Genomic DNA, 144,179 nt, shown 5'->3' on the forward strand with positions numbered 1-144,179 from the left:
GTGGAATGCTAAGAAGCAATCTCTATTATTAAAAAAACAGCAAAATTGGTACCTGGGTTCCAGAAAGAGATTAAATGTAATTACACAAAACTAAATTATTGCTAAATGAACAAATTGAGATAGTACTGCTCACCAAAACAGCCAGGAAGGAAATTGAGAATAGCTACATTTAAAATTAGACCTTGGAGTTAAAGTAACTAATTTCAGACATCTAAATGTTGCTGTTTTTAATGGTGTATCATTTCTATTTCAAACAGAAATAGACACTGTCTTTGGTTGAAGTTAGGATTTGTGCACACATGTGATCATGTGAACATTAGAAACAGATTCTGTGGCCCTCCTAAGGCAGTACATTTTTCTGAAAAGCATGTTGATTTGAAGACCTCAGAAGATTCTGAAAGTTCACAGGGGTATCCTGAGGGCTCACTTTGAGTGTGTGAGCTCAGAAAGAGTTCTGGTTTGTCTTATATTTGAAGATTTTAAAGATAAAATATTGGGTGTGTGACTGTGCTCTGGGAACTTCATGGGTCTCTCTGAGAGGACTTTCCGTCTGTAATCTGAGCCCGTTCCATCCCCTCGGAATACTGCTGCTCCTCCTGTCCTTCCATCGAGTAGAAACCAGCTGCAAATGGTTAGCTCGTGGCTAATGAGCTTAGATTTCTGATAGTGGGAGTCCTTTTGGAAAACTGTTTGCAAAACTCTTGATTTCCTATGTTGGTAGGCAGGGAAAAAAAATCTAGGAATTACTGAAGGTGTTGAAAGAATGACTAAAGAGAGACTTTTTATATATAGCATCTTTTTAGCTTATTGAGACCATCAGAGATTTAGCTACTTTGTTGTACTAAATCCATCTCTTGGCTTAAAAAATAAAATGCAGAAGTTCCAGGTGATCTGACAATCCTCTTCTGGAGTCTGTGGGTGCCTACACATGTGTGAGACACATGCATGCACTCATATAGACATAAGCTCATATAAAATTAAAACTAACTAACTAACTTAAACACAATCAGGCATGGTGGCCCATGTTTGTAGTCCCAGTGTTGGGAAGGTGGAGACAGGATTGTGTCTACGGTTCATTAATTAGCCAGTCTACAGAATTAATATGTAGCCAGCAAAAGACCCTGTCCCAGAAAACAAGACAGACAGTGTGTTGAGTAACAACACCCAAGGTTAACTTCAGGCCTCCACGTGCATACACACAAGCATGCAAAATTGAATAGGTAAGGGACTGGGGAGATGGCTCTTGTAGATGACATGAGTTTGGTTCCCAGAACCCACATTGGGCAGCTCACAACCACCTGTAATTCTGGCTCTTGAGGATCCAGTTGCTCTCTTCTGGCCTTCGAAGGCCCCTGTACTCACATGTGCACATATCCCCATCACACATGTACACATAATTAAAAATAAAACACACGTTAATATATTAAACAGGTAAGACAGATACTGGGACTTACATACTTCTACAAAAAGACAGCACAGGTTGCTGGGGAAATGACTCAGCAGATAGAGTACTTGCTGTTAAACATCGGGACCTGAGTTCAAATCCTCAGCACTCATTAAACAAAAACTAGGCTTGGTTGTACATGCCTAGAATACCTTTTCTGTCAGGGGAAGTGTGGAGGCAGGAGGGTTGCTGGGTCTTACTGGCTGCTAGCCTAGTTCCAGAGCAGTGAGAGACTTTGTGTCAAAGGGATAAGGTGGAAAGTTCTAGAACAGGACACTTAGCATCATTCTCTGGCTTCTGCATGTGCACAGAGGCGTGCACATTCATGTACACATAGACACACACACAGATGAACTCACTGATTAAAAAGGACAACACATCCATGTTCTGAAAGCAAACAGGGAGTTTGCTTTGAGCAGGTTTGAGATGGTATGTATTTGATCATTTTGGTAGGAGCACAGTTAGATGGCTATTATACAATAAATGGGAGCAGCGCTGTCATCCTAAACATCTGCTCTGGCTTCACTTTTCCAGGTCAGGATGACTCATACTGTGCAGGCTTCCTGGCGCCTGAACTGTCACAAACTCCTTTTCCTCCCTCTCTCCACAACCACTGAACGGCAAACATGAAGCTCGCCTCCATGGTCGCTGCCCTAATTAGACAAGGACATCTCCTAAAGCAGTTGCATTGTGATCATGATCATTTTTCAACTAGATGGTAGACATTAATTGTGAGGAGTATTCCACTTGGGAAGCTGGGTGGCTGTCCCTAAGGGGCCATTGTCTTCTTGATCATTCAGCTCATCTCTCGGTCCTGTTAGTTTATTTTCTCTATGTTCTTGTAATATTTTCTCCCTCTTAATGTGGGAGCTGAGAAGTTTGCCCAGCTCCTTTAGGCACCCCTAACTTGAAGCCACCTTCAGCCCCTCTCCCAGTCATTTCCACTTATGGTGAGTCACAGTGTTCAGCTGTGGGTGCTCTCAAGGTCACTGGAGTTGCCATCATAGCCTGCCACACCTGCATTAGAACCCCCACAGCCTCCTTATCTGGACTCTTCCTTATTTCAAGTTCTCCAGCCCCCATAGGGTAAGACCTGTGTATGGGACTCCTGCCTTACTAGACCCCATGCACTAGTGCCCCCCCCCCATACTGGGCACTCCCATCCCTTGACTCAGGACAATTCCTGGCACGTAGACCTGTCCAACCAATACTGTTCTGTGCATCTGCCCTGTACACAGCCTCACTCTTGTACCATGGAGTTCCTTTACTCCTCTTAAACTCTCTGGATTTTTTAAAATACAGCAGTTCCTCGACTTTTAAACCCACTGCAAATTGAAATTATTGTGGAAAATATACTGAGCTTATAGAACGTGCTAGAACATGCTAGCTTAGTGGCAGAGGACTTTAGAGTTGGTGGTTTCTGCTGCTGATCTTGGTGCTGACTTGGAGCTGAGGATTGCTGCTGATACCCAGCACTCAGAGAAGGTCCTGTGGATGGATCCAGAGGAAATATGTTAAATAAAGTGAGCCCGGCACAGAAAGACAAGTGCCATGTGCTGTCTTTCTCATACATAGAAGCTGGAAACAGTGGACTTGAGTATAGAATAGTGATTACTAGATGTCAGGGAATGTGTGTGTGTGTGTGTGTGTGTGTGTGTGTGTGTGTGTCTGTGTGTGTGTGTCTGTGTGTCTGTGTGTGTCTCTGTGTGTGTGTGTGTGTGTGTGTGTGTGTGTGTGTGTGTGTCTGTGTGTCTGGTTGCTGTGGGATGTCTTTCTGTATGCTATGAATATGTGTTGCTATGATTGGTTAATAAAGAAGCTCTGGCCTATGGTGAGTCAGGTTGTAGCCAGGCAGGAAATCCAGGAGAGAGGAAGGGCAGAGTCGGGAGTTGCCAGCCAGATGCAGAGGAAGCAAGATGAGAATGTCTAACTGAGAAAAGATACCAAGCCACATGGCTAAACATAGGATAAGAATTATGGGTAAATTTAACTGTAAGAGCTAGTCAGTAACAAACCTGAGCTAATGGCCAAGCAGTTATAATTAATATAATCCTCTGAGTGATTATTTTGTAAGTGAGCCATGGGACTGTGGGGGCTTGGTGGGACCAAAGAAAACTTCTGACTACAGTGTGTGTGTGTGTGTGTGTGTGTGTGTGTGTGTGTGTGTGTGTGTATGTGTAGAGGGTGTGTGTTGGTGGAAGATGGATCAAGAAAGGGTGGACTTGATCCGTGAGTGTTGTGTGATATACGTTGACCTACCATGATATGAACAGTGAGTGCATACTTACCAAGAAATAAAACATTTAGAACTTGAAACTTAAAAAAAGATTAGAATAGAAAATTCAAAGTATGACTTCTACTGAATATGAATCACTTTCATACTACCATAAAGCCAGAAAGCCCTAAGCTGAGTGATAAGCTAGGGTCTGTCTGTCTGTATTCATTTATTTCTTTTTATTTTTTGAGACATGGTCTCATGTATCCCAGGCTGGTCTCAAATGCACCATTTTGGTGAGAACGACCTTGAACCTCTAGTCCTTCTGCCCCTATCTCCAGAGTGCTAGGATTATTGGTATGTACTACCAAACTTGGTTTTATGCTGGGGCTTTAGAAGTATTGCACAAGCATCCCACAAATGGGCTGTAGCCTCAACTGGCTGGCTGTGTTTAAAACTGCAGAAGCTAAGAGTCAAACAATGAGCATTGTGTTTCCTCCAGTGACCTTTGAACCTACTTCAGAAGGATCTCAGTGAGCTGGATAGGCTTGGTCCTGATGCTCTGACAGTGTCAGGATATTTCAATAATGATTGGCATAATTTTAAAAAAAATTGGGGAGAGTACATATTAGGTACTGATTTTAAAAATGAAATCTTAGTTAAATGTAAAAGAAAAAGGAAATGTGGCTTTGGTCATGGTACCACCACACTAAGAAAGAGGTAGAATATGGCAAAAGTTTTAAGATGACCTGCCGGTGCTTGGCTTAATTCTGCTTGTTTGAGGAGATGCACTTGGAGGGCCAATTTTCTATGCTAAAATAAGCAGGCAGTTATTTCCTCTGGACCTTTGAGTGCAGACTATCTGAGTTGCATAACCCTGACTGGCATGTAATAAAATGAATCTCTCCTGCCCTCAGGGAAGCCATCAGCCGTGTCTGCGAAGCTGTGCCAGGTGCCAAAGGAGCCTTCAAGAAGAGAAAGGTACCTCACTGTGTGTCTGTCTCCTCCTTCATGTCCTCTCAGGGCCACACTCCATGTCCTCACCCACAAAACTGTCCACTGTCTTCTTACATAACCTGGATCTTGTTATTTCTTAAGGGAAAGCACCTAGCTAAGGCTAAAACACCCCTGCCCTGTCTCTCAAGCAAATGTGGATACTCATGTAGCTTAAACCCTGGAGACAGTGATACCAATCAACACCTGGCCAAGCATCCCTTTAAGCCCATTACATAACATGAATTCATCTACCTCTAACAGCTCATGTTGCAGCTACCCCAGTACACATGCTAGCCAATGCTTAAGAACTGGATTCTAGGGTTGGGAGGGGGGAGCAGGACCTTGCATTTGTAATGATGCAAGTTACTGTGGTGTAAATACCTCCCCATGATTCAAGCTTTCAACACAAGGTCCCCGGAAAGAGTTGGGAAGAGACACAGCAGTTCATCCCTGTGGCGTGTTTTCTCCAGGCACAGCAGATGGGTGCTGAAGGGCACAGGTTCACATAGCATGGGACCAGGAGTGAAACATCCAGGACTCAAGAAGTAGTTTACCATCTTTAGATGTCATCTACATACTTGTGAGTTTGTATAAGTTAACTCTCAGTAACAGCTGTGCTTAGTGGTGAGCTCCTAACATTTCTAAGGACATGACAAAAGGCTCTCCTGAGCTGGCTTGCCATGTCACTGGAAAACCTGATGTTATAGATGACAAAAAATGAAGCTTTGGACTGAGAAGCCACAAAGTGAGTAGGAGCTGGGGCCATGGCAAAGCCAGAGCCACCTGCTCTGGAGGCTGGGTGTTCAACTACACTTCTAGAACTTTCCATCCTGTGTGTGGTAGAGTAGGAGGGGAAAATATCTGGGGGCTGGGGAGATAGGCCAGCTGGCAGAGGGCTTATTGTATAAACATGAAGACCTGAGATTGTATCCTCAGCATCCGTGTAAAAAGCCTGCCATGGCAGCACATGACTGCAATCCCAGTGCTGGAGAAACAGAGACAGGCTAACCCTGGGGCTCACTGGCTAGCCATGGTTGCAGAACTGGTATGTTCCAGGTTCTTTGAGAGACTCTGTCTCCAACTATACGGTAGAGATTTTCAGAGGAAGACTCCCGATGACCTTCCGTTTCCACATGTGTGCACACATCTGCACACACACACACATACACACACGGATATAGATGTGATATCTATCACAATAAAAAGAAGAAAACATTGAATTAAGCGCTCTCTCTCTCTCTCTCTCTCTCTCTCTCTCTCTCTCTCTCTCTCTCATTAAGTAACTAAGAAATAAATACTCAGCACCTACAATCATGACTTTTATCTACCTAGAAGGGATTTGCGGGAAAGCATAGCATACAGAGCCCCATATCTGCCCCAGGATGAGCTTTCAGGTTCCAGATGGTTTTGTATCCAAGTCACTTCTGTCTTCAGAGCTGGGGACTTTCATAAACCTACAGGGCAACTGGGCCTGGGGCACAGAACTTGGCAGCTCAGGTTATGTGATGATAGCCAGTCCCCTGGAGGTCCTGGGAACCAAGTAGAGCTCCCAAACCTTGAATACAGGAATCAAGATGTCCCTTGGGAACAGCAAGGAGGACCATCGTCTCTCAGAAAAGGTGGTCCTACCAGGCCTTGTTTCCCCTCCGGTTCTCTTGGTGGGAAGAAATGGAGGTAATGGCAGCTTTTCAGGCTGTGCCCAGATACAGTTGATCTGTCTCTCACACAGAGGGGAAGGGTTCTCTAAAGGGCTCTTTTGAAGTGTTAAATAAAAAGAAAAAGAAATAAAATGGCATGGCAGGGATCCTAAAGGAAATAGCATCTATCTGGGAAGCAAAGAGCTGCAGTTTGGGGATGCCAAACCAGGGCAACCCCTGGAGGTAAGTTCAGCAGAGATTTTCTTTTTTAAAATATAGAGAGTTGCCATTAAGTGTTACCTTTGGAGACAGTTCATTGGCTGGGCAGACACCCTAAACTGCAAATCCGTTCTGATTGGTTCATTAACTAGGCTACTCCCCACTGAGAGGTTGGTGTACAAGGCCCGCAGGTCTGGCTTTGGCCTCTTATCTGAGTCACAGGAACATCCTGTGGCCTGAGCTTCAGCAGAGGGATGTGACCTTCCCAGTTTCCTGGCTCCACTTTAGACAACCTTAGTGGCTGCATTTTCTCTCCTAGTGGATCAAAGAACTGTGCATCTGGTCAGGAGCTGTTGGGCACCGTGAGCAGAGGATGTTGTAATCAAATGGAAAGTGTGAGCAGGAGAGGGCTTCATTGTGTGCCCAGGGCCTGGGGGATGGCACCTGGCTGGACACTGAAGCTGCTCCATATCCCCGTAAAGACTTTGCCGACAGGTGAGGGAGATGCTGGCCACAGCAGCCTGTCTCTCCACCCTGCCCAAGCTCTGGGCAGTCAGATTCTAATGGGACTGTCCAGGTAAGCCCTTAACAGGGAGCCACTTCTGACAAGGATTCCCTTCTGGAGAGAGCCTCGTGATCCTGTGAGGCTGCTCCTGAGCCTTGGTGCCAAGCAGCTTCTCCCCTAAGAGGCAGTCTGCGTCTCAGTCTGCCGAGACAAGGTTTGTAAGTCTGCACAGCTGTGATGGCCCTGCTGTGTGGTTTCTGCAGGTTTACGTCTAAGACCCAGGAGACACCCGCATATGATCAAGGCAGCCAGGAAGACCAGGAGTTCTCCCCCAGAACTGACTTATTAGGCATTTATAATTTCATACCTCATATTACTGAATGTGTGTATTGGCGTGGGCTCTTATTTTCCCAGCTCCTCCATTTTCAAATTGTCTGTCTTCTGGCACCTCAGTAGAGAGCAGCAGCCAGGGAGAGTCTGTAGGGGTACACTGACATCTCTGCCTCCACCCTTTCAGACAGAGTCTGGGCCAAAAGCTAAACTATGACCCTTGGATTTCACAGCCTCCAAGTAAAACGCTGTCCAGCATCCTGGGGAAGAGCAACCTCCAGTTCGCAGGGATGAGCATCTCCCTGACCATCTCCACCGCCAGCCTGAATCTGCGCACTCCCGACTCCAAACAGGTGTGAGGTTACCCAGGCCTCCCTGGGCCCGAGAGTGGACACCCTAGGAGCTTCCTCCTCAGAGCTTACTGAGCCCATGCAGAACCCGCTTGGCCAAACCGTGAGCTTTGGTCACTTCGACAGTCCACCCACAGATGGATGAATAGTTCTCTGGAATCCTGCTCTAAACAATGTCTGTTTTGTTGGTCTGTTTGTAATATAAAGAAATGGTGATGTCTGTGCAAACGCCTTGATGTCTGCCCTTGGTTTATAGCCACGCTGTATTGGTTTTATGGGTCATATTTTAATCTTACCCTGAGTGGTGTGCATAGTGTGCTGTGGTTTAATAGACAGGGGTTTTCTTCCTGATGGCTTCTTATGTTGGAGCCTCTTATAGTTCATCCCGTCTCAGAGTTGATGAGCTGTGCGTATCTACAGTGTAGATAGGGTAGAATGACCGAGGCAGCACAGCCACAATTATAAAGACAAATTCCAGGTAGGATGGCTGCATTTCTGTGTGCTGACTATGTTTTAGGTCAGTCTATCTATCTATCTATCTATCTATCTATCTATCTATCTATCTATCTATCATCTTGTATGTATGTATCCACCCATCTATCAATCTAGCTATCTTGTATGTATGTATGTATGTATGTATGTATATATGTATGTATGTATGTATCTATTTATCTATCTATCTATCTATCTATCTATCTATCTATTACTATCTATCTACCATCTATCCCTAAGATGTAGAGACAAATTAGATCTAATGTATAAATAAGAAATAAATCAGGGCTTTGTTGAGACACAACTAACTACAACTTCTTATTCTACCCTGTTATCTTCCAGGGACCCACTGATAACTGCTTGTCTTTTTTTTAATTATTATTTTCTAAGGGTTGGACTAACCAGTCTTTGAGGCCATGGATCTAGGATGTCCAGTCAGCCTAGCCTTGCCCAGGCTGTCCTAAGTTGAGCCCCAGTTGCTCATGGAGGCTGGCACACTAGGCTCTAGACAGCCATGTAAACTGGAATCTGGCCTCTGTGCACATGGACCGTTCATTTCTAGGGGTCCCTAGGCTGTAACTCTCCACCCTCCTTGCTCATTCTCTCCTTAAAAAGATGGCCCAGTAAGGATAATGTTAGCCTAGCTGGACCTGAGGCCCTCTTCTACCTTGGTGTGGTCCAGGTTGGGTCTAGTTAGGTGTCTAACTCTCATTTCCCTGCCATGTATTGGGTGGGTCTAAGTGCAGTTTTCCAGACACCCAGGGGCTGCAGCTAGGGTGACACAGGAGCAGTCCACATCACAGGTAGAGCATATGGTTGTGCCTTTCCCATTTCCTGAGTTTAGGGCCCCACTGCGGCAAATAGAGAAAGCAAAAGCCCCTGCCTCCTCCACCCAGGGAGCAGACACACAGCACCCACTCCATGATGCTGGGGTCCAAGTAGAGGGACAGCGATGAATCCCTTAGAGGAGAAACATGCTACCCTAGTGGTTCTCATCCTTCCTAATGCTGCGGCCCTTTAAGACAGTTTCTCATGATGTGGTGACCCCCAACCATAAAATTATTTCACTGCTACTTCATAACTGTAATTTTGCTACTGTTATGAACTATAACGCAAGTATCTGAAATGCAGGATATCTGATAAGTGACCCCCAAAGGTGAAAGGCAATCATGATAGTGATCATGTATCCACTTGACCAAGTGTAACTTAGGCTTTCCCCCCCTAAATTATAGCTTCCAATTTAATTTCCAACCCCCAGATTTAGAGTTGGCATGTATGTGTGAGTGTGTGAGGGTGTATTTTGTGTGGTGTGTGTGTGTGTGTGTGTGTGTGTGTGTGTGTGTGATATGTGGTATATATGTGTTTGTCATCTGTGGGGTGTGTGTGTTTATGTGGTGTGTGTTATGTGTATGCTGTTTGTGTTTATGGTATGGTGTGTTTGTGTGTGTATGTGTAAACCAGATGAAGACTGTCGGACACTGTCTACCCTGATTTTTAAAACAGGGTCTCTCATTGGTCTGGAGTTCACAAACTTGCCCAGACTGTCCGGCCAGTGGGCCCCAGGAGTCCCCCTTTTCTACCTCCCCAGTGCTGGGATTACAGGCTCCATTCCCAGTTTTTTTCACATGTTCTGGGGAATCAAACTCAGGTCCTCATGCTTGTGTGGCGACCATTTATCAACTGAGCCATCTCCTTAAATAAACAAAAAGTTAGACACACAAAAATCAGTTTTGCAGCATTAGAAACTTATGCTGGGCATGGCAGGTCACACCTGTAATTCAAGGGGTAAGGAGATGAGTCAAGAGGATCAGAAGTTCAAGGCCATCCTCAGCAACATGAATTCCAGATCAGCCTGGGCCTCAAGACACCAAAGTCCTAGTTTACTGTTGGGGATTCTGCTGCCTTGTCATTCACTCAGGCGTGCTGCCCACAGGCAGCAGGATTCCAGGGCAATTATTCTTAGTTAGCTGCCCGGGGCTTGGCCACAGGCCACCCAGCAGTCTCACTGTTTTGTATTTCCTTAAACCCTCAGGTTTCTCTAGATTGAGGTTTTGCAAATGTCAACAGCCAAAGTCAGCATTTTAAAATATTTAAAATTTTATCCTATAATGATACGTTATTTCAAGTTTTCAGGAGCGCATACTCTCTTTGATGCTCTGTGGACGACTGTCTGCTGGGGACAAGGGCAGAGGACAGGGCTCAGAAATAAACCTGGCTGTGTTAGGATAGAGCTGGGAGCTCCTTTCCACACAGGAACTTTTCCTCAATGTCGTTACATTGTCTTTAAAAAGATAAAAATAGCAGAGAGGACTTACGTAGCTTTTAGAATTTAGGGCAGCTTCTAATTCGCTCTGTGTCACTGAACTCCATGGATGCCACAGCTTATAAACCTGATGGAAATTTTCCTTTTAAAGATGAGTATGGAAGGGCCCCTGGTCTTTAGGCCAGTGGATTATGAGAGGGCTGTAATTCTTGGATGCTGGCCTTCTGATTTATATACACCTGATGTGAGTGTGATGGAATGAAACAGGCCACACTCCCCAGGCCTGGCTCCAGGGTTTGGGAAAGCAGAAACTACAAGTTATAATAATGTTTTGGTACAATGCATTTTTCCTTTCTTTTTGTGTATGTGTATGTGTGTGGTATATGTCTGTGTGGACGATATGCACATATGTGTAATGGGTGTATGTGCACATATGTGTGCACATATGTGGAGGCCATAAGTTAGCCTCAGCTGTTGTTCATCAGGGCAGTGTCTGCTGGTTGATTTAGGGTCTCTCATTGGTCAGAAACCTGCTGATTCAGCTAGGCTGCTGCTCCAGCTAGCCCCAGGGATCCACCTGTCCCTCGCTTTCCAGTGCCGGGACTGTAGCCACCACATCCTGTTCTTTTTCCCGCGGGTTTGGGGGATTAACCTCAGGCCTCCCTGCTTGTAAGGCGAGCACTTTACCACCTGAGCCATCTCTCTAGGACTACCTTTTCCTTCCTGGAGAAGTCTAGTTTTGGAGACCCTGGCCTCAGGTTGGAGTCCTGATTTCACGGGTCTGGAATTGCTACACTTCTTCCTTTGAACAAGCCTCTTGGCCCCTGTGGGATCATGGTCTGTGCCTGTAAAATGGGCTTCCCACAGGTCTCACTCCTCGGCTGCTGGGAGGCTTAATGCGGCATTGGAATGGTCAACCAGAGAGACGGGAGCCATCAGGCCGTGCACAGCGAGGGCAGGTGGCCTACTGTCTCAGCGTTTTATTGTTTTCTTTGTGGGCAGTTTTCAGGAAATCTTGTTGTTTGGGTGGCCTGCCAGCAGGGCAGGCTCTGCAGGACACGGGAAGCACTAACGGCTCCTCTCCTCTCTTGTCTCCGCCCTGCAGATCATAGCGAACCATCACATGCAGTCCATCTCCTTTGCTTCCGGGGGAGACCCGGTGAGTGGCCTTGGCGGGGTTCTCTTGCTCTCGCTGAGGATTTTTGAGAAGGAACCCCTGCTTTAAAAATGTGCCTCTTGAAGACATGACACAAAAGTGTTTTATGCTGATTCTAGTGAAACCCCAATTTACTACTCTGATAACAGTCCAGTTGTTTTACGATCAGGACAATTTCAATCTGGGTGGAATTCTATTCTGACAAAGTAAATGTGCTCAGAAACAACTGTAGTGTCCTCAGAAAAACAAGTTTTATACTCTACAGGGGAAAATCCTTTGAAATAAGTAGTGTTTTGTAAGTCAAAATATTTATCCTCCAAAAATTTCGAGGAGTCATAACCCCTGAAGCTGTGATCCAGCTGTTTACCCCTCTTGGTTTCAGAAGTCCTCCCTCCCCATGCCCCTCCCTTCCCTCCCTTTTTTCCTCCTCCCCTTTCATTTCTCTGTATTAGAGACTGAGCTGGGGCCAATGGTCAGCAATCACTCTGTTTTTAAGATACCGAGTCATAGTTCTCTTGACCGTCATTTACGTCGCTATTTGGTGCAGGGAGGGGTAACCTGTAGTCAGGTCCTACATTCATTTTCAGCCACAAAGTATCAGGAATTCTGGAAGCATGGCCTCCATGAGAGGCATCCAGAGCTCCTGTGTGGAACCCATCATGCCATGCCTGCTTCCTTTGGTTTCTTCTCTCCCACGTCTCCAAAAACCACCTCAAAAACAGGCAGACAACATATGAGGGAGCGAGAAACTGAGGGAAGAGGGAGGAAACGGGCTGACTCCTTCCAGCATTGGTAGGGGGAAAGGCTCCTTCCAAACGTTATAATGATAATTTTCATTGTTCTGGGTAAAGTTTTCAGTGGCTAAGGACAAAAAATTAGAAGCGGGGTAACAGGATGAGGGATAGTTTTTAACCCAAGTTCATTCAAATGACAAAAAAAATTTTTTTTCTTGTAACTTAAGATATCCTTTTTACTTTTTTTGGTGCCCCCACCTCCCCTGACACCTGAGGAGTCTGTTCCCCCACACACAGACATACACAAGATCCCCAAGTGGATGCCAGAACAAGGGCCTGTCTCCTAGGGTCTTGGTGACTGAGAACAGAGATGGATTAACTACAGAATAAGATCCCCACAGCCTCTTCCCTGGAACTTAGTGTGCCCGCTGTGGAACTGGGCGCTGCCAAGAGCACTGTTCTGAATCCGATATACTGGGGAAGGATGCCAGGTAAAGATCGAGACTGACAGCAGAAGGGCCATGCCCTAGCTTGGTCATGGGCCGTCTGAGAGATGGGTAGCACATCTTCCTGGGCCTTCCTTCCCCAGTCGCAATATAGTTTCTTAGACTAGAGGAAGAACTGCTCCTCTCTTGAAAAAAAGCTTCCTTGTATGAAGCACCTGTGCCGACTAGGGCTAATTTTGCTCTTTGGCTCTGCACAAAACTCAGACAACAGACTCCCACGTTGGCACAGTTTCCTTGAACTCTAAATCCCCGTCAGATTTGGAAATTACGAAGGAAGGCTGTAAAGCTGATCCCATGCAGTTAGGTTAATGTGCCACAAGAGCAGTTGGTTGAAACTAAATGTCTCCCCTTCCCTGCCTGCCATGCATCTCTGAGCTCCCAGGGTGGCTAGTGTCTTTTGGGGACAGTAGCTCTGGTTCCCAGGTGATTCAGTTCTACTGCTGATTTCTTCTATTCAAGCACAATCTTCAGCGTGCATCCTTAGGCACAAAAGTGACAGCAATTTGGGTCAGTTGGGGCAAAGGCATCATCCGCTCTGCTTCTTGAAAAAAACCCAGCTCCTGTAATGTGGGAAAGCTGGCTTTGGAGCTCAGTCTTGACCCCGTAACTCAGAACCAAATTAAGGACATGGCAGCTGTCTAGACGATCCCGGGGTTCTTGGGTTAGCTTTATAAGACTGTGGAAAGAAAAACAGTGCCGGAGAGCATGCCCCAGGGCTCCAAAGCTCCAGGGCTCTGGTCTGTTGGCAAAGATATTCCTGAAGTTTCTTAAGGACAATTACATCTCTCACATCCCATGAGTCTGGGAGGAAAGTGAAGAATTGTAAACTACAATCCATACTTTTGCCAATAGCTTCAAATCCTCAGAAGATGCCCCTCCATGGCAGTGGACAGAAGCCATTTTATAGTCTTCCTGTCCTTTCTCTCACTGGTCTATGAAATATTAAAGACTAGAAAATGCACTCTGCTCTGAGGAGCCTCAGAGACAAGGGTTCTGCTCTGAGGAGCCTTGGAGACAAGAGTTCTTTTGTTTCCACCACTGGAAAAGTCCCCATGCCTCTGTTCTCTGGAAGTCTTGGAGGGCACCATGCCCATCCATCCCTCCTCACCCCCACACCCCTCCCTACACCCACACCCCTCCCCACACCCACACCTCTCACCTCCCCTCTCCAGGCGGTATTTGCTGGATCTCTGTTAAGAGGGAGAGAGGACACTTCCTTGTGGAGGGAACAGTACAGGTCAGTGCAGACCATTACCACTCAGGCAGAAGACACGGTAGATGAACTTGAAGCCCTTTGAAGCATAAACTTTGGAAAATTACTACAAAACCAGGCTGACCTTTTAGCTGCTCTCTGAGGGGTGGTGCTTTGACAATTAACTTGTCACCACCCAGAATGACTTGGGAAGAGAGTGTCAACTGACAGATTGGGCCTGTGGTGTAGGAAGAGGCAGAGCAGGGTGGGTGGCACATTCCCTAGGCAGGTTCCTGAGCAGTGTGAGAGAGGAGAAGTCAAGCTGGGCAGAGGGAAGTGAGCAAGGAGACATGCACGTATTCTCTGTCTCTGCTCTTGGCTGTGGATGTACAGCTTCCAGGGCTTGCCTTGACTACCCTGCAAGAATGAACTGTAACCTGGAATTGTAAACAAACAAACAAACAAAAAACAAAAACAAAACCCTTTTCTCTAGTTGCTTTTAAGTTAGAGTGTTTGTCCTGACTTAAAAGCCCCAGAAGTAAAACTAGAAGGGAGTTTCTGTTTGTTTGTTGTTTGGTTGGTAGAGGGAGTCATCAGGGATTGAACACAGAGCCATGTGCTTGGTGGTAAGTGCTCTATGCCAGAGCAATGCCCCCAACCTTAACAGTTTTTGAGGACCAGCCCACCCCAGACACCTTAAGCCTTTTTTGGTTTGTTGTTCTCAATGTTAAAAATGTCAACATGTAGAGAAGTCTCTCTGGCTTTAAGAATTAAGAAAATAGGGCTTGAGAGATGGCTCAGTGCTTAAGAGCACTTACTGCTCTTCCATAGGACCCAAGTTTGGTTCTTAGCACCCACATAGGGTGGCTCACAACAGCCTGTAACTCCAGTCCTAAGGACCCCGCACCTCTGGCCTCCACAGGCACATGCATTCATGTACACACATTCCCCTGCCCGATGCACGCACATAACTGAAATACTAAAAATAAATACTAAAATAATGCTTTAAAAAGCATGAAGAGAATGACCAGGTCCCTAGCTACCTGTTCAGAAGTGAGTGAGCCTGCATGCAGGCTGCCTCCGCAGACCATCAAGGCCTCAGAAGGCTGCCAGGAACCGCATTTCACACCGAGGGGTGAGACTTCCAAGTGAGATCCAGGAAAGGCACCAAAGCTACACAGAGAAACCCTGTCTCGAAAAACCAAAATAATAATAATAATAATAATAATAATAATAATAATAATAATAAATAAAGCCTATGTTAAAAAACAAACAAACACATTTATAATGTTTTAAATTAGCCACGCACCATTGTTTAACATAATGAGATTTATCGTGACAGTTTCCTCTACGTATCTGACACACTTTGATTGTATTCACGCACACACCTTACTCTCCTCTGGCCCCTCCTTTTCCTCATAGCCCCCTTCTACTTTCACGTCTTTGTGAGTCTTTCTGACTCTTGCTCACTTCACTTAATAGAATGACTTCCAATTCCATCTGTTTTCCCGGAAATGAGATTTCATTCTTTGTGATTGCATAGAACACCATGCTTTCTCTACCCCCTCATCTGCTGGAGGACAACTGGGCTAATTCTGTATCTTGTCTATTGTGAGTATCCAGTCTTTAAACATCTGCTCTAGTATTCTTCCCCACAATCAGTTCTCAAAGAATAGTCTCTAACCCCACAGCAGCCGGAGGGTGTCAGCAATCCAGTTTGGGGGTCCAGATGCAAAACTGGGGTACAGCCCAAATCTGTCTTAAGCCTTTAGGGGATTTTCACAGGAACTCAAGTTTGAGCTCGTATACACATTACTGACAGCCCCGCTTCTTGACTTTGATTCACACTAGTGCATCTACGAGCTTTAAACAGGTCCTCATGGTCAGGTCTCATTCCCAAACCTGCTAAGTCAGATGAACCAGGGTACTCAAGAACCATTGTGAAAGACTCCCAGAAGAACCTCTGTGGGGAGGCCAGGTGCCTGCCACTCTGGCTGCTCTGAGTGTGGTCACAGACTGGTAGCATGCATACCCGGGGGAGGGGGAGGATGCTGGTTAGTGATGTCTGCACTAGCTGCTCATAATTCCTCAGGTTCTGCCTAGTCTGCACTCAGATCTCCAGGGATTTCCAGCCACATCCAAGTTTAAGGATGTGCCTCAAACCATGCCCATTTTGTACCATTTTGTACCCAGTATCTGGCCCTTCCTCCCTCCTTTTCTCTCTCCTTCCCTTCCTTCCTTTTTCTCCCAGTACTGAGGAGGCTCAGGGCCCTCCCACGCTAGGAAAGTGCTGGTCCATGAACTTTCCTCCCAACCCCGATTCTCTACTGTGTGATGGATGAATGGATACTTATCTCGCTGGGCTCTGCCTCCCTCTGGTCTTACTTCTTGCTGTGATGAGTGATACAAATGTCTCCTTTTCCTTCCACAGGACACAACAGACTATGTTGCCTATGTCGCTAAGGACCCTGTTAATCGCAGAGGTAAGCAATGCTCGACCCATTTAATCATTCATTTGTGTGAAGCCAGGCTGGATGCTGTGAACCAGATGTTCCTCATTATCTCAGCTCCTTTAGCAAATGAGCACATGTCACGTGACATGATTAAGGATAATTGAGGCCTGCAAGGGTAGCTTGTCACCTGGCTGAGAGAGAACCTACCGGATGCTGAGTGCCAAGTTCGCACCTGTGACAGGATGGCTGTGGTTTGATAAACCCAGCTCACACCTCACCTCTCACCCTGTGCTCTGACAGTGGCCTCAGGCATGCACTCATCTCTGCTTCCCAACTATCTATGCATGCAGTGTGAGCATATGCCTCAGGCTCCTGATGCCTGCGGTGATGACTGTCCCCTCAACCTGTGAGCCCAACTGAGTCCTTCCTTCCTTAAGTTGCTTCTGTCAGGGATGTTATCAGAGCAATGGGACAGTAACTGTGTGGCATGTGAATTGTCCTAGAGGTGCTTGCACAGCAAAGGTGGTAGACACTATGCTGAATATTCTTGCAAACTGCTTCCAACTTGGCTGTGAACACTTGCATTGTCATGGTAAGTATGTGAGGTTCTCCCCTGCTGGACCCTCAGCCAGTTCTGGGTAGAGGAGCCCAGAACTGACATCCTACCAGTGATGATTTGAAGTCAAAGACACAAGATAATGGGAAGGCTTTGGAGAGTCCGGCTTGGTCTTCCTGTTCTTCCCCTGCAAACTGAAGCTTCGTCACACGTCTTCACTTAGGGTGGTGGGGAGAGAAGTGGGTTCCTGTAGATGACACAGCACTGGTTCCTAATCTAGACTCTCTACCGTGTCTCCCCTGAACAGAGCTGAGACAATTAGACAGTTGTGTCAGTGTGTGTTCGTGCATGCACATGTGTACATTCATTAGAGTGTGTACAGGTGCACATGTGTGAGTGTGCATGTAAAGACCAGAGAACTATGCTGAGTGTAATTCCTCAGGTACTGTCTACCTTATTTTTTTAGGCAGTCTCACTGGCCTGGAATTCTCCAAATATGCTAGGCTAGCTGGCCCATGAGTCCAGGGGTCAGCCCCCTTGTCCTTCCTAGAGCTGAGAGTACAAGCTTGTCCTGTGATGCCTGTTCTTTTTTTTTTTTTTAAAATCTGGGTTCTGGGGACTCAAACTCAGGCCCTTGTACTCCTAAGGCAAGCACTTTACAAACTGAGCAGTCCCTCTGGCTTTTCTCTAAGGAATTAGACAGGCCTGAGGAGAGAAGAAGGGGCAGGGCTGTTATACCTGTGACAGTCAGGACTACTGCCTAGACCGCTTGAGCAAAACTCTTGTTGCAGGCTCAGAGGCTCGGCTTAGCGTCTAAGATAGCAAACACAGATTAAGTTGTTTAAAGCAACAAGGACATGTTGCCTCACAGTTCTGGAGGCTGGACGCCCAGTTCACGGTGTCAGCAGGGCCATATGGGCTCTCTCTGGGTCCTGGAGGAGAAATCCCTCCTGCCTCCTTCTGGCTTTGGTAGTTACCGGTGATCTCCAATGTCCCTTGACTTGCAGGTGCCACTGAAACCCATCCTAATGTGGTGTACTCCCTGAGGCTGTGAATACTCATAGATACCTATAGAGATGACAGTCCATGGTGGCTCAGGGCCCCTTCTATCCTGCTGTGACCTCATTTTAACTAGTTACATCCGAAACTTCCCATTTTCCAAATAAGGATACCTTCTGGGGTCCTGGGGTTAAGTTATTTGGCATAACTTTTTTTTTTTTTTTTTTAAACAGGAGGCATAATTGAACCCACAACATAAGCCAGCTCCTTTAACTATCCTAGCTTCCCCCAAATCAGGGAGGGCATGGAAGAGGGGAGGTATAGGCAATCCCTCACCAGGCACTGGCCCCTCAAACTCTATCTGGGTTAGAACAGCTGGGGCTCGTTCTTTGTTTTGGTTCGTTTCAAATTAAGGGCAAGTGATCTAGGCAATTCTGTCATTCAGAGCTCTTTAGTAGGTCCAGGTCAATGGTCCTCAAAATGAGTGACACTTGAGAGTTACTTAGGAGCCTTATTAAAACATCTCAGCACTCAGGTCTGAGAGAAGGGGAGCCAGGCAACAGTGTGTTTAAGTAGCTCCTTGGGGCCTGGGGAGACCGCTCAGTTGGTAAAGTGCTTGCTCTGCAGGCCTAAGAGGCTGAGGTCATTTCCCAGAGCCCACCTGAAAAGCCAGGTATGATGGCAACACCTGTAATCCCAGCACTGAGTGGCGGATACAAGAGGATCCCGGGGGCTTGCTGGCCAGCCAGCCTAGTCTGGTTGGTACATAGGCCAATGAGAGCCCTTCTCTCATAAAACAAAGTGAATATCCACTGAGGAATGGCACCTGACATTGTTCTTTGGCCTCCACATACACATATACATATGTGACATACACCCACACACATATGCACACACATGTACTTTGTGTGACTCTGATGCTCTGATGGATTTAAAGCAACACGGCACTAAGGTGTAGCCTATGTCCCCAAGGTGTGTAGTCTCCAAACATTTCTCTTTGGACCATACAAGGGCCCAGCTTCTGTGGTGTTTCACAGTCCAGCCATCTTGTGCCCATCCTCACCTTTCAGAGTCAAGGGGCCAGGCTTTCCTGCATGTGTGCTTGGTCCCTTCACCAAGGCTCCCTCTGAGATCGACATGCTGTTGGGAAAACTGAGGCAGTGCTACCTTGAAGGATAATGTTGCATGCTTTTCTAATGGTACTTTATATTTGTCTCCCAGTTATTAAGAGGCCACAGCTTCTGTAATTAATCCAGTGGAGGGAAAAGAGGCCCGACTCCCTGGTCATTAAGTCATGTGGGAATCACCACCAACCATCTCAAGATCAGGACTGCACATGAGGGAAGTTTCAGGAGGCTGGTGGCCAATAGGAGATCTACACTGATGTTTGTAGAGACGGAACTCCCAACATGTCAGCTTTGTTGGATTCTAATACATCATTTTCTTTCATTTTTAAATCTTATTTCCCCTTTCACTGTGTGTGTGTGTGTGTGTGTGTGTGTGTGTGTGTGTGTGCGTGTGTGCCTATGGAGGCTACAAGTAGTCTTTGAGTGTCTTCCTCTCATCTACTCTCCATCTTATTTTTGAGATGGGGTGTCCTCCTGAACCACAAACGCATTTATTGACTAAAGTAGCCAGCCACCAAGCACCGGGGCCCATGCCCCTCTCTCCTCTCCAGCACTGGATTTACAGAATGCATCACCGCACACAACTTTTAATGAGGCTTCTGGGGACCTGAATTCAGGTCCTCCTGCTCCCATGGCAAGCCCTTAACCAACTTAGTGGTCTTCCTAGTCCCTGTGTAACTTTTGATTGACATGTAATTAGTTTAATTATGATGTTCAGTGTGAGATTTCAGGACATACTATGTGCAATAGTCAGGTAGGAGTATTTCACCTTCAAACTGCAAGCTTCTGCCACTTGACTCCCTGCTGTGGTGGACTGGAACCTGGAACTGAGCCAAATGAACCCTTTTCATTTGAGATGCTTTTGCCGGGGTCTTTTATCACAGCCACAGGAAGGAAACAGACACACTCTCAACAGCGTTTTTTTTTTTTTTTTTTTTCGAGACAGGGTTTCTCTGTGTAGCTTTGCGCCTCTCCTGGGACTCACTTGGTAGCCCAGGCTGGCCTCGAACTCACAGAGATCCGCATGCCTCTGCCTCCCGAGTGCTGGGATTAAAGGCGTGCGCCACCACCACCCGGCAAAATATAACGTCTTTTTTTTTTTTTTTTAATTTATTTATTAGGTATACAGTATTCTGCCTGCATGTGTCCCTGCAGGCCAGAAGAGGGCACCAGATCTCATTACAAGTGGCTGTGAGCCACCATGTGGTTGCTGGGAATTGAACTCAGGACCTCTGAAAGAGCAGTCAGTGCTCTTAACCACTGAGCCATCTCTCCAGCCCTCAACAGCGTTTTAAAGCAGCTCTCTCACTGAACCTGGACCTTGCTGAGGAGACTATGTGGCTGGACAATGAACTCTAGGAATCCTCCTAATTCTATCTGGGTCACAGGCCTGTGTTTCCATGCCGGGCTTTTTCTGGGGTCCGAGGGACTGAACTCAGGCCCTCAGGTTTGTGTGGGCTGGGCTTTATCGACTGAGTCCCTCCTCGGTCCCTACACCGTGCTGCTTAGAGTTTCCAGCCAGATTTGGTTGTCAACCCTTCATTCTTGCTAAGTCAAGAACAACTTTCTCCTAAGTCCATTGAACAGCTCAAGATCCATCTAGGAGGTACCAGTTTAAATCCATTGCTGAGGTTCCTGCGGCCTTAAGGAAACTCTGTGAAAGATCTGGTTTGGATTGAGTTTTCTTTCTAAACACTGCTTCCCTCTGGAGGTCAGAACCACTGCTTTATAGCTTCTGAGAGTATCAGAACCATTAAGGGTTGGAGAGGTGACTGGGTGGTTAAGAGTACTTGCTGCTCTTGCAGAGGACCCAGGTTGGATTTCCAGGTTTCACAACCTGTAACTCCAGTTCCAGGGGAATCTTCTGTGCTCTTCAGGCACTGCATGCATGAGATGTGTGGACATACATAAAGACAACGCACACACACATAAAATGAAAATAAGTAAGTTTTAAATATTAAAAATAAAACCATCACTTTTGCAGACAAGCCCTCTGAGAATTTCACATGTCTGTCACCACTATGGGATGTCCACAGAGATGAGACTGGGTTGGTAGAGACACCAGGAGGGAGGCATGTGGCTCTTTTCCTCTGCCCCTCAGATGGGGCTCTTTGCCAAGGGGTCCAGAGAGCCCTGGCACTGTCTCTAATGAGTGGGTGTCTCCTTCTCTCCTAGCTTGCCACATTCTGGAATGCTGTGATGGGCTAGCCCAAGATGTCATTGGCTCCATTGGACAAGCCTTTGAACTCCGGTTCAAACAGTATTTGCAATGTCCTTCCAAGATTCCTGCTCTCCAGGACCGGTGAGTAGCTGGGCTTGCCTTTCTCAGCGGCTCATTTAGGGTCTGTAAACATTCCTTTAAAACGGGCTCCCAGTGCTGCACTCCAGGCAGACCCAGATCATCACGGGGTTTCCAGAACTCACAGACACCTGGCTGGTGCTTGGAGGAGGCACAGAAAGCGGACAGATGGAAGCTCGCATATGGCTCTGAATGGGCAGGAAACATTTTCTAGAAGCTATAGTGACAGTACACAAGGTTACCAAAAACAGCTTCATTGTAATATATTTTTTTGTCATGTGTGTCTTCTCCAGCCCTTTGATTTTTCCATAGGTCCCCTCCCTGGGTCTGAACCCACACACGGTCTGTGCCCCATCTTTTTGTTGTCACAGTTAGCCAAAGCCACCTGCTGCCGGCATCATTTTTGCTTTATTGGCCTCCATGGCCTAATAACTTCAGGGCTTGTTCATCTGCCATATGGCTCTGGGCAAGATCCTTAAACTGTCTGAGTCACTGCAGCCTCATCTGGAAAACAGGGCTAAGAACCGCATGATAGCTGTTTACTGCTAAGTGGAGTAGCAATTGTTAACACCAAATGTGGGCTACTTAGGTGTTAATTAAAAAAATAGAGAGAGTCTGCTATTGAGTTTCCTTGGGATGCAAGAATATTTTATGACTTAGAAAGTTGAAAAGTACTGTTGGACACATGAGGCACATGAGGCATTTTGTGGTCTTCTGTCTTTGAACTTGTGTACATTCTGTTCTTTGTTTGTTTTATGAGACAGATTTCCTCTGTGTAACAGTCCTGGCTATCTTGGAACTCGCTTTGTCGACCAGGCTGGCCTCAAACTCACTGAGATCCGCCTGCCTCTGCCTCCCAGGAGCTGGGATTAAAGGCGTGCGCCACCACCACCTAGCCATTCTGTTCTTGATGCACTTGCATAATGAAAAGCTGTTTTAGGCTGGGTGGTGGCTCGGCCAGTGATGTACTTGCCTTGTTGGGTGTAGGACCTGAGTTTTATCTCCAGAACCTACATTTACAAACAAAACCAGCCAGGTATAGTGGTATGTACTTGTAATCACAGTGCTGGGGAGGTGGAGTCAAGTGAATCTCTGGGGTTCACTGGCCAGCCAGCCCAGTCTTCTTGGTGAGTTCTAGGCCAGTGAGAGACCCTTTCTCAAAAACAATGTAAATAGCCCTGAGGTTGACCTCTGGCCTACACATAAACAAATGCATGTACATCTATGTACATGCGCCCACATGTACATGTGTACACAGGAAAATCTTTCTAATGGTATGTTCACTGCAAACAAGTATTGTTTCCCTTAGGTTTACTTCTTACTCTCTTCAAACTCATGAAGCCACTTTCTGTGGCATCATCATGGAGCTGGCATCAGCTCTGCTCCCTCGTTATGAAGGTATCTTTCAGCTCCTATGTCTTCTTTGCCTTTCTGGAAAGACCCTTAGTTCTACAGCTGGCAAATTCCCTTTAAGGCATCCATTGTGCCTGTAAGGACCCTCTTTACCCAGGTTGATGAGTTCAACAGGATGGGGCTGAAGGAGGTGTGAAGGAAGTGGCCACATCCCTGATACCTCTGACCCGAGAATGAGTCGGCATAGTTCTTTATTTTTAATGTGACTGGAGATGTTGGTTTACAGAATCCACACAGGGCGCATGCATCACAGGTTACAGTCTCTGAATTTACAATGGTGTGGGAAGACTGAGTTAGTTGCAAGGCGTATGGAGCATTTGTGTTTTGAGAACACACTGCCCTGGTTAGCTTTAATTGTCAACTGACAACAGCCTAGAGTCACCTGGAAAAGGAAGTCTCAGCTGAGGGCTGAACTCAAATGGGCTATGGATCTGTCTGTAGGGGATTGTCTTGATTGTTAATTGATGCAGTGTGGCCCAGCCCACTCTGGGCAGCACCATTCCCTGGGCAGGTAGTTCTGGGCTGTATATGAAATCCAGCTGAGCATGGGCCTGTGAATGAGCCAGTAAGCAGCCTTCCACCTAGGTTTCTGCTCAAGTTCCCTCTTTCACTACCCTCAATAATGTACAGTGAACTTGTTAACTGAAATAAGCCCTTTGTGAGCATTTGAATTGTCTCCTTCTTTTAGCTCTTATGAACAAAGCTACTGTCAAGTTGTAGTCAAGCTTTGAAGGAGACATATTTCTTGTGTATATGCTTAGAGTAGAATTATTCAGTTAATGGTCCTACTGTTTGCTAACCATTTAGGAAACTGTCTTAGCTGCCTTTTACTTTTTTTCAGGGTTATCTATAGGAACAGAACACACACACACACACACACACACACACACACACACACGTGTGTTACATGGGATTTATTAGAATGGCTTATAGGCTATGGTCCAGCTAGTTCAACAATGGCTGTTTACCAATAGAAGGCCCAAGAACCTGGGAGCTGTTCAGTCCACAAGGCTGGATGTCTCAGATGACCTTCAGTACATGCCAGAATCCCAAAGAAGTAGGCTCTAATGCCAGTGAAGGAATGGACTTGCTAGTAAGAGTAAAAGCAGGCAGGCAAAAAGAGAGCAAGCTTCCTTCTTCCATGTCCTTATATAGGTTGCTGTCAGAAGGTGTGGCCAAGATTAAAGGTGGATCTTCCCACCTTAAAAGATCTGGATTAAAGGTATATCTCCCCACCTAAAAAATCTGGATTAGAAGTAGATCTTCCTACTTCAAATGGTTTGACTGAGGGAAAAAAATCCCTCACATGTGTGCCTAGTCATTTGTATTTTAGTTAATTCCAGATGAAGTCAAGTTGACACCCAATAATAGCCATCCCAGATACTCTGAAAAAATCAACACGAGGTAAGAGAAGTCTATTTTGGCTCACAGTTTGGAAGTACCGTCCATCATGCGAAGGAAGTCAAGGCTGTAGAAATGTGAGGCAGGCAGTCACATTGATCCACAGCTGGGAAGCAGAGAGCAATGGAGGCTAGAGCTTAGTTAGCTTCTTCCTTGTGCAGTCCAGAGACCCAGGCCCATTGTGTCACAAGTTATTAGGATGGGTTTTCTATCTCAGTTAACCAAAGCAAGAGAATCCCTCACAGGCCTGGCTAGAGGCTAACCTAATCTAGATACTCCCTCACAGGCATGGCTAGAGGCTAACCTAATCTAGATACTCCCTCACAGGCATAGCTAGAGGCTAACCTAACCTAGATAATCCCTCACAGGCATGGCTGGAGTCTTGTTTCCTTGGTGATTCTAGATCTTGTCAGCTATCATAATCAAATGATTTTTCAAAGTGGTAGTACCAATTTACATTTCCATAAGCATTTGTAGGGGGTTTCTTATTCCTCCATGCCCTCATCAACATTTGTTATTGTCCACATCTTTGATTATGACTGTCCTAGTGGGCAAGAAAATCTTTGGTGATAGTTTTGACTTGCATTTTTCTGATTATGATATCAGGCATCTTTCATGTGTTGCTAGCCATTTGTCTATTTTCTTGGGGGAAATGTCTGCTCAAATGTTTATTTTTTAAATATTGGGTTATTTTTCTTTTAAATTGTTGAGTTGTAGGGGTTGTAGATACATGCTACCTTAAAAATATTATTAGAAAATATTTCCCTATTTTGTGAATTTTGTTTTTTAAATGTGTTTTGTAGTTCTGTGTGTTTCTAACCTTGATTGCATAATTTTTCCCCTTAAAATTTTCTGTTTTTGATGCTTCAATGATTTCTTATTTTATTTTTGTTTTTAATCATCATTGATGTATAAAATACAACTGATTTTGTGTATTGCTTTTGTATCCACGAACCCATTCTTTAGACACACTTTAGCTTCCTGATTTCCCTTGTAATCTTTTTGACCTGCTTATTTAGGAATGTATTAATTTAACATCTTACTAATCTTGCAAGAGTCTACTTTGATTTTTACATTGATTCCATTATTATCTGCAAAAAATACTTTTTAAATTTTAATTCTTTAAAGAATTTTAACTTATTATTAAATAAGCTTAACATTGCATGCTTTCTCCTGGGGAAGGTTCCTTCTGCATGCAAAAGGAAGTTGTATGCTGTTGTTTGGGGGTAGAATATGCTGTTGATGTCTCTTAGGTCGGGTTAGTTTTTTGTGTGCAAATTTCTATCTCCTGATCTTCTGTCCAGTCATCCTATATAATACTAAAGTATTAGTGTTTCTCCATATTGTTGTTGAACTTTCTGTTTTTCCCTTTGTTTTTTTCTAAATCATGTTGCTCATAGAAAACTTATTATTGGATCATTTTCTTATTTGCTCTGTCAACCCCTGCCTTTCAAGAAGAGCATTTAATATATTTATTTTTAATGCAATTGCTGATAAGTTAAGAGTTCCTCCTGGTATTGAGCTATTTTTTCTTTATGCCATTTTATCCTCTTATACCCCACTTACTATCTTCTTTGCGTAAAGTAAATAAACATTTTCAAGTGTACAATTTAACTTCTTCTTTCACAACTCTTGAAATAGTAATCAGAGGATTACAGTTAACATATTAATTTATAACTATATATTCAGATTAAAGAATTTAATAATCTACAGAACACTGGCTTCTGTACATCTCTATTCTTCCACACTCCATTATGCTATTTTTTAAAAAAAATTTTTTTGCTTGTTTTTAATTATGTGTGTGTATTTGTGTGTATGTGTGTGAGTACATGTGTGAATGTGTGCCCTCAAGTGTGCAAGTGAGTGCAGTGTGGAAGCCAGAAGAGGGTTTCAGATGCTCTGAAGCTGGAATTGAGAGCCACTCTGTGTGGGCTGGGAAGGGAATTTGGGTATTCTGCAGAAGCCCTAAGTGCTCTTAACCCTGCCACATCTCTCCAGCTCTTCCACTGTGTTGATATTGTCATGCAAACCACATCTTTATTCGTCAGGTGCTCATCAATACAGTCGCATTGCTTTATGCATTTTTAAATTACAAGGGAAGAATAAAAGTTTTAGGCAAACTGAATTTATGTTGATTTGTGTAGTTAGACTTTTATTATTTTCTCCTTCTTCCTTCAGTTGTAAATTTCTACTGATGATCCACTTATTTCAGCTTAACATACTTGCAATAGTAGTCCCTAAAGAGAAGATTTTCCACAGTGGATTTCTCCCACTTTTATTTGCCTTGGAATATACTTTCTGCCTCATTTTGGCAGTATTGCTTTATTGGATATGGACTTCATGACAGGAAACCTCTCTTTCCCCTGCCTCTGGCCTCTGCTTCTGGGAAGAAATCAGCTGTTCGTATCCCGAGGATCCCTTGTTCTCAGGAGCATCCCCCTCTGCTGCGCTGGAGACACCCTCTCGGTCTTTAAATAGTTAGACTAGGGTGCTCAAGTCTCTCTGAGTTTACCTAAGCTGAGCTTTTCAGCTAGTCTCTTGGTTGTATCGAGCAACATTTCTTTTAGCTACGTTGGGAAGGTTTGTGCCATCATGAGGCCAGCATTTTCCCTGCTCTCCTCAGTCTCTGCTCTCCTTCAGGGACTGCTACCTACATATGGCATTCTTGGTGGTGGTCTACAGGTCTCTCAGGCTCTGTTCACTTTTATTGATTAGTTTCTTTCCTGTTCCTCAGACTGGTTCGTCTCAGTTGAACTATTTTAAAACGTTGTCTCTCTCCTTCTACCTCCCAAACCTGCTATTTACTTAAGAGAATTGTTAGAATTTTTTCATGTTTTCAGTGATGGTAGAATTTTCAATTCTAGAATTTATTATTATTTTTATTTCTTCATGAATGCTATTAAGCCCCATTTTGTGAGGCATGATTTTCATATTTAGTGTTTCATACATCATTTCATTGAAGTCGACTGAACATATTTAGTCTTTATCCTGAAGTGTGAGATTTCTTCGTGACAGTTTCTATGGACTTATTTTTCCTGTATACTTATTTTTCCTGTATATTTCTTCTTTTTTTAATATAGCTTATAATTTTTTTCTGACACTAAAAATGTAAGCAGTAGAAGGTTGTCTGACTGAAACCCATTTCTTCTCTCTCTAGGATGTATTCTGTTAATGTTTGTGGTGGTTTTGGTGACTTTACAAACTAATTCTATACATTCTATAATCTACATTTGTCGTTTATGTCCTTAGCTACGCTCCTTCGCTAACATTTGCAGAGGTTTCCTTAAATGTTGAACAGTTCAGCCTCTCAGTCTTTACTGAAGGGCTACGTGTGTGTGCATGCATATATGAACATATGTATGTGGATATGCATGCATATACGTGTACACACATGTAAATGTTATATGTGTGCATGTGTATGTGTGTTTGTCTGTGTCATAGTATGTATATGCATATATGTGTGTATGTATATATGTGTGTATATGTATATCTTCCTGTACGTGTGTGTATGTGTGTGTTGGTATACTCCTTCAACATATGGTGAATCAGGTTTTTTTTTTTTTCAGCTTTCACCTTCTACTTGTGAGGTGTTTAATGGTAAACCAGAAGTGAGAATTTAGGACCATGTTACACCCTGTGGGAATGAACACAAGCTGAATCCTGTAAATGTGTGTAGCCTTCTAGATAAACGTGTTAGAGTTTATTAGCACCCCAGCTTCTCATTTTAGGGTTTGTGGTTGCCATCAGTTGTGGTTATCGGTTTTGGTAACCGTTAACCCCTCAAATTCCATAAACTCTATATTCTTTGTCACTTACTTCCACTAATAAAAATGGTTTGACCCAAATGTTATTCCCAGCTTCATGTGGGCCACATGATAAACATTTGCCTCTGAATATTTGTGACAGATGCCCGAGGCAAGCTCTGCATCAGGTTAAATAAAGACAGCTTTGGCAAACACAAACAGATGATAAGTGCTTAAGGAGATGGGAATGCTAATTACTCTAATTTGGTCACTGTGTGTTGTATAAATGTATCAAGTTAGCACACAGCACCCCATAATAAATGTGCAAAATTACTATGTGATAATTAAAAGTAAATTTTTAAAAAGACAGCTTGGGGAATTGGGTGCTCAAAGGAACACTCAAACAGTGTCTTAGTTCGGGTTTTTATTGCTGTGAAGAGACACCATGACCACAGCAACTCTTATAAAGAAAACAGTTAATTGGGGTGCTTGCTTACAGTTTCAAGAGGTTCAGTCCATTATCATCATGGCAGGGAGCATGGCAGCCTGCAGGCAGACGAGGTGCTGGAGCTGGAGTGCTGCATCTTGCAGGCAACAGGAAGTCAACTGACAGTCACACTGAGGGAAGCTTGAGCAAAAGAGACCTCAAAGTCCACCCCCACAGTGACATACTTCCTCCAACAAGGCCACACCTCCTAGCAGTGCCACTCACTTTGGGGGCCACTTTCTTTCACACTACCACAGATAGGGAAAATAATGATAAATTATTGGGGACTGGCTTTTGAAGGAAGCTCAGAACTGCTCTGTCCTGTCGGTGGCTACTTGGGCGATGGTTGTCATTGACTGATAGCTGTTAGCTTACAAGGCTACCACAGGGATGCAAACAGGGCTATTTAAGATGCCACAATGATACCGATCTTACTGTTTACTTCATTGTTTGAAATGTTTATTTTTTTAGTTGTGTGTGTTATATTTGTGTGTTATGTGTTTTTCCTAGTTTTCTTGTCTGTTGCTGTGATGAAATGTCCTAACGAAAACAACCCAAGGAAGAAAGGTTTATCCTGGTTCACAGCTCAAGGTGCAGCTGGTCACAGACCATAATAAGAGACAATGCCCAAATGTCAGTGCGCAGGTTGCTTTCTCCATCTTACACACTCCAACATTCCTCTGCCCAGGTTATGGTCCTACCCTCAAGCTGGCATGCTGTGGGATGGTCTTTCTGTACACTGTGAATATGTTATTAGCGGCTGCAGAACCACAGGTGGGAGAGATTTGTTCAGACTGTGGGGCCTGAGTGGGACAGAGAAACTTCTGGCTACATGGGCGGGTCTTCCTGCCTTAATCAAACCACAGTCAAGATAATGCCCCATGCAAATTCCCAAGGGGCCATCTCTCAGGTGACCATAGATTCTGTCAAGTTGACAGTTAACATTAACCTCAGTGTGTGTGTGTGTACACACACACACTTATGAGCACACATGCAAGAGCCCAGAGGAAGACTTTAAGTGTCATCTTTTTTTTTCTGGTTTTTTCAAGATAGGGTTTCTCTGTGTAGCTTTGCGCCTTTCCTGGAACTCACTTGGTAGTCCAGGCTGGTCTCAAACTCACAGAGATCTGCCTGACTCTGCCTCCCGAGTGCTGGGATTAAAGGCGTGTGCCACCACCACTCGACAAGTGTCGTCTTGTACCACTCTCTACTTTCTTCCCCTTTGAGGCAGGGTCTCTCACTGAACCTGGAGATCACTATTTTCCAGCTAGGCTGGTGTCCAGAAGGCTCCAGCAATCCTCCACTTTTCACCTCTCAGGTGTGGGAGAGTTTCTGGTGCATGCCGTAAGTTTCACTTAATTTTATAGATGGGTGCTCAGGTTCCAAGCTCATGTCCTCAAGCGTATATAGTAGCTCTCTTACCCACTGAACTCTCTTCCCAGTCTTCAGGTTTTTGTTGTTGTTTTTTTTTAAATACCCCCTGGGTTGCTACAAGCTTCTGGTTAATTTCAGAGTTCTGAAAAAGTTGAGTCAGACCAATCAACATCTCTGGCCAGTTTTGATTATATGAAAGATAATTTCAGAGGTCCACACTCTGCTATTTTTTGTGAGGCAATCTACATTTTTATATGATTTTATTTAATGTAAGTTTCATGGCTTGCTGAAATGCATATATGTATATTAAGGCTCTGGTGCTCCTTAGGTATAATTTATTTATTTTTCAGTTAAAGGTGATTATTCCCGATATGGCTGGCATATTCCAATGAGTATATCTCTGAATAAGACAGACTTAGTCCAACCACTCACCTCATCTTTACAGATGCCCATGATATAGATGGCTGAGGGAGCAGTGACTAATTTCTTTCTTAGTAATAGGTATCTTATTCGTCCATTTTTCAGTACTATAGCGAGAGCTTGGATGTAGTTCTGTTGGTAAAGTGCCTGCCTAGGAAGCCCTGGGTTCCATCCCCAGCACCATATCAGCTGGGCATGGTTTTCCATGCTTGTAATTTGGGCACTTGGAGGTAGAAGCAAAAGAATCATTCAAGGTCATCCTTGGCTACATATGAGCTCACAGAAATCCTGGGATACATGAAACCCTGTCTCAATATGTAGAAAGGGATACATAGAAATATAGAATAGTAACAAAATACCTGGGGCAGACTGACTTTATGAAGAAAAGAGGTTTATGTAGCTCATTCCTTTAGAAGCCAAGTACATAGTTCTGGCTTATGCTCAGCTGTCCTGAGGGCCTCTTGGATGTATGTCATCATGGTATATGTGCACAAGAACAAAGAGGAAGTTGCAAGAAGCCAGAGGGTCCTCAGGTCCCCGAGTCTTTCTAAGGGTATGTCCTCAATGGCTTATGGTTCTTCCATGAGGCTCCACTTCTTTCTCTTTTTTAATAACATGTTTTTAATATAAGATTTTATTAACTCATCGAGAATCTCACACGATAAATTTTGATCATATTTAACTTCATACTCTTCAGCCTCCTCCCAGATCCACTCTCCACCCCTCCCAACTTCCTGTCCTCTTTTGAAATAACCTGTGATTCCAGTTTGTGCTGACCATGAGCTCATGGGTATGGGGTCATCCACTAGAACACAGGCAATCTACCAGGGGCCATACCCATAAAAACTGACGGTTCCTCCCTCAAAGCCATCAACTGTCAGTAGCTGCTCAATGCCTCCCCCATGCCCCACTCACCATGCTAAAATGTTTACTGGCTTGATCTTGTGCAGGTAACCACAACTGTTGTAAGTTCATGAGTGCCGTGACCCTGTCTTGTTCAGGAGACATTGTTTACCTTTGGGGCTTACAATATTTCACCCTTGCTCTTCTGCTGGGAAATGTTATTTTAATGTGTGTTATTTTGTTTATGCTGCATTTGGTTAAATCTGTGAAGCTGTGATACTATGCCTGTGTAAAACACCTGATGGTCTAATAAAAAACTGGCTAATAGCAAGGCAGGAGAAAAGAGAGGCGGGGCTGGCAGGCAGAGAGAGTATATAGAAGCAGAAATCTGGGAGGAGAAGAATCAGAGAAGTAGCCAGAGAAGGAGGAGGATTCCAAGGGCCAGCCACCCAGCTACACAGCAAACCACGGAGTAAGAGTAAGATTTACAGAAAAGAATGGGAAAGGCCCAGATGCAAAAGGTAGACGGGATAATTTAAATTAGGAAAAGCTGGCAAGCAACAAGCCAAGCTAAGGCCAGGCATTCATAATTAAGACTAAGCCTCCGTGTGTGATTTATTTGGGAGCTGGGTGTCGGGCTCCCCAAAAGAGCAAAAGAGTAGTAAAAACAATAAACAACACTCTTCTGCAATGATCCCTAAGTACTGGGGGGAAGAGGAGGGTAGTAACTGATGGATTGATGTAGAGGTCTCATTTGTGACAGAAAGACTCCACTTCTTAAAGATCCCACCACCTTTTAACACTACTACCTTGGAGACCAAACCTCCAACCTATGAACCCACGTGTGTTAGGAGCCACACTTAAACCATATCCGGTGTTTTGCTTCTATAGTGGAGGGGGCACTGATGTTATTAGGTGTGCCTGTATGCTCAATTCTGGGTGAAGGTCATTGAAAATCTTTTAACAGAATGCAGAGTCTGGATGAGCCATGGACTGAAGAGGAGGGAGATGGCCCTGATCACCCATACTACAACAGTGTTCCCAGTAAGATGCCTCCTCCAGGGGGCTTTCTTGATGCTCGACTGAAAGCCAGACCCCAAGCTCCTGACGCAGCCCAGGTAAGTTTGGGGTTGTCTTCTTGGGTTACCGATGACCTTCATTTGTGTTTATGTTCTTCAGTGTTATTTCTGGCTGGTATTCCTCTTAGCTTTTGGCACAGTCCCTCACAGGCTTTCTTCCACCAATATCACAAAGCACATGGGAAGGACGGGGTTTGGTTTGACATCACAGTGCATTGACCAAGTGCCTTAGAACCACAGTGCCATGTCTGAGGCATGAGTGAAGTGACCTAAGTCTTACCACCTATGCCAACATACTGTGGTCTTAACGAGAGGATGGCAGGATTCCAGGATTTTTAAAAGGGCTGTGATGCTACTGTGGGTTCCCTGAAAAGAGTGGACCCATCCCCTGAAGGTATGGGGATTTTAAGCATTTCTTTTTCTATTTTGTTTATCCACTACTCTGTTCTGTTTTCACATCTGTTGCTCTGGTAAAACACCCTGACACTAACCAACTGAGGGGACCAAGTGCTTAGCTAGCTTATGGTACCAGGTTAGAGTCCTTCACTGTGGGGAAGTCCTGGGGCAGGAGCCTGGAGCAACGAGTCACATCACAAGCACAGTCCAGAGCAGGGGGATGTGTGTGAATGCTCCCGTGCTCGCTTGTGCTCAGCTCACGTCCTCCACTCTTACTCAGCTCAGGTCTATCTCCCTGCCTAGGAAGTGGGGCAGCATACAGTGGTCTAGAGTTTCCCACATCAACCTACTTAAAGGCCGAATCCCCCAATAACATTCCCACAGACCAACGGAATGTAGACAATCCCTCACTGAGACTCTCAGATGCGTCTCTTCTAGGTTGTATTAAGTTGTCAATTAAAATGAACCATCATTCCATCCAACTCAAACAACCTTTAACTCAAAATTGCTTTCTAAAACTATTATATCTCCATCTTTTATACGAGCTTAAAATATTTTTCCCTTTCTTTTGTAGTGCTAGGGATGAAACCCCGAGTCATGTGCTCAGTGAGCTGAGCAACACTTCCAACCCTGGATTTAATAAGGTCATTGGTACCAATAAAAATGTTAGGACCTCACTGACATCAAGGCTTTGACCCTGCAGCTTCCTGGCTCTCAGGGAGTGTACTTCTCTGAGAGTGGATGGCTGCTGGCACAAGATCTCTCTGTGGTCACCCTTGGGAGGAATTAATGGGCGTCATGAAAACAAGGAGAGCGTTGTAGCATTAATGAGATTGTGGATTTTTTTTACAACCATGCAAGTTTATTTGTCAAATACAATGCCACTGGAGGCAGGAATGGAAAGGTGGGTGTCAGAGAGGATGCATCAACCCCCCAAAGCCCCGCCCACTACACCGTGGCTCACAAAGAGGAGGAAGGAAAAGATACTTCCTTCTTTCTGATTATTGACATATGTCTCCAGTTTGCAGGGAAAGAGCAAACTTATTACCAGGGGAGACACTTAGGAGACGCATTTGGTGATGACTGGCAGCGGGCACCCACCAGGCAAGGTAAGGGGCAGAGCACGGTCTGCACAGGTGACGCACTGACCATGGGTCTCTACCCTTCCTGTGAGCCGGAGCGAGACTCCCTGGAGACATCAGGAACATGAACATCTGACAGGCACCTGAGACTCCATAGCTCAGTGTGTCCTAAGCTTTTAGTTGATTTTTCTTTTAGTTGTTAAGTTTGTTTTAGGGTTTGGCGAGGCAAAGTCATTTTGCTGTATAGTTCAGACTGGCCTTGAACTTCCAGTGATCTCCCTGCTTGTAGCTTCTGAAAGCGGGATGAGAGCAGGCATGAGTCAACTCACCTGCCTTCAAGATCTTATTTGAAGCCAGTAGACGTTTTCCCCCCAGAACAAACAAGAATTTCTTCATCTATTTGCCGGTAGCCACCCTTCCTAAAGGAACATTACCAAGGTTTCTGTTCCACAAGCAAAGCCGAGATGGTCACACACAGGAAGAGTGATCCAAGCAGGTGCTCTTGGGTAGCACTTTCCACATTACCTCTAAGTGACAATACAGCTGAGACCCCCAGGGCCAGCCTCAGCACTCCTTTGGCTCACTGGGAGGTCACATTGAGGCAGTGTTACTCAATGCTCAGTTCCTAGGGTCCTGGAGCACCAACCTGGCTGGCCATGTTGGGCAAGGCCTTTAACTACCAGTGCCCACCCTGGCTGGCAGACTTTTTTTTTACATGAAGGACTGGGAAGTGTCTTAGCTGGGCCCTGGTACTAACAGGCTTAGAAGAGAATTAACTATGCGTAAATGTTCTCACCAGCAGGTTTGAGGAGCTGCTCTGTGGAATTCTGGGTATCCCAGACACAGAGGCTGGAAGAGTGTTACCATCCTAAGAGGTAACAGGGCTCACTTTCTTGGTGCAGGTTCCTTGGACATCTATAGCACACCAGAAGGGAAAGGGCACATGGCTCTGGTGGGAGAGACACCAACCTACGTCAACACCCAGCCGGTCCCTCCACAGATTTGGCCAGCAGCAAGCAGCAGCACCGAGAGCAGCCCACGGAAGGACCTCTTTGACATGAGTAGGTGTCCACTGCTTTCTCTGTGCCGCCTTTTATCTGATATCCACGTCACCACTGGATTTCCTGATGGACGTGGATTGGGTTCCAGTAAGGTGTTGGGGTTACACATCCTCTCTGTAGCCAAGAACTTTCTTTTGAGGAAACTGGTTTTCCTCTTGAAGACCAACAATGTACACAAATATGTGTGCTCATTTGAATATTAATTGGCCGTACCATGCAAACTGATCTATGATTTCAGAGGAACAGAAATGACGTGGCCATAGTCAGCGATCTCAGTCTATCAGCAAGGACATTCGGATGAGAAATTGCTATATACCTTATTTACAGTGCCCTCCCTCTGCCACCTCTTCCACCCTCCCTCCCTCCCTCCCTCCCTCCCTCCCTCCCTCCCTCCCTTCCTCCCTCCCTCCCTCCCTCCCTCCCTCCCTCCCTCCCTCCTGTCAGTCCTCCCCTCCTCCCCCGCTCCCTCTCTGCTTGCCCTTCCCTCCCTGCCCCATCCATTTCCTCTCATTTCCCCTGTCATCCTTCCTCCCAACATCCTCCAAAAATGTATCCAGTGCTTACCATGTGTCAAACACTTTTCTAATTACTGAAATTATGCAGGAGTGTGGAAACACATGGCCTTACTCTGGTGTGGTTTAAACAACCAAGCACATGCTGTCAGGCGATGAGGCATGCTCAGCAGTGAGCTGTAGAGCAGGATGGAGGGAAGGGTGGGAACCCACTGTAATCGGCAGTGTGGGCTGACGATGTCATGTGAACTTGCTCTTTGATGTATAGTTAGAGAAAAGTCATGAACTGAAATGCAATGAGTAGAAATTGTTAAGGAACTTGGAAAGAGTTTTGGAAGCTCATGAGGATAAACATACATACATACATATGGGGAGAGGGAGAGGGAGAGAGGAGTTTATGTATGTGTGTGGGTGTGCCTCTGTGTGTGTGTGTGTGTGTGTGTGTGTGTGTGTGTGTGTGTGTGTGTGTGTGTGCTTAGGCCATAGGATAACCTTGAGTGTCATTCCTCAAGAGTCATTTCCCTTGTTTTTGAGATAAGGTCTCTTGTAGCTTGAGTTTTCCTGCTTGGCCCACAGTCAGGACAAATCTCTCTCACCTGCCAGTCCCACAGCCACTCAGACCCGACCAAGTAAACACAGAGACTTATATTGGTTACAAACTGTATGGCTGTGGCAGGCTTCTTGCTAACTGTTCTTACAGCTCAAATTAATCCATCTCTATAAATCTATACCTTGCCACTTGGCTCGTGGCTTACCAGGATCTTCACATGCAGCTTGTCATGGTGGCAGCTGGCAGTGTCTCTCTGACTCAGCCTTCCGCTTCCCAGCTTTATTCTCCTCCTTGTCCTGCCTACATTTCCTGCCTAGCCAATGGCCAATCAGTGTTTTATTTATTGACTAATTAGCAACACATTTGCCATACAGAACATCCCACAGCACTTCCCCCCCTTTTTTTTTTTCAAAAAGGAAGGTTTTAACCTTAACAAAGTAAAATTACATATAATTTGGGAATTTGGGTGGAGCTTCTCTTACTACTTCCTGCTGGAGGGGGGCGCTGTATCTTATGGGGACACAAAGAAAATTTTAGGATTATGGAATAGTCCATGAGGCTGTATTGTCTGAGCCAGTTGCCTTCAAACCATTCTGGATGTTGGATCATCTGGGCCATGGTGTCATCAGAGACCTTTCAGGGGGTCTTGGCTGGTCAAACCTGATGTATCTTAATCTTGAACAAATCCATAGCCTTTGGCTTTCTGTGGGAACAAAAGAGACTCTTTTCCAAAGCAACATATCCTTATATCCAAATTTTGAAGTCAAGGTATCTTTAAAATATACATTTTGGCATAACTCAACATCTTTTACAATCAAATGTTTTTCTGCAGTTAAAAGTCCCAAAGACAACACAATCCAGATTCTCTGTGTTATATTCATCTTTACGTGGCTTATTTTTTATATTAATTTTACTGTCTCTTTAAAGACTTTATTTTTTAAAACTATGTATTTGTTTATATAACTGTATACATCACCTTTTTTGTCTCTTTCAAGCCTACGTATTTTTTACACACATTGTGAACTATTACATCTGAATCTGTCTTATTGTGAATTTATTGCTTTAAACTGCAGCAGCTGTGGCTGCTGGCTCTGCCCACCTCAGCTTCCCAACATGGTGGTGGTACTTTACCACCAGCTCTGGGAGCTATCATGGGTCTCTATGCTTTTATCCAAGCAGCGTGTAGCCCCAAAACCTCTTTTTTTGTTTTGTACTAGCAAAGTCTAAATCCACCACGCAGCTTAATGTGCCACTTGCAGAGGCCTCATTCCCGCCATACTGCAGGTTGAGCACGCACGCCAGGAACCCACCAGTAACTCAAACCAGCAGCTGCCGCTCATTTGAGAGAGACAATTAGGAAGCTGTTTTTAGCTCCGTTTTAGAATCTTTTTTCAGATTTTAGGTGGAAACTCTTGCCCCACGTTGGGCGCCATTTTGTAGCTTGAGTTTTCCTGCTTGGCCCACAGTCAGGACAAATCTCTCTCACCTGCCAGTCCCACAGCCACTCAGACCCAACCAAGTAAACACAGAGACTTATATTGGTTACAAACTGTATGGCTGTGGCAGGCTTCTTGCTAACTGTTCTTACAGCTCAAATTAATCCATCTCTATAAATCTATACCTTGCCACGTGGCTCGTGGCTTACCAGGATCTTCACATGCGGCTTGTCATGGTGGCGGCTGGCAGTGTCTCTCTGACTCAGCCTTCCGCTTCCTAGCTTTATTCTCCTCCTTGTCCTGCCTACATTTCCTGCCTAGCCAATGGCCAATCAGTGTTTTATTTATTGACTAATTAGCAACACATTTGCCATACAGAACATCCCACAGCACTCTCTCTTTTGGCCTAGGACTTGCTAACTAGATCAGCCTGACTGGCCAGTGAGCCCCAAGGATCTGCTTGTCTACACCTCCTCAGTACTGGGATTGCAAGCACACACCTGCATGCCTCTTTTATTTTGTTTTTTAAAGATTTATCTTTATTTTTTATTTTTATGTGTCTTGAGTGTTTTTGCCTACACGAATATATGTGCACCACATGCATGCCTGGTGGCTGTGGAGGTCAGAAGAGTCAGATCCAGTAGAAATGAAGTTGAAGGAGGTTGTGAGCCATCCTGTGGGTGTTGGTAACTGTATCCAGGTCCTCTGCAAGAGCAGCATTACTCTGAACCACTGAGTCATCTCTCCAGCCCCATGTGCCTGACTTTTAAAGCATAGGTTCTGGGGATCAAACTCAGGTCCTCATGCTTGTGAGGCAAATACTTTACCAACTGAGCTCATCTCCCAGCCCTACATCTTAAACTCCCCTGCTTTAATTCTTTGAGAAGTTGATGGACTGAGGAGGGTTGGGAAGAACACGGTCCTGACTGCCACGTGCTGGGCACTTACTACCTGATTTAATGGTCTTGGTCTGTGCACAGGGAGCTTTGGTTATTACTATTACCACCCCTGCTCTGCAGAGCAGGAAAAGGAGAGTTGTAATGGCTGAGTAACTCTGACCTGTGTCAAAGGCAGCCCTGCCAGTCCAACACTGCTGCTCACAGTGTCTTGTGCGGATGAGGACAGACTCTGGTGCTCTTTTGATGAGGCGACATTGCAACCTCTGCAACTGGCTTCTCCTGGGCCACTGTGACTTCACAGACATGCCGAGCTCCCACCAAACGCTGTTGAGGGGCAGGGCTTGGTGGTAAATTATGGAGTACATAATCCATTCTTTTCATTAAAAACTTGAAAACAGTCCAAGAAGTGTAGGGCTGTTTTCCAAGCTATAGAGTTACACAGTGATTCTCCAGCCCAGGCTTCAGGGGTTCTTTATTTTGGTTTTTGGGTTTGTTTTGTTTTGAGACAAGGTGTTGTTCTGTAGCCCTGGTTAGCTCGGTACTCACTATATAGCTCAGGCTGGTATTGAACTCTCAGCAATCCTGCTTCAGCCTCTTTAGTTGGAGATTACAGACACATTCCACCATGCCTGACTTCTGCTTGAGTTCTTATATATCCCTCAACTTTGGGCTAGAGGCATTGAGTATGGGCAGACTGTTTTAACTGTTTAATTTAGTCAATTTACCAGTGACCTTGGCCAGAAAGCCTGAAGAGCGTTTATATGGCCGAGGTTTGAGGAAGTTGAAATCTAGAGCTGTCTTATTCCCACCCATTAATTTCTATTCTTGTTCTCAAAACAAGGGAAGTGGCGATAGAAAGTAGAAAACACATCAAAAAACTATTGTCTGTTTAGAAGTATGGAAATTAAGTCTATATATCCTGAAACATGGCTACTAAATAGTAGTGGTGGCGGTAATGCTATTGATGGTAGTGGTGCTAACGCTGGTGATGTCAGTGATGAGGGAGGTGCTAACGCTGGTGATGTCAGTGATGAGGGAGGTTCTGATGCTGGTGATGTCAGTGATGAGGGAGGTTCTGATGCTGGTGATGTCAGTGATGAGGGAGATACTGATGCTGGTGATGTCAGTGATGAGGGAGATACTGATGCTGGTGATGTCAGTGATGAGGGAGGTACTGATGCTGATGATGTCAGTGATGAGGGAGATACTGATGCTGGTGATGTCAGTGATGAGGGAGATACTGATGCTAATGATGTCAGTGATGAGGGAGGTTCTGATGTTGGTGATGTTAGTAAGGATGGTGGTAGTGATGTTGGTGATGTCCATAATGCTGGTTGGTGATGGTGCCGCTTATGTTATCGATGATGGTCATGATAATGCTGGTGATTTTGCTGGTGATGTCAGACATGGTGGTGATGCTGCTGGTGATGTTAGGTCTATGGTAATGATGGGCAGTGTGCTAAGGTTGGCACTGGTAGCGATGATGGCTGATGGTGGAGATAGCAAGGTGATGACGATACAGAAACATCAGAGTACAGGTTTTTAGTATTCCATATAATCAGATTTTTAAAAGTAGCATAAAAGGAAAGCCCAGGAACTGGGGGGGGGGGCGGGGGGTGTTGATTTTACCAGTAATGTGCTTGTTGCCTAAGTACAGTGACCTGAGTTCAGACCTCTAGAACCCCTGTAAGAATACCAGGTGTGGCAGCACACATCTGTAATTTCAGCCCTGGTAAGGCAGAGACAGGAGGATGTCTGGGACTAGGTGGCCAGGCCAATGGAGCTCCAGGTTCAGCAAGAAACTCTGTCTCAAAGAATAAGGTGGAGGGCAATTGAAAAAGACACCCAGCACCAATCTCTGGCCTGACATGCATGCACACACATGCGTGTGTACACACATACACACACACACACCACACACAACCAAAATTATCATTTTATCTTTTATCCAATAGTTTTAAAATCACTTTTCTTCCCCACACTTATAAAAGATTTAGTGATTCTCAAAAAGATCTAATTCTATTTTGACGTGTTCTCCTCTCTTTTTTCCTGTCCCTTCCTAACTTCCACCAGATTTGGCTTATTTTACACCATTCACTGAGGAGTTGTAGAGTTCCAGTGGGTCTCCCAGAGACAGTGTGGGACTCGGGGGTGGAGCTTCATTCAAGAGAGACCACTCTAGTTGCTGCTGTGCTCACACTGTCTTGTGCAGGTGCTCCGATTCGAAGTCCACAGTGTTTACCCAGCACTGCATACCTTTCTTCCAGGGTTTTTACCGTCGTACTGGAAAATCACACGCTGAAGTTGAATTAGATGCGCTTAGCGAGTTCTTTTGCCACTGGTATGTGTTGTTACTCGCAGAGGTCTGAGGACCACTGATATGTAAGAAGTCTGTTCCAGAGCAGATTGAGCCACGTGTGACAGCAACATTCAGATGCCAGTGAAGGGCAAGGCAAAGTAGACTTCCTATCCTGGAGCAAGTCCACCAGAGACACCAGGGATTTGGAAGGAAACCTGTGGTGCTTTGGGATTTTCATGGAATCAGTTTCCCGGTTTGTCTTTTCCTTTGGCACTGACAATTTTTTATACAGGGTTTCTTTCTTCTTCTTTTTAAAAACTGTTTATTCTTTGTGGCTTACCCATCATGCATCTCAATACCATTCATCTACCTACCCCTTCATGTCCACTCTCTGCCCTTGTAACCTCCCTCCAAAATAAAGTAAGATTCAAGAGAAAGAAAAAAAAACAGAAACAGAAAAAGAAAAATCTCATTGTGGAAGTTGCAGTGTGACACAGTGAGTCACACAGTATGCTCTTTAGTTCATATATCTTTACTTGCAAGTGTTTATTGCAAAGAGTCATTGGTCTGGCTTGAGGCCTGTGGTTTCTGCTACACTATCAATGCTGGGCTCTCACTGGGACTCCTCTTGTATATCCTGTTGCTGCCCTGTGTCATGGAGATCCTGCAGCTTTGGGTCTGCAGGACTAGCCCCCCTCACATGCTGCAGCAGATCATAGATGGGGTGGGCCAACTCATAGCCCTGGTTCTGAGCCTGGGTGGTTGCAGGGTTAGTCAGCCTGCCAGCTGTCTCCCATCCTCACCACCAGGGTGAGCTCTCCAGCATTGCCCCAGCTAGTTTATCTGACGTAGCAAGGAACAAGGGGCAGGGCGGGTTCTCCTGCTTTCATGTCTTCAGGGTCAGCTCACCCACACCTACGCCACCAGGGCCAGCTCTACTGTGTTGCTCAGGTGAGGTGCAGGGACCACTCTCCTGAGTGCTGCAGCTGGTGAGGGGCAGGACCAGTTCTCTAGCCCTCATGGCCCTAGGGCCAGCTCCCCCACCTACCACAGCTGGCAATGGACAGGGGTTGGCATCTCTCCCTCACCCACTCCGCGTTATGGCAGATGAGGGACAGGGCCAGATCTCCCGTGCTCACATTCTCAGCTGCTCACCAGTGCCCCTGTCAACAGGATCAGCTCTACTGTGCTGCTTAGGTGAGGTGCAGAGCCCATTCTCCCAAATGCTGCAGCTGGTGAGGGGCTTGGTCAGGTCCCCTGCTTGCTGCAGGTGGAGAGGGGCAAGGTGGGGAGGGATGAGATTTCTTAAGGAGGCTGGCTAATGGTTCAGAGAAGGTAGGTGGTGTGAAATGGCAGGTTGTACTTGCCTTCTTGCGGTGGGCAACGTTGAAGTCCTTCTATCCAGCTAGACAAAGTATGTGCTTATATCCTTGGCACCAGGCACAACCTCCAGCTGTCTGGAAAGTAGACTCACCAGAGAGTCATGCCAAAATTTGGGCGGTTCATTTAAATTCTAGTTCCGACTATCCGTCTCTGTTGCCAGCCTTCATCAAGAGTTACATTTTAATTCTCATCTCTCACTCTATTTTTATTGCTCACTCTTCCGGGATTGATTTGTTGCTGTCATGTGTTGTTGACAGAGCCTTTTGAAGATGCTCTCAAGAACCAGCCGCTGGGGCCCGTGTTGAGCAAAGCGGCGTCTGTGGAGTGCATCAGCCCTGTCTCACCCAGAGCCCCAGATGCCAAGATGCTGGAGGAGCTTGATGCTGAGCCCTGGTACCAAGGAGAGATGAGCAGGAAGGAGGCAGAGGCACTGTTGCAAGAAGATGGAGACTTTCTAGTCCGAAAGAGTACTACCAACCCTGGCTCCTTTGTCCTCACGGGAATGCACAATGGCCAGGCCAAGCACTTGCTGCTGGTGGACCCGGAAGGCACGGTGAGACATGGGCAGGCGCCTTCCAATAGGCTCATAACTACCTTTAACCATGTCTATTTACTAAGCCTCACATGGGACCACATCCACACTGCCTCCTCTATCTACATGGACCTGCCAAGGACAGGAGACTTCTGTGACAAGTGTTAGTGATCTGTGCGAGTTATAAAACTTGGAAAATTATCATAGCCCAGGATAAAAGGTTTGGTTTTCATGCCCTTGATAAAGAAATGGGACCTGGGATAATGTCTCAGTGGTTTAGAGTACTACTGCTCTTGCAGAGGTCCTAAGTTTGGTTCCCAGCACCCACATTTGGTGGTTCACAACCCCCTCTAACACCAGCTCTGGGGAATCCAGTGCTCTCTTCCAGCCTCTACAGGCACCTATGCTCATGTGTCTACATACACACTGATAGTTAACATTTTAAAAATAAATCCTTAGTTAAAAGGTAATGAAATAGCAGCTAGGGAAATGGCTGAATGGGTAAAAAGCTTGCCATGTGTATTAGTTACTTTTCTGTCGCTGTGATAAAATACCATGGCCAAGATCAACCAAAGGGAGCGTATTTGGGCTTATACTTCCAGAGTAAGAGTTCATAGTGGTGGAAAGGGCATGGCAGCCGGAGTGGGATGCTGGCTGGTCACATTTTGTCCATATAGTAGGACACAGGGGAGTGAACTGGGAGTTGGATGAGTCTGTAGGCTCTCAAAAGCCCACCTCCAGTGACACACTCCCTCAGTAAGGCTGCACCTCCCAAAGGTTCCATAACCCACCCCCAAGCAGCATCACCAAATGTTCAAATACATGAGCCTATGGAGGACATTTTTCAGTCAAACCCCTGCACTGCAGAAACATGAAGACCTGAGTGTGAATCTCTAGAATCCACATAAAAGCCAGACATGATAGCATCTGAAATCCCAGTGCCCTCACAGTGAGATGGGAGACTGCCTTAGTCAGGGTTACTATCGCTGTGATGAAACACCATGACCAAAGCAACTTGGGGAGGAAAGGATTTATTTGGCTTACACTTCCACAGCACTGTTCATCATCAAAGGAAGTCAGGACAGAAACTCAAACTTGGCAGGAACCTGGAGGCAGGAGCTGATGCAGAGGCCATGGAGGGGTGCTGCTTACTGGCTTGTTCAGCCTACTGTAGCATGAATCTTAAAGAGTCTTATTAATAAAATCAAACCTGAGGCTAGTTATTGGGGTGAATGCCGGAAGATCAGAGAAACAGAACAAGTCACAGCCACCTCACCTCACCAGTTCCTCAGCTGATCCTATTTCCTCAGACTGGAAGCCTCTCAGTCCTCATCCAGAATGAATCTCAGCTGAACTGTGTCTCAAAAGCCTAAAAGCTTAACCAGCCAAATGCTTCTAGATTCTGGTCTCCACACCTTATATATCTTTCTGCTTTCTGCCATCACTCCCTGGGATTAAAGGCTCACTTTCTGGGATTAAAGGCGTGTGTCACCATGCCTGGCTGTTTCCAATGTGGCCTTGAACTCACAGAGATCCAGAGGGATTTCTGCCTATGGAATGCTAGGATTAAAGGCGTGTGCTACCACTGCCTATCCTCTATGTTTAATATTGTGGCTGTTCTGTTCTCTGACCCCAGATAAGTTTATTAGCGTGCACAATATTTTGGGGAATACAATACCACCACAGCCTACTTTCTTACAGAATCCAGGACCACCAGCCTAGGTCAGGCACCACCCAGAGTGGGCTGGGCCCTCCCCATCAATCATTAATTAAGAAAATTACCTAAACAGGTTTGCCTACAGCCTGATCTTATGGAGACATTTTTTTAAATTGAGGTTCTCTCCTCTCAGATGACTTTAGCTTGTGTCAAGTTGACATAAAGCAATGCAGCACAGAGACAGAGGCCAGAAACTTCCCTGAAGCTAGTTTGATGTATGTAGTTGTGAACAATGAGATATCTCAACAGTGTCAGACAAGGTAGAAGATGAGGTCTGGCATTCGAGGTTTCTTTTTTCCTCTAACCTCCACATCACACTATGGCTGCTCTTACCCAATCTCTCTTCTCTCTCTCTCTCTCTCTCTCTCTCTCTCTCTCTCTCTCTCTCTCTCTCTCTCTCTCTCTCTCTCACACACACACACACACACACACACACACACACACTGAAGAAACAGAGAAACTTTGTCTTTTTTTTTTTTTTTTCCAGAGCTGAGGACCGAACCCAGGGCCTTGCGCTTGCTAGGCAAGCGCTCTACCACTGAGCTAAATCCCCAACCCCGAAACAGAGAAACTTTAGCTTGCTATAAGGACACTTAAAAAGTTATCCATGTTTTATATACTATGGAAAGGGACCTCCATTTGGAAGTGAAACCTAAAATATAAAACTGCAAAGATAACTGTGAAGGAAAGATTTAGAAAAATAACACTTTTGGAGACTGGAGAGATGGTTCAGTGGTTAAGAGTGCTTGTTGCTCTTACAGAGGACCTGAGTTCAGTTCTCAGCACCCACATCAGATGTCTTATAACTACCTGTAACTCTAGCTGCAGAGAATCTGATACCGTCTTCTGCCCTTCAAGGGTACCTGCACACACATGAGTGCAAACACACACACACACACACACACACACACACACACACACACACACACACACACTACAGTAATAGCGGCAGCACTATTCCTTCCTAAAATATTCACAGTGAACACAGAAGTTAAAGTCTCCCGGATTTTCAATATTTATCCCTAATAATTCCCAAACTGGACCCCCTAGGCTTTCCTGTAGGCTAGAAAATGTCCTGGGCAGCAGGCAACCCCCATTCATTAGCCTCATGTTTTCCTGGTCAGAGAGGTACCGCCTCCTGACACTGAGTTGGTAGTTCAATTCTGTCTGAGTAATTCTGTGGGTTTTGTCTGACTTGTCCATCTGCCAATCAATAAGTGTATTTGACTTTACCCTGGGCATAGTCCAATAATTGCCAAGTTCAGTAAGTGCAATTTAATCAACTTAACTATTGAGCAAATGCCAAGACTGTTATTTTAAACCTCTTATCCAGTGAAAACAAAAAGTAAGGTAGAATTACTTAATAGAATTGGATCAGTGATGGGTGGGTAGGAATGGAACCAGAGTGTTTGGCTGGACTGTGTTTTGGGGGCACAGATGAGGGTAGGCGTCACCTGATGTGATTCAGGGACCTGGACCGAGATGCTCACACACAGTCCCTGGCGCTTTCAAAGCACCTGTCTCCATGGGGGCAGCCATGGGCCCAAGTAAGGGACACAGTGAGCGCAGCTGCTTTTCTGCTCATCTTCTGTGAAGATTTTGTAAATTTTATTTAAACATACCCCTTCTCTGAGAAAACACATATTATGTGTTTGTGGTTTTTAGAAGTTTGCAAACTTGATGTGTATGTGTATGTAGTGTGGATATGTTCAACTGTGAGTGTGGGCATATACATGGCATGCATGTGTGGAGGTCAGAGGTCAACCTCAAGTGCCAGTCCTCACCTTCCACTTTGTTTGAGAAGGGTCACTTGTTATCTACTCCTGTGAACACCAAGCTAGCTGGTCCGTGGGCTTTCAGGAATTTCCTTGCCTCCACCTCCCATCTTGCCTTTAGAACACTGTTTCAGGTGTGTGTGGCGTCCCTGGCTTAAAGTGGGTTCTGGGGATTTGAACTCAGGTCCTCACTCTTGCACTGCAAGCACTTCACCTACTGAGCCATCTCCCCAGCCCCAAAGATGTGGTTTTGAGATGGGATCCTTTCCTGCGTGGTTATCCAGTATCTGTCACGCTTCCCAAGCTCCCGGGAGAAAGGTAGGTGCCTGTGCCATCAGGGACCCTCGTGATTAGCTTTCTCTGTGCAGGAGACTCTCTACAGACTCTGTGCAGGGACAAGTGGCAGGGATGGGGGATCTGGGGTCAGAGGAAACGTGTACATCTACATTCACTAATGTTTATGTGTGCTCCCTGGCTAGCAGCCCAAGGGGCACTCATGTCTGCCCTTTCTTTACAGTGTCTGCCCGCCTTTGGGGATCTGTGGGGTGATGGGCAAGGGGGATATTTGTCGTCTGATTCTTGCTTCTTCAAGTACATGTCACTAGCAGATGAGCAGGCATCCCTTACAAGTTTGGTGCTCTCAGCTTACCCGTGGTTGATCCTGACTTTTTTACTGGGCTTTCTTTGCTTTGTTCTTCAGCCACAGAATTTTCAAATGTGTTCTTTTACTTATTTTTCCTTATCTGACAATTTGGCCTATGATTTTTTCTCAACAAATAGAAGTATCTTTCTTTGTAACGATTCAGCTGGAGCCACTTTTTCCCCCCACTTAGCATCATAATTTTGAGTTTTCTACTTTTCTTCACCCATAAATCACAAACACGCTATACTTTTTTATATTTTCTTTTGTTTGCTTCATAGTTTTATGTCACAATCATTTAAATTCTCTCTGGAGGAACTTTTAAATGCAATAAGAAGTTAAGGACAAATATCTTTAAGTCTCTAAAACGAGTGGGCTCATTTCCATGTAACTGTTCATTAAATGCTTTATGTTTTCTGGGCCACATGGAGCTTCCTCCTCCAACATGCATGCTCTCTGTTCCGGCCTCTGTTTCTGGCCTGTGGCTGTTCAGACTCTGATGGCTCACTCATCCATGTGTGAGGCCTGCCCTGTTTTCATCATGATGACTTTCCTAACATCTGGTGCTGTGAGTTCTGCCTCTTTCATTTATATAAAGCATCTTTGCTATTCTCAGACATTTATCTTTTTTTATTTGTATTTTATTTTATAAACAACACAACAATTTATTAGTAACATTTCTTTTTATTACATTTATTTATTACAGGTGTGCCTGTGCCATGTGTTAGCCGGAGTACTAAATTGCTTATCTGATCTTGATTTAATTTGGTGGGTGGTGGATATTGAGAACATTATCTATTTCTTTTAGATTTTCAGATGGTTAGAGTACAGGTTTTTAAAGCATGTCTTGATGATTCTCTGGATTTCCTGATGTCTGCTGTCACGTTTCCCTGTCTCCTCTAATTTGTCAATCTTCCTCCACCTTTAGCTGATTTGGCTCAGGATTTGTCAGTTTGACTGTTTTTCTCAAAGACCCAACTCATTGGTTCATTGATTGTTTGTATTGTTCACCATGTCTCTATTTTATTGATTGCAGTTCTCAGATTGATTATTTCCTGCCATCTACTCCTTTTGAGCATTATTTCCTTATTTCTTCTTTTTGCTCTAGACCTTTCAGTCATGTTGTTAAGTTACTAATATGAGATCTCTCCAGTTTTGTTTTGTTTTTTTTAAATGGAGGCACTTAGTGCTATGGACTTTCCTCTTAGAACTGCCGTCATTGTGTGCATAAGTCTGAATATATTTTGTCATTTTCATTCAAGCCTAAAAAGTTTTAAATTTCTTTCTTAATATCAAATTTGACCCATTTTTCATTCAGTAGTAAGTTGTTTAGTTTCCATGAGTTTGTAAACTTTCTGTTGTTTCTTATATACAGCTTTAATCTGTGATGGTCAGATAGGATGCAGGATGTTATTTCAATTTTTTTTGTATCTGTTGAGACTTGCTTTGGGACTGAGTCTTTGTCCGAATGATCTATCTATTGGCAGGACTGGGGCAGTCACTCACTATCCCATGTGAGGGTCAATAATGTGTGACTTAGCTGTAGTAGTGTTTCTTTTATGAACTTGGATGCCCTTGTATTTGGTGCATAGATGTCTAGAATTGCAATGTCTTCTTGGTGGAGTTTTCCTTTAATGAGTATTTAGATGTCTTCCCTGTCTTTTTAATTTAGTTTTGGTTTGAAATCTATTTTATCAGATATTAAAATGGCTACATTGACTTGTTTCTTTGGTTCATTTGCTTGGAATATTTTTCTCCAACCTTTTACTCTGAGGTGATGTTTGTCCTTGATTGTAAGGTGTGTATCTTAGGGTTTCTATTGCTGTGAAGAGACACCATGACCATGGCAACTCTTACAAAGGAAAACATTTAATTGGGACTGGCTTAGAGTTCAGAGGTTTAGTCTATTATTATATGGCACGGTGGTGTGCAGGCAGACATGGTGCTGGAGAAAGAGCTGAGATCTGGATCTGCAGGCAGCAGGAAGTGAATATGCCACACTGGGCTTGGCTTGAGCATCTGAAACCTCAAAGTCTACTCCTAGTGACACACTTCCTCCAACAAAGCTACACCCACCCCAAAAAGACCACACCTCCTAATAGTGCCACTCCCTGTGAGCCTATGGGGGCCATTTTTTTCAAACCACCACAGTGTATTTCTTGGACACAGCAGAAGGATAGAGCCTGTATTTGTGACTAACCTGTTAGTCTGTGTCTTTTTATTGGGGAATTGAGACCATTGATGTCAAGAGTTACCAATGAGTACTCTTTATTGATTCCTCTTATTGTATTTTGGTGGTATGGGCTTCTCTTCCCTTTTGATTTGCTGGTTTGAGGTTATTTATTCCTTGTTCTTTCTTGGATGTGGTTGAAGACAGTTTTGCTTGGTGTAGTAGTCTGTACTGGCATCTGTGGTCTCTTAGAGTCTGTAGACATCTATCCAGACCCTTCTGGCTTTTACAGTCTCCATTGAAAAGTCAAGTATTATTCTAATAGGTCTGCCTTTATATATTACTTGGTCTTTTTACATTGCAGCTTTTAATATTTTTTCTTTGCTCTATATGTTTAGTGTTTTGATTATTGTGTGTTGTGGGAAATTTATTTCTGGTCTAGTCCATTTGGTGTTCAGTATGCTTCTTTTACCTTCATAGGCACCTCCTTTAGGTTACGGAAATTTTCTTTAATGATTTTGTTGAGAATATTTTCTGTACCTTTGACCTGGGTTTCTCATCTTTCCTCTATTCCTATTATTTGTATATTTGGTCTTTTCATAGTGTTCCAATTTTTCTAGATGCTTTATGCCAGGAGTTTTTTAAGTTTAACATTTTCTTTGGAAGATGAATTCATTTATTCTATCATCTTCAATGTTTGAGATTTTCTTTTTCATCTCTTGTATTGTTGGTGAGGCCTGCCTCTGAGATTCTGATTGAGTTCTGTGTTAGTAAGGGTTCTCTAGAGTCATGGAACTTATGGAATGAATCTCTATCTGTCTGTCTATCTATCTATCTATCTATCTATCTATCTATCTATCTATCTATCTATGGAATTTATTGGAATGGCTTATAAGCTGTAGTCCAACTGATCTAACAATGGCTAGCTGTGAATGGAAAGTCCAAGAATCTAGAAGTTGTTTAGTCCCACAAGGCTGGACGTCTCAGTTTGTCTTCTGTAGATGCTGGAATACCCGAGAGGTAGGCTCCAATGCCAGTGAAGGAATGATGTACTAGCAAGGCAAGGGCAAGGAGGCAACAAGCAAAAGCTTCCTATTCTATGTCCTTATACAGGTTTCCAGTAGAAGGTGTGGCCCATATTAAAGGTGTGTCTTCCCACCTCAAGATTCAGATCAGAGGTGTGTCTTCCTGCCTCAAAGTCCACACTAGAGTGGATTCACCCACTTCAAACCAAGCCAAATATCTCTCACAGGTGTGCCCTCCATTTCTAGATTGCAGTTCATTCCAGCTATAGTCAACTTTACAACCAAGAATAGCCATTAAAAGTTCCTAACTTTTCATTTCCAGTTTTCCCTCAGTTTGTGTTCTTTATTGATTCTATTTTCACTTTCATGTCTTGAACAGTTTTCTTCATTTCATTCCACTGTTTGTGTTTTCATAGATTTCGTGAATGGGTTTATCCATACCCTCTGTAAGTTCCTTAAGTGTACTCATAATAGTGATTTTGAAGTCCTTGTCTTGTGCTTCAGCCATGTTTCATTTCTCATAGCCAACTGAGGTAAGGTTGCTTAGCTCTTGTGGAGACATATTGTCCTGGCTGTTATTGATTGTGTCTTTATGCTGGCATTTGGGCATCCGGGTTTGGGTTGATTGTAATTCTAGGCACTGATATCTAGTCTTGTCTTTGCTAGGTGGGCTTTCTGGTCCTTGGCTTCTGTTGCCCTTTATAGATCTTAGGAGAGCGTGGTGGCTGTATGTTGCCTGGTAGGGAGTGCTTCTAGGTCCTTACCAGGTGTGACCACTGGGGATCTCCAGTAGAACTTGTTTCGAGGTATTGGGAGCTAACACACAGGAGTGATGATGGGCTAGAAAGGAAGTTGGGTCTGCCACAAAATCTGTGGAGTCCACAGGGAATGGAGAAGGAGAGGGAAGACAGGTCCCTGTAGGTGGTCTGCCACAGGGCTGGGGGTGAGACTAGGGAATTGGAATTGTAGGATGAAAAGGAGAGTGAAGACTGTCTACCTGATTCCTGGTCACCTTGGCCAGTGGGTTTCCAGAGAGAGAGACTGACTTGGATGTTGGCCAGTGAGATAAGGGATTGGGTGAAGAAGGGAGGCTGTTGGAGTGTATTGGCTTAGTTCCCTGGGAGTAGGTCAGAGAGGAAGGAGAAGCACATCAGGTGGTTTACTAACAAGCTGGGTTTAAGGCTGGGGAATTGGAATTGGAGGATAAGAAGGAGAGTGACTCTTCCCTGCCTGGTTCCCTGGCCAGCTTGGACAGAGGGTTTCTGGGGAGAGATTCCACACAATTGCTTTTATTGTGGGCAATATTGAAGTTTAGCAAATGCTTCTTCATCATATTTTGACACAAAAAGGTGACTATTTTTTCTTAAGCCCATAAACATGAGTTCCACGTGGATAGAATTTTCTGGTGCACCTATTCTTCAGAAAGTTTGGAGTCTGTTCATGAATCAATAGGGCTTCAGTGGGCGTGCATGGTTTGGGTATCAAGGTGACATGTTCACACTCACCTCAGGATAAGGGAGGCTTCTCTGTGCAAGAGATGACATGTTAGAGAGCCCTTCTCTGACTGCTAATCCAAATGGAATCCCATGGATAATCTCATCTTCTTTATTCTGATTTACTTTTGCTTTAATACATATCACAAAAAAGTGTGTACTTATTTGTTAATTTGCTCCCCCTAGGTTATAATTTATATATGAATAACCTTCTTGCTCTTGTAGTGTCCCTAAGGACTTGGGACAGTGCTTGAGATACAGTAGGTGTTCACAAAGTAGGTATTCAATAGACACTGGGTAGATACTTGATCCAGCATGGCTTTTACAGATTATGAGCTGAGAGTCCAAGAAATTTGAGGACCAGGGTGTGTGTGTGTGTGTGTGTGTGTGTGTGTGTGTGTGTGTGTGTTGCTGAGGGGTCCTCTGCAAACTCCAGGGCCTGTAGAAAAACAATCCGTGAGAGGCAAGAAGGAAATTTGTTCAACCTGACTTAGTTAGCTAGTGTTGATTCAAACTTTAGAGTCTGACCCCAGGTAGTTTATTTCAGCCTTATTTAAGCACAGCATAACTATGGGAAAAGTTTTCTGATGATAATTAACTCAATCCTATGTGTACACTAAAGCTTAAGACATGTTTACATCGAAACTCTTTGCAGAGTACACGTGACCTTTTCCATAAAGATGGGTTCTGTTGACTTAGAAACAATGCTCAAGGTAAGGGTCCAGGGAGGCTGCCTGAGGTGAACATAATGGCCGTGGAGGTCAGGATTGGCCTGACTCTACAGATAACTCAGAAATTATGTAAAATGTTGTAAAGTATAAGTGACATCTCCCAGAAGGATGGTTTTTTGTTTTTGGTTTTTCAAGACAGGGTTTCTCTGTGTAGCTTTGGTGCCTTTCCTAGATCTCACTCTGTAGCCCAGGCTGGCCTTGAACTCACAGAGATCTGCCTGGCTCTGCCTCCCAAGTGCTGGGATTAAAGGTGTGTGCCACCACCACCTGGCCACGGATGGGTTTTATTGAGTGGGTAGCAGTGCTCAAGATCTAGAGGGGATAAGTCTGGGATAAACAAACATAATAGTCCGGGGGATTGGGGTGAGGTGTGGCCCTACATATAGCAAAGATCACCAGGTTATAATCTACATCCATTCCCAGCTTTCCGGGTGGAAGACAGGTAAACATCTCCTTCCTTTGGTTTTCCTAGTGCTTCAGGTTCCTCACAGACCTGTAAGCATGAGGCCCTCGGCCCTCTACAGGTCTGTGAGTGCGCACATGTGACACTACTAATATTGAACCTGGTGAATTTTTACAGGTGTGGAACCACAAGCAAGATCCCCTAAATATAAGCATCCCAGAGTTCTTGCTTCCTTCACAGGCCTTGTAACAATTCAGCTGTGGTTATCAAAAAGAAAAGAGCAGAGAAAAACCTTCAAGAATTCTGTGAGAATATAAATATTTCACTCGAAAAATTGGTATTTAAAAACATGAAATGTTAAAAAAAAAGTATGTCATCACATAGAGCAAAGATGATTAAAAAAATGTATTCACTAAGTCTTTATACCCCCAAAGAATTAGTTTAAATGACATGCCCTGTGTCCTGACAGCCACAGGCAAGAGCAGAGAGTAATGAATTAATGCACTCATACTTGTGCTCCGCTCTCTGTCTCTACTCTTCTACAATCCAGAATTTCCTGCCCAGGGGATAGTGCTGCCCACAGTGGGTGGGTCTGCTCACATCAATGATCATAATCAAGATAATCACCTACAGACATGCCCGTAGGCTAACCTCACCTAGACAATCCCTCATTGAAACTCTTTTCCCAGGTGACTGTGGCTTGTGTCCGGTTAACAGTTGAAACTCATCATTACACCCTACTAACAATATTTTATTATATTTTCACAAGGCAGTATCAAGGTGTGCAGCAAACGAGGAAATGGAATTGTGATAAGATGTTCTCGGGAGCTGATTCCCAAGGCTGTGCTATTATATAGTTTTAATTCTGGAGTGAAATTCACAGGACCATCAAGAACGCTTGTTAAGTCACACCCACTGATGACTATTCTTTTGGGGGGCTTTTAGCTGGATCTGATTATCCGGTTTAATTGATCCTACAGAGGATAGCTTTAGCTGAAAAGGAGATGGAAATGAAAGACTTAATTAAAAATGTAAAGTTGCCTCCTTGCTGTGAGGACACTGAAATAGACACCGAACACGTTCTCTTCAATATTTATTCATCTGATTTTCATGGTAATTGGCTGGTCCCTGACTATAAAGGGGGAAGCTTGGCAAGTTAGATTACTCAGAGAAAGAAGGATGCAAAAAAACGGTCTGAGTCTAAATTTACCCGGCGTCTAGCAGCCTCTGAGCTCTCTCACTATGCACTGAGGTCACTGGGAAGCCAAAGAGGAGGCCACCCAACACAGCTCCAAGCCTCCGTGGTGGGGTGTTGAAGGAAGAGACCCTAAAATAGCATGGAAGAGAGCTGGTGACAGAGGCTGTGGGAGGGGCCTCAGAGATGGCTCTTTCAGCACCTGAATCATTCTGTCAGCCCGCATATGTCTAAAACTATCCCGAGTCACTCACGGTCGATTCATCCTTTTGGCCGAGCAGGATCAGGAAGGTGGGGTGGACACCATGTGCATTAGGAGACATCACTGTCGCTCGAGTGTCAGGGTCCTCTGCAGGCTCGACTCATGTATCCTCCAGTATGTTTCAAAGCACACGCTAGGGCTTGTACTTACTAAATTGCTCTACAGTGGCATCACTTCCACAGTCACTAGGGCTTCCCATGTCTCCACTTGTTCTCTGACACCTATGCTAGATCACCTGTGTCCGCACCCACCCCCCATACTCCCTATGACATGTCACCTATTTTGTCTTTATTTTGTATTGATCCCAAGGAAAAATAATAGAAATTAAGGGAAGGGAGAAGTGTAGCACAAATTGTTAGAATGTCTTATTAATAAAACAAACCTGGAGCCAGGTACTGGGGTGAACACTGAAAGATTAGAAAAACAGAACCAGCCACAGCTAGCCTCACCCCGACAATTCCTCAGCTGATCTTGTTTCCTCAAACTGGAAGCCTCTGAGTCCTCATCCGAATGGGTCTCAGCTGACCTGCTGCTAAAAGCCTAAGAGCTTAACAGACTCTAGTTCCTGGTTTTCATGCCTTATATACCTTTCTGCTTCCTGCCATCACTTCCTGGTATTAAAGGCTCACTTACTGGGATTAAAGGCGTGTGTCACCATGCCTGGCTGTTTCCAGTGTGACTTTGAACTCACAGAGATCCGGATGGATCTCTGCCTCCAGAATGCTAGGATTAAAGGTGTGTGTGCCACCATTTTCTGGCCTCTGTGTCTGTCTAGTAGCTGTTCTGTTCTCTGACCCCAGATAAGTTTATTAAGGTGCACAATATATTGGGGAACACAAGATCACAGAGAAGTATTTTAAATATTTTGCAGCATATTCCTGTTTGACTCCTTGTTGTTTTGCTTATAAATACAACCAGAGTCATCTCTGCCATTAAGAACATTAAAAGGGAACTTTCTGTAGAGCTGCAGGAGCAAAAACTTATCTTTCCCTCAAGTTTCTGCTTCTTTGGAGCATTTTCTAACCTTTGAACATCATCTCTCTGTGGCATACAAACATATGTTTATACACTTTTACAAATTGTACATTTAATTTCTAAAAGTCGTTATCCCTTGAGTTATTTTTTCATACATTTTGTTTTAATAGATGTAGTAATTCTATTTTTTTATGTTATCGATGTGAGTTGAATGTTTTTTCTGGTTTCTGATTTATCTTCTGGGGTGGAATTGGTCTGTTCTCTTTGCGATGTTTTTAGGATGTGCTCATGGTGGTATCTAGGAACAGGATTCTGTGTTGGCTGGTGTCCTCATCATGATAGCTCAGTTCTCTTTCCCTGTGTCTAGCCCTGACATCTGGGGGGCGGGGCATCAGGCTGAGAGGATGGAAGCACATGGAGTAGTGTGTCTGACTCCAAGAGGGCGAAGAGATTTGGAATTTCAGCGTCTCTCAGAAGTTCCTTGTCTGGGGTCACTGTAGTTCTCTACAGACAGCAGCGTGTTTCATGTCTTCAGATACTTATGTTCTGCCTTCTTCTCTGAAGGTGTAAACAAAGAGGAATGGGTGGGGGGTGGGAGTTGTGTGTTCCTTTTCTACAGCCCAACTGTCACTTCCCTTGGAACTAGCCATGGAAGGGAAGCTAGATCTAGAAGGAAGGGGAGACTGGACCGAAGGTCAATAGAGGCTTCCATACAGACCAGAAAGGTTCTGAGGTTCTGGGTTGAGTTCCCTCTGCAGCAATTCCCATCACATTGGGAAAGTCTGCGCATGTCTGTGCTACGAAGCCCAGGCCAGGAATGGCCTCTGTATTTCTCACTGGGTCATACCACCAGGTCACAAGGAAAGCTGTAAGAAGGCCAGTGTTGCCCAGATCCCTGTCCCCCTGTGTATTCCAGGCTGTGTGTCCTGGCAGGAATACCTCCCCAGCCATGGAGTTGGGCATCTTCTTCCCAGCCTCTGGACCCCACAGGCACAGCCAGGTGCTTGGCCAACATTAGGCAAGTTCCTGCGTGGGTACTCCTTTGATGGCCCAGTTCTGACTAGACTGTATGCCATCCTTGCTGAGGGCAGCAGGGACCATTCTCTCTGCTTGACACAATGGCCCAAGGCTTTAGCTTTCTGGGTGATGGCTCTCACTGGGACTGTGTTTAGACCACTATATAGAAATACAGAAATGAAGGTGCCACCCACTGTGATTGTGTAAATCACTTCTGGCCCTGGACTAGTGTGACTTCCCTGTCAGTGAAGGTTCTGGCTGGGAAGGACCCTTTAGCAGTCCTTCTATGGGAAAACCCACGAAGCTCCTGGCTTGCCATGACCCTGTCCTTCTCAGCTTCTTCCTGAGCTGCACATTGTGGCATGTTGAGTTCCAAGTGACAGAGCTGCTGTCCAGGAACAAAGTCTTCCCAGGCATCACACCATGTTCAAGGAACCTTCCCCCTAGAAAATTTCAAGGTCCCTAACATTGCACACTTTCGGCCACAAGGGGGCAATAAAGGCAGTTTCTACCTCCCAGTTTCTGGAGGTGCCTCACCTGGGAGCACTTTTAGACAGGGGTGGGGGGGGGCATCCTGCCTTGACTCTTCCCCTAAGTGAGCCTGGCTACAGGGAGAGGCCACTTCCTCTTCTCCAGCTGGACTCTGAGCTTGTGGAGTTTTACAAATGTATAGGCTCAGTTGTGTTCCCTGTTGGCCTCCCCTCTGTGTGTGAATCCGATACTATCTTTGATGACAGAGAGTGAGGTGGGAGACAGCTTTAGAGACGTGGTGGGTAGTGGTCTCGGCTTCCCCACTGTTCACAGAAAAACTGAAGGTTTCTCTCTGGTTTCTTCTGCTACTGGTCAGACGGCACCTCAGCCCCAGAGGCTTCACAGAGAAAGATACTGCCTAAGGTCTTCTGGGCTCCCATAGTTGGGGTAAGGCCTGCATCCCAACCCCAGAGGCTTCACAGAGACAGGATACCTGCTAAGCTCTTCTGGGTTCCCACAGACAGGGTAAGGCCTATGGTAGGGTTTTATGGGGGACAGAGAGTGAAGATAGTTATCTTCTTGGGATGAAAGACTGGTATTGTCTCCAGCCACAGAGCTCCTGAGACACCATTTTCAAGGTGGAATTACCTGTGACAGGATCTTCTATGGCTAGCTGTGACTTGAGGGAAAAAAAAACACAATATCTGACTGGAGAGATGGCTCAGTGGTTAAGAGCATTGGCAGCTGTTCTAGAGGTCATGAGTTCAATTCTCAGGAATCACATGGTGGCTCACAGCCATCTATAATGAGATCTGATGCCTTCTTCTGGCATGCAGGTGTACATGCAGGTAGAGTACCATATACATAAAATAAATAAATCTTCAAATATTAAAAAAAGAAAGAAGAAAAAAACTATCTGCACTGAGTGCATAGAGTTTTCTTGCCATTATCCCCAGACAGAGCAGGGGAGCATCTATGTCCATGGCATCATGAATGTTTGTAGAAAAGGGAAGCTGAGGTGGGATTCCCCTTTGTTAGGAGAGGGAGCCTTGGGACCATGGGTGGTCATGACCAGACCTTGACATGGGAGAACAGAGGGTTAGGAGAGAGAGAGAGAGAGAGAGACAGAGAGACAGAGACATAGACAGAGAGACAGAGACAGACTGAGAGACACAGAGGCAGGATGAGGTTCTAAAGGCAGAGGGAGTGCCTTGAAAGCCCTTAAGGGAGCTGCATCAGAAGAGACAAGCTACCACATACCCGAAGGAGTCCTGAAGGAAGGGCCCTTCAATCCCTAAGGACAATGGGGCTTTCTGAGTCGTTTGGTTTTTTGCCCTTTGGGGGGCTCTCCACCCATCTCCCAAATAAGTCACACACGGAGGCTAATTCTTAATTATGACTGCCCAGCCTTAGCTTGGCTTCCTTCTTGTCAGCTTTTCTTAACTTAAATTATCCCATCTATGTTTTGCCTCTGGGCTTTTCCCGTTCTCTTACTTCTGTAAATCTTACTCTTACTCTGTGGCTGGCTGTGTAGGTGGGTGGCTGACCTCTGGAGTCATCCTCCTCCTCTGGCTTCTTCTTTTTCATCTTCCCACCTTTCTCCTATATATTCTCTCTGCCTGCCAGCCTCACTTATCCTTTCTCCTGCCTCACCATTGGCCGTTCAGTTCTTTATTAGACCATCAGGTGTTTTAGACAGGCACAGTAACACAGCTTCACAGAGTTAAACAAATTCAACATAAAAGTAACACACCTTAAAATAATATTCTACAACACTGAGTCTCATAGGATTTCAGTGTGGGGCCCAGAGGCAAGCTCCATACCATGACCTAGCCTGGCTTGGTCTATATGCCAGGCATGAGAAGGCAAGAAAGCACTAGGTAAAAATGAAGCTATAATTCAAGGTTGTCCTTGATCCAGAGATTGGGGGCTGGACTTGCTCACAGTTCCAAGTGGAAGGTAGAGAAATGAATTCCCTGTGAGAGCCGCAGAGTCACAGTTTTATCACTTTCTGTCCCAGAAAGCGAGTTGTGGGATTGGGGGTGGAGTATAGTCAAAGGGGAGAGGGTCAGCCTCTGGCCTATGATCTAACAAGAGATCTGGAGACAGTTTGGAGTCTATGGTAGGATGTGTGTATACTGTGCAAATGGTAAACCATTTTATATGTAAAGGACTTGAACTTCCCTGGATTTTGATATCTGTAGTTGTCTTAACATTCCTATTGCTGTGAAGAGACACCATGACTGCAGAAACTCTTTTAAAGGAAAACATTTAATTAGGGCTGCTTCATAGTTTCAGAGGTTCAGTCCATTATCCTCATGGTGGGAAACACAGTGGCATGCAGGCAAATGTGATGCTGGAGAAGGAGCTGAGAGTTCTGTAACTTGATCCACAGAGAGCAGGAAGTAAACTGAGACACACTTCCTCCAACAAGGTCATGCCTATTCCAACAAGACCACATTTCCTAATAGTGCTACTGCCTATGAGCCAATGACATTCAGACTATCACAATAGTGGATCTTGGAACCAATTTTCTGTGAACATCAAGAGGCTGCTGTATTTCCCATTTCTCTCTCTCTCTCTCAACTTTAAATAGATGATCTTTATCAGTACCTTTTTGACTTGTGGCACATATACTTGGTCACACTGAATCTTCCTTCTACCCCGTTGGAATGGAAGGCCTATGAATCAGAAGCTCCCTTTGTCATACAGAATTGAAGGTAGTGCAGTGTCTTATTTCTCCTAATCCTTTGCCTCTCTCTAAGACTTCATCATGGCTGCCTCTGGCCTTGAGCCATTCTCCTAATAAAACCCCTCTGAAGGGTGATCTCCTGTCAGCTTCCTCTCTGTGAACTTGCCATTATTTTTCTTTTATCTAACACCATAGTTGTCTATATTTTTTCCTATATCATCTAAGGGTTTTATGATTTTCTGTTTAATATGTTTGAATTAATGGTCTTTTTTTTCACATGGATGTCCAATTGTTCTAGGACCATCTGTTAGAAATACCATTTTCTTCAACTCATGACTTTATCTGTCATTAATATTAGTTGTCATTATCTGGTGGGTCCATCCTAAGCTCCCTCTTCTGTCCCATGGAGGCACTTGTCATTGTCTTGATTCTTGTAGCTTTATGGTGAGTCCTGAATGGTGACAATTTTCCATATTTGTTCTTTTCTCTCAGAGTCCAGAGTGCCAACCATTAGACTGTGGAACCAACCCTGTTCTTTTCCTTCAGTATTTTGCTGACTACACTGGATATTTTCCTTCTTCACATAAACTTTAGGAAAAGATTATTTATATCAACAACTTAGTTTGCAATGACTTTTATTGGAATTGTATGGAATCTAAAGACCACATTGGAAATGACTGAAATTATGGCATAATCTGGCTATCCATGAACATGGAATATTTTCTCTTTTCAATGAAATCTTTGTTTTTTTATATCAGGCTTTTGTAGCTTTTATACACACACACACACACACACACACACACACACACACACATATATATATATAGTATATACTTTGATAAATTTATACCTAAATATTTCATTGAATACCTCAGTTTTTAACTTTTTATGTTAATGTAATTGGTATCTGTTTTAAATATCAAATTTTATATAGTCATTGCTTGTATGTAAGAAAGTGATTGACTTAAAATTTTTTATTTACTTACTGTTATTGGGTGTGGTGTGTATGTGTGTGTGTGTGTGTGTGTATGTGTGTGTGTGTAAAACCACATGTGTGCTATGGTGTGTGTGTGGAGGTCAGAGGACAGCTCTGTGGAGCTGGCTCTCTTCCTCCACCTTCACAAGGGTTCCAGGTTTGGACTCAGGTCATCTGTACCCACTGAACCATCTCCCTGGCCTGTGATTGGCTTTTGCATATTAACTTTGGATCTTGGAAATTTAATTTGTGCATTAGATCAAGAATAGTTTTCATTGTTGGTGTCCACTCAGATTTTTATCATAGTCATGCAGGCGTCTGTAAACAAAGGGAGTTTTGTTTTCCTTCCTAACCTATATTTTACTGTATTTTCTTGTCTTCATTAGCTGGGACTTCCTGTTGTCCCAGTGAGGCCAAGGAGAGAAGGAATGAGGTAGGCAGTGTCTACAGGGCAGTGGATTGAGATATTCAAGGACTGCCTCAGAGGGACAGGTAGGTGAAGTACACTAAACTGACCAACTGTTTTCAGTGACCAGGGTCTTTACAGAAATCATCTTTGAAGCAAGGTGATCCCTCAGACCCAGGAAGGCCGCCTTGCCTTTCTGGGCCAAGTCAGATGTTCCGGATAGTTCTACCACAATGTGTTCTTTCTTATCTTCATCTGACACCTGCTCAACCTCTCCTTGTTTAATCCTCACAGATCCGGACGAAGGACAAGGTCTTTGACAGCATTGGCCACCTCATCAACTACCATCTTGAGAGCAGCCTGCCCATCGTCTCTGCAGGGAGTGAGCTTTGCCTCCAGCAACCAGTGGAGAGGAAACACTGAGCTGGCCCAGCGCTCTCCGCACGCCTTGTGCCAGGTCAGGAGGACCTGGGTCCACTGCTCTCGGCCTCTGGGAACTGGGGCCGCTGTCAGTGGGCACATCTCCTTCCTCAAAAGCTCCTCCCAAGGGAGGTTTCCTTCAAGTTCAGATTTCATAAACATGTTCCACACATCTCAGATGCATATTAGAGGTGTATATACCCACACATCCTGTACAAATGGGCCCTATATTTATATTTTTTAAGACTAAGAAAGATGTGAGACTAATGCCCTATGCTGTATGTTTTTAGTGAGAGGCAAATTTGATGGTAGTTGTTCAGGCAAAAATTTTAATTCAGCTGACCTACTGGGAAATTTTGCTAGGAAGGTGTAATCTGCAGTTCTATATAAGCACAACACAGGGTGAATGCAGGTGAGCTGGCAGCTCCAGGACAAACAGACTTAAGATAGAATATGGCAGCATGCTGCCCAAACATCTGCTCCTGCCCCTACAGCTCATGTGAGTGCTGGTTCTGGGCTGTAGCTTTGTTCACAGATGGATGTGCCTCCTCTGGCTCTGGCTTCTGTACCCCCAGACAGATGGCATGTGAATGGGTTTTCTGTCACGTGATGACCCACTGAAGCCCCACTCCAAAGCAGGTGGTACTCTGCCTTTGTTCTGGGGCCATGTTTCAGGTCATGTTTGACCCATGTTGTTTGGGTCATGGGGACCCATCACCTTTGACCCCAGTTGTGTGTGTATGGATTTGGGGCATTCATTCGAGGCCAAATATGTTACAAAATAAGACTTAAGATCTCCAATTGACAAATGCTTCCTTTGTTTTCATCAGTATAGTGATGAATGTCTGTGGAAGGCAGGCTATGGAAAGTATTCCTGGTCTGTATGTCCTTCAAGCCAGTGTGTTCATCACAGGCTGTGCGTGGAAGGTGTTGGTGAAATGGCCTCCCACCTACCTCTTGTGTTCAGTAGAACAAAAAGCATGTGTAAGAGCCTTGCAAGGCATGTACCAGCTTCTGCCCAGAATTGAGCCTTGGAGACACACCCACTGTCTTGTTCCTCCCATTTTAGTGTATACTGGGCATCATGCTCCAAAGTCTTTGGAGCCAGCTGGAGTGAAGGATGATGGCGAGCCCCTTCCTCTCCCTTCCACATCTTCTCAGTAGCCCAATGAAAAGGGATCACACCCATGGCCCTCTGTCTTGACCCTCTTCCTACCAGCTCAGAAGCTGTTAATTCATGGTGGGTGATTTCATGCTTGAAAATTGGCTGTGTCTTTGACTTAAAAAACATTTGGGCTGTGATCACTCTGTGACTTAACAGACACAGGCAGATGATGCATTTGTTGGTTGGTATCTCCTCATAAGACTGCAACCTGGGCTCTGGTCCCCATGAGACCCCATGAGTGTGGCACCTCTGGTCAGTAAAATAGGACTCTGAACACTTTAGGGTTGGACGGTCATAAATTAAATGTTTTAAGAGGAATTGTGTGTGTGTATAGAGAGGGTGTCTAGTGTTTAAGAACACTGGCTTCTCTTCTAGAGGACTTAAGTTCAATAATTCTCAGCACCCACATGGCAGCTCACAATTGTCTGTAACTCAAATCCCGGGTATCTATCTTCTTCGGGCCTCTATGGGTACCAAGTAGACACATGATGCATATACACATTTGCAAGAAAAAATACCCATATGTATAAAAATAAACTAATATTTAAAAAAGAGTAGTTAAGGGGAAACTTAACCATTAGGCAAATCAGGGTTCTGCATGGCTCTAAAGCTAAGCGTGTGAACACTGCTTTTCCTGCTGTGTAGTCAGTTGGGTGCCAACGGGTGAGTCTGGGTCGAGAAGATCCCAGGGTCTGTACATGAGAGCCTCTTTTCAGTTTTTACCCTTTGAGGGCCCACTGAATCCAAGTTGGCGGTAGAATGTTCTAGAATTAGAATTCTGGGGAACCTAGCGTCAACACTCACTGGCCTACTTCATCCTGAATGGTGTTGGTGGCAGACACTACATGGATGAAGCCCTGGAGATGAGCAGATATACTGATAGCCCCTGGCGCAGGCTCTTGCCCTGGGACCATATACATAGGCTTTGGGATGCTCCTAAGAGTCACCCAGCACTCTGTCCCTCAGGAGGCTATGCCTTGCGCACACACATACAGGTCCTGTTACTCCCATGTGTGAATGTGTACTACATACAAATATATATACCTTTTCCCCTGTTCTTGAATTCTCCATGTTGTGCAAGGCTAAAATGCCTATGTTCAGGTCACCAGTAAAGTGTTGCAGACCGTTAGCACCTTAGCATTTGCTCTGCTTTATTTCCCTCTCCAGGGAAGTTAAAAAGCAGCACTCAGAACTACATCAGTCTTCTCTGAAGTCAGCGTTGAGTTTGAGGGTGATAGGATTTATAGGAATCAATTTAGAAAATTGAAAGTATTTGAGTCAATGTTTTTTTTTCAATTTTAATTCAAAATATGTAATTTTGATCTCAGATTACAGGACTGGACGTGTGCTTAGGGAAGTCTTCCAGACACAAGGCAGCCATGTTCTGACCTATGTTCCCTGTAAAGTATGTCAGAGGTCACACAAGTTTATCATTTCCTTCTACAAACACTGTGTATATGATGGGACATTCCCTCAAACATCACTTACACATGGGGAAACTGAGGCTCACTTCAGGTCCCTTGGTCAGCTAACAGCCGAGTCATTCTTCTCACTCAGTGTTTTCTGTGCACAGCTGTGGGCTAGTCTGTGCTTGGAGACCAGGCTTTGGAGGCAAACCCAGCAAAGCCTCATCCTTGAGCCTGAGTCCCTCTTTCTTCGGGTTCCTGCCCATATCTGCCTGGGTAGGGCAGGGTTACAGGCTACAAAGCAGCAACTCCAGGCAGAACAGCACTATATCGTGCATTCAGGTCTTCAGCTCCTGGGCACAGTGGCTGAGTCTATGCCTGGCATCAGCATTCGAAGTGTGCTTGGATCCTATGCTCCTTCTTGTGGGCATCCTGCTACACCACCCAGAACTCTGCATCTATTAGTGGTGCATGATGGGGCCCAACAGTCTTAAAGCAGCCTGTCTGCTCTTGCACAGTGGCCCTAAAGCTCCTGCCTAGTCCTTCTTTCCCTTGCCCTCCTGGGAGAGCTAGCTGTGCTTCAAACAGCCTCTCCATGCTGGTGAGGCTGGTTGGGCTTCCCATAGGGCTGCTCATCATGGTCTAGGTTGGCTCTGAACTTCTCCCCCCACCATCAGGTGGGCAGTCTGCTAACGACACATTCAAATAGCTCCATCTTGAATCTACACTTAGGTTGCCATGGTGTCCTTCTTGTATTTAAAGAACCAAGAGCTGGGTGCCTGCTCAGCCTTGATGAGCAGCTTTCTGTTACAGGCCATCTCAGATGGTGGACAGATGGATTGATGCCAGATAGGCCACATGTGGCAACTGTGAGGTTGTCCTGGCAACAGAGGCAGTGGTAAGTAAAGGCTGTGATACACCATGAGTGGAAGGAAAAGCCTAGATTGGAAGGGAGGAAAAGACAAGGGAGAATGAATTTCCCAAAGTCCATAGGCTCCAGGTCTCAGTTGCCATGTGTCCAGGCTCCATGTCCATCCTGGTGTCCTGAAAATGCCCCCTTCCCCAAAGGGAGGCTTTCCCCATGGCGGAATCAGACACCTAGGAGGCTTCCTTATGGGAGTGGCCATAGAGGGGACACCTCATTTCCATATTAGAGCCAATATCACATCCTCTTCTTGTTGGAGTGAGTTGAGTAGAAACCCCATGTCCCCGAGATGGTGATGCAGCAGTGACCACCTCAGTAAATCTCAGCCCCAGGACAACTAGAACAGTAAAGCTTAGCCCCAGGACACCTAGAACAGTAAAGCTCAGCCCCAGGACACCTAGAACAGTAAAGCTCAGCCCCAGGACACCTAGAACAGTGTGGCTTTGGCTGCCAGATGGGTTCTCTGAGCCGTGGCTTGTGCCACACCCTAGGGCTTTCCTCAAGGAGTGATGTGGATTGATAAGTATGTGAAGTGCATGGAAGGTTTCTTCCTGGGACTCTTCATTCACAAAGCATATTTCTCTTCTCCTCCACAAGCCAAAGATGTGGTATGCCATCTATAAACAGCCCTGTGAATGGTGACAGCCAGATTTTAAGTAGGAGGAGGATAGAAGAAAGATTGCAAAAGAGATCATGTGCCCAGACAAATCTGCGTGATGCTAGTTCTTATGAAACTTTTGAAGTTTTTTCCAAGAAAGACAGTATAGATAAACCCCACTCCTGGAACATATTACAAATCTAGACTGCTTGGCTTTGTCTGAGATAATGAGCAAGTGTTTCCAAGACAGTTCAGCTGTCTTGGAGGGAACTCTTGTTTTTCAGGTGAAGAAACTGAGCCAGGCAGTGGATGGCAATAGTCAGTGGCTAGATCTTGGAAAGCATGCAGGACTTACTAAGGCTTTTTGAGGCTCAAACATGTAGCTCACTGTATGGAAACAACAAGCAGTCCATTTATCCTCATATCTCACATTTCAAAACACATGAAGGACTCAGCCATTTACATGAGAGACAGGACTTGTGGTTGGTGACTTAGCTGATGTTCTCCCAAAAGGCGGCACCAGAGGGGATTTGGGTACATATAGCTTATTTTGGAAATGATCCCAGGACTCAAGAGGGAAGTGGCTGATAAGGAATGGTTACATCGTGGAGCATGTTTCTATCAAGTGTACACCTGGGGCGTCTACCAGCTGCTGAGCTTTGGGAGCAGAACTGAACACACCTGAGGTAGCCAGTGGAGGGGGCAGGGAGGGGCTCCACTGCAGCCAGCATGAGTGGAAGGCTATCTCCAGTGGTTTCTGCCATGCCCTGTGTACACCCATGCATTCTCTGCAAGCTGGGACATTCTGGAGCAGAGGCTGGCGTTTATAATAAACAGTCAGAGCAGAAGGCAGATGTCAAAGCAGCAGGCTGCTTAGCCCCCACATAGATTTCAGGGCTCTGCCCTTCGAGCTCCCAACTCAGTGGGCCTAGAGCAAGGATAGCATGCTTGCATTTTCAGTATGAGGATGATGGGTATGCCTGGGGTCTCAGCTTTGACATTGACTGGTGAATGTTCTAGCCCTTCCTTGACTCTTACTGGTGGCCCCTACTCCCCTCCCCTACCCCACCTTTTATGAAGAATTTTTTCACACCACTTCATGTCTTAGATCCCAGGTCCATTCTGTGAATTTAAAAATGGAGAATTAATAAGTACTTATAACTCCCTGCAACTGTGGCTGGCAGATAAAATGCCATCTGCCAGACAAGATTTATTTATAATGGGGTTTATACATATTTATAAGTTTGCAAGCAACAAATGCACAGTTTTAAAACTGGCACATTTTATAGCAGCCAGAAAAAAAAATCTTGCAACTTTCTACCAGGTTTTTTGAGTGTGAACTGCATGTGTACGTTACACACAAACACAAACTTTCCTTGATTTGGATGGAATGTGCACCTCACTCAGCATGTGTGTGTCCACACACAGATCAACTCTTTGCTGGGTATCATGAGCCCCTGGGTTTTTCTAACATGAACAACTGTCAATCAAAATGGCACCAAGAGCTAGGGGATTAATAGACTCTCATCAGCAGACTCAAGGAGCAGGGTTCTGGGTGCTGTGGAACGTGAGACCATGGCACAAAAAGGGAAGGAATGGCTTGCAAGGAGAGTGGGGGAGGAGTGTCACTGTGGGCCATGACCGAGGGAAAGCAAGCCAGGTATAGTGATGATGTTAGTAATCCCAGCACTTGAGCGGTAGAAGCCGGAGGGCAGTCAGTGGAAGATAAGGAAGGGCAGACGTTGGATAAAAGGAAAAGAGATGAAACAACTGTAGACGCACATCTGTTCTGGCTCCAGTACTGCTCAGGCATAGCCTGACTTGGCTTGCCAGCCTTCCTGGCCACATTGGTACAGCATGTCCTATGTAGCTGGCCCTAGAGGGACTCTTGGGACAGAAAAGGAAACATAGGTGGATCTGCCCCTGTTTATAATTTAATAGGAACCCCACCCCTAACACACCTGGGGCAGTGTGAGATGTTGGCATGCGGGAGGCCTTTCAGTGCTGGTGTGCCCACATCTAGTTAGGACCCAGCAAGGGTCAGAACTGAGCTGGGGTTCTGAAGGCTTTGCACAGTAGGTGGCACTGTGGTGCCTGCAAGGCAGAAAAGTGTGCAAAAGTTCAAGATGCAACCCTGCCTGGAAACTGCTGGTGTCAGCAGGATGCTGAAGGCAGGCTGCAAGCCTGCCTTTCCTCTCACTCAGATGCCCTGGGTAAGTGAATCCCCGAGACCTCCCAAACACGTTAATTATTCTTGTCTTAGGGTAAAAGAGAGAAACCACAGGAAATGAACAGCTTTATGTGCCCATTGTGCATAAAGGACCATCCTGTGGGGTGAACCTTCTAAGGTACTGGTCATACAGTACCCACAACACTTTCCCATAACCAAAGCCACTAACACTGGAGTCAAGCGACAGCTCACAAGGCTGAATGAATGGACTAACCAAGCTTGGGCGATGAGTTTTCTTTTCTTTTCTTTTTCTTTTTTTTTTTTTTCTTTTTTAATTTTAACACTATGTGTGAGTTGCCAGTTGACTGTTCTCTGTTCAACCGACCTTTGGATATAACTTGTTTTAGAGTATTATGAAATTATGTGAGTTTCTTTGTATTCAGAATTAAACATTTGATGTTTAAAGACCCAGGATTAGGAGACAGCTCAGTATAAATGTCATGTGTAACAAGGTATTTAATAGTTTTTCAAAAGCATTTGGATGGCCATGCATATTGATATATGAGTATTTGGAAATTTTTTGTTTCTGTTAACTTTCGTGAGACAGACTGTTACTGTAGCCGCAGTCTGCCTGGGCTTATGGCCAGTCTGCGCCTTTCTTCTCTGATACTGGCATGGAATTGGCTTCCTGAGTCACCTGGGAGGAGTAGAAACACAAAACCAATTTCAAGTTTTCTGACATTTTTCTATGATAAAACTTACATGATTTGGTGAACATTCAGAGATCCCAAGATACGACAGGCAAAGGTAATTGGCTTGGACTGCCTTACCTCCAGGGACTCCATCTTGCTCTTTTGGGGAATGGTGTTGTGGCCCGTCTCATGCCCTTCACCATGGGCCTGGCACACCACACCCAAGCTTCTGGGATGACCCAGAAGTGGAGGCAGAATACAGCATCCCTCCCCATGGCCCAGATATGGCAGGTAGCAGCCAAGGGCTGTAGACAATGCTGCTCTCCTTGTTATTCCTAGGTACTGGAATATGTGCCTTCATCGTCTAGACAGCCATCCATGCATTCCGGATTCCATAGCAGCCCCTCTGAACCTCTGACTTAGACACTAAAAACATTTGGGTGATGAGGTTTGCACTTGTCCACACAGTTTCCAAAGCATGGAACCAGCGTCGTAATTAGACATTTTCTATAAAACGCACCTTGTTACAATTCTGTGAACAGCTCTTTCCCAGCACAGAAGAACCATGGCTCAAAGATTGAGAGAAGCAAACATTTTTAAATAGTTAATTGTTTCAGTGACTATAGGTGTAAGTCTGTTGGCAATAAAGGCTACTGTGAAAAGTTGTCTCCTGTTTGCGTGATGGAGCTTATGTTTGTATGGTGCCGTAATGTATGTGTAGAAGACGGAGGACAACTTGTGGGAGTCAACTGTCTCCTCCTATCATGTGGGTCCTGGGGGTCTAACTCAGGCCATCAAGTGTAGCAGCAAGTGCCATTGCCCGCTGAGCCAACTCGCCAGCCCCGAATCTTATAATGCTTCACAGAAGACAGGAGGATAGATTGAAAAGTTTTCTCTAGAAATTAAGTGTTCTGCTTTTCCTCAGAAGAAAAAATGGTGACTTTGGCAGAAACACTTCAAAAGATTCACACTGACTTTGCGATCTGGAACACAGATGGCTGTGGGCAGGTCAGAGGTGAGAGACAGTGGGAAGGCTGCCTTGGGGACCTTCAGCTACAAGTTATAACAACTGTAGTCTCCAGAACAACATGCCAAACATGGATTCTCTTTGTCTGGCATCCAGGTTAGAGGCTAAAAGTTACCACTTATAAGACAGAGAGCCAGTTCCAAGGGATGGTGCTGACCTGCTTGCCCGCCTTGCACAGCATTGGCAAACACCACCCAGTCTGATGCTCTGCTCAGACAATGTTTCTATTTTTTATTTTGTAATTTCTCCCCTATAGAGGGGCTATTACCATTCTTCCAAACATGGGATCTAGGCTGGGAATGGCTCCATGGGGATGCCTTCTACCTACATAAAAGCCTCACTCGGCAGTTTGTGTCTGTAATCCCAGCAGGAGGAAGACAGATCGCAGGGGCTTGCTGGCTAGTCAGTCTAGCGAAACAGGCGGCTTCAGGTTCAGTGAGAGACTCTGTCTCAAAAAATAAGATGGAGAGCAACAGAGCAAGACACCCAACATCAACCTCTGACCTCTACTCCTGCCTGCACAATACACACATGTGCACACACATGTACACACCACAGACATACATGCTCACCACCACCACTACCAACAACAGTAAAACAGTATCTCCCCAGACTGGTATCCATAGCATCCAGCACACTAAAGCTTCATTGTAACATCACTTACGAGATGGGGCTGGGGGATAATGGGACACAGTGACTGGGTTACTAAATGTGGTTTATTCCTGAAATGCTGTGAGACCAGGTACCAAGGGAGAAGCAAGACCACCCCCTTATACCCTCAAGTGTCTCTTGTGAAACAATAAAAGTCTACCACACAGACCCCAAGAATGGGTTTTATATGAAGTCTTTTAGTTTTATTAATTATTAATAAACATAAACTGCAAGTAGTAAAGGTTGCTCACAGCCCTGGGTGGGCCCCAGGTTCTCTGGTGGCAGGTCACTTGTTTCTGACCGTCAGGGTGAGGGTTGCACACACTCAACGTCTAAATGCTGTACAGGTAGGTGGCCAGCTAGTGAAGCAGTGAACACCGGCACCACAGGTGATCCACCAGTTTTGAGTATATCAAGTGAGCACAATTAGATTTTAGTGTATTTTTAAGTTCAATTGCTTCAAAGTCTGTCATGCTACAAATGGTGTTGCCTCCTAGCAGGAATGGTAGGCATGGCTCCCAGCAGGGGCTGCCAAGTGGAAACAGCCACAGGAGGATATCACCAGCCAGGGCCATGCAAAATGTGTTATTGATATTAGTGACCCAGGTCCATCCTCAAGGCACAAAGGTGCATGTCCTCCAGCCCTTCTGTTCCCACCTCAATTCTGCCACACACTGGTCTATTTTTTTTTCGTTTTTGCTTTTTTTGTTTGTTTGTTTGTTTTGTTTTCCTTAGCCTGACACTTTTTCATGCTTTCCTTTCCCAGAAATGCCTTGGATTGTCAATGCTTGTGACAAGAGAATAGGTTCTTTTTTTTCTCAGTGATGTAGAGAAGAGCACAGAGCAACGCTCCAGCAGAACATCTTCTCGGCAGCGTGCTGTATCCACCAGGAGTGACGTGAAAGAAACTCTTTAGTCAATCAGCTCATGGTTACCTAGGATCCCTAAGCAAGAACAAATGCCATCAGGTAACCACCAAGAGTAAAATCAGCTTACAAAGGCTCCTGGTGTGTGAAGGCAGGGTTCGTAAGGTAATGGTCTCTGACGCTAATCAACTTACAGGGAGCTCTGACATGAGGTTCCCCCCAAGTGAGAGTCCTTTGGAAGGCTTCTCTGGGAGCATGGGTGCTGGCCAGCCCACTAGACACACCGACGACGACGACATTCCATCTGTGTGGCCTGTGGCTGGAATCCTTGGGGAGGGGCAGTTCAGAGGTGCCGTCTGAGCGCTTCCTTTACAAAGTGGACAAAGGAATGCAGGTCCAAGTGGTGGGGGCATCCGCCATAAGGGAATGACGATGCTTCTTTCTGAAGAATGTGCAAATAGCCATGTCATACCTCCTAGCCTGGCAGAGTCCTCTCACTGAATGGTCCTGGTCAGGGCTCACGTTGAGGGAGTTGAGAAGCTTTGCTGGTAGCTCCAGCTCCTTGCCAGTGACAGCAAAGGGGACGTTTGACATCGAACTTTTCTATGTAGAATTGAACTCAGCATCATCCAGCTGAAGGCTGGCTTGTAAACCTCACTGCTGGCAGCTCCCACATGCAGCAGACTGACTCCCTTGGAAAGGAGACCCACAGTGGAGAGCACCTTACCTCTCCTTATGGGCTCTTTCCTTAGTGGGTTCTGAGAGAGCCTAGCTGGCTTTTCTGTGATGTTCAGAAATGCCCAAATTATCACATAATTTGGCTTTCAGATGTGCTTAAGCTTATGCATGGGACACAAGAGAGAGGGACCCACACATCTGGGCTTCTCTTTGGTGAGGCTTTTGAGGACACAGAGCTTTAGTAACTTTTCACTACTATGAGCTAAAACGCCAATGCTAGAGGACTGGGAGGGGCACATCACCTTAGCATGTGGTGGTGACCTTGAACCTGGTAGAGCAGTGGGGGCAGGTTTGGAGAAACAGTTCCATAATGCACGGAGGACTGGCACTTCATGTGGGTTCTACCTGGGAAAACCTGGTGTACACATCCTAGGCAACACAGAAGCAGACAAACACATACACGAGCACCCATTCTGTGAAAAAATAAATGTAGTGTGAAAATAACAAAACATCATCCCAAGGTGCACTGTGCATAGCACATCACCACCTGCCCTCTGGCACCTGGACCAGGGAAAGTGGCATCCAAAGGCAGTGGATGATATCAGCAGCTTGGTACATTCAGAAGGATGGAGCCTGCATGCAACAGACAAGGCACGTCCATATCCAGGCTGAAATGTGTTGATGGTTCCTTGGGTCTCCTCCTCAGAAGATGCCCACACTGTGGCCACATCAAGCAGACCTCCAAAGTCAAGGTCTCTAAGAGCCCACATGGAAGTAACACATGCAATAAATAAGTGTGCTGCAGAGCTGGCCCTTTGGAGATGGTCACTTGCAGAGGACCCCATTTTGAAGTGGTCTGTTTCTGTCAGTGATGCAGGAAGAGGTGGCCACATGGGGCACATCTTCCTTGACCTTTGGGGAATGGCTGCTGTTGTTACTGGAGCTTGATTTACTTCTGCTTGGGTCAAGCGCAGGCTGCATGGGTGAGGCCTGGGTCCCGTTGCCCCTGACTAGACAGCCACACACCAGTCGGAAGAAGGCACGCCGCATCTCTTTGCTGGCCAGAGTGTAGATGACAGGGTTCATGGCGGAGTTGAGGACAGCCAGCATGATGAACCACTGGCTCTTGAACAGGATGGAACACTCCTTCACCCTGCAGGCCACATCAATGAGGAAGAGGATGAAAATGGGGGACCAACAGGCTATGAACACGCTCACCACTATCACCACGGTCCGCAGCAGGGCCATGGATCTCTCGGAGTTATGGTTGGCCACCCTTCGGCTGCTGGACTTAACCAGGAAGTAGATGCGCGCGTACAGGATGACGATGGTCACTAGAATGGCTGTGAAGATGCTGATGAGGAAGGCGATGTACTTCTTGGAGTAGAGGGGCAAGATGGTAGAGCAATCAGGAAAGTTCTCCAGGCAGTTCCAGCCCAGGATGGGCAGGGCGCCCAGCGAGAAGGCAATCAGCCAGCACATCCCAATCAGAAGAAACACGCGGTGTTTCTTGTTGGCGTCATAGGGCCTCATCTTGATCATGGTCAGGTGCCGCTCAATGGCAATGGCCAATAAGCTGCAGGTGGACGCGCCGAGGGCCACGAACATACTGCCCTCCCTGAGGAACCACACTGTCGGAGACAGGCTGAACGTCTTCCTGCCCGACATCAGAATGTTGACCTTGTAGGCTATGCCGGCCAGCAGGTCGCAGAGAGCCAAGTTGCCGATGAAAAAGTACATGCGGTTGTGAAATTTATTGTTTTTCCAGATGGCAATCAAAACCATCAGGTTCTCCAAGACGATGAAGCTACAGGTGACCAAGAAGAGGACGGTGGTGACGAGGGTTCCACCGTCAGGGGGGTCCTGCCTGCCTGCTAGCTTCCCTACGTAATCGTAATGTTTCCGGAGAGTATCATTCCCGAAGATGGGCTGGTGGTCCTGCGCATGCGTAGCCATGACTGTCTATAGACAGATGGTTACCTCAACAGTCCACGAGAGGGCGCTCCAGGAACGTTCATTTCAAGGAACAATTGGGACCGTGGTGGTGGATTCGGGAAGGCGTGCAAGCCTGGATCCAGCAAGAGTGCAGAAAAAAGGCTCTGTAAAGAGATAAAGTAGAGGGAACCTTGGATCAAGTGATCACTATGAACTGACCGTCGGTGTGGAAAATGCTAACGCATTTGGAGGGCTGGTGTACAGGGAGAGCTTGGAACGCAGGCCAAGTTTCTAAGATAGAGACCAGGAAAAGCTGTTAGGGCCCTGCAGCTGCCAGAGAAGAAACCTCAGTGCGCGAATCTGAGAATCACGAAACCAAGGCAGAAGATGCGAGCAAGCTTCCACTTGGGAACCTCCAGGCACCAGGAAATACTGAGTTAGTTCTCACCCGCCACGTGGGAGCTGGTAAACCACTCTTCCCAGCTGCAGAGGGAGTCCGATTTTTCTCAGGATGAGAAAAAGGGAGGGGAGAAGGGAGAGAGGAAGGAAGGACAGAGGGGAGAAGGAGAGGTAGGAAAGGAGGGGTAGAGAAAATCAGGACACGGTAGGGGGAATGAATGGTGTCTGAAGGAGTTCTGAGTCCTCCCTGATGAGTTTTGGAGTGACACCATGGGAAGCATCTCATACTTCCTTGGACCAAATCCCTTGAGGTCTGGAGGGCCTTTGGCCCACCTGGCAGAGAGCCTTACAGCCTGACCACACAGGCCGGGCAGGAAGGGCAGCCTGAGGCTGAACAAGAACCCTGAGGCCACTGCACTGAGCAGAACCCGGGGAGGAAGGACTGTGGACTGGCCTGGAAGCTCCCGCGGAGGTTAAGGCAGAAAGGGAGGAAATTACATGAACTTTGAGTATGGCTTGAAATGCAGAGGTCTGCGCTGGGAGTATTAGTTAGCATATTCACAAGGCCTGTGAATAGAAGAAAGGACATGCACAGGATTGCTGTGAAGGTCTTTAATGCAAGCACCGGGCCCTCAAGAAATTGTGTGTGTGTGTGTGTGTGTGTGTGTGTGTGTGTGTGTGTGTGTTGCAAATGCATGCATGTGTGTGCCCCTGCATGTGTGTGTCACTGAACCTGGAGCTTACCCATGCAGCCATGTTGGCTGACCACTGAGCTCCAGGCATCCTCCTGTCTATCTGCCCACGACACTAGGATTATAGGTGCCTGCCACCAGACTAGCTTTCCACGTGGGTGCTGGGGGCCTGAACTCAAGTTCATGCTTACATGGTAAGCACTTTACTAACAGCCACTCCCCAGTCCTGCCCACTGGCCCTCGGATGCGTTAACCTGGCTTGTGGCTCATCTCCATCCGACCGCATGGTTCTGAGGCTCTGCAGCTGAGCTGTGAAGGCTTGATTCCCACAGATTTCCCATTCATTCTTCATTTGTAGTTGACACACATAATTGTACGTATTTGCCGGTGCGGTGTGGTGATATGTGTATACCGTGGGTAATAATCAAAGCATAGCCATTAGCGTCCTTACCTCCTTAAATGTTTGCAAGTTTGAAACCCCTGTCTTTGAATTCTTTATTGTTATGAACCCAAGCCAACTCACTCTGCTGCAGAACTCTAGAACTGACTCCTCTGTCCAGCTGTGTCTAACCTCTTCCTGTTCCTCCCAACCCCCTTTCTAGACTCACCTATTTTAAGTTAAAGTTACTGGGTTCTTAAATGTCCAATGAGGTCCAAGTGGAGTGAGTTGAAAACAGCCCACTTTTTGTCCACAGTGAGCGTTTGTTCACAGTGTTTAAGTTCCAGCCCTAAATTTGGTTCCTAGACACATGGACGAACACAGTAGGACCTCACCCACCACCAGGAGTTTCTTCCACAGGTCTGCAGTGACTTTAATCCCTGAAGGATACCAGTGGTTCCTCCATGGGTGGTGCTAGGGGGCTGAGAAGAAAAAGTGACCACAGAAGGGCTCTGCACCCCTGGGACCCCTTTGGGAGCAGTGGACGGTGCAAGCCTTTCCTTTCTCCACCACTTGGGAGGCCTAGTGGGCGACATTGGGAAGAGGAGGCCCATGGCTTCTTGGCAGAGACATCTTCTAGTTCCTGGCCCTCAAAGACATCTGCTATTCTGGAATCCCCAGGAACTGTCTGAATTCATGTCTACATTCTACCTGGAACGGCCCTTGGCCTAGGCCAGCTCTGAGAGTTGCCTGGGACCACAGAGGGAGTGGGTGAAGTGCAGCTTGAGTGCTGCCTGCTGGCTGGTGGAACGCTTTGCGCTGCCTTCTTTTAACTTCAGAGAGCTGCTCTGAGGATGAGATGCCAGTGACACAGAGGGGCTCACCTGTCAGGACCCCTGTCATCCATTGAGCCCCGTCTCACCCCAACCAGGCTCCCCACTGCTCTTCTAAAGCTTCTCCCTGAGGCAGGCAGGACAATTCTGCAAGTCCCTTTCTACTCTTAACCACCCTGGTGGTGGTGATGGCGGTGGTGTGGTAGTGATGGTGGTGGTGGTGGTGTGGTGGTGGTGGTGTGGTGGTGGTGGTGGTGGTGGTGGTGGTGGTGGTGGTGGTGGTGGTGATGAGGGTGGTAGTGGTTGTTCTCGTGCTTTTTTTTTGACGGAAGGGATCATGTAACCTAGCCTGACCTAGCAGTTGCTATGATAACCTTGAACTTCTGACCCTCCTGCCTCTGCCTCCCAAGTGCTGAGAATACAAGCTGGAGCCACCGGACTCAGTTTTATGCCAGGGATTGAACTCACAGTCTCTTGACTGCTAAATGAGCACTCGCCCCCAGCCCACCCCTCCAGATTTTTATTTAAATCTTGTCTGTCACATTCTACTCATCTTACGGCATCTTCTAGGGTCACAGCAGCTCTCATGACCTTTCCTTGAGGCTGCCGTCACTTTAAGAAAAACATTGCAAGCTCTCATTTGAAGACTGGAAATTAGAAGCAGCCATGGTTTTCTGAGATCCAACAACATATCCAACAAAATCAACTTGGGGAAAGAAGGGTTTATTTGGCTCCCGGGTCAAGGGTGTGGTCCACCGTGGCAGGGAAGGCATGACGGTCACATTGCATGTAGTCAGGAAGCAGAGAGAGATGACTGCTGGTGTTCAGCTGGCATTCTTATTCAGTCCGGGACCCCGCCCCATGGAACGGTGCTGCCCACACATTTCAATTAACCTGATCTAGAAAACAGCCGTGCCCAGAAGTTTGTTTCCATGATGATTCTAAATGCCATCGAGTTGATAGTCAAGATTAGATACCAAAGGCAGGAAACGTCATCATCATGACCAGTGCCCAGCCCCATGTCCTGTGAGGGCTGTCCCTGTCACAGTAGCCATCACGCTATGTTCCTCCCACACTATGCTCTGTCCCCATCACGTGACTAGCTGTGCCACCCACAATGCCACAATGCCCAGGTTTGTCTCAAAATGTCCCTGGGCTATCTGCTCTGCAATCAGGGGTTTCTGTCCCAGGATGGACACCCTGTGTCTGAAGCCCTGGATCACAGCGCAGGTGGAAACTGATTCTCAGCTCCAGGTTTCTTGTTCTAGGGAAGATGTGAAAACTTAGAGTAACCTTTGCGTATGTGTGGGCACACACATGTGGAAGCCAGGGGTCAATCTCAGGTGTGGTCCTCAGATGCTGTCTACCTTGGGTGTTTGTTTATTTGTTTGTTTTGAGATGAGGTCTCTCAATGGTCTGGAACTTGCCTAGAAGCCTTGACTGGCTGGCCAAAAAGTCCCAGGAATCCTCCTGTCCCCGTGTCCCCAGCACTGGGATTACAGGCATGCACCACCATACCCTTCTTTTTCACTTGAGTTCTGGGACTGGAACTCAGCTTCTCATGCGTGAGAGGCGGACGAGCATTTCACCAACGGAGCCATCTGCCCAGCCCTTGGGATATTCTTACACTAACTCAGCTGTCTCCTGTGCCTCGCTTTCCCAACCTCCCACAGCACTCGACACACCTCATCGCTCCCTGGGAAGTTGGGGCTTTGGCCTCAAGTGTGAGCAGAGGGGACGAGAGCCCCTTGAAATCACCGATCTGGACTCCATCTAGGAGGAACAGAAGGTGAAAAACCGGGGATCTCAGCGAGAGCACATAGACGGTTGAGCAGAGTGAGAGAGAAACAGGTGAACAGTGAAGCAAACACCTAACAATTAAATAACCACAATAAAGATAGCAGGCGTGCCAGGACCTGCGAAGGCCAAAGGCCTGTAGGCTAACCCACTTTGCCACTAAAGCCTGGACGATGGTTCCCCTTAATTAAAACTCCTCTCTCAAGCGGCTGAGATTTTACATAACATATTCTGTTGAAGATGAGTCTCTGCATTTACAATCTGAAGCTGTCACATTGGGACCTAAACATGTATTTTCTCTGGTTTATCAGTATCATAAAGCTGGCCATATCCTGGGAGCTAAGTCCAGGACTAAACACCAGATGATTTGGGATACATCTGGATGTCACTGTGCATGGCAGCAGCAGGACACAGGAGCTCTTCCCTCTGTCCCCAAGGGGTGCCACCCACAGACCTCCACTTTGCTAGAAGAAAGCCTGAGCCTTGGGTATCAGTGAGCTCTTTTCAATATTGCCACCCAGTCACCACAGGAGTGCACCAGGAAGCCAACCTGACCCACACCACACAACCAAAACACCTGAGACCAGCACTCAGATCAGCAATAGGCCACCAGGAGTCTCTACTGGTCACCTAGCATGACCACTGTCTGGGTTCCCCAGCCCGCGTGAATTTATACCGTTTCTTTCAGTATATAAATGAACTCATGGGATACTCCATACCTGGCGTGTTTTCCTCCCCAGGATGCTCATGTGAACCAGGCTTGCGGATGCAGCCAAATCCTTCTTGCTCTCAATCCGTTGTGTGTCTGCACATCACCCTCTATTGGATCTGACTTACAGACAAGGGCAATTTCTCCCATGGCCAAGTGTTGTTTCTCACACATTCTTTTGGTGAACAGATGCCTTCATCTTTACCGGCCGCCCTTGGTTTCTAAGGGGCACACTGGTATAAAGGGTGGGCTGTAACCATGACCCAGAAGTGCTGGTCTCTCTGTCCAGCTCTGACTGTGAAACGGATCAAGGTACCTCCATTGAAGACAAGGTGGATGCAGCAGGCCGTCTTGCATCCTACTTTGGGGAAGCAATGACTGTGTAAATTGGACTGCTGATTCATTTCCCTTGGAAAGAAAGGAAGCTCCTGGGCTGTGGAGATGGCTCAGAGGGGAAGGCACTTTCTGCACAGGCTGAGAGCCTGGGTTTGAATCCCCAGGTGGCTTGTAAAGCCAGGCATGATAGTGCATTTCTGAAATCCCAGCACTCCCACACTAGATAGGAGACAGAAGAATACCCAGATTTGCCAGCAGATGGGCTAGCCTAGTATACATAGCAGTGAACAACAAAGGAGACCCTGTCTCAAACAAGATAGGGGACAAGGACTGACACCCAAGGTTGTCCCTTAACCTCCACACACATGCTGGCATACATGAGCGCACGCACACGTGTGTGTGTGTGTGTGTGTGTGTGTGTGTGTATGTGTGTGTGTGTGTGTGAGAGAGAGAGAGAGAGAGAGAGAGAGAGGGAGAGAGAGAGAGAGAGAGCGCGCACACACACACACACACACACACACACACACACCACTCATACAGGATTTTTTTTTTTATATATAAAGAAATCTGATGTTGAGATTGTGGTCATACACAGACTAGTGAGTGTGTCTTCTAAAATGTGAGGCACATTCCACAGGTAGAGAGGTCCCCCTGAGCTCTAGGGGAGAGGGCTCCCTCAGCAGCTCTGGTCCCAGCACAGATTCCTCTGCAACCCCCTGCCTGTGTTCACCAGCTCACTGCCAAGGTTTGCACTAGCCAGCACTCTGACCCGCCTGCAGAGGCCTCACTCCCCTCTCCTGGCCCCCTCTCATCTCATCGGGACTAAGCTGGAGTCCTCAGTCACTCTGTGCTTAGTGGGAGCCACTGTTCACCTCTGAGCTGTCCTTGCAGCCGTCACCTGAGCCTTCTCACTTTGGCCTCATGGCACTAGGGTCACACAGCTTTCCTTGAAGCACTCTGACACCAAACATATTTTCTTTTTGCCAAGAAGGAAGGAGACGCCTTGACCAAATGGCTCCATGATGGGTGACCCCACACGAGACCTCGCCGATATTAGGCATGCCTGCCCCCCCCCAATCCAAAAGCAGCATCCCCTGGGGAAAGCGAGCCTGGGAGAGGGGTCCGATGGATTCCAGATGTGCCTTCTACCCTAGCGACTCACTTTCTCCATATGTCAGTTTAAAAAGTAAACAGACTATAAAAGGAAGGAAAAGGAGGGGGACTATTTCTGCTGTCTAGTGTTTCCCCGTCTCTTTCTCACTCCCCTCCCTCTCTCCTTCTCTTTTTTATCCTTTTCTCCTTCCTCCTTCCCTCTTTCTCTCTCGGAGAAAAAGAAATCTCTTTTGGTCAGAGGAAGAACTCCATGTCTGTAAAGACATGTCTTTCCAGAGACATCAGTGACCTCATCCTCCAAACGGAATTAAAGCATCCACTATTTGACAGTGAGCGACATTTCTTGGAAAGCCAGGGTTTGCTTCATTTTCTTTTTCTTTTACAAGAACTGAGAAATGAAATAGCCAGCGGGCCAGTTCATGGCTCCCGATCCTGGAAAGTTCCTTTGCTAATGAGTCCCCTCACTCTGGGTTTTCTGCCTTGACCTCACTCTGCCTCCAGAGACAGTCCAGGACAGAATGCACAGCCTCACACACTAAGCTCATCAGTGAAGCACCCTGTGAGATAAAGCTTACAGATGAAAGCTGGGTGAAGGCTTCCCGTATCTCCCACTTGCTTTCCTTCAAGCATGGATACAAGTCCCTCTGCCTGGTGGGGCTTTCCAGGTCCTGCTGTCTGCTGTACATATCCTTCTCATTAGCAAACAAGATGAAGTTACAGATCCAGATGCAGTCCAAGAAACCCCAGAGATGGAGGTCATGTCCCAAGAATGCTGGGTGCCGTGCGAACGTCCTGAGCCAAAAGACTCGTCTGTAAGAAGGCATCAGATTATGATGCAAGGTCTCTATATTTTTGTTCTCCTTTGCCTGCCAGTCAGTCTTATCAAATTCTCAGTAAGGGCAGGGGACCAACTTATGCTAAGCTTCCAGAAAGTGATTGTAAATATGTGGAAATAGCTTCCATCAGAAAGTTAAAGACATGCACGAACATGGGGTATCCTGCCCAGGAAGTCCATCCTGGCCATTCCATGTCACATCTAGTCCCCAAAATAGCATGTGACTTCTGAATGGACACATGGGGAAACTGAGGTTGCGGGGAGGATCATGCATTCTTAGTGGTAGATCTAGGCTAGATGCCAGGGCATCTGTTCCAGCCCATCCCTTCAGGGATTAGCTTTTTATGAGTCAGTCACTTGTCATAGGTCCCTTAACTAGGAGGTGCTAAGAGCCTCTGAAGTGTCTTGCAGCCTAATTGCTTGAAGCTACTGGAATACCAGTCTGGGAGCTTTGGCGGAATGTTTAGATAACTCCAAAGACAGGAGACTGCAAGGAATGTCCAAAGCCAAGGAGCACAGCCATCTGCTGAGCACCTCTTCCAAGGGTGGTGGAAAACCTTTTAGAATCCTATAACATGGATCCAAAATTGATAAACACGGAATTGGAAGGTAGCCATGATGAGAAGATTCAGGGACCCCAGCACCACATCCCAGCTAACACAAACAGCTTGCTTAAAAGCGGCCTCCAGCCTTTGGTAGAAAAAGGGAACACCAACATTTTCAAAATTGTGACACACTCAAATTTGTATTATTCTTGTAACAAAAATATATTCATAAACTGTAGGCATCAAGGAAGAGATCTATGGAACAAAGTGTCATGATTTCCAGAAAGAGGACCAGTCCCTGATTCATGGGAAGCAGGTCATCAGGCCAACACATAAAGCTTCGCAGGAAATGAGAGTTCCTACATCCAAATATGGTAGAAAACCAGAGGGTCGTGTAGGTAAAACAAACAAACAAACAAATCATAAAGAGCAATGACATTGGAAAGATGCTAAATGGTTATGACATCATTCTCCCTATGTTAAGGGGTCCCTAAGGGTGGGCTCTGCAGGTGGACTCTCTGGCATGTGTGAAAGCAGAGTGACACTGGCCGGATGTGATATCTGTTGGTTTGCAGATGGGAAGACCCAACATGGGATTCTATGGCAATGCAACACACCCCAGCCTGAGCTCTGTACCCCTTAAGAAGCTTACGGATCTAGATACCTCCACAGCTCCTCAAACAGCACACACACACTCACACACACATACACACACACAATACACAATACACTCTCACACATACACACTCACAACACATTCACACACTCTCATACACATACACATACACATATTCACACTCACACATACATACATACACATACACTCACATACATTCACACACACTCACACATACACATACATGCATACACATACTCACACACACTCTCCCCCCTCAACAAACACACCACCTCACCACCACCATCACCTCAAAAAACAGCCCTGATCACAGCCACGCTTGTCAGCAATTTACCTGCAGTATGTAACCCTTTACTCCACTTTCTAAGAATTACAGTTTCTTGACTCTGTCTGCCTGGTTTTCACCTATGAAGGAAGGAACTTGGAATAGATAAACTTTGTAGATGGTGATATGCAATACTGGAGATTTTTGACTGCAGAGTTTAGAATGATGAGTGACTCTGGAGTTCTCAGAGCACCAGCTCGTGGGTGGGGGTGGGGGTTCAGGGTGATGTTACTGTGATGTTCAGAGCAAAGCATTTCCTTTAAACAGCTGACAAGAAGTCCCTCTTACATCAGGAGTGTCCAAGGCCAGAGAGACAGGGACACAGAGATCATGCACAGGCACACAGTTAATAGCCGCCCTTCCCTCTGTTCTATCTCAGTTAAAAACCGACAGACCAATTTTCCCGCGGAGCCTCACTATCGCATTGCGGACACCTTTGTATTCCAGCTCCAGGCCTGACACCCCTAATTGCCTAGTTTGAGAAGTGCTAAGAAAATTGGAATTTTGTAGCTAATAAAACTTAAAAGAACGACACCCCCCCACACACACACACACCCCTGAGGGAAAAACCATACACACCCCCCATCCCCAGATTTTCTTCCCATGAGGACGTCTAATTCTGAATTAGACCAGTATAGCGAGGGAACTTGGAGAGCCGGCTCACTACGCTCAGGGATCACAAACACATCGTTTAAAAAAGCCCTGGTTGTAATGTAAAAGAATCCTATACCCCTCCATCAGCCCCGGGAGGCGGCTAGGTCACCGGAGTGAATGGCCTGGAGAAGAGGAGGAGGTGGCCCGATGCGAGGCATTCGCGAGCCCAGGTCGTGGTGCCCCGACTTGGTTAGAATTTTATCCGAAAAGTGGTCCGAGTAGACCCGGAACCGCTCCAGCCGGATCCCCCGCTCACCTCGGTCGGCAAAGCGCATCTGGGCTGGCTGCATGCTGCGGTGTCTTAGCTAAGACTCCAGGCTCGGGGCTCCGGAGGTCGCTCGTGGCCTCAGGTTTCCCCCGTCGTTCAGTCACCTCGCTCAGCACCCGGACCTTGTCGCCTTCCTCTGAATTCGCTCACCCAGACTCTGCCCCAGAGGATCCGAAGGCAAACTTTTGCAACGACTCTCCGGGGCGGGGCCCAGAGTCACCCCGCCTCCTGCCGCCCCTAACCCAAGCTTTGGCGGGCTAGTCCCCTGCTACATCGAGGTCCCCAGCCACGTCTCCGCCCCGGGCCAGGTCCCCGCCCAGCCTCTCTGCCAGTCTGCGGCACCCGGACGGTCAGGACCCATGACTGGGCTGTCAGGACCCATTACTGGGGCTCTTCACTCCTTTGGACTCCCCTGCTCTTATTCCTTTAACGCTAACACACACAAAGATCCTGGAACCTGACCTCAGGGTCCTGTTTCTATCCCGCAAATTCTCCGTGCTCCAGGACCCAGCAGCTGCAGAAATGGATGCAGAGCTGGCCTTGAGTAGTCTGCCTAGGTGGCCAGGAGGATTTGGGCGGATCCGTATTAATACTGTTACTCCCCTCAAGATGACTAGTGTTAACCATACTGTCTTTAACGTCATGGTCTTGATAGGGACCAGTTCAGTCTGAAATTGACTGACTGCCAGCTTGAGCTGATAAGCTAAGCCTTCTGCCCCCTCTGGGCCCCCACCCCCACCTCATCATCCCTCTACCAGCTGCAAGGCAGGGACTCCCCACCCCTGCCCGCCACATGTGCCTGAGACCTGGCCCCGAAGTCTTGCCCACCTTAGCTCACCTCTATCACACCCCAGCCTACTCCTGTGCTGGGGGGGGGGGGGCGCAAGCCTCACCTGCCATGTGGGGAGAAATGAGAATCTTTGGAAGGGAACTGCTCAATTACAAAGGAGATTTAAAAGTTCTTTAATCCCAGCACTCGGGAGGCAGAGCCAGGCGGATCTCTGTGAGTTCGAGGCCAGCCTGGGCTACCAAGTGAGTTCCAGGAAAGGCGCAAAGCTACACAGAGAAACCCTGTCTCGAAAAACCAAAAAAAAAAAAAAAAGTTCTCCAGACCAGTTTGTAGAGGGAGTAAGGAGAGGAAGCCGAGCTAAATTCCTGAGCAGGCAGAGTCCAGGCCTGTTACCTTCTCTCAAGTGCTTTCTTGCCTGTAGAAGATGAATTTGGAGCAGGAAGCTGCTTACTTGGGGTTCATCTGGCATGTGAAGGTAGAACTTGCCTGGCCTTGGCCTTCTCTGTTGCCTGGTGAGAAACACAAGCCCTCAGGGTCATGAGCCCTGCCTTGGCTGCTCAGTGGCAGCATGATTCCCCTGAGCTCTGGATCTACTTGCCTAGCCTTCCAAATTTGCTTAGTGTCTTGGACACAGCAGGGAGAAGCTATTTCTCTCCTCAAGTGCAATGGGAATGAGTGTGTCTCAGTGTGTTTGACTCCTACAACACCCCGCTAAAGAAGGAAGAGGCGGCTGCAGTTCAAGATGCTTCTGTAGCTCTTTCTACAGCCACTTCCTGTGGCCAGGGGAAGTGCACAGCATCTTGGCCACTGTGTAACCCCACCAAAGGGTCCAGTCCTCTGTTTCCCACTGTGCCACCATCACGGCCATCGCTGATAGAGGTGCATTTTTATAGCATCTGCATCTCCAATCCCCAGGAAAGCTCCTGATAGAACAGGGTGACCCTGAGACCCTGTGGCATCCTCCAGCACCAGCCTCAGGAATCAGTCTCCCAAGCCTGAGAGCTACGAGGAATTTTACTGCTAACGACGGGCTTTCCTAAGAGTGATTTCACCCAGAGCATCCTGGAAGTCTCCCTGAAACCTGTATTTCAATGAAGCCTTTTATCCCTCAAAGATTCCTAGCCAGAAGCAGCTGTCTTCCCAATTCAGGCCTGATAGAGTCCCCACCCTGTCTGCTGGAGGGCCTACCTCACCCCTGTCTGCTGTGATGGAGATCCTACCTCACCCCTGTCTGCTGTGATGGAGGTCCTACCTCACCCCTGTCTGCTGTGATGGAGGTCCTACCTCACCCCTGTCTGCTGTGATGGAGGTCCTACCTCACCCCTGTCTGCTGTGATGGAGGTCCTACCTCACCCCTGTCTGCTGTGATGGAGGTCTTTACTCTGTCTACTGTGCTAGAAACCTTACCTCTGCTGTTCTGTATCTGGAATTTAAGCTCAGACACTCAACTCCCACAATGGGTCTCTAGGCCCATAAATTCCACTACAGACAGACTCTTCTGCATCTCCCAAGAGAAGTAGCTCTCCTTTCAGGTTTATTGACTGAAAGTCTTCCCTGTGTGTTGTTGGCTGATGAGAGAAAGCCAGTTCACAAGCTCAGCAGGAATGGAGGAGTTAGGGAATTCTTGTTCTGTGACCATCCCTGAAAAGATGGAGTTGGATAAGTGTGTCAGAAGGTATGAGACTTTTAGATGAAAGTGTGGGCTGGTCACACAGTGCTGGCTGGAAATGAAGAAGTGTTTTCTGTGGAGATGTCAGCAGGTGTCTGATTGTTCTGTGGCCTCTAGACTGAGCCTTGGGGTACCCAGATACTCTCTGAGTGTCATTCTTAGCATGCTTGTGGGGGTGTTTGGGTGAGAAGAACATTTGACTGCTCCAGCAGAGGGCTGGTCTGTGTGGAGAAGTTCTGTTGAGTCCCTTGGGTATGAACAGACTGTTCTGAAGACAAAGGGCCAATCTCCCTAGGTAGAGAGCACTCTCTGCTGATTGTCTTTGGCTTATTCACGGCAGTGTATATGGCTTCAGACTTGAGTTGGTCCATTAACTCCACAGGGTTGGATTTGGATTGTTACTTCCATGAACGAGTCAGTCCCTCCTGGCAGGTGTGTTTGTGTTACAGGTGTGTGCATCCATGTATCTATTCTATTGGATTGTTTTTCTGGAGAGCACTGACTGCTGGAATTGTGGTCCTAGAGAAAAATATGAGCTCTTTACATATAGATACCATGTGAGAAAGGAGCTCTCTTGGGGCAATATTGGGGACTTGGGTCTTGTGGTCACTGCAACTTGATAGACAACCTCAAGCCACTTCCTCTCTGCCGACTTGCACCACACAGATTTTGATAGAGATGGCTTTAATATTTGGACCTGGCTGTGGGCTTGCAGAATGGAACATGGCCTGCATGTTACAACCCTATTCAGACCCACAGTGAGCCTTTGACTCACTGCCACATCCTTCGGGGGTGGGGGAAGTTCATTTCATGACGGCCGTCTGCCAACACCAAGTGACTACAGCACCTTGCCCCCATCACCACACTCCTACTCTGTCCCCTGTCGTCATCCTTAAGGTCAACCAGAAGTTCCAGGAACCATTCTTCTCACAGTTCATGTTTCAGAAAGAAGTTGCCAGTCTTCAGAGACATAACTCATATACACTGTGTCCATGTAGTATGTATACTGTGAGAACGTGTGTGTGAGATGTGGGTGTTTGTGCAGTGTGTAGTGTGTGATGTAGTGTGGTGTGCTTGGGTGTGCTTGCATAATGTATGTTTGTGCAGTGTATCTGTAATGAGTAGTGTCTATGTGTGCTTGTGAGTGTAGTATGTGATATGTGTGTGTGAGTAGTGAACTTGTGTGTGTTGTGTGTGATTGTGTGTTTGCATGGTGTATATGTTTATGTTTCTGATGTGTGTGGTGTATGATATATACGTTTGTGTGGTGTATCTGTAGTGAATGATGTGTGAGTATGTGTATATGGTGTGTTTGTATATGATATAGGCATACTGTATGATGTGGTGTGCTATATGTGTTTATATGTGTGATATTTGTGATACATGTGGTATGTATTGGGGTATGGGGGTGTATGCTGAAGGAAGAAAATGTGTTTGACTCTTTATGGAAGATAATCACAAGTGCCCTGAGGTTTAAAAGGAGATTGACATTGGCCTTTGGGGTTCCTATGGCAGAGCTTCTGAATCCTTGGAACTGACTCTCCTTTGTATGCTAGCAAGATGACTAGAGATCAGGGCCCTGTTAGTGTGGGGGTGGAATCCAACTACAGAAAAGTCAACTGAGGGGTTAGAGGTGTGAAACGTTCAGCCTTTCCCCCTGATCTCCAGAGCAGAGAGGCCTGGGAAGGTCCCATCAACAGTAGCCAGTGACAGCATTGACTGAACTGCCGTAGGCGCCATCAGAGACCCACACCAGAGAGCTCCAGAAGGGTGAGTAGGTGGAGAAGGGATGGGGCTCCACACTCTGTCAACCTTGTCTCCCACAGCTCTTCATCTGGCTGGTCCTGAGTTGTGTCCTTTGTGGCAAACCATTATTCTAGTGAATAAAAAGTTTTCCTGACTTGGGGAGTTATTCTGAGAAACTATGAAATCGAGGCCTCACGAGGAGCTTCAGATTAGCACTGTTTGGGTGGAAAACCATTGTTTGTAGTGTGCAGTCAGAACCCAGGGCATCCTCTCTACCTCTGGTAGCCAGTATCAGAATAGCACAGAACAGTAGGGCACTGTGGGCTTTAGAGAAATGAAGAACTGGTCAGTGCTGGAATGATGCATTCCTTGGCAGAGACAGGTACCGAGACCCTGATCAGAACTACTCTCTGGTCCTCTGGCCCCAGGGTCTACTGCCAAGGTAGGGCCTTCCTCAATGTAGCCCATAGTCAGCTGAAGAAGCCCATGTCCAAGGAGGCAGTGAGCATCCTGCTCTCCATCATCAGGTGGCTTGTTACCCCCACCTCCACCACTACCCTCTCTCACATTCTGTAGCTTCTCCATGCTGAAAACCACCCAAGCCCCAGAGAGGCTGGCTGGGGGCAATGCTTTGCAAATCCTCACCTAGGTTAATCCGTCTGTGCTTTGCAGATTCTCATTCCCTCCAGACTCTAGGACTTCTCTGTGTCTGTGTCTTCTGAGATGACAACACACAGCTCATTCTAGATGAAGATCCAGGGTAATCATCTCAGCATTCACTGTTCATAGCCCCTTCCATGTTTTAGCATAGACAGTCATCCTGTGCTTGTACTTGAGAAATTCAACAAGACATATGTAGTCACAGAATTGCCCAAGATACAAGAAGAGGAAAGAAATCCATCCCTCCCTCTCCCTCTCTCCCTCTCCCTCTCCCCCCCCCTCTTTTGAGACAGGATCCCTCACAGAATTTGATGCTCGCCAGAGCTCCAGGGATCCTGGTGTCTCTGCTTTCCCAGCTTTGGGATTACAGTAGATCACCATGCCTGACTTCTACATGGGTGCTGGAAATCCCAAATCAGGTTCATACATGTGCCGTGGTACTCTTTCCACTGAGCCATCTTTCCACCTCATTTCATAGTCTTTCAGGCATCTCTAGATGATACTTTATACAATGTAAATGTTATTGAAATAGTTTATATGTTATAAGATTCAGGGAAGAATGACAAGAAATCGTGTGTACATGTTTAGGTTTTTTATACTTCAATCCATAGCTACTTAAATCTGTGATTGCAGGGCCCTTGGATATGAAGGGCTGAATGTGTATGACATGTCTAGGGTAGGAAGGTAAGAAGAGATAGAATGAAGATGAGCAGTGACCTGGGTTGAGAAGTGAGTAGTTAAGAGGGAATGGGAAATGGCTGCCCAATGGTGTGTAGTTGTGTGTGTGTGTGTGTATGTGTGTGTGTGTGTGTACTTACATATGGATGCTCACAGAGACCAGAGAAGAGGGCATTGCTTTCCTTGATCCCCTGAAGCTGGAGTTACAGGTACTTGTGAATTTCATGATGTGGTGCTGAGAACTAAACTCAGGTCCTCTGCAAGAGCAGTACATGCCATTTCTCCAGCTCTGACACAGGGTTTCTTTGAGGGCCAATGAAAAGAGTCTAAAATAGACTGTGGTAGCTATACCATTCTGTGAATGTGCTAAAAACCATCAGGTTGCACACTTTCTGTGGAGAAGTGTGTGGTCTGAATTGTATTTCACTAAAGTTATGAAAACGGCCCTGTAAGTCTTAGGGTATTTTTAGAAAACAGCATATTTGAGGGGAAGATTATTATTGGTGTGCATAGGTGCCTTCTCATTCTATTCCTTGTTTTAGAATGGGGTTGTTTTAAATGCACACATATTAGCTTCATTTAGAGAACCCCAGACTTGCAGTCTTTATCCTGCAATGATGACACCCAGCTGTGTGCCAGCAGCAGGCAGATGGAGCTGTCTGGACTTGGAGTTGGCATTGCTGAATAGGACAGAACTTTCCCAGGTTCTTGGCTGTGCGGTGTTTATCCCCTCCAGCACCAGTCAGCCTGCAGCTGTGCCTCAATGGCTTTATGGGGATCTAAAGAGCAGGGCAGGGCTGGGCACGTGGCTCAGTTGGTGGAGTGCTTGCCTAGCATGCACAAGACCTGGCCTCCATTTCCAGTGCTGCATAAACTGAATATGGTGGTGCACACCTGTAAATCTCAGCACTTGAGAGGCAGAGGAAAGAGAAGAGGAAGTCATGGTCAAGGCCACTACATTTTCTTTGTCTGTTCATTTGCTGTTAGGCATCTGAGCTGGTTAACTTTGCTCTTGTGCATGATGCCATGATGGCCATGCAGGGATTTCTTTGGCTGTAGTCCCAGAAGTAGGACAGTTGAATCACAGGCTACATCTACTTTCAGTTCTTTTCCACAGCATCCGCACTGCTTTACATTCCTGCCAAAAATGTATAAGAATTCCCTTTCCCCCATGTCTTAGTCAATGTTCTATTGCTGTTAAGAGACACCATGACCCAGGCAACTCTTACAAAAGAAAGCATTTAATTGGGGGATTACTTACAGTTTCAGAGGTTTAGTTCATTATCATAATGGCAGGAAGCATGGCAGCAGGTATAGCAGACATGGTGCTGGAGAAGAAGTCGAAAGCTACATCTCGATCTGCAGGTACAGAAAAAGACACCAGGCTTGGCATAGGCTTTTGAAAACTCAAAGCCTACCTCCAATGATGCACTTCCTCCAGCAAGGCCACACTTGCCAGTCTTTCTAATCCTTTCAAATAGTGCCACTCCCTGGTGACTAAACATTTAAGTATATGAGCCTGTGGGGGCCATGCTAATGCAAATCACCATACCCCATATCTCACCAGCATTTATTTACTCATTTATGTTATTTTTGTGGGGTGTATGTAAGAGAGGGGTTGTGAAAATACGTGGATATATGTGCTTTTGTGTATGGACACCATTAGGTGTCTTCTATATTTGCTCTCTACGTTTTGGGGTGATATATTGTGTACCCTAATAAAATTTGCCAGGTCAAGGAAGCAGAGCAAGCCATAGCCACCACCGCTTATCTCACCAGCTCCTCAGCCCGGAAGAGCCCCAGCGGAAAGGGTTCCTCAGCTGAAAAGCCTTTAGCTCCTGTCTCCTCAGCCTTATATACCTTTCTTTGCCCAATCATCACTTCCTTCCTAGTGCTGGGATTAAAGGCATTCGTGTTTCCCAAACAAAGGCATGAGTTCTCAAGTGCTGTAATTAAAGGTGTGTGCCACCACTGCCTGGCTCTGTTTCTCTCCTAGACTGAGTCAATCTTATGTAGTCCAAGGTTTTGCACTCACAGAGATCCAGACAGATCTCTGCCTCCTGAGTGCTAGGATTAAAGGTGTGTGCCACCGCTGCCTAGCCTCTATGTTTAATCTAGTGGCTTGTTCTGTTCTCTGATCTTCTGGCAAATTTATTAGAGTATATAATATATCACCACAACCTTTTTATTTATGTATTCATAAATATTTTTATTAATTCTTTGAGAATTTTTTTTTTGGTTTTTTCGAGACAGGGTTTCTCTGTGTAGCTTTGCGCCTTTCCTGGAACTCACTTGGTAGCCCAGGCTGGCCTCGAACTCACAGAGATCCACCTGGCTCTGCCTCCCGAGTGCTGGGATTAAAGGCGTGCGCCACCACCGCCCGGCTGAGAATTTTATATAATATATTTTGGGCATATTCACCCTCTTGTAACTTGAAGTTTTCTCCAGGTCCCTCCAAGCCCCTGCAGTTCCATGGCCCACTTATAAAATAATCACTCAGAAGCTTAAGTTAATTATAACTGCTTGGCCATTAGCTCAGGCCTACCACTGACTAGCTCTTACATTTAAACTCAGCCCATTTCTGTTAATCTATATGTTGTCACATGTTCTGTGGCTTTACCTGTGTGCCCTTACATGCTGCTCCCTGGACGGCGGGCTGGCATCTCCTGACTCAGCCTTCCACTTCCCAGAATTCTCCTTCTCTGCTTATCCTGCCTATACTTTCTGCCTGGCTACTGGCCAATCAGCATTTTATTTATCAACCAATCAGAACAACATATTCACAGCATACAGAGCAACATCACTCATCACCCTCTTCAATCTTCTTAGATCCAGCTCCACCTCTCTACTCCTCAGTTTCATGTTCTCTTTTTAAATATTTACTAATTCATTTACCCTAATTATGCTGTCCACATACTTTGGGTGTGGAGCTACCTACTGGAGCTTGGTTGACCTACCAGGAGTCACAGCCTTAACACAAGCTAACTCTCCCTCCTCTAGAAGCCACCAGCTGCTCATAGCTGCTCAGTTAGAGGTGGGGCTCATGAGCCCCTTCCCACTCCACACTAGTGTGTTATGTAGATTGACCTTGTGCAGGTTTTGTGTAGGCAAACACAGCTGCTGTGAGTGCTCATGAGTTCTGCCATGTTCAGGAGACACTGACTTCTGCATCTTACAATCTTTCCACCCCCTCTTTCACTGAGCCTTGGGGAGAGGTGTGATATAGATGTCTCATTTGCAGCTGAGCACCCTACAGTCACTTATTCTCTACATTTGGACCAGTTGTGAGCTTCTTTGTTAACCACCATCCACTGCACAAAGAAATACCTGTAGACAAGGTCTGAGAGTTCCACTAGTCTATGGGCAGAGAGATGCAAACTCAGAGGGTAGTTAGTTAGGGGATCATAGGGAGGAAGGTTAAATGGGAGCGGAATGGAAGGGTAGGGCAGAGGAAGGGATGGGGGAGGGAAAATAAACACTAAAGATGTTTGTAAAAGTCATATGGAAATCTATTTCATGACCTTCATATATATATATATATATATACATATATATATATGTGTGTGTGTGTGTGTGTATGTATATGTATCTGTATAAAAGAGTTTTAATTGGAGTTATCCTATACAAGGGATAGGATAATCATCCTATCAAGAAGCCATAGGCTGCCAAATAAAACACTCGTGTCAGGTGTGGGATACTTCTCCTCAAGTTCTTGGTTAGAATTATCCCAGGGACTCTCAGAATAATACAGGCTATTGCCATGGCTCTTGATTGACCATCTGCTCACCAGAACTTGATGGTAAGACCCTATTGCTTAAGATAGCACAAACATTGGCCACACAGACACGGAGAAATCAAATTGGGTACTGATCAGGAAGCTTCCTTCCTGTTGCCTAGCTCTCTTAGTGCTGGAAGGTTCTATGTGGGCTGCTCTCTCTCTCTCTCTCTCTCTCTCTCTCTCTCTCTCTCTCTCTCTCTCTCTCTCTCCAACAGCTTTGCTGTGAACTCTGTGTACTGTAATAATGTCTGGCATGCCAAGGTAGGCCCATGGATAAAATAGTGGCATGGCTGTTTACGGGGTAACCAAGTACTTCCTGCTTTGATTTAAAACCCACTCCATGGGAGGAAACACAAGCATGGTACTGCAAACCTGGCCAAGGAGCTCACAGGCCCCAGGGGGTGAACCTACTGCTGTTATTTTTCCAAATTGACCTAATATTAAACTGCTCTCTAAATTCATATCTCATATATACACACATACATAGTTGGGCACGGTCTCTCACTCAACCCATAGCTTCATCCATTGAGTTGAGGTGGCTGATCAATGTTTTAACTGCCTCAGGTTGCAATTTTATTTATGTGGGTGTGAGGATCTGAATTCAAATCCTCTTGTTTGCACTGCGAGCCCTTTAGGGACTGAGGACCGCAGCGCCTCCCCAGTCTGTCTCCCTCTTGCAACTTCCTGTGTGTTATATGGGCCTGCATGCAGGCCTGTGTGTGGGGTTCTGTTTCCACAGCCTCAGGTCTTTCTCATTCTCTCTCTGTGGGCCTTGGAGAGTCAGATGGGGGCAAAGGTGGAGGTTGAGGCCAGTGGGCCGGGGAACCCGACAGTCTCCTCCTCCCCAGCACTGGGATTATAAATGCTCACTACCACACGAGGCTTTTTGAGTGGTTCCCTGACATTGACTTAGTTCCTCATGCTTACCCAGGAAGCACTTCACCAAGCGAGCCCAGCCTGTTCTTCTTTTTACTTAGTTTTTGATGACAGCCACTATGACTTGTTTGGGATGGAATCTTGCCGTTTTGTTTTCCATTTCTCTGGTGACTAAAGGTATTGAACGTTTTAAAATACATTTGGCATCATGGTAGAAATGCTTCAAGGTGTTGGTTCAGGAAGTGCTTTCTAGATTGGACCCCAAGGCCCAGGAAACAAGAGCCCTTTAAAGCATAGACAGACTAGGAAAAAGACCCAGATATGCCTGCCACCCACTCCCCTTGGGCTGGGGTTTTGGGGGTGGCTAGATTGCTTGAGACACCCTTTTGTGAGGGACAGAAGCATCACAGTGGTTTGCAAACGAGAAAACAAGTCTCAGAAAGGGGAACTCAGAGCCACGCAGGCGATAGGGGGAGAGCCAGCGGACTACCACATAACCATAATCTCACTTCCACCCTGGTTGTTCCTCTGGTGACCGCCCCTTCCCAGCGATCCTACCGGGAACGAGCTATTTAACTAGCACAGGAAAGGTTCAGGAGCAAACGCAGCTTTAAACTGTCTCAACAGGCAGCAGCCTGGGCCATGAACTCAGAGATGCAGCGTCCCTGCATCCTTGGGACAAGGGGCGCCCAGCTATGCTGACTGAAGCGAAATCTTAGGACCTGGGGGAAATAGTTAACTTGTCTGATACCGGGAGTGCAGCTTTCAGCCCGCAGTGTGTTCAGAGAGTTGGCAGCAGATAGAAAGAGAACCCAGAAACCAGCCAGGACCTGTGCGCCTGCGCATGCTTCAGGCTGCAAACTGGAAGACCCTGCTTTGGGTAGGGGTAGCCTGGATTCCCCCCTCCCCACCCCACTTCTCTCTGTCTCTGTCTCTGTCTCTGTCTCTGTCTCTCTCTGTCTCTGTCTCTCTCTGTCTCTGTCTCTCTCTCTCTCTCTAACACACACACGAACACACACACACACACACACACACACACACACACACACACACACACGTAGCGACACTGTTTTGGCTTGGAAAGTAGCTGGAGGCCTTGCTTGTGAATACCACAACCAGGCAGTGCAGACTTCAGCAGCCTGGGTACTTTCTGTCAAACTCCCCGAAGTGTCACTGCGGATGCGACACCTGGGAAATCGTGGTGGGGGCTGGCTGGCGCAGGGCGCTCCGTTTCCAGACAGTTCCCAGAGGAGGTAAACTGCGTCATTCAACAGTAATGCCCCGTGGTGCTCCTGCGCTGAGCAACCGAAAATGGATAGGTTGGTCAGGAGTAAACCTGCCTGCCTCCTGCTGAGACTGGTTTGGTGTGCTCCCACTGTGCCCTTAGGCTTCTGAACAAGTGTCTGCAATGTTTTGGAATACATTTGCTTATTCTTGGCCACCAAATGGTTTGGTTTGTGGTGGTGGTGGGACCAGAGGGTGGAGATGAATTGAGTAGCGGTTGTCAGTTTCCTCCATCTTCCAACATCAAAGGCTGTGGATGACAAACTGAAGGACAGAGGGTTTGATGAGGCAAGAGGAGTCAGCACCAGCCAAGGCCAACCTGGTCCTGTGTGGGCAGGGCCTTTACAATAAGTTCACACACACACACACACACACACACACACACACACACACACACACACACACGGGGATTCCCTCCTCAGAACAGCCCTAGGAGATCAGTTTCCGGTTAAGACAGGAGCCACAGAGAGACTGGTCCATTTTGCTAGAGTTGCACAGCCATGTTTTCACTCTGCCACGATTGCTTCCTAGTCCCCATTGCAGTCGTTGGGTCTATTTTGGTTGTATTTGGAAATTGCAGCCTCCTTGGAAGACATGGACTGATCCTTCTCTGTGAATGACCAATACCTGGTGTGCTGATTAAAGTTGCCAAAGTGACTGGATCCAGAACTACCTTTGGATGTGTCAGTGAGGTAGTTTCTAGATCGGGCTACTTGAAGTGGGAGAATTCCTCTAAATGTGGGGAGGATGGACTCCTGGGACAGCTAGCCGTGTTTGTACAGCCTTGGTGAGATGGACCAGTTTATTGAGAAGTAAAGGCTACGGACAGCTGCCTCTCTCTCAACAGGAAACAACATACTTAACAGCCTTACAACTATCAAGGAAATGGAATTAATAGTTTACAAACCTCCGGAAAAAAAAAAAAGACATAAAAAAGGGAATCTCGGGTCTGGAGTGTTTAATCTAAAAAATTATACCAAACAAATAATTAACAGCAATTCTATAAAACATAAAAGGGAAGAGAAAGGGATACTTCCTAATGAAGAAAGGCCTATCTTTACTCCGAAATCACACAAATATGGTATGAACAAATGCTACTCAACTCCCCTCATAAATACAGACACAAGTGTTCTTGTTTTCATTTGTTTGTTTATTTTTATTTGTTTTTGGGACAGTGTCTCATGTAGACCAGACTGGCTTCAAACTCACTCTGTAGACAACCTTGAGCTTTGATTCTCCTGCCTCCAGGGTGCTGAGATTTCAGGCATGTGCCACCATACAGTGTGTGTGTGTGTGTGTGTGTGTGTGTGTGTGTGTGTGTGTACATATGTGTATATATCAATGAACCAAACCTGTGGCACACACCTTTAATCCTAGGGAGGCAGAGGCAAGCAGATCTCTGTGAGTTTGAGGCCAGCCTGGTCTACAGGGTGAGTTCCAGGAAAGGCTCCAAAGCTACAGAGAAACCTTGTCTCAAAAAAAAAAAAAAAAAAAAAAAAAAAAACCAAAAAAACCCAAAAACAAAAACCAAAAAATAATAAAATAAAATGGAAAGATTTGCTCAGCAGAAAAAGCCCTGATTGAGAGGGTGGATGGCTGAGCTACAGCTTGGAAGAAATATTTGCAAACCACGAATCTACCGAAGAACTCCTATCTAGGATATATAAAGAACTCATTAAAAAAAATCAAGAAGATTCAAATAAAACGTGGGCAGGATATGCAGAGGGGTCACATGAATGGAAACAGATTCATGACTAGCCATGGGAGACGTGCAGATAAAACCACAGTGAGTCTTGGCAGTGAACTGTGAGGACAGCTAACACAGAGCACTACCGTGGGCCTGCTGCAGGAGAGAGAGCAGAGAATCCGGTTCTCTCCAGTGGGGATGGGGAGCAGTATGGACTGTCTGGAAAACAACTGGTCAGTTTCCTAAAGACATGAACATAAATATAAAACTATAGTTCGGATGCCAAGCAGCCTAGCCACTGTACTCTGGGGTGGGCAACGTAAAGCTAAAAGTCAAACTCACCCCAGGGGAATTCGTGCCATGTCTACCTGGCGCCGTAAGTGATTGATCACACGCAAACCCCCAACTGGAAACAGCTAAGCCATTCCCAGCGGAGAACCATTAAGTGACTGCTGGTCTCTAGGCTGTGAGGATGGACTCAGCTACATGCCATGACCTGAATGGAGTGTGAGGATGTCACATTATGTGGAAAAGTCAGTTTCTAACTGGCACTCACTGTGACATCCGTTTTTACTTTATAATGTGGGGAGAAGAAATGTCCGGTTTCCAGGGCCTGGAACTGGGGTCTGATGGTGAGAGGGGTGAGTGTGACCATGAAGAGTGAACACCCAGAAGTAGTTCTGCCTCTGTGCATATGTGTGTGCACGTGCGAAGAGGCAACAGGCCATTCCTAAGTGCCATTCCTTAGGCATCCCCACCTCTGTGTTTGAGACAAGGTCCTTCATTGGCCTAGAATTCATTGCTTAGGCCTAGCTGTCTGTCTGGTGACACCCAAGGACCAGCTCATCCCTACCACCACCTTGTCCCCAGCACTGAGATATAAGCACATGGCACCAAATCCAACATTTTAAAACCTGGATTCAAGGGATAAAATTCAGGCCCTCATACTTTCAAAACAAGCGTTTTGTCAACAGCTCAAGTTCTGTGTCTTCATTGCAGTGGTGATCTGAGTGTAGATGTGTGGTGAGGGTCTAGGGACCACACACACACACACACACACACACACACACACACACACACACTATATGCACATACACTGACACATACATGCACACACACATATTCACATACACACATATATACACATACATGTGCTTCCTCCTGTCAGGTTCCTGATTTGAGGGTTGTATTATGTTAAAATTAAATAGAATGTGAAAGGCAAACAGATCTTTTTCATTGTGTCCTTATCTCTGTAAATTCCTCTGAACTTATAACTGTTTCAAGAAAGTTAAAATTTTTAACTAATTAAAAAAATCAGAAAAGCCACCTTTCCTCCTGGCAAGAGACTTCACAAGGGACAGTCCTCTGTTCCACTGGTAGTTTGAAGGGATGTTCCACCCCATTGGATTCACAGCTGGTGGTGTGTAGACATCCCAGTGAGTAGCACAGGATTGGTGTTTGGCATGAGGCTGGTGGGTGGCAGAAATGGTGTGTGCATGTCCCGGGGACTTGGTTTGGAAGCAAGCTGCCACGTGTGGTCTTGATGAGAAAACTTTGAACTCTAAATAACCTCTTTCAAACCGTGAAGGTCGACTTTTAAGATGAAAATGTGATCATATAACAAAAAGCAGGATCCCAGAGTCTCCCAGGAAGCCAGAAGAAAGGTGTGGGCAGCAAGTTCTTGGTACTCAGAAGGCAGTGCTCCAAGCAGAAGGCACATGGCTGCATTTTGCTGAGAGGGACTGAGGAAGACCTGTGACTCCAGCTTGAGACACAGGCAGGGTTTCCACCTGGCATGCTTCCTCCCGGGCTCATCCACTCATTTCCCCTTGGTTAGTCTAAGCATCAAGGTTGAGAAGCATGATGCTTAGGTTTCCCAATTCATCTTTAAGTGTCCATCATCTCACGTGCTTCAATCTAGCACGTTGCCAGGATAAGGGACCTTTGCCTCAGAGCCCTCTCTCCAGCCAGGGCACCAGCGACTCTTCCCCTGTCCCCACACCCTTTCTCTCCACCAGGCCTCCTTTCTGCAGATCTTCCAACCCAGCTAACCACAGTGTTTATCCCGTTCCCAGGAGACAGCTGTATTTGATGTGGTTTGAAAATGTGGCCCTGTAGACTCAGTGGGAACAGCCCAGACAGGAAGCTGATGGCGTGAACCCTTCAAGCTTTCCAGTGATGTCAGGAGGAGGAGGAAGAAACGGTCATCCTTGCACGTCTCGCACAGCCCGATGTCCTTAGGAATCCCTCTCAGGTAGCACACCTGGGCCTCAGGCTTGAGTTTCTTACCTTTCCTGCCTATGGTTATTCTCTCGTTTTCTGATACTCCTTCACAAGTGACTTTCCAGGAAAGCGACCTCAAAGGTGATTTCTTGAAATTCTTGTGTGGTTCAAGCTCGTCTTTATAATTCCCTCAGACTGGGCTGATAGTTTGGCTGGGTGTCAAATTCCAGAGTGAAAATCATGTTCCTCAGAATTGGTACAAGTCATGAGTTTTATGCTTCCTCCGTGTGTGTGTGTGTGTGTGTGTGTGTGTGTGTGTGTGTGTATTCCTGGTGCATGTAGAGACCAGAGGTTGATATTGAGTGTCTTCCTTAATTGTTTTTGAGACAGAGTCTGTTCCTGAACCTGAAGTTCATGGATTAGGCTAGGCTGGCAGGCCAGTGAGCCCTGGGGATCCTCCTGTCTCCACCTTCTCTAGCTCTGGGGTTACAGGTGTGTGGAGGCGTGCTTGGCTTTGCTCATGAGTGCTGGAGATCAAATGTAATCCATGCTTTCGAGGCAGTGCCTTGTGAAGTGAGCCATGTCCCAGCCCTGGAGCTCACCCTTGCTGGAAGCCACTAAGGTCTTCCCTCACTCTGTCCCTCGGAAATGCTCTGGTGACAGCTGTGAGGGTTTGTCAATCTTTTGGTCAGGACCAATTTTTTACCCCGTTTCCTTCCAGAATGTTGAATTTCCATATTTATTCTATAATTTTGTTTTCCTTTATCGCTTATTTAATTAGCATCTCTTAGCCTTTTAAATCTAATTTCTAGGATATATGTGTGTCTATAACATATTTTATATCTGAGCCGGGCAGTGGTGGTGCATGGCTTTAATCCTAGCACTTGAGAGGCAGAGGCACTGGGATCTCTGTGAGATCATATATGAAGGGATCTCTAACAGGCCTAAGCATTGCACACAGGTTTGCCCACTCCTCTTCCCTCTCCCTTGTTAAACCATTAGATTGCATTCCTAAAGCTAGGCCCCAAGGTCTGTTCCCTTATTTGGCCACTGACTAATTCCTGAGACTAAATACCAAGGTCCAATGATCAAAGTTCATTATTTGGCTGCACTGGCTAACCTGCCCAGTCAGGATTTACCAGCTCACCCCAGCACAGACTCCCCCTTTTTCTTCTTAAAAACCCACTTCTGCAAAAAGCACCTGTAGCTGCTTTTTGTCTGCTTTTGTCCAATCCAGAGGCACACCCCCTTGTTTGCCCCACTCAGGTAATAAATCTTCTTTGGGCTGAGTATTTGGTGTCTGAGTATAATCTGTACAGACTCTAAGATCCCCTACCACTTACAATTGTGTGTGTGTGTGTGTGTGTGTGTGTGTGTGTGTGTGTGTTAGGCCTTATCTTAGAGTCACAGGTAGGTGAGGTGGCCCACACTTTCCAGTCTAGCACTTGGAGACTGAAGCAGTAGGATCCCTACAAGTCTGATAGAAGCTTGGGCTACAGAGTGAGTTCTAGGCCATCCTGGTCTATAGAGTGAGATTCTGTCTCAAAAATAAATAAATCGGTAAAATAAAACAAAAAGAATTTCCAGCCAAACTATCTTTTAAATTTCAGGTATTTAATGTAAGTATATATCTATAATATATGTACATGTATGCATATATATGTGACACATATCACACACACACATATGACACATAGGTCTCTGCCATCTGTCTGCTTGCCTATCTATTTGATATTTGGGGGAGAGGTACGTGTACACACACACACACACACATACACACACAAATACACACACACACACACACACACACACCCCACAAAACACACATTCTCTTTTTATTCCCTTTCTTTGCATTCTCTGTTTACTTCTTTTCTTTCTTTCTTTGAGCATTCTTTTTATTTTGAAGGCAGTGTCTCCCGTAGCCCAGGTTGGCCTCAAGTTCTCTATGTAGCTCAAGCTGACCTGAGCTCCTGATCCTCCTGCCTCAGCCTTCCAACTGCTGGGAGGACAGGTGTGCCCACAGTGCCCAGCTCTCTCTGTACTGTAACACAAATCTTAAAAGTTTGTATTAATAAAATCAAACCTGAAGCCAGGTATTGGGGTGAATGCTGGAAGATCAGAGAAACAGAACAAGCCACAGCCACCTCACCTTGCCAATTCCTCAGCTGATCCTGTTTCCTCAGACTGGAAGCTTCTGAGTCCTCATCCAGAATGAATCTCAGCTGAACTGCTGCTAAAAGCTCAAAGCTTAACCAGCTCTAGTTCCTAGTTTTCACGTCTTATATACCTTTCTGCTTTCTGCCATTACTTCCTGGGATTAAAGGCGTGAGTCACCATGCCTGGCTGTTTCCAGTGTGGCTTTGAACTCACAGAGATCCGGATGGATCTCTGCCTCCAGAATGCTAGGATTAAAGGTGTGAGTGCCACCATTTTCTGACCTCTATGTCTGTCTAGTGGCTGTTCTATTCTCTGACCCCAGATAAATTTATTAGGGTGCACGATATATTAGGGAATACAATATTACCACACTGTACCTCTTCTTGATTTGCTGATGTGCCGCTTTCTCTGGCCCTACTCTTCCGGTGTTTATGTCTCTGACTATCAGCCTGTTACTTGTCCTGTACCCCTCCACTACCCCACCACTTTTTGGTGTGCTGATGGTTCCAGACAGGAGGTTTGGCCCGACATCAGGTGGTCTCTGCCTCTCTGTTCACCTTTACACTTCTAGGGAGACAGTGGGTGCCAGCGTTTAGATCTGAATTCTCCCCAAAGCCCTCATATTAACGCCACACACTCGTGCTTGTACTATCAGTAAGACGAGGGAGGGGCTGGTGGGACCTTTGACAGGGTAGGCCCTTGAAAGGGGTTGTGGGGTCATGGCCCTTCTTGTCTTTCTCTTTTCAGCCACTCTAAGGCACACACCTTTCCCTCTCCACATTCTTCCTGCCGTGATGAGCTACCAAAAGTAATGGAACCAATTGACCCTAGGCCAAGACCTCCAAAACCGTGAACCAAAGCAAACCTTTCTTCTTCGTGAGTTGATCATCTCTAGTGTTTTGTCACAGTAGTAGAAGACTGAAGAACGCAGTGGGTCTTGTTGCTGGGGAAAGCAGTGTCAGTGACTCCAATCCCTTGGTTCAGTCATTCATTCGTGTTCTCGGGTGGTAGAATCCTCTGGTCTTCTCTCTCTGAGATGCCAGGCTGGGAGCAGGGGAGGGAGTTCTGGTCCCCATCTGTCTTCATCTTCCTGTGTCAGTTCTCGTCCCATAGCTCTAAGGATCTGTGGGTCCTGAAGATGCTTTGGTGAGCTCGCTGTCAGCACCAGTGTGCCAGCCCGGGAGACGCCCTCTCCCGTGTTGCCTCAGCCGCTCCCATCCTTTACCCACTTCTCTCAGCAGAGCGAGCAGAGCTTGCTCTCGCATGGATTTCATGGCCTTTCTTTTGCTTTTGCTTTCTCTGGTTGCTTTGATCTTCAAACCTTATCAATCTGCTGCTACCATGGTGGTTTTTCAGGATGGAGAGAAAGTAAATGTGGTCACCGCAGTAGCTCAGAAGGGTAGTCTAGCAGGCTTCATCTTAGGGGAGGGAGATGCTCTCATCTCAAACACCAGTGACAGGAGGACCCCGCTCCCATGCCTACTCTTTCTGCTGCCTTTTTCCTAGCCCTTCTGAGAAGCTCTGGTTTCCTTGCCCTCCTCCTCCTCCTCCTCCTCCTCCTCCTCCTCCTCCTCCTCCTCCTCCTCCTCCTCCTCTTCCTCTAGGGAGCCCCTAGCTCTACTGCAGTGCTCCAATCCAGCTCTGCTGTGGCTAACCCCAGGGCCCCACCCCTAACTCTCACTGAGCTTTCCAGCTGGTTGCACCAGGGTGACCACACACTCTCATGGCTGTTCCCTGCTTGGCCACCAGCTGCTCTTGCCCTTTGCTTTGCAAATGTCTCTTTTTTTCCCTGTGGCTCACCCGGACTAGGCCAGGACCTCTAGAGTTTTAGTGGTCCTACACACACACACACACACACACACACACACCCCTGAACACCTTCCAAGTCATACTTCATGCTGATGTCAAAAGGATCTTTTAAGGTGTCGCTCGAGGGAACCCCCACCCTCAGCACCTGGGGTGAAGTCCTCCTTCCTTCATGACCTCTTTGTATCCAGTCTCTGTCTCTGTCTCTCTATCTCTCTCTGTCTCTCTCTGTCTCTGTATCTGTCTCTCTGTCTCTGTCTCTGTCTCTGTCTCTCTGTCTTGCCCTCTAAACCTTTGGAAAGCCCACCATGTGATCTCTCCTGCCACAGGACCTTTGCATGTGCTTCTTCCTTCCTCATTTTAAGTATTGATCAGTTTCCACCCTGATGGTTTTTTATTTACTTTTGAGACAGGGTCTCACTATGTAACTGAGGGTGACTTTGAACCTCAGTCCTACAGCTTTCAGGGTTACAGATGTGCACCATCACACATGGCTGTCTTTCTTCTGCACTTCACCACCTACACCTGCTTCCAGATGAACTAGCTCTTCCTGCAGGACGCCTTCCTGGCTGTGTCTGCTTTATTCCACATTGTCTTTTGTCCGTTTGAGAAATTAATGCTTCCCAATTCTTCCCACAGCTAGATTCTGCACCTGCCTGAGGACCCAAGCCCCATTATCAAGGGGGCTGTGTCTGTGGCCCCTGAGCAAGGTGCCATGGGGGTCTGCACCATTCTAGATAGTTTCGGTTTGGGAAGGTGTTTCTGACTCCTGTCAAACAGAAACACAAATTACTTTCACTTCCTGACCTCCGTGGAAACACAGCCTTTCCTCATCTTTTGAGGGTGCAGGCAAGGGGTGGGAGAATGTGTGTATTTTCCTGATTATTTACGTGAAATGTCATTTTTCTAAGTTCGCTGTTGATTTACATGTAACAGCAGAGACTGTTCAGGATGTGAGACTATTTTCAATCTGCCACAGCCTGCCACCCCCACTGGGAACCCGTGCTTAGGAGCCCTGGGGAATCACCTGGGGAGTCCCCATGCCACAGCCACGCCTGGAGGGAGATCAGCTTGCATGACCCCTAGGGTGGGGTGTGGAGCACAAAGGTAGCCAGATATGGGGATCTTCTGTTGTGGTACAGTCTTCCAGAGGAGAGGTTTCCATTCAGCAGGTTGGAGTGTTGGACGGTTGGTGGTTTGGTCTAACCTGGCCAGAGGCAGCCTGCACTGGGAACCAGAGCTGGGATATCTACACTACAGAATTACGGAAAGGAGAGAGATGCAGAGGAACCCAGAGATTTGACTCCAAAAGACCAAGAAGGAAGAGCGAGGCAAAGGTCCCGACCTGTGCATCATCAACACAGTACCCACCTCTCCCAGGTTCCCACAGAGGTCATTTCAGAGCATGCACCCTTGGCTGTGTGAAGTTCAGGCAAACCAAAGGCACCAGTCTCTCCAGGGTGCCTCCTTTCCTATGTTAATCCATGGAGTCACCTGCTCCATGGCTTTCTATTCTCCTGCCTTAATATGGAGACCCCAGTATCCCCCACCTCAAACTCCAAACGTGTCCACAAGACACCCCACGCTGAACAGATAACAATACACAAACCATATGCATTTAACACATGTACAATACCATTGTGCATCAACGTGTAAATTCAGTCCTTTCAAATCAACAGATATGTTGACTAGCACAGGTACAAACAGATAAACACACACACACAAAGCACACAAGCACACACAAGCACACACACATAGGTACATACATAAGGCCACACAGCCACACTTATATTTCATCCCTAAAATTTGGTTTTCTAATTAAGACTGTAGAAATAGTTTTGCCTAGTTTTTTTTTTTTTTTAACAATCCAGCTGTTTTTGCAACATTTTCTTTTTTCCTGCCCTCAATTATTTGCAGACCCATGGAATGATAATTATTATTTACAAAGCAAACAAAGCCTTTGGAGCAAGACCCTGAGTGCTTTGAGGTTCACTTCCTGTGTGGAGACTCTGGTTCTCTGGCCCTGAGACGCAGAGAGCACCAGGAGAGTCAAGACATGCAGCAGAAATAGACACTGGGAAGGTGTCTTTGCTCTTTGAAGTAAGGCAAGAGTCTCTGCAGAATGAGGCTGCAGGCGTGGTGGGGAACGGGAGGGGGGAAGCTGGCTGGTCATGGAGGAGCCACCAGCTGCGGAGCTCATGGGTCACAGGGAATGGGGTGGGGTGGGGTGACGGCCTGTTGGCTGCAAAGTATCCTCACAGGACCTGGAAACAGGGCTGCCAGGGCCTCTTCGAGCCCCTGTGAACTGCTGGACACTTTGCTTTTATAGCTGTGTCTTTAGCACAAACCCCCAACGAAGGTTTCACCCTTAGCGTCCTAAGGGTAGCTTCAAAGTGACAGCTGGTTGGCCAGAAGGTGGGAAGATACTCCCCTATTGCAGGTTCCCGAGCACCCCTACCCCCACCCCGGGCACAGCAATCCCCAAAGGGGCAAATGGCAGACAGTCTGGGCTGTGAGATCCAGCTGTCACGGTGGACCAGGGACCGTGGTATGGGGAAGGCTTTAAGGTAAGGGGCTAAGGGACTCCATATGCAGAACTTGTCTGTCCACCCAGGTCCAGAGGCTAACTCTAAGGTAGGCTACGGGGAAGGGTGGGATAATGAACAACAAAGCCCAGGAGAATAGTGTTTAGGCAAAGCAAGTCAGGGAATAGGCCTATGATTTCCTGGCAATGTGAGATTTGATGGCAGGACACCTAGGGGCTCCAAGAAAGTGCTTGGTGCCTCCTGGCCCCTCTCCAGTTGGAGACAGAGGGATGGGGACCCTCCTTTCTCCTCTCAAGTGGGACCCACTGCCCATAACTGAGATCAAGAGCTTTGCAGAATTCCTAGCAGAGCGAGATGTGGTCAGCAGCGGCGAAACGGATGGACACACTCTCTCCCAGAACAGGTTAGCTCTCTGCACAAAGAGCCCCAAGCTTGCTAGGTTAGGCTGGTGGACAAGGCCCACGCTGACCCCAGGGTTAGACACAGAGTGCATGGGGGAAGGGGAGAAAGTGGCTCTGTCCACCCAGCCCTGGTCCCCGGTGATTGGAGCCCACAGTACAGATCATGTCTACCATTTGTCTTTGGTGGATTGCTCAAGTCTGGGGCAGCTTCCCAAGGCCTGCTGGCCACCAGCTGTCACTTTGAAGTCACGCTTACGACCACACTGGGTCCTTACTCACAGTGCACATTGGGACAAAAGGAAACTCAAGCCCGTCTCTGACAGGGAGTACAGGCTCCTTCTCTAAAAGTGGAACTTTCAGGCATTTTTGACATCGTAAGGGCAACAAGATCAGGAGAAAAACAGCAAGATGACAGGAGAATATTACAACAAGAAGCTGAAAGGATCCTGTTCAGGCCCCTCCCAAATGCCAGCCTCAGAGCAAGGGCGTTTTTGGAGCTTGTTAAGCAAGGAGTTGATATTTAGCCCAATCTATGTCTCATTCTCTTCATAAACTCTTGGGCTATTGGGCATAGATGCTGTGGAATTGTGGAGCTTTCTCCCTCCCTCCCCCCCATCCCTCCCTCTCCCCCACCCCCACCCCCACCATAACCCCTGGCTACCTTCACTCTAACTCTCTTCTATGGGTTCCATTTCTTAGGTTCCGTATATGAGTTTTGTAAAGTCAGCGAGGAAGAGAGCCAGACAAATGGACAAGCAGCTCAGCAGCAGCAGAGGCTTGATTTGGGAAAGGGCCTGCAGAGGGGCCCCTAGAACCACAGAGCAGGAAAGGGACCTGCAAGGAGACACTTGCTTCTAGATCTGCAGTTGGCTATTGCTGGGGTAATGATTAAAGACCATCAGCCATTGATAAACATCTCTCCTACAGCTGTTACTGGGAGGTCTATACAGTGCGGAGGGCAGGAATCTAGAAAAACCATCAAGTTACTTTACTTTCTGGAATTGTTGTGTAGCCCAAATGTCAAAGCTCTACAAAAGAGTGTGACCACGGCTAACAAGGATCAACATGGAGTGCACTGTTAACATGAGCAAGACTTCCTGGGGTGAAGGTGCACCTGCAAAGTATGGTTGATTGACAGTTAGAGCAGCAGTGACGGGAGGTAGAAAGGGTGCAGACCCAGAGGCTAATGATCTTACCTCAGACTAACTTTAGCCCCCGAACAGCCATTTCTTACCCACCCCTATGTAGCTGAAGTTTTCTTCAATCTTGCTTGGCCCACGGTCAGGACAAATCTCTCTCACCCGCCAGTCCCACAGCCACTCAGAACCAACCGAGTAAACACACAGACTTATATTGCTTACAAATTGTATGGTCGTGGCAGGCTTCTTGTTATCTAGTTCTTCTATCTTAAATTAACCCATTTCTATAAGTCTATACTTTGCCGCGTGGCTCGTGGCTTACCAGTATCTCACATGCTGGTACTCATGGCGGCGCCTGGCAGCGTCTCCCTGACTCAGCCTTTAACTTCCCAGCATTCCCCTCTCTGCTTGTCCCGCCTATACTTCCTGCCTGGCTACTGGCCAGTAGGCATTTTATTTATACAGAGCGATATCCACAGCACCTCTGTGTTAGAACTAATAGATAAAACCCTTTGGAACCCAGTAACTCAGCATACAACGAGTTTTCGCCAACCCAAAAGCTAAGAATGTCATCAAATACCATCTGGGGCCAACAGAAGAGTTTCCCTGCCTTGCTGTTACCGCCTCCCTGATGTACCCATCAGTGCATTTTGAACTTGCCTTGATTTATGACTTTGTTTGTACTGTAAAACTGTAACTTCATGAAACTGCTTCCATGTCAGAACAGGGAATTTGGGGTAACCTAATTCTGTGTTTCTGGGGCATAGTCTCTCAAATCTAGCTTCGGAATAAACTACCTCTTGTCCCTTTAAGCTGAGAGTTGTGTTTTCTCATTAACACTAATGAGTTTATGGATTTGGTTTGGTTTTGTTTGTCTTCTGTCCCCAGGTTATTTCACTCAGCATCACACCTCACACCTTTGTAGTCTGCACATGTTTATGCAAATGACAGCATCACTCTTTTTAAGGCTGACTAATAGGTCACTATATATAAACCACGTTCATCATCTGCTCATCTTTGGAGACCTCAGCTTGCTCTCATACCTTGGATCTTGGCTCTAGTGAGAAAAGCTCTAGCTAGCCAAGGTGTGCGGATGACTCTTTGAGGTACAGATTCCATTTCCTTTGGATGGATACTCAGTTATAGAAATGCTGGATCACATGATGGCTCTGTTTTTAACTGTGAGTGTGTTGTATGGGTGTGTGTGTGTGTGTGTGTGTGTGTGTGTGTGTGTGTGTGTGTGTTATATGCATGTGTATGTGCTTGCCTGTGCTTGTGCATGTGAAGGCCAGAAGTCAATGCTGGGTGTCTTCCTCAGTCTCACTCTGTCTTATTTTGGGAGACACAGTCTCTCCCTGAACCTGGAGCTGGCTGAGTAGGGTACACTGACTGCTTGGTGAGCTGCAGGGATCCTCCTATCTCTGTCTCCCAGGGCTGGAGTTACAGATGTGTGCTGCCACACCCAGCTTTTCCTTGGATGCTGGGGATCTGAACTCAGTCTCTAATGCTTGTACAGTAAGCACTGTCCCTACAGAGCCATCTCCCCAGCTTCCATTTTTAGGTTTTGGGGGAAGCCCTTGCTGTTTTCCACAGTGGCTTAACCTCCATCCCGTCCACAGTGCACACAACTTCTCTTTTCTCCACAGTTTCATGGACAGGCCGCCTGCCTTTCTGATAAGAGTCATTCTAACTGCCTGAGGTGCTTTCTCATTGTGGCTTTGATTTGCATTTCCCTGATGGCAATGACACTGAGCATCTTTTTATAGACCCACTGGGCCATTTCTGTGTCTTTCTTAAGAAATGTAAGATCTGGCCCCATGTCTGTTTTAAGCTGGGTTATTTATTTTCTTACTAATGGGTTCATTGCATTCTTTATATACTTGGGTATTACCCTTACCAAACATAGGACTTCCGAGTACCCTCTCCCATTACACAAGCCACCTCTGTAGTCTGTTTTCTTTGCTGTGTGGAAGCCTCGATGTCCCACACAATTCCATTTGTGTGCTGTTGAATTTGTTGCCTGTGCTTTGAGATGGGCCACATTTAAAAACGTTCACTAGACCTGGTCCAGAAGCTCTTTCTGTTTTCTTCTAGGAATTTTGTAGCTTGGGTTCTTAAATTAAAATTTGCAATCTATGTTGAGTTTATTTGGCTGTACTCTATAAGGTTAGGGTCCAAGGGTCCAATTTCATTCTTCTGCTTCTGGATACTTGATTTTCCCAGCAAGATTTGATTTGATTAATTGGGTTTATTTGTTTGTGTGTGTGTGTGTGTGTGTGTGTGTGTGTGTGTGTGTGTTTGCAGGTGTGCACACCTGTGCATATGTGTGGAGGCCAAAGGTTGATGATGTCAGGTGTCTTCCACTGTCCCTCTCCACCTTATTTTTTGAGACAGGGTCCCATGCTGAACCTGGAACTGGCTGTTTTAGCGAGGCTGACTAGCTCCCAGATCCTTTTCTCTCTCTCTCTCTCTCTCTCTCTCTCTCTCTCTCTCTCTCTCTCTCTCTCTCTTCCCATCCCCCAGTGCTGATATTATGTGTGTGCACTGCTACGCCATGTTTTCCACGGGTTCTGGGAATCTGAACTCAGGTCCTCATGCTTAACCTGCAAGCACTTTACCCATGGAGCCATCTTCCCAGCTCCTCATCCCCCAATGACTTATCAAAAGTACAATTTTCTGTAGTGTCCTTGGCATGATTGCTGAAGATAAACCAACTATGGACACTTGGACTGATTTCTGGTTTCTCTCCCCTGATCCATTGGCCTGTAGGACTATTTTAATGTCAGTAGCCAAACTCTTTATTGGTGGTATAACTGCCTCCACTATTCCCCATCCCTTTGCTGGGCCTGGGAATTAAACTGACATAAAACAGATTAGCAGAAGAAAGCAGACAACGTGTCTACTGTTTTTAGATGGTGTGAGGGTTTTCATAAGGAAATGAAAACATGAGGGAGCAGCTAGAAACCAACCCCTGTGTACTGAGCTGGACAAAAAAGTAGCAAACATAAAGATGTAAGAAAGCCAGTGGGTGGGAGCTGGATGATTGATTGCTGAGGATATGGGAAGATGCCGTGGGTGTAATAACGTTCATTTGCACAGACTTCCTCTGGGTTTGGCTGCTGGTCATGGCTAGGAGGATGCTACTTGGTGCAGGGAGGGTGTTGTTCATCAGGAAACTCATCCCCTGTTTTCAAAAAACAAGACAGCTACAGAGATCGTCAGTCAAAGCCCTTGTCTCCCAAGTGTGAGGACCAAAGTTTGCAGAAACCCCAGTAGATGCTGTATGGACTTGACAGCCCACCTGTAATTCCATCCTTGGGAGATGGAGACAAGGGATCTTCGGAGCAAACCCGCTAGCAAGACTAGCTGTGTCATGAGCTCTGGGTTTGATTGAGAGGCCCTACCTCAATGAATAAGATAGGAGAGAGGCTGAGGCTGACCCCCAACATCAGTCTCAGGCTTCCACATGTACACACATCTACATGGACCCACAATCATGAAAAAAAAATGCATGTGTACACATATGTATCACATACATGTGAAAATGGAGTAAAAAGCAGCAGAGTACAGACCAGAGTGGTCTTCACTCATCATTGCCTTTTATGTTGTGTTAACACAAGATTGTTGATAAGCCAGAGCACCACTTTTTGTGTGGTTCTTTTTGTTTGTTTTGTTTTGTTTTTCAAGACAGGGTTTCTCTGTGTAGCCCTGGAACTCCCTCTGTAGACCAGGCTGGCCTCAAACTCTCAGAGATCTACCTGCCTCTGTCTCTCGAGTGCTGGGATTAAAGGTGTGCGTCACCACTGCCCGGCTTTTGTGTGGCTCTTATTCCTTAGTGTCATAGTGTATTCTGAAGTCCTGGAGTGTGGCCTTTCCAGTCTAGTTCTTTCTCGCAAGCTTGCTTTGATTGCTTTGTGTATTCAGGATGTTTTGTGGTTCCACACAATTTCTATTCCTGTGAAACTTGTCTTTGGCATTTTGATAAAGATTTTATTGGACCTATGGATTGCTCTGGGTACAATCATCTAAGATCAGGGACAAGATAGTCAATGTAGTCCTGCAAAGAAAAATTAGGCAAGAAAAAGAAATAAAACATATCCACACTTGAAAGAAAGAGGAAAAATGGATTCTGTTTGCAGATCACATGACCTCATACATGGAAAACCCCAAAGATGACACCAAATCCATCTAAAATAATGAATAGATGCAGTGAAGCTTCAGAATACAAAGTCAACATAGAGATGCCAGGAACATTCCTCTTCACTAACTAACAGAACGTAAAAGGCCTGCATATTAGGAACAGCGCTCTGTAAAACATTAGTGAAGGCTGTGGAGATCCCCAGAACCCACATTAAAGGTATTGGCCATGACAGCACACTTACAATGCCAGTCCTGGAGAGGTAGAGGCCAGAGGCTCCCTGGAGCTCCCTAGCCAGCTGGACTACTTTACTTGACAAAGTCCAAGTCATTAAGAGGCCCTGTCTCTACAGTATAAGGTGAATGGCTCCTGAGGAATGATAGCTGAGGTTGTCCACTGACTTACACACACTAGTGCACCTGCACACTCATGGACATGCACATACATGCAAACATTAATGAAATCAACTGAAGAAGACATAACGAAATGGTAAGCTATCTCATGTTCATGGACTGGAATAATTAATGCTGTTAAATTGTTTGTAAGGTTTGGAGAGATGGCTCAGCAGTTAAGAGCACTTGCTGCTTTCCATAGGACGCCAGTTTAGTTCCCAGCACCCAAGCTGGGTAAACTCCAGCTCATGGAGAATCCAATCCCTTCTTCTGCGTTCCATGGACACTTCACACATGTGGTACACACACACACACACACACACACACACACACACACACACACACACACAAGTAAATAAAAAGTTAGATGTTTTTTAAACAAGGCATCAATTTCATATGCAGATGTTAGTAGAATAATCACCCTGGAAGTAGCTTAGGAAGCAGCTGTAGCAAATGACTACAAATTTCATGATTAGAATGACACAAATTACAGACCTCTGTTTGTGTAGCCCACAGGTCTAACACATACTACAAAGGGGATTTATCAGGTTGTCCCACATGATAGGGACTGCATTATCCAGCAATAGCTGTCTGCACACTGGAGAGGATGAGAGCCTGGGAGCTGCTCAGCCTATGAGACTGGATGTCTCAGCAGTCCCAATTTGGCACCGAAGGCCTGGATCATTCCTGGAGAGCTGCTGGTCTTCGGTTCATACTGGAGGCTGATTGAGCCACATTCTGATGTTGGTGAGGGAGGGGGCAGCAATGCTATAAATGGTAGGTGTGCTCATCAGCAAGAAGCAAAGCAAGGCAGGCAAACGGGCACTGATTTTTACTTTCCTCGGGCTCTGCTTTTTAATCTGTGCCACTGCTGGAAGGCAGTGCACACTTTGGAGGCTGGTGTCCTGTCAATCAATACTTCCTGGAAGAGCCCTCACAGAGGCCAGTCTCTCAACTGTTCCAAATCCAATCAATCTATGATGAAGATAAACCATCACAGAGTATTTTCAGGGCAAGTGTCCTCCTAGGAAAGAATCCTTTCTTGTTTCTAGGGAGCACTGCCACCCATGGCTCACCCCTTCCTCCACCTGCAAACCTTGAGGCTCAGGCTTCAGGATTAGCTCGTCATGCCTGCCCTTCAGAGCTTGTACACAACCTCACAGTCATGGGAGGCAATTTTTAAAGATAAATCACTACTCCTCCCTGCGCATGCACACACACACACACACACACACACACACACACACACACACACACTATAGGCTCTGCTTCTTCAGAGGATGTTGACCAAGATTCTGGCCAGCAGACTCATGGCCTTTTACTCTAGGGGGGCATTTGGGAGAGATCACCATTATCTACAGACAGTAAACACTACAGTATGTTCTACTTGACCCCTGTGGACACAGCAGGACAGTGTCCTTGCCCTCCAGGGTCTCCAGTCAGAGGAGGCTCTAAGGTTGCTGAGAGGAGACAGTCATAACCTAACCTTGAATCAAGAGGCCAGAGGAAGTTTCTAGCAAAGGACTTCTTTGGAAATAGACAACAACTATGGAGCTGGGATGCCATCTAGATGGCCTAGGAAACAGGCATCATCAGTATTGCCACAGAATCAGCCCTAGGCTCATTACTGAAGCAGTGAGTTTTACGAAACAGAAAGAAATTACTTATGACTAATTGTGGAAGTGGGAACCCAAGCCTTGAGTCAAGACTGGTATAGTCATTGATCTATGCACATGTACTCAATCTCTGTAGTTCTTCATGGAACATATGTTCAGAACACAGTGTTATCATGATATGTGGGTTTAGTTTTGGGCCTCCTTGAATCAAATGGTCAACTACCAGACACATATGCAGGCTTAAGGAAAAATATCAGGGTTAATGATTTTAACAAAATCATCCCTCAAACTCTTGAAAGGTAACCTGGGCAACTGTTATCATAATCCACGTTTCAGAGGGATTATCTATCACAAAGCTAGTGGAAGACTGACAACATACTTCTCAGCTATGTGATTTCCAGCATTAATGATTCCCCCCCCCCAAAAAAAAAGCAAGCAAAGCCAGAAGGTTTATACAGGGCTCTCCATTTCAGAAGGACAGCAGATTGGGATTATTCTGGTGTTGGGACCACTGGGATGAATTTTGCCCTGGATGACTTGTGCTGAAGGAATGCTTATTCATTCCTCATTGAGGTGGCTCTCAAGCACTGGAATCCCCTGGAGGACTTTGGAAGATGCTGACTTCTGACTTCTTGCCCTGTCCTGGGATTTCCTGATTCAGCAAATCTGAGCCTGAGACTTTGCATCTTTGGTGGTGAAGGACAGATGGTCTCAGGTCATCCTCTGGGGATTACTGTCCTACTGAAAGGGTGTTTAAGGAACCATAGCTTTCCTAGGATGAAGGTTGAAGATCCTGTCACAGGCTGTATTAGGCAGGGTTCTCTAGAGTTCTCTGTCTCTCTGTCTGTCTGTCTCTGTTTGTCTCTCTCTCTCTCTGTCCCCCCCTCCCCTCCCTACCCAGAGATTTGTTAGAGTGACTTACAGGCTGTGGTCCAGCTAATCCAACAATGGCTGGCTATGAATGCAAAGTCCAAGAATCCAGTAGTTGCTCAGTCTATGAGGTTAGATGTCTCAGCTGGTTTTTAGTATACACTGGAATCCAGAAGAAGTAGGCTCTACTGTCAGAGAAGGTGAACTTGCTAGAGAGGTGAGAGCAAGTAGGCAAACAGCAAAAGCTTCCTTCTTCCATGTCCTTATATAGGCTTCAAACAGAAGGTATGACCCTCATTAGATCTAGATTAAAGATCTAGATTAAAAGTGTAGATTCCCACCTCAAGATCCCGATTAAAGATGTGTTTTTCCATAGCTCAAAAGATCTGGGTTAAAGGTATGTTTTCCTATCTCAAAGATCTGGACTAGATACAGTCAAGTTGACAACCAAGAATAGCCATCACACAGGCTCTCAGAGGACTAGACTGTGCTGGAAGAATCATTCACTTTCAACTTTCCCCAGAACCCACCTGGGATTAATGCCAGCCTTTCATCAAAAAAGAGGTCACAAGTCAAGTTCTGGGGGTAGAGGAGATGCCGCACAAAGTTGAGGCAGGAACCATTTTTATTAGCAAATCTAAAGCATGAGCTGGGGCTGTGGCTCAGCAGGTAACAGCACATGCTACACAAGTGTGAGGACCTGAGTTCGGATGCCACTCATGGCCGCTCATGTTTGTAATCCTAATGCTGGAGGTATGAGACAGAGACAGGAGAATAGCCTAGCTGGAAAATGGGGGAGGGTCCTGTGAGAGATCCTTCTCAAGGAGGAGCGAGAGAGAGACAGAGAGAGAGACAGAGAGAGAGAGAGACAGAGAGAGAGAGAGAGAGAGAGAGAGAGAGAGAGAGAGAGAGAGAGAGAGCAGGACACCTGACATCCTCCTGTGGCCTCCACGCTGGTGCACATGCACCACACACACTGGGAAGCGGATCTAAAGCACAAAGCACAGGTGATCATGGGGCTGAATTCTTAGAGACAAAGAGTAATGCCTGTTTGTTCACTAAGACAACACAGAAGGAAAGCTTGGCTTGCTGCAGTGAGATGATTGCCAGGCAGGAGTCCATGAATAATGCAATAACACTGGAGACAACCTCTGAAGCCCCACAGGGTCCACAGGACCCACATCTCTTTGTTATCATCACCTTCTCTCCAGCTCAGCTCTTCTCCCCAGCCGTTTCCCTGGAATCCTCTCCAAATGACGACTGCAGCTGGTTTGTCTCAGTTCTACTCTGGTGGGAAGATGTGTGACGGGATGGGCAAGGGCTTCCAGACAACCAAGGAGACAAAAAAGGCATACTATGCTTTGGAAATACTTTTTAGTGACTTGTTAAAAAAAATCATGTAGGGAGAGATGGCTCAGTGGCTAAGAACACTGGCTGCTCTCACAGATGGCCAGATTCAGTTCCCAGAACCTACAGGGTCACTTACAACCACCTATAGTTCCAGTACCCAGGATCTGATGCCCTCTAGAGAGCAGCTTCAACTGATTCTTGGTAGCCCAGATTGTTGTCACGACCTTTAGGAATCAATCTCCCAGGCAACCTGCATGCAAACCATCAAAGAGCTAATTTTCAACTTCTGGGAAAAGTTTGTTTCTAATAAAAATATTTTTAACAATTTCACAGTGAGTTTTATGAATTTGTGCTAATTATACAAATAGTTTACTGAGGTTATAGTCAATTCCTGAGACTTTTTGCACAGCCTACATAAGCAGTGGATAGGACAGCACCACCACTTCCTTAATGACCATTCATTATACAGGACATTGGTCACAGCAAGTATATTACAGAATATTAATGATTAAATGATTTCATGATGCTATTAAAGATGGCTTTTAAATTGAATTGAAAAGCAATTGACTATCAAATCAGTGGCATTGTGGAGGTAACACAACCTACAGAAGAGGAGCCAGGTAGCAGCATTGTTTAACTGGAATTGATTCAAGCATAAATATCTTTTTTGGGCACAAGTATGCATGCAAATGTATGCACAGACATGCACATTTACATGTACATGTGTGTACTCATTCATGTATGCACAGACATAATGGCAATTCTCCTATCACAGAATGGAGCAATGTCCACAATGAGTGTCCATGTGGTGAAACTGTTAAACTGAGTCCCAGACTCAACTGATTGACTATCTTAGTTAGGGTTCTATTTCTGTGAAGAGACACCATGATCATAACAACTCTTATAAAGGAAAACATTTCATTGGAGCTGGCTTACAGTTTCAGAGGTTTAACCCATTATTGTCATGGTGGGAAGCATGGCTGCATGCATGGTGCTGGAGAAGGAGCCGAGAGTTCTACGTCTTATTTCATGGGCAGCAGAAAGGGACTGTGTGCCACACTGGGCATAGCTTGAACATATGAGACCTAAAAGTGCCATTTCCTATGGGCCAAACATTCAAACACATGAGTCTATGGGGGCCATTCTTATTCAAACTGACACATTGACATATAATGTAAAAGTAGGACAAAAGAAACTGTTTACTAAATGCTCAAAGCACATCAAGAATCTTGAGTGTGAGTGATTTCCCTTTGGGAGAAATGAATAAATTCACCCAGATGTAACACACTGACAGACGAAAGAAAAGATTCTACCCAAGTCAAGATTGAATCCTATCTTAATTAGAGATTTTATTGCTGTGAAGAGACACCATGATCATGGCAATTCTTACAAAGAAAACATTTAATTGGAGTGACTTGCTTACAGTTTCAGTCCATTATCATCATGGTTGGGAGCATGCTGGCATGCTGGCAGACAGGTACTAGAGAGGTAGCTCAGAGTTCTACATCTTCCAGGCAGCAGGAAGTTGACTGAGACACTGGGTGGTATCCTGAGCATAGGAAACCTCAAAGCCTGCACCACAGTGAGACACTTCCTCTAACAAGGCCATACCCACTCCAACAAAGCCACACCTCCTAATAGTGTCACTTCCTCTGAGATTATGCGATTATGGGGGCCAATTAAATTCAAACTACCACAGAACCCAGGTGACTTTACTGGGGTTACTCATAGAAGTGTGGATGATGACTCAGGAAGACTGTATCAATCAAATTCCTTCTGGAATTAGCATGCAGCTCCACCAAAGGGTATCCTCTCCCCTAGCAATTGTTTGCTACTTACACGACCTCAGGAAAGCCCTTCTGAGTGAGTCTCAAGACCTCCCTGAGTCTCATAGCTTTTTTTGAGCTTCCTTAGTCCTGTGACTCTTGACACTCTCCAGGAAGGAATGTTTCATTTTAGAAGCAATAGCTATACACAGTCCACCCCCTTCTCTGCCTCTTACACCCTTTCCATTGCTCTTCCGCTATACTCTCTGAACCTAGGAGCTGGAGATATGGTGTCTGATTATTTTCTCCAGCCACAGCTAAGACTGGACACCAACAGCGACAGTTCATTTGTTTTAAGCAGTTTGGCCACTTACGAATCTCCAGTAATCACCATCCACTCAAAAAAGCAGTTTCCTTCCACGGCCGAGGGTAAGAGCAGCAGTAACTTATGGACTAAACATAAATGTTATAAACACCTGATAGATGCAGCATATCTATTTAGCAGAACGAGACCAGTAGTCCCCCACCTGATTCGCCATGTCTTCCCAGCACACGCTCTGGTCCTGGTTTACAGTATAAAACATGAGTTCCTTTTTGAGGAATGGGCCTTAAAACGCACTCAGAAAGCAGGTGGTTACACTCCTCATAGTTGTGCACGAGCAGACCCATCAAACACAGGGTCTGAGCAGGACTGTGAGTGACAGTATTCCCAACAGCTTGCACAAGTACCCTTGCATTACATTTCAGCCAGCAGGAAGGGAGCACAGTCCCAGCATGATTTCTCCTGCAAGCAAGGTGTGTGGTATCTTTAGCAATAAGGACTTACCAGCAGGTTCTGGCTCACAACCCTCAGCAGTGGCAATATCCTATATGGTTTGTGGGGCCTCTGGGGATCCCTTGACTGACAGCCCATAGAGTGGTAGCCCACCCCCGACACCGGAATTTTCATTCTAGAACTTTATGGCTTCTGGGAGTGCCTTTTCGGCTCACGCCAGGGCTTTCATCCAATCTCTGTAACTGTTAGTTTTACCATCACTCCAGGTGTGTATCCAAATCTGTAAGACCCTCAAGGGTTAGCATTATATAATGAAACCTGGCCCAGGAAAATGAACTCTTAATGAGTTCTGCATTTGGGAAGGCTCTGTGAGATGCACGATCCCTTGCCCTTCTGGGCCTGGCAGAGCTCTCTGTCCCTCTGTTCATTCCCTTGATGGTGGAGAGGTTAAGCCTTCTGTATCTTTTCTTTGGAGGTCAGTTTCAGCTCCCACAGGTCTGTTAAACAGTACAACTTTGCAAGTGGAAAAAAAAAAAGCTGTGGTCTGATAGCAGAAGGAAGAGCCACAAGCACCTCTGGAACATCTCCTCTCCTACCAGGGCTTCAGCACAGCCTCAGTCACAGATGGGCCTCTTTCACCTTTGAATTCCCCCCACCAGCATGTGTGGGCACTGTCAGTGAACTAAAATAAACTGCCTGGGTCTTCAAGGTCAAATTCCAGATGCTGAGCAGTAACTGGTCGGTGTGGACCACACTGCCCCACCTCCCAATCTCTAGAGTTCTTTCAAATGTTCCGCTGCAGAGTGTGCACTAAGAGAGATGTGCTCTGAATGTTACTTTTTCTATGTGAGACAGTATGGTAAAAACAATAGCATGCTTATGTCTGGAAAAAGGAAAATGACTGACCAGCAATACTGGCCAAACGTGAAGTTGACCCTGCCTCATGACATTGGCAGACAGAGCCTTTCATGTTCAGTGAGTCCTGTTGGAATCCAGCCCACATGTGTGAGCCCTACAGGGATCCAGCCCACATGTGTGAGCCCAACTGGGATCCACCCCACATGTGTGAGCCCTACTGGGATCCACCCCACATGTGTGAGTCCTATTGGGATCCAGCCCACATGTGTGAGTCCTACTGGGATCCACCTCATATGTGTGAGTCCTACAGGGATCCAGCCCACATGTGTGAGTCCTACTGGGATTCAGCCCACATGTGTGAGTCCTACTGGGATCCACACCATATGTGTGAGTCCTACTGGGATCCACACCATATGTGTGAGTCCTATTGGGATCCACCCCACATGTGTGAGCCCTACAGGGATCCAGCCCACATGTGTGAGCCCTACTGGGATCCACCCCACATGTGTGAGCCCTACTGGGATCCACCCGACATGTGTGAGTCTTATTGGGATCCAGCCCACATGTGTGAGTCCTACTGGGATCCACCTCATACATGTGAGTCTTACTGGGATCCAGCCCACATATGTGAGCCCTACAGAGATCCAGCCCCCATGTGTGAGCCCTACAGGGATCCAGCCCACATGTGTGAGCCCTACAGAGATCCAGCCCACATGTGTGAGCCCTACAGGGATCCAGCCCACATGTGTGAATCCTTCTGGGATCCACATGTGTGAGCCCTACTGGGATCCACCCTGCAGTTGGTTTGCTCGGTCCCTCCATCACCAGCCATCAGTGTCAGGATCTCGGCTGGTGTGGAGAAGAGCTGGGCCTTGCTGTGGACTCTGCTCAGCTGGAAGGAGCCCGGTGCCCCTGCAACCGTATGCTTTAGGATCACCTGATAGAGGACGTCGCTACTTTCCAGAGTGGCCCAAACACCCGTGGGGTGAGGGGATGTCTCCTCTCTCTACAGGGTTTCCATGTGGCCAGGGACTCTGCAGATGCTGACTAGGAGGCTTTCACCAAAAGCAGGCCTGAGCTCAAGATGGCTGACCCAGAGATCCTGAGGGAAAGGGTTTAAAATTAAGGCAATAATTATACTCACCCACATGTTCATGTGTATATGTGTGGACCAGAGGTCAACACTGGATCCTTCCTCTGTCACTTTCTACCTTATTTTATTTTATTTTTTGAGACAATGTCTCTCACTTTACCTGTGACTCACTGATGCAGACACCAGCCAGTTAGCACCAGGCATCCCTGGCTCCCACCAGCAATGTTTCAGATCACGGGTGCACCACAGTACTTGGCTTTTTTCATGTGGATGCTGGGGATGGAACTCAGATCCCGCTAGTGTAACAAGCCCTTTTCTAACTGAACTATCCCCCAGCCCCAACAACCACACTCTGTAGAGCAAGAGTTTCTAGACAATTTCACGTTCTCCTCACACATCGAACCCCTTTTCTTCATAAAGCACAGACCTCCGTGGACAAACTTTTAACGGCCTCTGCAGACTATGGAAAGTTTGCACAAAGGGCTCTTTGGAGGAAACATATGATTGTTTATCAGTTGTTTTGTTTGGTCATGTGAGCTTCTATTTGTGTCTACAATCTGTTATTCAACAGCCTGAGTTTAGTTTGTTTTTAGAGGAAATAAACATCAGGATATCAAAGTCAGGGATCAGCTCCGTTATGTATTTTTGTTACAGTGCTCAGATGGGCTTGTGATGCAACTTGACATTGTGGAGACCTGCTCCAGCCTCCTCCATTCCAGGGCCCAGCCAGCTGCCCCTCCACCACCCAGTGCAGGTGGGAATGCTGGGTTTCAGTCCGGGTTGGGGTGAGAGGCTTCACTGCCATGGCTGCCACACGTGGCTGGTAGTGAAAACTGAGTTCGGCTGAGAAACACACTCTTCCGGTAGCAGCTGAAAGGATGTGTTAGTTTGTTTTTCCCAGGGACTTAAACAGAACAGGAGGACATCACTGGAGCGTCCGTTTCTCCTTTATCATGATGGGTGTTGATGTTCTTGCCTTGAAATGGCTGTCAAGTGACTTTAATTGCTGATGATAAGAACTGTGCTCTAATTTGTTCCCTAATTCTATTGCTTATCTTCAAACCTACTTACTGTTGACTCCATGCCAAGCTTTGGGGGCCTTGACAGTGCGTCAGGCACGGACATCACTGGGGTTAGAGTTAGGGCAGGAGTCAAGGGAACCGAGGAAAAGAGGTCCTTATAAGAGCTGCAGTGAGCCGTGGTCCTCAGGTGAGGGAGACTGAAGCGTGCAGAGGAAAGAGACCTGGGATCAGTTAGAAAACAGGGTCAAAGGGCCAAGCCTGGAACCCGGGGGCTTCGTGTGGAAAGAGCTTCGGCCTCTTTCAGTGTCTTGGAAGTCTCTAATCTAGTGTGATTTTCAACGCTGGGGCAGAAACCAGATTTAGCCCACTCTACGCAAGTGCTCCCAGCTCTACAGCTGTGCTTCCTGACCCAGCTCTCTATTAGGACGTTCCGAGAACACCATCTGCCTGGTCCCCACTTGCTCCTTGTTTTGTCACAGTGACCAGGCATGTATTGTTTGGATAACAAAATAATTGCAAAATAGAAGTAAACATTGATGAGATGGAAAATAAAACACACATTCAGATGTGTCATTTGCACACTCAGTGTCCTCTTAAAGACTTTTCTCCCCTTTCTGTTTTCATGTGTTTGTGGTGTGTATGTGTGTGTGTGTGTGTGTGTGTGTGTGTGTGTGTGTGTGTGTTGGCCTCTGTGTGTGTGCAGGCCTCTGTGTGTGTGCAGGCATGCACTCATGTGCATATGGAGGCCAAGGTTGATGTTGGGAACCATTCTCAATCCTCTTCCAACGCACTCAGTGAGGCAGGGCCTCTCAGTGAAACCCAGCATTTGCTTGCTGATGAGACTAGCCAGGCTAGCTGGCTTGTTTGGAGATCCTCCATCTCTAGAGGGTAGAACTACAGGTGGGATGCCGTACACACCTTACATTTACATGGGTTCTGGGGATCCAAACTCTGTGACCTCATGCTTGTGCAGTAAGTGCTATAACCACTGAACCACCTCTCCAGCCCCAGGACCCAATTCTAGAAGTCAGTGGGGACAACTTATATCAAATCCTGGACTTCTGCTTCTCTATGCAGAAGTCTTGAGACTGAGGGGTCTCAGAGGAGTCTTGGTTCATGTTCTGCTGCTATAACAGCACACCCGAGTCTGAATAACTTACACTGAACAGAGGGTTCATTGGCTTGTGGTGGCTGGGAGACCATCTGGTGGAGGCTTTTCTCCTGCATCTGTCATCTCATAGTGGAAGGGCAAGGCAGGTAGACTGCGAGAGCGGGCAGAACAGGCTTCCTTTTCTTCTAATTAATGTTGCTGTTATAAAAATTAACTCATATTCATCATGCAAATGAGTTGGTTCCACGGTGACATCTCCTTGTATGCCTGTGTCCTGCTTTAGTGAGTTTTCCATTCCTCTCTTCCCTTCCCTCCCCTGACGACAATCTTCTATCTGCCCACCCAGCCTACTTCTAACAACTAACACGCTCTCACAATAACTGCTGTGGTGTTGACATTAATTCATTCATAAGGACAGAGCCCATAAGGTGACCAGTCACCTCCCACACTGCTGCAACGGGGACTGTTCCCAACACATGAGCTTGAGGCAACATTCAAACCACAGCAAGTGTGGTGAGAAACCTTGTGAGATCTGTTAAAAGTTAGAAATGGGGGGCACGGTGGTCGGTTCCCAATGGGTCCACGAGAGGTAAAGTCACCAATGAGGAAAAGAATTTCCAGGGGCCCTGGTTTTTTCTTAAATTCATTCATTAAGTTTTGTGTGTATATGTATGTATATGTGCGTGTGTGTGTGTGTGTGTGTGTGTGTGTGTGTGTGTGTGTACACATAGATGGTTAAAATACGTTTTAAGTAATTTTTGTAGCCTGCCTTTTCTATTTAGTTACTAGCTACACGTTCTCATATGCGTGTCTTTTTAAATGACGACACAATGTTTCTCATAGAGATATATAGATAGGGTTTATTTTACTCACCCTTTATTCTAAGGTCATTGACTTGTTCTCATTTTTTGTGTTATCTTACACAGCACAGCACTGTGTCTTCATAGCTATACTGGTACACATGTCTTGAGTTTTCCCTTATCATACGTTCTAAATAGAAGTGAATGGGGAGTCAGGTAGTGAAGCCCGTCCTTAGGAACTTCAGGAGGATTTCACTTTTAACCCTGGAGAAGGGCATCCTCCTCTAGCCGTTCTCTGATGCCTGAAATTCCACCTCAAGCGTGGATCCTGCTCTAAATAGCTTTCTACTTAGAGTTATGACCATTCTCGGGGTTAAAATAACATATCCAAAATGCTGGCTTTGTGGACTGAATGTCCATTCTACTTCTGTAGTGAGAGAAAGGGCTTAGAATGGGAAGGGATGGGAACACATGGGGTATGTCATGCACGCTCAGGTCGCTTTTTGCTCTTCCTTGGTTAGCCCCTCTTCCTCAGCCTTAAGATCTATATTCTTTATAGAACTCATCTTTCATGATGAGGTAACTTTAGATTTGCAGAAAAGTTGTTGAGATAGCTATGCTGGTTGGTATCATCATCATCATCATCATCATCATCATTATCATCATCATCATCGTGTGTGTGTGTGTGTGTGTGTGTGTGTGTGTGTGCGTGTGTGTAGATGTTTTACCTGCATGTATGTACATCATATGCATGCAGTACCTGAGAAGCTGGAAGAAGGTATCAGACTCCCCTCAAACTGAAGTTACAGACGATTGTGAGCCACTCTGTGGGTGCTGGGAATTGAACCTATGTCCTCTGGAGGAGCAGCGAGAAGTCTTAACCACTAAGCCATCTCTCCAGCATCCTGTACTGGTGAGTTTTAATTGTCAACTCGATACAGTCTAGAGCTGCAGTTCTCAATCTATGGGGTCCAGATATTCTGCATATCAGATATTTACATTATGATTCCTAACAGCAGCAAAATTGCAGTTATGAAGTAGTAACAGAATAATTTTATGGTTTGAGGTTTCCACAACACAAGGAACTGGATTAAAGAATCCAGTGTTAGGAAGTTTGAGAACCACTGGTCTACAGTCATCTGTGAGGAAGGTCTTAATGAGGAATTACCTTGATCAGGTTGGCCTGTGGGCGTTTCTGTGAGGGGTTGTCTTGGTTAATTGATATGGGAAGACCCAGCCCACTGTGGGTGGTGCCATTCCCTAGGCAGGAGTTTCTGACCAATATAGGACAAGAGAAAGCTAGCCGAGAGCAAGCAAGCAAGGATCCAGGTGCTTACTCCTTCTCTGCTTTTGATTATGGACATTATGTTTAAACTTCTGCCTTGACTTCCCCACAATAATGGACTGCAACCTGGAATTATATTCCAAGTAAACTCCTTCTTCTTGGTTGCTTTTTTGTCAAAGTAGTTCATCATAGCAGCAGAAAGAAAATTAGATCAACAGTGTACAGATTTTCTTCTCCATTGAGCTCCCTCTAACATTAAAATCTTAAACAGACACACCTTTTGTCTAAACTGAGAAAACCTCATTGGTGTGCTGCCCTGTTAAGCAGGCTAGCTTTTCCACGAACGTCCTCCTTTCTGCCGCAGTGCCCAGTCCAGAATTGCACATTTCATTTAATCACGGCCATTTAATCTTTACTCCTTCCACACGTGTAGTTGCTTCTGGCCTGTCCTTGCTGTGGCTTTGGTCGTTGCCAAGAGAACTGGGGGAACTTTGGAGAACTGTCCCACAGTTAAGGTCTCTGTGATGCTTTGCCCTGGTTACACTGGGCTTAAAGATTGGTCAAGTGTCCTCAAGGGTCAGAGTGCTTGAGGCCAGGTGACTCCCTCTCGATGACAGCCTGGGCCACCTGCTGGCGGTGGCACCCTCAGGGTTTCTCTTCCTGGAAATGAGGTTTCTCCTTTGTTCCTTCCTCAGTTGGCTACGTGTGCTCACCAAGTTCACCTCATGCTCAAGGGCAGAGAAAGTGGCATCAGCCCCCTGAAGGTGGATCAAAGCATCTCCAGACTTGTGTGAAGTTACACCATGAGTAATAAATATTTGGGGGCAGGTACTTTGAGGCTATGCCAAGATCCTGTCTCTCAGAGACCGTCCCACGCTGTGGCATCCATCCATCCCTGCTTCTCTGCTGTGGCCGCTCCCACCAGGCAGTTCTCACTGCAAGTTTCTTCTCTCTCATTCCTCCTGTGTTTATCACTTGGCGTTTTTAAAGGGAAACTCGTCCCGTTTGCTCCTTTATTTATTTTTGATCATTTATTTTTATCAGCATGCACCCATGGATATTTATTTTATTCCCTGGGTTGTTGCAATCGAAGCCTCTGCTTTATCTTGTTACTCAATTTCTTCCAGTTTTGGCCACTGGATGGGTTCTCAGGTTGCCTCCCTTGCTCTCTCAAAGGCCTTCCACTTGTTATTTTTCCCTCTATCTTGAATACTTTCTCAATTCTGGCACTACAAAATGTTCCCACTCATCATGTACTTTTCTTGCCCCCATCCTGGAAGCAGCCATGTCTCCAGGGAACTGTAGTTCTGTCCTTTGGTTCACTGGAAAATGGTATTTGTGGCGTAAGAATGCAGTGTGATGAGCTGGTTTTCCTGGATGCCATGCTTTCAGACCCTCCCACTGACAGAGCCAATGATGCCCAGGCCTCTCTAATGTGTCTCAGAAGCACATGGTGTGTGGACAGTAACAGATGTAAAGACCCACACTAGAACCAGCTCCCTGGAGAGTAGCCAGTCCCACCACTGGGGTTGCTGGGAGCTGGGAGGGCTTCTATTGCAGGAACCTATAGGCCTGGCTCATGCTGTGCTTTAGCCAGAGAAAAGGTCATTTCAGAATCCTAAATATGGTTCCTACTGAATATGTACTGCTTTTGATTCTTTAAGTCTGAAAATTGTAAGTTGGGAATCATCTCTCTCTCTCTCTCTCTCTCTCTCTCTCTCTCTCTCTCTCTCTCTCTCTCTCTCTCTTTCTCTGAGTGTGTGTATGTGTGTTCTCATCCCTGTACACATGTGTCTACATTTATTTATCTGTCTATTGACAACGGTAGCAAAATAAATATGAATTTATGCCTCCATCTTCAGCATTATTCATCATCAACTTGTTGATATAGTTAGATTTAGAATAGGTATGCGCGCACACACACACACACACACATGCAGATATACACACACATATCACATATACCACATACAAACACACATACATTTATCACACATACTACATACATATATGCTACACACATACCATACAAACCATATACCACAAAAACCACCCACCCACAACACATATACACCACATACCACACACTCATACCACACTACCACATCCACATACTCCCCCACATATACCACAGATCTAACACCCACACAAACATCTACATATACACCCTCAACACCCTCCCACAAACACACACTACACACACATAGCATACACCATACCACACAAAACATCACAGACTTGATTCCTACAATGTTTCTCACAAATCCTTTTGTTGTGTGTTTGGTTTCTTAACATCAAGAAATGATTATGATAGCACTTGCCCACAAGTATCAGAAAGCAACCATCTTTGGTGCACAGATGTTTATAGTAGTGGAGAGTTTCAGGTTTGGGGCTCAATGGGGACACTAGGTGGATTCGTCTTTTGGGTAAGACATCTCTTGTAAGAGTTACTGGGTATTAGCTAAGGCCAGGCTATTTCATAAAGTTCCTCCAACTGTCAGAATTCTAGAATCACAGTAACTTGGTTTCCAGAACTGAAGTGACTTCTTTTTCTAGATGCTTGCCCTCGCTGTTATGGACTACATCAGTCACATGGCAAAGAACCGCCTCATCAGAAGGGACCCTCCCCCCATGGCCCTCATTTCTCCTCAGTGATCCCACCAACACACAGTACAGTTCATAGTAGCTCCGAATAGGAAACAGCCCAAAGGTCGGACCTCTCATGAATGAATGAAGTGTGGTATGTTCGTACTATGAGGTATCATTGAGCCATAGTAAGAGCTGGAGTGAGGATCCAGGCTACCCAATGGGTGACCCTGAAAGCAACGTGGGAAGGGAAGGAACTGAGCCACTTCAGACTCAGAATGATTTCATATCATGAAACACCCAGAATAGACCAGGGTAGACAGAGAGGACCAGAGCCAGGGCTACTAGGCTGGCAGTATCGACAGAGATACGAGGCGATAGTATTGGAAACAAGTGCCAGGACTCTCTTAAGAGAAGTGAAAGTTGTAACATCAGACAGTGCTCTTCCTGCCTAACCCTGTGATTGTAATTAAGTACACTTGACTATATACTTTTAATAGACAAATTATGCACATATTAAATATAATATAGCTGTCCTTTTTAACTACCTGTTCATCATCTCCCAGTATCCATGAATTCTGCAGCCCCAGCCAAGTCTCCTGCTCTGGGCTCACAAGTTTGTGTCTCAGGAATCCTTCAGCCTGCGCTCTCGAATGAAGCTTCAGTCCCCTTCCAAGCTCATACACTGGCTGGAGAATGTGGTTCTTGTGGCTGCAGGATTGGAACCATCAGCTTGGCACCTTGTACGCTCCTCTGCCACTTGGTCCTATCTCCAAGCACGTCACAGATGGCATTTGCTGCCTCAAGGACAGCATCAGCGTCTCTCTGTATACACAGCAGGACAAAGCCTTGAGTATATGTTGAGTGTGCAATGCCCCCTTTGGGCTCATGTTTTTGAAGTCCGTAGCCTGGACTCCACTTCCTGTGACTCTCTGACGCCTGGTCCAGCGTGCTGTGAATAGCCTCTGCTATATGTTTCTGCAACTACGAATTAGCTTCTCTGCCATGATGGATTGAGCTTTCACAGTAAGCTCATGGCTCCCTTAGCTTATTTCTGTTTGCGCAGTGGCTACTGCTATGCAAAAGCAACCAGTATAGCACTTTGATTGCAACCTGATCATGAGATGGATAGCCTTGGCTATGCCTCATTGGTGAGAACACCTCACTGGTACCCTATACTTTGGAGGAGGGGTATGGCATGGAAGGAGGCCTAGGAGCCATCTCAGCCTCCCTTCTCCCATTACTGGTACCTTCTGCCCAGAGAACTGGCTCCTAAACTAATCAATTCACGAACACAGTAGCCTTGGCTGCTCTCAGACTCACTCTTTACCCTAAAACCTCAAATTCATGGCAGTCCTTCTGCTTTGGCCTCAAGGTTTGAGGCCACCGATAGTTCAAGCCATCAAGACCATCTCTGAGCAATTTATTTTTAAACCTGGTTATCTTTCAGAAATGCCTGCCTCTCTCCACACCTCTAGGGCCAGGCAAGATCTCTATCATCATCAAGCCACATGTCCAAGCTCTCTGCCGGAAGCTTCATAAAGAAGCCCATTTCTCCTTCCTTCTGTCTTTCCTCATTAACACCTCTATGTCAACATTTTGAGTCTTTCAAACTAAGCTAGTTTTTAAAAATGACATCATAGTCTCCCAAAAGCTGCATGTTGAGAACTCAGTTTTAAGAATTTTTATGGAGAAGCAATCCTTGCTGAGAGGCCGAGGGCACTTAAAATTCCAGGAGCTGGGGAGCGGGAAGGGGGCTGCCCTCAAAGCCTTCCCACTATGTAGTCCAATAAAAACCTCCCCCACACTCTTAAACACTCCTGTAGTTAATTTGCAAGTGTTTTGTGTGGGTTGTTTCATGTTTATAAAGATGATTGCTTGGGCTTCAGGGGCATCACCGAGCACTTTCATTTCTGTGTCTATTTTCACCTGAGGGCTGACACTCAGCATCCCAAGCCTCTAGCCTTTGCCTGGGCTCCCAAGGATCACCCCGTACACTCATCTGCTGGCCCAGAACACACCTGAGCCCAACGCACTTGGGCCACATTGTTTTGTTGTTGTTTGCTTAATTTGAGACAGGTTTGCTATGTTAACCAGGCTGGCCTTGAACTTGTGTTCCTGCCGCCTCAGCTTCCCAAAGGCCGAGATTACAGGACTGTACCTCCAAGCCCGACCCTACTCACTTCAAAAAGGGCCATGTCCTAATACTCTTGAACATATGGACACATAGGTGGATTTGTATATTTTGGCTACTGTAAATAGTGCCATAGTGAACATAGGGTGTGAGGGTAATGGTGACACACTGACTTCCTCACACGTGGAAGCCGAAGTGTTGATCTCAGAAGTGAAGAGTAGGATAATGGTTGTCAGAAAGAGGCTGGGGGCCGGGCGGTGGTGGCGCACGCCTTTAATCCCAGCACTCGGGAGGCAGAGCCAGGCGGATCTCTGTGAGTTCGAGGCCAGCCTGGGCTACCAAGTGAGTTCCAGGAAAGGCACAAAGCTACACAGAGAAACCCTGTCTCAAAAAACCAAAAAAAAAAAAGAGGCTGGGAACAGCAGGGAAGAAAGGAAGGCAAGAAGACCTGGTGGTGGGATATCAAATATGGCTAGGTGAGAAATGAGCATCACTTCTCTGCAGCACAAAGAGGTGGTAACAGTCAGGGGAATTCGTCTATTTCTAAATAATTAGGAAACAAGTACCTTAATTCCTTTGTCATCACCCTGACAAAACCAGAGAAGGAAAAAGGCTTTACTTTGGTTCATGGTTTTCACAGGGTCTGTCCATGTGCTTAGGCACAGCCTGGAGTGTGTTACAGAAGCCTGTCTTCACTTTTGTGGCTGAATAGTGAGAAATTGAGGAAACAAGGGACACACCCCAGTGATCTCTGTTCTCAATTTAAACCACACCCCCTGCTTTTCCACATCCCTAATGATGGCATCACAATACAAAGCCATCAAGAGACTGATGTATAAAAATGTCAGGACAGACACACCCAAAGGTGGGCTTCACTAACCCCCAAGAGCTTCTTAATCCAGTCCAAGTGACAGTCAAAATTAACTATCACAAAATCTGAGTGTTCTGAGCATAAAAAATGACTGGGGTGACAGAAATGCTAAACACCTATGAGTCATTGTGTGTTATAGACACACAATATTGCCCAATTCTGCTCAGTTCTCCTGTGTCAATCAGAAGAGAAAGGAGAAGAAAGGAGGGGGAGAATGAGGAGGAGGGGGAGAAGGTAGAAGAGGAAGACAGGGAGGAGGAGGAGGAGGAGGAGGAAGAGGAGGAAGAGGAGAATGAATAAAGAGGAAGAGGAGAAAGCAGAGGATGAGGCCGAGGAGATGGAGGTGTTGGAGAAGGAGGAGAAAGTGGTGGGGAGTGAGGAGGAGAACAGCACCCACCAGCACTGGCCCAGGATATACAGCTATAACTTATTGGGCCAGGCAACCAAAACAGAAAGGAAAATGGGGGAACCAGGGACAGGGCACTGGGCAGCTCGGCTTCCGCCCCTGATGAAGGGGAACATCCAGCTGCAGAAGCTTAGAACCTCGCTGAAACCTTGAGGAGAAGGGGCTCTGTTTTAGCTCAGGAACTAAGGTGAGAAAAATGGGAAGCAGGAACCACCCGAGGGAATATGTGGAGGAACACATTGCTTTGCCTTCTGTAAATGGATGAGAGCCCCAGAGCATGCACCACAGGGTCGTGGGCACAGTACCTCCTCAGAAGAATCCTGTGGCTGGCATGCTCCTTCTCACTCAGTGCTCGGGAAGCCCTGAAGTTCCAAGGATCATGAGAACCTGGTGCAGATGGGGTGGAAGAAAGAACTCACCATCACAGCGTTCCCTGGAATGGGTGACTCTGGTCCACAGGGAGCCATGCCTCAGGGAAGGATAGGAGATCAAGCCAACCTCAGACCAGGGATTCCTCATTGAGTATATGTGTGCATGTTGCTAATCCAATAAGGGAGAAAGGGGGTATAAAAGATTTTGTAACAGCAAATGTTTTGTTTGGACAATTGAAAACTGAACGTCAGAGTCCATGGAAAATGGAGGGACAGCAAACTACCGTGGCAACAAAGGATCCAGAGGTAGGAGCAAACCAAACAGAGCAACCTGGAAAGAGAAGCAGAGGCTACCAGGAGAACTCTGGATATTCCAGGCGATGGAGACACCCTCTCAGCACAGCTGCAAATGGGAAAAGTGACTCTTCCTACAATCTGTTTTTGTTTGTTTGTTTTTCGAGACAGGATTTTGTAGACGAATTTTTCTTTGGGCTGCTAGCTCACAAAAAATAACAAGAAGACTTATTATTAATTATAAAAGCTCAGCTTATAGCTTAGGCTTGTCCCACTAGCTCTTATAACTTAAATTAACCCATTTCCATTCATCTACATGTTGCCATGTGACTCGTGGCTTTTACCTCTCCTGCATGTCTTGCTCTCTTTGTGTCTGGCTGGCAACTTCACCTTTCTTCTTCCCAGAGCTCTCTGTAAAGAAGCCCCTGCTATACCTCCTGCCTAGCTACTGGCCATTTAGCCTTTTATGAAACCAATAATAGTGGCATATCTTTATGCAGTGTAATCAAATATCTTGAAACATTTCCTCCTTTTTGTTTACATAAGAAGGAAAAGGTTTTAACTCTAACATAGTAAAACTATATACAATAAGAACAATCATCAGGTAAGACTTACATTTACAATATCCAGTCCATTTGTATTGGCAAATTTGAAGAAACTATTCTATTATCTATCTTATCTTGATGAGTTCAAAGTTTTATACCTAAACCATTTTTTATCATAACTTGTATTACCAACCCAAAACTATCTTTTTAGACCTCAAAACATTTTCTTAGATAAACAATTTAAACTGTTATATCTCTCAACCTTACACACTTTACACCTCTTTTGTGAGTTTCTTTTCTGAATTTGGTAACAAGGAAAACTGTAACTATAACAATCTCATCTTCAACTCCATTAGAGACCCAAGAAGGATATAATATTACCTGAGTAAACAGAAAATGCAGAGCAAACAACTTCCAAAACTATAGAAATGGCAGAAACACCTGGCTGCTTGGACACTCAGCCCAAGGTTCCTCTGCAACATTGGGGCATCCATCTTGGGCCTACAAGCCTAGAATATATGACAGAATCTCTGGTGAAGCAGGAATTTTGAAGGACTGTCCCACCTTGTTTTGACAAAGTTTGGCAGTTGCTTTCTTTTTCCTGCTTTTCCAGTTTAGACACCAAACTGTCGGCAGTTTCTTTGCCCAGTGGCTAACTTTGCAACCTCATATGGAGGTTCTTCAATGCCCATCATCCTTTTTTGAAGTAGATTGGTGCTGGCAGGAGCAGATATGTCTCACTGTCATGAAAAGCCTTATGTTATTTTTTCTTTTTTCTTTTCTTTCTTTTTTTTTTTTTTTTGATTTTTGAGACAGGGTTTCTCTGTGTAGTTTTGGTACCTCTCCTGGATTTCTCTCTGTAGACCAGGCTGGTCTTGAACTCACAGAGATCCGCCTGGCTTTGCCTCCCAAGTGCTGGGACTAAAGGCATGTGCCACCACTGCCTAGCTGCCTTATGTTATTAAAACATTTTAATCGACATATTCTATAGGTCTTTGAAGTGTTTGAAGATTATCTATCTAAAATATATCTCTGTATGACATTGAAAACATACCTAACATACTATAAGTTTGATTGTTACAGATGACTAACTATTAATCTGTATTTCTTTATTATCCTAAATAGCTTTCAAGGACTAAAACTTTACATTTTTAAATGAGCTGCATAGGTACAATACTTTAAGCAAGAATTGAAACATATATAATATAACAAAAATAACCTTAAATTTGTATCAATATACAAAAATCCATACTAATGTAAAATATTTGAGGCTAGTGTGGTTGTTTAAAAGTAGACTCAACAGCCCACCTTTTATCTCACCATTTCTATATTATATCTCCCCTTTTGCCTTCAGAAAGAGATCCCTGAATCTAATCTTTGTTCAGCTTTTTTCCTGACAATGACCAACCCCCCTACATGATGACAAACATCCATAACCCACTGAATGACCAAAAACCACCCACCCCAACTCTTGGGAATGTGGGCATCATGTTCTCTAGACTGTTCCTTGTTGTCTGTGGGTGACAGCATCTTTTGGGGATTCTGAGAAAATTGGGATGAGGGTTAAGTCCTGAGAAAACTAGTTATAACACTTGTTGTCCAGTCTCTGTGCAATGGGAAAATGCAAGTCTTATTTGTAGTCATGGCTAGGATAGTCTGTGAGGCTGGACCATCTCAGCCAGCAGCCTTGAAGCTGTTTTGGATGCAGAATTCTGAGGAAACTATAACAGAGGCACTCTGAGAGGCCAGATTACCAGGGCCACCATTTTTGTTGGTGTCTGCTCCCCTTGCTCTGAAAACACACAAACTTTAAAAGGTAATGTACATATCTGCATTAACACAAGTGTGGACTGTGCACTGTACACAAGCCAGCCAAAGATGATATTTGTTTTATTCTTGAGCAGGTAAAATATATGTCACCTGTCATGTAGTCTTTTTTTTCTAGGTTTATTTCTTTATGTCTGTAGCCAGAATTTTCAGAGGGTCTCCCCCAGTCAAATCTGATCTCTATCAACCTTGAATGAATCCACAGCCTTTCATTTCTGTGGAAACAAAAGAATAACCTCTTCCCAATGCAACAAAATCTTTGACTTCCATTTTGAAGTAAAGGCATTTTTAAAATATATAGATTGGTTTAATTTAACAGTTTCCATAACCCAGTGTCTCTCAGCAGCTATTGTTTGCTCATTAGCAATAAAAAAATTTAAAGTCAACAAGACACCATATAGGATCCAGACTCCCTGTGTATTTTCCATCTTTACATGGAGTATCCTTTCTATATTATTTTATTCTCTCTTTATAAACTTTATCTTATTATTTATAAACTTTTTAAATGACTGTCTATACCCATTTTCTTTTCCTTTTTAAGCCTATGCACACTTTTTAAACACACTGTAACCTGTTTAGAGGTTTCCATCTGACTCTGTCTTTACTGAGCATCTGCAGCTGTCTCTGATCATGTGAGACAAATCTTAAACTATTATGTCACCTGCCACGTGGCTCAGCTCAGCACATGGTACTGGTGGCTGGCTCCATCCCACAGGCAATGGTTGTTAGCCACATCTCTGCACACCAATGAGCCTAACTGAGTGACCACAGTTATCAGGAAGCCACATTTGACTCTGCTCCAAACTTCAAAAAAAAAAAAAACTTTCTCAGGCCTCATGTGGGTATATGTGGCTCCACATTGGGCTCCATGTGTAGACATGTTTGTCTTTGGGCTGCCAGCTCTCTGTACAGAAGTTCCTGCTATACCTCCTGCCCAGCTACTGGCCATTTAGCTTTTTATTAAACCAATCACAGTGGTGATTGGTTTAATATCTTTACACAGTGTAATCAAGTATCTTGCAACAGAATTTCTCTGTGTAGCCCTGGCTGTACTGAAACTCACTCTGTATACAGGCTGGACTCAAACTTGCAGAGTCTGCCTGCCTATGCCCAGATGTGCTGGGATTAAAGACATCACCATCGCTGAGCTCTACAGTCTATTTTTTGTTTATTCATCTATTTAATTTACATCCAGGCCTCAGCTTCCCCCATCCTTCTCTCCCAGCACTCTCCCACATCCCCCCCCCCCCGCCCGCACACCTCAGTCCCTTTCTCTTCCATCTCCATCTAGGAAAGGGCATGTCTCCTATGAGTCAATAAAACATAGCATATCAAGTAAGACTAAGGACCTCCCATGTGTTTGATGTTGGTAATTGGCTTGCTGTATATTGCTTTTATTATGTTTAGATATGTCCCTTGAATCCCCATCTCTCCATGACTTTTATCATGAAGGGGTGTTAGAATTTGTCAAAGGTTTTTTCAGCATCTAATGAGATGATGTTGTTTTTCTTCTTTCAGTTTGTTTATATGGTGGATTACATTTACCAATTTTCATATGCTGAACCATTTCTGTATCTCTGGGCTTAAGCCTACTTGGTCATGGTGGATGATCTTTTTAATGTGTTCTTGGATTTGGTTTGCCAGTATTTTATTAAGTATTTTTGCATCAATGTTCATGAGTGAAATTGGTCTGTTATTCTCTTTCTTTGTGGGGTCTTTGTGTGGTTTGAGTTTCAGGGTAACTGTGGCCTTATAGAAAGAATTTTGCAATGTTCCAATTGTTTCTATTTTGTGGAATGCATTGAAGAGTATTGGTATTAGTTCTTCTTTGAAAGTCTGGTAGAATTCTGCACTGAAACTACCTGGCCCTGGGCTTTTTTTTTCTCCTTTGGTTGGGAGATTCTAATGACTGCTTCTATTTCCTTAGGGGTTATTGGTCTATTTAATTGTTTATCTGATCTCAATTTAACTTAGGTAAGTGGCATCTATCAAGAAATTTGTCCATTTCTTTTAGATTTTCCAATTTAGTGGAGTACAGGTTTTTGAAGTATAACCTAATGGTTCTGTGTATGTCCTCAAAGTCTGTTGTTATGTCCCCCTTTTCTTTTCTGATTTTGTTTATTTGGATATTCTCTCTCTGCCATCAGCTAGTTTGGATAAAGACTTATCTATTTTGTTGATTTTCTCAAAGAACCAATTCTTTGTTTCATTGATTTTTATATTGCTCTGTTTCTATTTTTACTGATTTCAGCCCTCAGTTTGATTATTTCCTGCAGTCTACTCCTCTTGGGTGTGTTTGCTTCTTTTTGTTCCAGAGCTTTCGGATGTGCCATTATGAGATCTCTCCAAATTCTTCATGAAGGCACTTACTTAGTGCTATGAACTTTCCTCTTAGCACCATTTTCATTGTGTCCCGTAAGTTTGGGTATGTTGTGCATTCATTTTCATGGAATTCTAGGAAGTCTTTAACTCCTTTTTTATTTCTTCCTTGACCCAGTGGTAACTCAGTAGAGAGTTGTTTAGTTTCCATGAGTTTGTAGGCTTTCTGTTGTTTCTGTTGTTGTTAAAATCCAGCTTTAATCCATGGTGGTCTAATAAGATACAGGGGGTTATTTCAATTTTTCTTGTATCTGTTCAGACTTGCTTTGTGGCTGAGTATATGGTCATTTTTGGAGAAGATTCCATGTGGTGCTAAGAAGGTATATTCTTTTGTGTTTGAGGGGAATGTTCTGTAGATAACTGTTAGGTCCATTTGAGTCACAATGTCTGGTAGTTCTGTTATTTCTTTGTTTAGTGTCTGTCTGGATGACCTGTCCATTGGTGAGAGTGGGGTGTTAAAGTTTCCAATTATTATTGTGTAGGGTTCTATGAGTGATTTAAGCTTTAGTAATATTTCTTTTACAAATGTGGGTGCCCTTCCATTTGGGGCATAGATGTTCAGAATTGAGATAGCGTCTTGGTGGGTTTTTCCTTTGATGAATGTGAAATGTCCTACAGTCTATTTTTAAGTTTATTTACTCTATGTGTGTGTGTGTGTGTGTGTGTGTGTGAGAGAGAGAGAGAGAGAGAGAGAGAGAGAGAGAGAGAGAGAGAGAGAGAGAGAGAGAGAGAGAGAGAGAGAGAGAGAGAGAGAGAGAGAGAGAGGCGTGTGTGTGCTGGTGCATGCACGCCACAGCTCATGTGTGGAGGGCAGAGGGTAGCCTTAGGAAGTCAGTTATTCCCCTCCACCTTGGCTCTTACTGTTTCTACTGCTGAATTTCGTGATCCAGGCTGGCTGGCCTACAAACTCCCAGGTGATTCTCCTGTCTCCACCTGCTTTTTCTTGCTATAGGAATGCTGGGATTACAGATGCAGGATCTCACTGAAGCTGACTTTTCATGTGGGATCCAGAGATGGAGCTCTGGCCTCCAGCTTGCATGGCTAATGCCTATACTAGCCGAGCTGCTTCCCCAGCCCTTCTTATACATCTTTATGCATTGTCTGGCTATTGTGTAATAATTTACTTTGAGATTGAAACATTTCATCCTACAGGGAAGCTCTTTAAATAGGAAGGTAAACAACCTAAAAGAGCTTCAGGAACTCCCTGAAGCTGACCAGATTCAGTAGGTCCCTCCCTGCCAGAGTAAGCAATAAAAGCTGAGTTCCCCTCAGACAGAAGGAAGCTGAGTTGCAAAGAAGACTTGGAGACCAGACCAGACCAGCTGCGTGGAAGAAACAAAAGCTGATCTGAAGAGGTTTAGTCAGCCTGAAAAGGACTCTCTACAACTGGCTGAGCCGCCTGAAGGCTGTGCAGTGTGCTCCAGGTTTCCCAGCTCTGTGAGCTGTCACCATGCAGGGGTGAGCCCAGGTGATGCAGCTGCCTTTGAGTCTTTTTGCTCCTGTAAGTACCCCTCACCAATACTCCTCTAAGTAACCCCAATACCACCAAGTTGGACTTTGGTGTTATCCCTACTTTGCTCTGTTGTGGGGTCCCTATCTGGGGTGAGTAGACATGTGTTGTGGCTCCTAGGAAAAATTTTATCACACAATTGGCCCTCCTTTCTTCCTTTGCTTGAGGCCTCAGGGTTATGGAATCCTCCCCAGCCTGGTTTCCTGCCAAAGACTCACAAAAACGATACTTCCATGGCACTTACGGTTGGTAGCATAGCCCTGGTGAATGTGCCTGGGCTTTTCAGAACACATCACTTTTATTCTAGCATGGTCTTGAGATCCCAGCAGACCCCTAGACAATCTGTCAGCTTCGGATGCCCACTTCTATACAGGCTTCCCAGTATCACAAGGGCAAAGAGAACAGGCTAGACCAGGAGGAAAAGGGTGATAAATAAGGTTTGGGCATAAAGATAATGTAAGTGGCCATTGCCAGGAAGGCTGGGTGGACGTCAGAGAAAGCCTGTGTTGGGTGTACACATTTAAAACATTTTTTCAGTCTTGTCTGGGGAAACAGCTCAGTTAGAAACTGATTGCCTTGCGGGCATGAGAACCTGAGTTCACTCTTTAGAATCCACTTTAAAAAGCCAGGCTTGGTGGTGCACACACATATTACCAGCACTAGGGAGGCAGAGACAAGTGGATCTCTGAGGCTCAGTTACCAGCCCACCTAGACTGACTGGCAGGCTTCAGGCCAGGAAGACACCCTGTCTCGAGAGAAATGTGCCCAGCTCTCAGAGAATAATGCTTCAGGTTAACTCCAGGCTTCCACATTACATGCACACACAGATAAATGAACCCCCTCCCCACCACACACACACACACATTCACAAGTATGTGGACACACACACGAATTGCCAGTATTACTGTGAGTACAGTCTGGAGTTTCTAGGCATCAGTCTTCTCATTGATATAACGATACTGTTAATGTCGTTTGGATCTAAGCATTAGTGCCACTACCACCATTAACATCACTACCGCTGTCATTAGCAGCATTGGCACTATTATTATCACCATCATCACTAACACTTCTACCATCATATCACTGTCACCACTAACATTTCCACTACCATCACCATCATCACTTTCATCACCAATATTATAACCACCGTCATGGCCAACATCATCATCATTATCATCGTCGTCGTCGTCGTCGTCGTCGTCGTCGTCGTCGTCGTCGTCATCATCATCATCATCATCACTATCCTCACCAACTTTATAACATAACTACTCTCACAGTCTTCGCTACCATCACTGACATGATCAATGACTAGGGAGGGTCTTGGGTGGGACCAATACCTAGTTTGGAACCCTGTTAAGCAGAGCAGAGCCACAATCTTTAACTGCTCTATCCCTGACCCCCAAACAGCTTAATGAGTGACATCTTGACAAAGAAGGTGGAAAAATCCAGTCAGTTTCTGTTATCTTTTTAGCAATTTAAATTATGGCAAGTTGTAGAATATTCCTTTACACTGTGTGAAGATAAATTGCTGTGATTGGTTTAATCAAAAGCGAAATGGCCAATAGCTAGGAAAGATTTTCAGGGCAGAGAGAATGTTGGGAAGAAGAAAATGGAGTCACCAGCCAGACATAAAGGAAGCATGACAAGCCAGGCAGTGATGGCGCACACCTTTAATCCCAGCACTCGGGAGGCAGAGCCAGGCAGATCTCTGTGAGTTTGAGGCCAGCTTGGTCTACAGAGCGAGATCCAGGACAGGCACCAAAAAGAAGCATGACATGTAGGAGATGAGGTAACAAGCCATGAGCCATGTGGTAGCATGTAAATGAATAGAAATGGTTAATTTAAGTTAAGTGAGAAGCAAGCCTATGCTATCGGCTGAACTTTCATAATTAATAATAAGTCTCCCTGTCATTTATTTAGGAGCTGTCTGACAGGGCAGAGAAAGACAAGTTACAGTGGCATGCTGTGGATGATTGATTGATAAATAAAACACTGATTGGCCAGTAGACAGCCAGGAATTATAGGCAGGACTAACAGAGAGGAGAATTGAGAGAACAGGAAGGCAGAGAGGAGGAGATGCCAGCCTGCCTTCCAGGGAGCATCACGTAAAGGCAGCAGGTAAAGCCACGGAACATGTGGCAACATATAGATTAACAGAAATGGGCTGAGTATAAGAGTAAGAGCTAGACAGTGGTAGGCCTGAGCTAATGGCCGAGCAGTTTAAATAATGTAAGCGTCTGTATGTTTACTTTATAAGTGAGCTACGGGACTGCCAGGACCTGGAGAGAAAAACTCCAGCTATAGGGGCATCATATCCCAGGCTAAAATAAATCATCTTGCACCCTTTAAAATGTTCAGTGAGGGAGCTGGAGAGATGGCTCAGCAGTTAAGAGAACTGGCAGCTCTTACAGAGGACCCAAGTTCAATTCCTGGGAGATCTGATGCCCTCCTCTGGCCTCCATGGGCACCAGCTGTATAAGTTGTGCATATATATACATACAGGTAAAACATGCACACACAAAAAAATAAAGATTTAAACTGTTCTGTGCAATGGCATTAGGTGCATGCCCACTGTTATGTAATGCCAACAGCCACCCATCCCCAGAGATTTTGTATCTGAAACTCTGCGCCTGTGAAACCCATCCTCCCTGACCCCAGCTCTCGACGTCTATCACTCCACTTTCTGTCTCTATAGACTGCACTGCTGGATGCCTCAGACAAGTGAAGTCATGAGGTACTTGTCTGCCTGTGACTGATTTATTTTAATACAGATAATGTTCTCAAGGTTCCTTCTCTATCAAGGGTGCATATGATTTCACTGTGCAGACAGATTACCCTTCATGTATGCATTCATCTGTAAAGAGACACTTGGAGTACTTTCATATTTTAGCTACTATGGATGGTGTTTACAGTCTCTTGCTGCCTTTGAGCATTGAGAACATTAGTCCTATACGTGCTGTTGTCTTTATGAAGGCTTTGAGTATTAACCTGCGGCTGTGGCAGTATTATGGCTTTCAGTAGGGAATCTGAAGACGTGACAGCTCTCTCGAGCTCTTCTGGTGACTGGTGGCCATGGTGTCTGTTCTCTGGCTCCCCTCAGCCACAATCCCTCTGTAATCTCAGCGGTATGACCAATTTTCCATCATACTCACTTCTGCCCTTTCCTTTCCTGCCCTGGCTGCTCTCAGGTTGTCCATCTTCTGCTCTGGAGGAGCCTGCTGCCTGTTACCCACTCAGCTGTCACAGTCTCTGCCGACCAGCTCCCGTTTCCCCTGGCGCTCTTTGATGCTTCAATGCTTCCACATCAGTTCATCCTGCACTGCTAAAAGTAACCGAGAAAATCCTTTTATCAGGCCTTATGTAACCTGGTGGGGCACAGGGACAACATGGGAGAGTCCCTCTCACAGGACTGGGTAAATCTGAGCAGCTACTTAAACAGGTGAAGAAGGGACATTCGGACCAATCATGGTCGTGTGTTTGATGAACTGTAGTGTAGCCTTTGGTTCTGAATCAGTCAATTATAGACATATGTTTGGGCCAATCACAGTCATGTCTATCTGTAGCATGAATCTTAGACGGTCTTATTAATAAAATCAAACCCGGGGCCAGTTATTGGGGTGAACACTGGAAGATCAGAGAGACAGAACAAGCCACAGCTTCCTCACCTCGCAGGATCCTCAGCTGGTCTTTTTTCCTCAGACTGGAGGCCTCTGAGTCCTCATCCAGAATGGGTCTCAGCTGAACTGCTGCTCGAAAGCCTGAAAGCTTAACCAGCCAAATGCTTAACCAGCCAAATGCTTCTAGTTTCTGGTCCTCATGCCTTATATACCTTTCTGCTTTCTACCACCACTCCCTGGGATTAAAGGCTCGCTTTCTGGGATTAAGGATGTGTGTCACCATGTCTGGCTGTTTCCAGTGTGGCCTTGAACTCACAGAGATCCAGAGGGATTTCCGTCTCTGGAATGCTAGGATTAAAGGCATGAGTGCCACCATTTTCTAGCCTCTGTATCTAGTGGCTGTCTGTTCTCCGACCCTAGATAAATTTATTAGGGTACACAATACTTTGGGGAACACAATACCACCACATCTATCAGCACAACCATAGCATTGCCTTGACTAGACCAGCAGGGGAGATGCACCTTATCTGGCCGAGTTGGACATAGCTACAGGGTCATCTAAAATTAGCCAAGGCTTGAGATGGAGACCAGTCCGCTAGAAACCATTTCAAAGAATGCTAGCTGAGCCCAGGCCATCAGCTATGATCTCTTTCTAGTTATCTCAAGTTATGCAGTGGAGTATTCCTGAGAGCTAGGGTGGACATCAGGTAACCTAGCTGCTAACCAGAGAGTCACATAGCCCTAGGCCCTGACACCTTTGTTGTTTATGGGAAAATGAACCTCAGAAGAGTGTATGCAACTACCACCAAGGATAATTTCCGCTAACACCAATAGTGATTTTTAGTCTATTGTGACAGTGCCTAGCCCTGCTCAATGTCCCAGGAAAAGACTGGTTCCCCTTTGTTGGCCTCAAAAACACAGCAAAGGTCAAGGGGAAGAATTCAGTAGGAGAGAGGGGTGGACATCTCTCTAGTTCTGCCCTAAACAAGCTCTATGACTGCAAGCAGCTGCCACTTCTCTATGCTTCAGATCTTCCCTAGTAAATAATGGGACCAGCACCCAAGTGTGTAATCCCAGCACTCAGGAGGCTGAGGCAGGAGGATTGCTGTGAGTTTGACCCCAACTGGCCACACATAATGAGTATGAAGCCAATCAGAGCTACATAGCAAAACATAAATATGAAGTCCCTGACCAGGCCTGACGAAGAGCACCATCTCAGGAAAAATGAATTGTATTTACTGTAAAAGAGATGCCAGGGTTGATGGTCTGCTCAGCCAGGTAACACCTTAGAGAGCAGGTTTGCCTTTTTCCATAGTTTAAAAAGTTCAGGGAAACAGCATTGAATTTTTACTTTTTTATAATTTTAAAAAATGTTTTGAAGATATAATTACACTGGTTTCCCCTTCCTTTTCTTCCCTCCAAACCCTCATATGATATTCCCTCATTGCTGTCTTTCAAATTCGTGGCCTCCTTTTCTTTAATTGTTTATATATACATATGTATATAGGTGTGTGTGTGTGTGTGTGTGTGTGTGTGTGTGTGTGTGTGTGTGTCTGGGTAAGTGTGTGCCACCAGAAGAAGCCAGAAGAGGGTGTGAAATCCCCTGATCTGGAGTCATAGGAGGTTGTGAGCTGGATTAGAGTGCTGGGATCAGAACTTTGGTCTTCATGATTGAGCAACAAGCATTTTTAACCCCTGAGCCATCTCTCCAGTCTCTGAGGACTGAATTTCTTTTCTTTCTTTCTTTCTTTTCTTTTCTTTTTCTTTTTTTTTTTTTTTGAGACAGGGTTTCTCTGTGTAGTTTTGGTACCTGTCTTGGATCTCACTCTGTAGACCAGGCTGGCCTTGAACTCACAGAGATCACCTGGCTCTGCCTCCTGAGTGCTGGAATTAAAGGTGTGTGCCACCACTGCCTAGCAAGAATTGAATTTCTTAAACTCTAACATTTGTATCTTCTCAAAATATGTTTTTCAAAGGAGACTTAGCAAGTTACAAAAAAAAAAAAAAAGATTGTGATGGTAGAGTTTTGTTTTTTTGTTTGTTTGTTTGTTTTTTGTTTTTTTCCCTGTAATTCTCTTTTTAAATAGGAAGATAATACCTGTCATGACTTGTAGGGCTTTGGACTATTTCAGTTTTTTATTGCTGTGTTAAAACAGCCTGCTGAACACCTTACGAATAAAGAGGGTTATTTGGCTGGAAATTCTGATACCTGGAAGACCCAAAGAGTGTGGTGCCAGGACCCTGTGAGCCCTCCCTGTAAACATTACAACTTAGATGGAAAGGTATCCTGGCAGTCTGGAGCCAAGTAGTACACAGTCATTGAAAGCATAGCAGCTTACGGCCCTACTCCAGGGAAAGGCCTGTCCCCCACACCGACCCATGCAAGTGTAACAGCTCTGCTCCTGCAAGGGAGGGTTTCCCAGTGAAGTTGTTACAGCTCTGTTCCTCTCTGCTCTGGAGAAGTGTTACAGCTCTGCTCAGGTCCCCCTGAGTATAACAACTCTGCTCCACTGGGGGACAGTTTCTCTAGCAAAAGTGTTTCAGCTCTGCTCCCCTCCGGCTCTGGGGAAAGTTGTTACAACTGGGCTCTAGGGTAAGAAGCAGCAGCAAACTGAACAGGGCACAGAGTTTATATAGGGTTTCTTGGGGGAGGGGCAGAGTTTTCTAGGGTGGCTAGGGATTGGTGGATTTTTGTGGCCTGATTCTGGGGCAAGCTCAGGGATTGGAAAAATTATGCAGCCTGACTCTGGAGCAAACTCAGGGATTGGAAGAATTATGCAGCCTGACTCTGGAGCAAGCTCAGGGATTGGTAGGATTTCAAACCCTGGTCCTGGGATCAAGTCAGAGTCAGGGTGTGTTTTCCTTGGCCCATTTTACCCTACACTTCACAGAAAATGAAAAGGGACATGATCTGTATGTGAGTGGACAAGTGTGGGGAATGACCTCTTCATAACAGCCCACTCTTTTAGAAGCACATTCTTGTACAGCAGCATCAGTCTCTTCCTGGGGCATACTCTTGTGCCTGGCTTCTAGTTCATGAACTCTGAGAGAGACTCAAACCATGTTCAAGTCTTAGCAGAGACTCATTCTAATTGGTGAGAAAAGCAGGAGATCATAGGCCCCTATAAGCTGGCACCTCATAGTCTACCAAGGGCAGGGCCTCTCAAGCCCACCTGTGAGCTGGCACCTCACAGTCCACCAAGGGCGAAGCCTCTCAAACCCAGACAATCTTCAGAACCTCAGAGCTAGACCTGTGTTTTCAAAATCTCTTGAGGTTAGGGAATATGGTTTGGTAGATAAAGCACTTACCTAGCATACAGGAGGCCTGACCTTTGACCCCCAATACTGTGTACACTAGGCATGGCCACAGACATATACAATGCCAGCATTCCAGAGGTGAAGGCAAGAGAATCAGAAGTTTAAAGTCATTCCTGGATATATAGTGAGTTTGAGGCCATACTGAGATACAGGAGACCCTGTCTCAAAAAGGGAGGGGCCCTTTGAAATATATTTCCAATGATTTTAATATTCAGCAAGATTGGGGATCACTGACATAGATTCCTCAGCCTTTGTAAACAAAAGTCAAGCATCAGAAACATGGCTGCCTATCTGTTTGGTTATGGTATTCAGTGATGGCTGTTTGTGTGGGTATGTGTATCCATGAGGTGCACATGGTGAAGCCAGAAGTTGACCTCGTTCAAGTGTCTACCTATACAGCTCTCTACTTACTTACTTACTTAGTATTAACTAATTAATTATGGAAACTAGGTCTCTCACTGAACTTGGAGCTTACTGCTTTATCTAGACAGGCTTATCAGTGAGCCCTGGGGATCCACCTGTCTCCCTCATTTTCTCCACCTAGGGTTGGCTTTTACACTGGTGCTAGGAATCCAAACTCAGGTCCTCATACTTGCACAAAACAAGTACTCCTCAAGCTGAGCCACCTCTCCCAGTTGCTGTCTTGGCTTTTGCTTAGAGGAAACACACCCTATGGGATGTCCCCAGTGTTCTGAGGATTTTTCAATCTCCATGATTCTGTATCTACAGGTCAAGGGTAAATGTTTCTGATGTGAAACGAGCACTATGATTCTCCTGTGAGGTTCTCTGGTGAGGTACCCTTGAAACCCTGGTGTTGGGGGAGATTTATTCATGTTGATTGCTACCAGACCATCTACCTCGGTTTGGAGGGTGGAATCCACATTTAGCTGACTGGAGTGAACCATAGAGTTTCCTGGCTGACTCAGAGGGAGATAGAAGGACACAGGGAAGAGGAAGAAGAGGAGTTGAGAGGTTGGGTGGTCTTTTTGATTTGGGAAGTGGAATCTAGGGCAGGTGTTCATGTCTCTGTTGCTTTGAGGTTTATTCCCTAATATTTACTCCCAAGTTTCATTTTTTTTAAATAAAACAACAAAAGAAATCACAGTTATTGGTGTCTGATGCATGGTGATATCACCTGGTGGCTTTTAAACCTTCCACTTCCCTGTATGACCCTGTGTCACCATAGATCACCAGCTTTTCACACCAAGGGCTTTCCTTGTTGTGATCTGCGAAGCTACTTGCTGAATCTGTAGCCACCTGAGTCAGCTGCTCATCACTGGCTCAGTCATTCAAGTGGCCCGGTGCCCTCCCACACCACATCCTATCCAAGTGGTCTTCTGCCTGTTCTCCCCTGGTGCCTGCTTCTCAGGCCTCTCCCCCCTCTCCCTGCATAGATGGCACAAGTCCCTAGGCAGAGCC

General features: G+C 45.9%; 2 protein-coding genes across 2 annotated transcripts; one reads left to right on the forward strand and one right to left on the reverse strand.

Annotated features, from left to right (window-relative positions):
* The first annotated feature begins 2,070 nt into the window (after positions 1 to 2,070).
* Shc3 (SHC adaptor protein 3) lies at positions 2,071 to 60,754 on the forward strand. Its single transcript, XM_059262473.1, has 11 exons — positions 2,071 to 2,162; positions 4,577 to 4,640; positions 7,580 to 7,699; positions 11,557 to 11,610; positions 16,471 to 16,522; positions 21,350 to 21,476; positions 32,122 to 32,272; positions 33,651 to 33,738; positions 34,614 to 34,772; positions 42,109 to 42,404; positions 60,626 to 60,754. Exons 1-11 carry the CDS (start codon positions 2,071 to 2,073, stop codon positions 60,752 to 60,754), a joined length of 1,332 nt encoding a protein of 443 aa, XP_059118456.1.
* An 8,808-nt stretch (positions 60,755 to 69,562) lies between these two features.
* Positions 69,563 to 82,698, reverse strand: S1pr3 (sphingosine-1-phosphate receptor 3). The gene is made up of 2 exons (XM_059262279.1): positions 82,375 to 82,698; positions 69,563 to 73,028 (listed from the first exon to the last, which is right to left on the reverse strand). Exon 2 carries the CDS (start codon positions 72,883 to 72,885, stop codon positions 71,755 to 71,757), a length of 1,131 nt encoding a protein of 376 aa, XP_059118262.1. The 5' UTR covers positions 72,886 to 73,028; positions 82,375 to 82,698; the 3' UTR covers positions 69,563 to 71,754.
* Between the last annotated feature and the right edge of the window lie 61,481 nt (positions 82,699 to 144,179).

This window comes from Peromyscus eremicus, chromosome 5 (genome assembly GCF_949786415.1).
Source record: "Peromyscus eremicus chromosome 5, PerEre_H2_v1, whole genome shotgun sequence".
NCBI lineage: Eukaryota > Metazoa > Chordata > Mammalia > Rodentia > Cricetidae > Peromyscus > Peromyscus eremicus.

What these genes read in the sequence shown, in the direction of transcription:
- Shc3 (XM_059262473.1), top strand. Translation starts at nt 2,071, where the DNA reads ATGAAGCTCGCCTCCATGGTCGCTGCCCTAATTAGACAAGGACATCTC. An exon ending in GCACTCCCGACTCCAAACAG is followed by an intron (nt 7,700 to 11,556) that starts GTGTGAGGTTAC and finishes TCCGCCCTGCAG; the next exon opens with ATCATAGCGAACCATCACAT. An exon ending in AAGCTCCTGACGCAGCCCAG is followed by an intron (nt 32,273 to 33,650) that starts GTAAGTTTGGGG and finishes ATATGTCTCCAG; the next exon opens with TTTGCAGGGAAAGAGCAAAC.
- S1pr3 (XM_059262279.1), bottom strand. Translation starts at nt 72,885, where the DNA reads ATGGCTACGCATGCGCAGGACCACCAGCCCATCTTCGGGAATGATACT.